Source organism: Labeo rohita, chromosome 18, assembly GCF_022985175.1.
Source record: "Labeo rohita strain BAU-BD-2019 chromosome 18, IGBB_LRoh.1.0, whole genome shotgun sequence".
NCBI lineage: Eukaryota > Metazoa > Chordata > Actinopteri > Cypriniformes > Cyprinidae > Labeo > Labeo rohita.
Window position 1 is genome coordinate 18,097,555 of NC_066886.1, and position 111,508 is coordinate 18,209,062.

Sequence of the window (111,508 nt, forward strand, 5' to 3'; positions counted from 1 at the left end):
AAAAAAGAAAAACTGAAATATCACATGGTCCTAAGTATTCAGACCCTTTGCTCAGTATTTAGTAAAAGCACCCTTTTGATCTAATACAGCCATGAGTCTTTTTGGGAAAGATGCAACAAGTTTTTCACACCTGGATTTGAGGATCCTCTGCCATTCCTCCTTGCAGATCCTCTCCAGTTCTGTCAGGTTGGATGGTAAACATTGGTGGACAGCCATTTTTAGGTCTCTCCAGAGATGCTCAATTGGGTTAAAGTCAGGGCTCTGGCTGGGCCATTCAAGAACAGTCACGGAGTTGTTGTGAAGCCACTCCTTCGTTATTTTAGCTGTGTGCTTAGGGTCATTGTCTTGCTGGAAGGTAAACCTTCGGCCCAGTCTGAGGTCCTGAGCACTCTGGAGAAGGTTTTCGTCCAGGATATCCCTGTACTTGGCCGCATTCATCTTTCCCTCGATTGCAACCAGTCGTCCTATCCCTGCAGCTGAAAAACACCCCCACAGCATGATGCTGCCACCACCATGCTTCCCTGTTGGGACTGTATTGGACAGGTGATGAGCAGTGCCTGGTTTTCTCCACACATACCGCTTAGAATTAAAGCCAAAAAGTTCTATCTTGGTCTCATCAGACCAGAGAATCTTATTTCTCACCATCTTGGAGTCCTTCAGGCGGTCTTTCATGTATCTTGCACTGAGGAGAGGCTTCCGTCGGGCCACTCTGCCATAAAGCCCAGACTGGTGAAGGGCTGCAGTGATGGTTGACTTTCTACAACTTTCTCCCATCTCCCGACTGCATCTCTGGAGCTCAGCCACAGTGATCTTTGGGTTCTTCTTTACCTCTCTCACCAAGGCTCTTCTCCCCCGATAGCTCAGTTTGGCCGGACGGCCAGCTCTAGGAAGGGTTCTGGTCGTCCCAAATGTTTTCCAGTTAAGGATTATGGAGGCCACTGTGCTCTTAGGAACCTTAAGTGCAGCAGAAATGTTTTTGTAACCTTGGCCAGATCTGTGTCTGTGCCTTGCCACAATTCTGTCTCTGAGCTCTTCAGGCAGTTCCTTTGACCTCATGATTCTCATTTGCTCTGACATGCACTGTGAGCTGTAAGGTCTTATATAGACAGGTGTGTGGCTTTCCTAATCAAGTCCAATCAGTATAATCAAACACAGCTGGACTCAAATGAAGGTGTAGAACCATCTCAAGGATGATCAGAAGAAATGGACAGCACCTGAGTTAAATATATGAGTGTCACAGCAAAGGGTCTGAATACTTAGGACCATGTGATATTTCAGTTTTTCTTTTTTAATAAATCTGCAAAAATGTCAACAATTCTGTGTTTTTCTGTCAATATGGGGTGCTGTGTGTACATTAATGAGGAAAAAATGAACTTAAATGATTTTAGCAAATGGCTGCAATATAACAAAGAGTGAAAAATTTAAGGGGGTCTGAATACTTTCCGTACCCACTGTAAATAGTAATCACTGCAAATAGCAAACATATCAAAGTATTATAACAAAATTATAACATTACAAAAATATGTTAGACAAATAAAATAATACATTTGAAAATGTATTTATAACTGTAACAAATATATAGTTGGATGCAAAAAAACAGGGCCCTATTTTTTTCCCAAATTCCTTTATTTTATTTTTTTCAAATTCTGTTTTGTTTTAATTTTTCTGGTCTTCTTTTTAATGGTAAAATTTAATTTTATTAATCAAAATGTATTTAATCATGTGTAATTAATTAAAAATCTTATACAATTTACCGTCAATTTATCAAAAGTTAAGAAAAATTAAATGTTTAGGACCCTATGAAATAACTTTTTTCTCACTTTACGTTTTATTGTTACCAAATATGTTTTAGCATGTCTGTTTATTTGAATGCATAAAAACAACTTTTATTTATTTTTACAATAGCCTTATGGAATTCTGTGTTGTGTATTTTTCTGGTTATCAGATGAAGGTATAAAATATTGATTTAATTGATCTTTTAATGAGAAATATTAAACTATTTACTATTAAAATGTAAAACATGGAAGAAATATTGTGTTAAAAAAATATATACATTTTTATTAATTAATAGTAGTAGTAGTAGTAGTAGGCACGTACATTATACTGAATGATTAATAAAGTTAAACCGTACTTTTATTTTGACGGGTTGCCGACTTGCCGTGAATACTTTTAAATTTCTGTGTATATATTTGACGCTTGTTTTACTCAAATGAAACCGTGAAATGCTCATGAAGTGACTCTCAGAGCAGTTCTGGAGATGTTGTTGCTGTATTTTACGCCCTCATTTAGTGAAACGGCAGACGCTGAAATCACTGCGCATTCATAAAAAGACACGCAGAACATGCAGGATTCATATTTAAATAGTCTTTTGCGGCATAATATTTACAGATGCCAGTCCATATCGCGACTTGATTTAAGTTTAATGACCAACTTTTGATTAAATCATTCAAACTTTGTCAAATTCCGTGGAAATCATAGGGCCATACAAAAAAAAAAAAAAACATTCGGGGCTGGAGTAAAAACTTTCGGGGCTCGAGCCCCGAATGATTAGCCCTAGCGACGCCCCTGTCACCAGGGACCTCTCCTGTCCTGTGTTGAGAAAAACTGGGCAGACCAGAGGCACTTCCTTCAACGTGAGGCTTATTAATTTTATGTTTGTTGTGAAAGGGTCAGGTGACAAAAAGTAACACCAAAAGTAACACAAGAGAGTTTTTTTTTTTTACGACGCGTAATCCATTGGGCATATTGACAGCACAGAACATAAACAATTCCACTGAACCGAACAAAACTTGTATATTTTGCTGATTATTGCTGCTGAAAATGGTCAGTTATTGTCATGTTTTGGGCTGTACTAATCGGTCGCACCGGTAAAACATTTTAAGTATTATAGACTGTCAAAAGTCACAACAAACCAAAGAGAAGAGTGCAAAACTGTCTGAGGAACATAAGGCGTTTGTGGTTGGCCAAACTGGCAAGAATCTTGACAACATTCCTCTTTGTTTTTATTATTTCTGGTCAGGTAGGTGAAATATTAGGCTAATATCTTAATTAATACTGCTTGTACATATCTTTACCACCTATTCATTTTAGCTTGTCAAACTGTTGCGCCGTTTCGTGCTTACTAATCCAGGGCTGATAAACGATTAATCGCATACAAAATAAAAGTTTGAGTTTGCCTAATATATATATGCACTGTGTGTAATATGTATATAAAAATACACACAAATTAATGTATATATTTAAGAGAAATATGTTATTTACGTACAAAATATTTATATTTAATATAAATTCTATAAAATTATAATAAATACATATACTTGTAAATATTTCTTAAATATATGCATGAACGTGCTTGTATTTATAATTAAACACAGTACACACACACATATATTAGGCAAACTCAAACAATTATTTTGTATGCAATTAATCACGATTAATCGTTTACCAGTCCTAGTTTTTTTCTGTGGTTTAGACAGCATAAATTAGCGGAACATTATATTCATTAGTACGTAACCCTGCTAAATGCTGTATTTTACATCTGTGTATCTACACCATGGCTGTGCATCCGGGTAACTGACCAAACCATGACGTAAGTGCAAACCCTTTATGCATTAGTTACTTTTTTTAAGGCAACATTGTAATGCATTACTTTTAAAGTAACTTTTCCCAACACTGGCATAGGTTGGACAATATAAAAATCATTCTAACATTATTCTTAAATGCTTATATAACAGTTCTTATTATTATAGTATTTCATTATTTGTTTGTTTACATGTGCATTAACATTTGTTAATAATTAATATTTTCATTAATACACCAACATGTAAAGCATATATATATTTTGTAATAAGTGTTTTTACATTTTGACTGATTTCCCCTTTCTTCAGTCGTAAAGAAATTATGTTTTTTGAGGAAAACTTTTCAGCATTTTTCCCCATATAATGGACTGATATGGTGCCCCGATTTTGAACTTCCAAAAGGCAGTTTAAATGTGGCTTTATATATATATATATATATATATATATAATACAATTTAAATACTTTCTATTCTCAAACGCTCCTCTTGCCTTGCAGTCCTTCAACTCTGTGTACTCTGACTCAAGACAGTTAGGGTACGTAGAAAAACTCCAATCGTATTTTCTCCCTCAACTTCAAAAATCATTTCAAAATCATCCTACATCGCTGCAGAAGTTCCGACCCAGTGTTTGCAAAGTGAACATGCAAAGAAGATCAAACACCTTTAACAAAAAAGGTAAAACCGCGATATAGGATGATTTTGAAGTTGAGGGAGAACATGAGATGGGAGTTTTTCGACATACACTAACTATCATGAACCGGAACAAAAACAGTCCAAGCAGAGTAAAAAAGACGAGCGTTTGGCATTAAAAAGTATATAAATTGTATTATTTTTATTAAAATAACTGATCGTTTCGCTAGATAAGACCCTTCTTTCGCCGCTGGGAACATTTACAACTGCATTTGGGATCGTTTGAAGCTGCATTTAAACTGCATTTTGGAAGTTCAAAATCGGGGCACCATAGAAGTCCATTATATGGGGAAAAATGCTGAAAGGTTTTCCTCAAAAAACATAAACATGAACATCGTGGATGACAAGGGGGTGAGTAAATTATTTGTAAATTGTTGTTCTGGAAGTGGACTCCTCTTTAAGAATGTCTTCTATTATCGTGTTATAGGCGTTTATGACTAGCAGAGGGAGCAAATAATTACATTTAACGCAACAATATTTTGTTCCAGTTGGCGGAGCTGTTGTTCTCTGTGGTGGCAGCAGCTTTCGGCATTAAAGTGTTCCATCCCTTGTTATGAAAAGTGTACTCCTAAAAGGATAGTTCAACCAAAAATGAAAATTCTGTCATTAATTACTCACCCTTATGTCTTTGCAAACCCATAAGACCTTTGTTCATCTTTGGAACACAAATTAAGATATTTTTAATAAAATCCAAAAGCTTTCTGACCCTGCACGGACAGCAACAGCAGACACCTTCAAGGCCCAGGAATGTAGTTAGCAGTCAGCAGCACACATGTTGGAACCGAGGTTGACCGTTTTAATTTTAGACTGAACTATGCCTTTTTTGCAGCCTAGTGAACATTTTAGATGTTGTATTCCTCATAGCATGGCCATATCAAGGATTTACAGACTTAACAATACATTTTTTAGATTAGTAACAATTAAGTCAAGAATGTTATCATTATGAAATATTTTAATATATTTTTTATAAAATAATGAAAACATAATTTACACATATTAAATGTACACTCATTGATACAACATCCCCAAAGAAACTGAAAGATTGATCAGTTATCAATAGTTAAATCGAGGCATCAGAGCCACTGTTTCATGCATGAAGCTAATGAAAACAGAGACAAAAAGATGAATTACAATAGTTTCTTTAAAAAAAAAGAAAAGGATAAAATCAGCTTTGTACAAAAGATCATGAATCAAACAAAATATAAAGGAGAACCTAAAAAATACATCAACTCAGTACCCTCCAATAATGTTACCAAATCTGTAGTCTAGTAATTTTCACCTCGAATTTGACTTGCATTTAATAAAAAAAGAACAAGAATCAAAATAAATAGTCAAAATATTACACATAAAAATAAACCTTCAAATATTACAGCCGGACTATATAATTTGCAATGATTTAAGAATGCGCAACACAGATGCACATAGAATATTTTCACAATATTACTCGTATTTACTTTTTAAAAATAAAAAAACTAACAAACTTAATAAAAACACCTCCACCCATCTATCAAAACAAACAAACAGAAATCATAAGACAATCCATGGTGTAGATATGACACCCAGCAACCCAAAACTGAGTGAGACACCAAGAGTCTAAAAAACCTCCCACTTTTTTGACAGAAAAACACTCATGGTGGGTGAAGTTCTTGTAGTCACAGCAATGAGATGACAATCTGATAATAAAACAATAAAAATGAATCTAAAACAGTGGGGCGAATGAGCTTATCATAATATGATAATGTCCAGAGTGATGATGTATAACTAAAAGTTCCAAACATGTACACAGACTCATTTAAAGGGACAGTCCACTCATTTACTCACCCTCATGTTGTTCCAAACCCGTACGATTAGCTTTCTTCCGTGGAACTTAAAAGAATACAATGGAAGTCAATGGGAACCAAAACTGTTTCTTTTATGTTCCATGGAAGAAATAAAGTCATACAGGTTTGGAACAACATGAGGGTGAGTAAAAACGTGGACTATTCCTTTTTCCTCATACTTTATAGTGGGGAGAACATGTAATGCTAGCTATCAGCAGTTCAAAGATTTGTATAAAATCACTATATGTACAATTACACTACTAAACAGCTGCAATGAATGATGTCAGGTCTTTTTTGGACAACAGCGTTTCAGTGGCACGTTAATAAGTGAAAAAAAAAACAAAACAAATCTAAGATTACGAGATTAAAGTCAAAGTATTACGAGAATAAAGTCGAAATTCTATGAGAATAAAGTAGAAATATTTCGAGAATAAAGTCGAAATATTATAATAGAGAATAAATTGACCTACATGCCGCTGAAACTTGAGGTGAATACAGTGATCTGTCACACCACATTAAAAACACGATTATTGTAATAGACATATTGTTTGTATTTCGTTATAAAACTGACAGATTTTGAAAGCTGAGACTTTGGAAAAATCTCCCGGTGTTCCCAGTCCGGGCCATTTGCATGCGCAATAGGCTACTTTATTCTGGAAATATTTCGACTTTATTCTGGAAACATTCCGACTTTATTCTCAAAACATTCCAACTTTATTCTCAAAACATTTAGACTTTTATTTTTATATAAAGTCAAAATTACGAGAATAAAGTCAAAATACAAGAATAAAGTCGAAATATTTCAAAAATAAAGGTGAAATATTTCTACATTATTCTTGACTTTTATTCTTGTAATTCTGACTTTATTCTCATAATTTCAACTTTATTCTTGAAATACTTCGACTTTATTCTCACAATTTTGATTTCATTCTCAAAACATTTCGACATTATTCTTGAAAAATTCTGACTTTATTCTCGTAATTTCGACTTTATTCTCAAAATATTTTCACTTTATTCTCAAAACATTTCGCCTTTTATTCTCGCAATTCCAACTTTATTCTTGTAATATTTCAACTTTTATTCTCGTAATTTCATCTTTATTCTCAAAATATTTCGACATTATTCTCATAGTATTTCGACTTTATTCTTGTAGTATTTGACTTTATTTTCGTAATTTCTACTTTTTTCTTAAAATATTTTGACATTATTCTTGAAACATTTAGATTTTTATTCTTGTAATTCTGACTTTATTCTCATAATTTCAACTTTATTATTGAAACTTACTTTATTCACGTAATATTTCACTTAATTCTCGTAATTTCGACTTTATTCTCTAAATACTTTGATTTTTTGTTCTCCTAATTTCAACTTTATTCTCAAAATATTTTCACTTTATTCTCAAAACATTTCGCCTTTTATTCTCGCAATTCCAACTTTATTCTTGTAATATTTCAACTTTTATTCTCGTAATTTCATCTTTATTCTCAAAATATTTGACATTATTCTTGTAGTATTTCGACTTTATTCTCAAAACATTTCGACATTATTCTTAAAATATTTAGACTTTTATTCTTGTTATTCTGACTTTATTCTCGTAATTTCAACTTTATTCTCATAATTCCGACTTTATTCTCAAAACATTTCGACATTATTCTTTAAAAATTTTGACTTTATTCTCGAAACATTTACTTTTTTATTCTTGTAATTCTGACTTTATTCTCAAAACATTTCGACTTCATTCTCGAAACAGTCTGACTTTTATTCTCGCAATTCCAACTTTATTCTTGTAATATTTCAACTTTATTCTTTTAATTTCATCTTTATTCTCAAAATATTTCGACATTATTCTCATAGTATTTCAACTTTATTCTTGTCATTTCAACTTTATTCTCAAAATATTACGACTTTAATCTCGTAATCTTAGATTTTTTTTAACATGGCACTAAAACGCTGTCGTTTTTTTTTTAAATCTCTCACCCCATAAATAAACAAAAACCTTTGCGTTTTACAATGCTAGTTACTGTCATAGGCATGTATATAGTTGTTTTTGTGTGTCTGAGCAAAGCAGACACATTATATTTTCACGTATAGCTATGATGACTAATACAATATAAAGTTAACCGACTGTTGCAGTGCTTTTTGATGTGAATAAATAGAGACGAATAGATCAGGCGATCGAGAGGGCAGCTTACGGGTCCTGAGAGAGGAGAAGATATTTTTTCCAGTCGCATCAGGTTAAAGGGATGGAGAGAGCTGATATGAGTCGTAATTTACAACACATCGCTGGTCACAGCTGACCACTTTAAGGCAGACATGTACAGAGTAACGTGGGGTACATGAGAAACCGTATCCGATCCAGCCTGACTGTTATTCCAGTTCCGTAATCGAGTACAGTGTGGATCGTCATAGTATGTAAACACGATGATCTGTCTAGAAGTTGAAAACAGCCATCTATTGCCAACAGTCGTTTCACCTGATAAACCTGAACTAAATACAAATAGAAAAATAGAGTCTGTATGGGACACAGCTGACTAGGGTTTCTTAGTGTCGGCTTTGCATATACATATACATATACAGTGTCGAAATCTGACAGAACAGCCCAAGTTTACACACAGTGCTATGCCGAAACCATACGTAGGAGAGAAAGTGGCATTTCCTGTCACATGACATTGACCGATGTCCATGCACAGAGGAAACGATGGGTGTAACATCACAGTTTTAGTAGTGGTTGCTATCACTGGTTTTTCCGTTCTGGAGAAGTGAAGATCTACAGAGCCATTATTGCAGAGTTTCAGTCACTACAGGAAGTCTGTTAGAAGATAAATCAGCTGAGATGAGGATGGTTTGAACAATACGATAGCGTTTAATGTACCTGCGCGATGTAGAATTACTTTACAGTGTGAGTCGTTCCCAGACCGCTGTACTTTTTCCTCACAATTACAGTACCGTGATTTCTCGCGACGTTTTGGGAAAGGTAGGATCTCTCACGTGGCTCAAGTGTCGTTTTTTTGTTGCTTTTTTTTTGGCTGTTGAGCTGACTGTGCACTAAATAGACCTCTCTGATGTTAGCGTCTTACAGTTTGACTGGCTCAAGCTTCGTGTCAACTCGTTGAGTATAAAAATAAATCTAGAATGAGAAAATAGTTCCGAAAGTAGATGAGGAGCTCGCTCGATTCAAGGTAGGAAATCGTGTGTTGAGTTTGTTTGTTTAAAAATAGACATTTGTACCGGCTTTAAGTTAAAGCTTTAAAGTCAGACCTGTATGCAAACTCTTTCGGTTTCCCTCAGTCGTACTTTCGTGAAGCTCACAGTTTCTTTCGTGTGTGGTGAGGACGAGGCCTAGATGAGGGCGAGCGGGACAGTGGATGTACTGGACAATATGAGACTGGGAAGTCAATTAGCTGTTGGCACTGAACGTGCCATATTAGGCGGAGTACAGGTACGTGAAGATCTCCTCTCATCTTGTCTTAAATGAAAGGGAACAGTCATTTCCTCTCAGGTATGGTTGAGGATAAGAGTTTGCTGAACTTGCGGAGCTGTTCACTGGCTGAGTGCGATTCCTCCTGTAGACGCTGGTTGTTCTGTCTTAGATTAGCCATCTCTGCTAACAACGCTGCCTTGTCCTGTTTCTCCTGAGAGGGTGGGACAGGAAGGGTAAGTTACTTTAAAATCCTCAGGAATTTCAAGGCATAGTTCACCCAGAAATAAAAATTCTGTCATAAATTTTTCACCCTCATGTCATTCCAAACTTGTAAGACCTTAGACCTCAGAACACAAATTTGTATATTTTTGATGAAATCTGAGAAATCTAAAATAATTTAATACATTTCACCACTGATGTCACATGGACAATTCCAACAAAGTCCTTACTAACTTTCTGGGCCTTGAATGTGGGGTCAGAAAGCTTTCAGATTTAATAAAAAATATCTTAATTTGTGTTCCAAAGATGAATGAAGGTCTCACGGATTTGGAATGACATGAGGGTGAGTAATTAATGACGGAATTTTCATTTTTGGGTGAACTATCCCCAAACGTCATCACACCAAACAGTAATTTTAACTTAACATTTTTATATAACTGACTACTTTGTGTTTGAATACTCAGCAATAAAATTACAACAACTTGTAACTTACTTTTTCCAGATCATTGTTCAGCTGTTTCAGCATGACTTCCAGATGATACAGACGCCCAGATAGGTCATTAGGAACCTCTTCACTGCAACACACACAAATGAAAAACAAGTTAATACTAGTATCCTAGTATAGAAGATTCTTATTCCAAACATTTAAATACTTATTGTATTTTTGAGTTAATTTGAGGTTAAGCAAGTTATTGCAGAGCCAACACTGAAACCTTTGCATAACAATACGGATAACAAGACCTAAACCGCAGAAAACGCAGAGGAAGAGCAAGTATATATACAGTTGTGTATTCGTCTTACCTGCTGAATGTAGGAGTGGTACGGGGAGTCTGTGGCGTGTGGAAAGGCACCGGGCTGATGACGGGTCTCAACTCATTGCCGCCCGTGTGAGACTCAGACAATGAAAATAAAGAAACAGCTCTTTGCACTGTAACAAACAAACAAATGAATGCATAGATTTAATCATTCAGATTGTGATGATTTACTCTTTTATGCCTTTTTATACTACATGGGACTGTTGTAAGAACAAAAACTTAATGGCAGTCTATAAACCATAAAGAGTCACAGTGTTCACACTCTTCAGTGGATTCATACTACAAATGGCTTACGTATAGTCAATGCATATTAAATTGGGGTAGGAGAAAGTTAATTGAAAATGTCATCACATTTATTTGGAAGCACATGTCAGTGTCAAAAATTATGAGATAAAAAGACAAAATTGTGAGAAAGTTGAAATGAGAAAAAAATCAATTACATAAAATGTCAAAATCAGATGAAAAGTTGACATTTCTGCCACAAATGAAAAAAATAATGCTTTGATAAATCATAATTATGACCAAAAAGTTGAGAATTCTGAGATAAATTGCAAAAATTATGGCGTAAAATGTCAGCATTCTGAGATAAAAGGACAAATTTATCGAAATGAGAAAAAAATATGTAAAATGTCAAAATCAGACATTTCTGTCACAAAAGAAAAAAAAAAAAACAATCTTGCTTTGGTAAATTGTAATTATGACCAAAAAGTTGAGAATTATGAGGTAAAACATCAAAATAATGACTTAATGTTAAGCTTATGAGATAAAAAGACAAAATTGTGACCTAAAATGTCGAAAGTATGAGATAAAAAGACAAAATTATGAGATAGAAGTCAAAATATGAAAAAAAAAAAAAAAAAAAAAAAAAATGAAATGACAGAAAATGTTGAAATCAGATGAAAAGCTGACATTTCTGCTACAAAAGAAAAACAAAATCATGCTTTGGTTTTAAACCAGTTTAAAATTATGAGATAAAAAGTTGCAATTATGGGATAAAAGTCAAAATTATGACTTAAAATATCAAAATTATGAGATAAAGACTAAATTATGAGAAAGACGAAACGAGAAAAAAATCTTAAAATATAACATAAAATATCAAAATCAGATGAATAGCTGACATTTCTGCCACAAAACAAAAAAAATCATGCTTTGGTTAATCATAATTATGACCAAAAAATTGAGAATTGAGATACAAAGTTGCAATTATAAGATAAATTGTAAAAATTATGACTTAAAACGTCAAAATTCTGAGATAAAAAGACAAAATTATGAGAAAGTTGAAATGAGAAAAAAAATGTCAAAAATGTGAAAATTATGACTTAAAATGAAGAAATTCTGAGATAAAAGACTAAATTATTAGTTGAAAAGAGAAAAGAAATCTATTACATAAAATGTTGAAGTCAAATGAAAAGCTGACATTTCTGCCACAAAAGAAAAAAAAAAATCATGCTTTGGTAAATCATAATTATGACCAAAAAGTTAAGAATTATGAGACAAAATGTCAAAATCATGACTTTAAATGTCAAAATTATGAGATAAAAAGACAAAATAATGGGATAAAGTTTGAATAAGTAAAAAAAAAAATATCAATTACATAAAATGTGGAAATCAGATAAAAAGCTGACATTTCTGCCACAAAAGAAAACAATCATGCAATTATGACCAAAGAGTTGAGAATTATGAGATAAAAAGATGCAATTAAAAAGTCAACATTATGACTTAAAATGTTAAAATTATGAGATAAAAGGAGTAAATTTTGAGAAAAAGTCAAAATGAGAGAAAAAAATCAATTACATAAGATGTCGAAATCTGATAAAAAGCTGACATTGAGAAAAAAGACTGAATTATGATAGAAAATGTCATAATTATGAGATATAGTCATAGAAATTAGTCTAAATTATTAAATAAAAAGTCCTAATTTTGGCACAAATCACAATGATGGGGAAAAAAGGTCATAATCAACTTACTTCACAATTTGTATGTATGTACTTTTATGTAATAAATATGATTAACCAAAACATAAAATGGGCTTCCATAACTTAAAGTATCTCAGTTTGACTTCAGGATGAAACACATCAGACAAACACAACCTCATACCTTCATATGCCTTGGCTGCATTAACTAAGCTGGACCACTCAAGACCACAGGCAGTGTCAGGAAGCGGCATGAGTCCGGGGTCCAGTCTTCTGAGAGGTGGAACCTTATCCCTCACCTCAGTTAGAGACAATTCTGATGCAGACAACGGTACTGGGACGACAAAAAAATTGACAGTTTACCCCAAAGCTATTAGTACCAACCATACCAACCGACTATGATCTGCAAATCATGACTACCTTTCTTACTAGGTATGAGGGCTCCGTGACTGGTGTTGTGGCGACGAGTAGGCAGCGTGCAAGTGAAAAGAAGGTCACTGGGCGGCACTTGTCCTTCAAAAAGAGGTGTGCTTGCATAACTAGAATCTCTCCGTCCACTGCACAGACTCTCATCCGAGAAAGTACGTTGCAGGGTCCGATGAGGAGACTGTAGAGCAAACAATGTGCTAATGAGTTTGATTGTGAAGTGTACAAGCAGAAGTTTGTATTTTTGTCTCATTCTAGTGTTTGTTTACCGCATCCCGTGATGGCGTCTCTGTAGGGTTGTCCATGATGATGAGCTTTTTCAAGTCGTCCTCAATGGTGCTCTTGTGAGATCTGCGTGGTGAGCGTAGGTCCCTCAGAGAGGCACGTAGCCGGGGCTGTCCGAACACATTCTTATTGTTCATATCCACTTGCCTGAAAGCACACATTATAATCAGGACCAAGATTCAAATATGTCATGCATCTGTTTCATATGGATAAACATGAAATATACATTTCACAAACACATACTTGTTGCTGTTGCTGTCAGTGGAGGTGGTGCTGGTTGCTGTGCTGTTCTCCTCCTGTTGCCATGTACTCTTGCTCTTACTAAATGACTTGGGGGCGGAGCTTGAAAGCTGGGCGGAGCCTGATGTGGGTGTGACTGTTGAAGATCTGAAAGGCCGGGGTTTGTCGGCCACAGCAGGGGCCTTGTACCCTTGAGGGGTATAGCAGGTCCTAAATCCCAGACACAAAAATACTCAATTCATATGTCGGTAGGTCAGACCTGAATTATCCCATATGTGTGTTATGGTTTGCTATGTTTATTGAGGTACACATTGAAAAGTTTTAAGTCAATAAGATTTTTTATTTTTTTTTTAAATAAAAGAAGCTCCAGAAGGAAACACGAGGCATTAAGAGTCGGGGGGGGTGAAAACTTTTAGAATTGGAAGATCAGAGTAAATTTACTTATTTTATCTTCTGTAGCCTCTGAAGGGCAGTACCAAATGAAAAAAATATTATATTTAGGCAAAATAAGGAAAATTATCACATCTCCATATTGTTCAAAAGTTTTCACCCCCCGGCTCTTAATGCATTGTTTTTCCTTCTGGAGCATCAGTGAACGTTTGAACCTTTTGAATAATTGCATGTGAGTCTTTCAGTTGTCCTCAGTGTGAAAAGATGGATCTCAAAATCATACAGTCATTGTTGGAAAGGGTTCAAATACACAAAAATGCTGGAAAACCAAAGAATTTGCGGGACCTGAAGGATTTTTTCTGAAGAACAGCAGGTAGTTGTTCAAGACAAACAAGAGACTCATGAACAACTATCACTAAACAAAAAAACACAGCTGTGGATCATTCAGGTAACAACACAGTATTAAGAATCAAGCGTATGTAAACTTTTGAACAGGGTCATTTTTATAAATTCAAATATTATTTTCTCTTGTGGACTATATGTAATCTTTTATGTGAAATATCTTATTCAGGTCAGTACTAAATAAACAATAACACTTATTTTGGTAAAATAAGTAGCATTTTTAATGATTCTTAATAGGGGAAGCAAACTTTTGACCTCAACTGTACATTCCAGAACAAATCCAATACCTTGATTTGATGTTGTTGACATTGGCTGATCCAGGAGGGGGGAATGTGCGTGTGCGATAGTTCTTGGTTTGATTGTCAGATGCGATGAGGGGTGACGACTCCCTGCGGCGACCCTCTCCGGACATCCTCCCTCCCGTTCCAGACAGCTCCTGCAAGCCGCTGTAGGTAGCAGAGCCATGCAGAGGTTTATGGGGGGTTCCTGCAAGACTGCGGCTAGGTTTGGTTCCTTTAGTGTTAGGACTTGGCGTGTAGAGAGACGCATCAATGCCACTGTCACTGGAACCTCCCTTGCCCATGAGGTCAGGGTCGGGGTCTGACGGGTCACTCAGGGCACCGGAAACCCCACCTCCCACGCTGTCAAACCAGCGCTCGTCGCTGTGACTGCTGGAAGCATTACTGGAGAGCGTGTTACTGCTGGAGTGACTGGAATAGTGTGCCTCACCCTGAGAGAGAAAGCAGGAGGAAGAGTGATTAGTACACAAGGGATAAATTAAACATAACTTTCTGGTTGCATTGATGATGAGGATGAGTTCTTACCTTAGAGTGGCGGTTTGGAGAGTCCTTCCCTGCAACATCCTGTCGAGTCTGTCTTCTCGGAGCAGAGCCAACTGAAACGCCTCGTGATGAAGCAGGAACATGCCACATGGGCTCTGTCCGACACAAACACAAAAGGGGTGAAGCCCAATTCACACTGACAAATTTTTAAAAGTTTAAACAAAGTATAATTGTGTCAGAGACAGAAATTGTTGAATAGTCAGTATTTTTGTTTTCTTCTTACACAAGAAGTATTCTTATAACTTTATAACATTAAGGTTGAGCCACTGATGTCACATGGACTATTTTAACGATGTCCTTACTGCCTTTATGGGTCATGAATGTGTCAGTTGCATTGCTGTCTATGCAAGCTCAAAAATATCTCATCAAAAATATTTCATCAAAAATATCTTAATGTGTTCAATGGTTTTTGTAAAGAAGCCTGTATTTACGGTGTATCCAGCAGAGGGCAGAGTTCACTCAGTAATGTGGTGGTACACAAAACACATTTACACCAGTTTTTGTTTAAGGACTGGTTCTCTCTACATATCTTTGCATCATACATGTTTGTTTACCTGACTTGTTGCGTTCCATCGTGCTTTCTTGGCTAGTGAAACCAGATGATGATTCTCCACTCGAGACATCGACTGTAACGTGTGGATCAAATGGCTGGAGAGGCCGCTGGACTGACCCAAACCTACACACACAACAAATATTAACATGTTATTTTATACATTTTTATTTAACTTACTATAATAAGATGCTAGCCAGTTAAATGGGATTGTGGAAAGGGTTTCTAAATGACAGGTTCACATAAAAAACATTTACATATAATCCACAAGAAAAACTAATAGTTGAATTTATAAAAATGACCCATTTAAATGTTAGTATATGACTGATTCTTAATACTGTGTTGTTACCTGAATGATCCACAACTGTTTTTTTTTTTTTTAGTGATAGTTGTTCATGAGTCCCTTGTTTGTCCTGAACAGTTAAACTCCCTGCTATTCTTCAGAAAAATGCCCCAGGTCCCACAAATTCTTTGGTTTTCCAGCATTTTTGTGTATTTGAACCCTTTCCAACAATGACTATATGTTTTAGAGAGCCATCTTTTCACATTGAGGACAACTGAGAGACTCATATGCAACAATAACAGAAGTTTCAAATGCTCACTGATGCTCCAGAAGGAAAAACGTGCATTAAGCCACAAAACAAAACAAAACAAGCTGTTGATCCTTTGCCTAAGAACACAGTATTAAGAATCAAGCATATGTAAACTTTTGAACGGGGTCGTTTTTATAAATTCAACTATTTTTTTCTCTTGTGGACTATATGTAAATGTTCTTCAAGTCAGTACTAAATATAAAATAACATGTATTTTGTATGATTCCTCTTATTTTGGTAAAATAATTAACATTTCAAATATTCCGCAAGGTGTATGTAAACTTTTGACTTCAACTGTATATACAACTGTATTGGAGTTGCGCTCAAAAGTGGAGGCAGATGAATGCGAGCTGGCAGACAAAATGTGACTTGAGAAGTCCTGCATACATCACCAGAGAGAACTGTATCATTTTGATTAAATCTCCAAGGTCAAATTAAAAATCAAGAAAAAAAAAAGGAAACACACACAGATGAATTGTTCACAATAAGATATAACATGCATTTAGAAAATAGGGTTAAATTTCACTTTATGCCAACTTCAATAAAAGACAATCCAAGCATTTGATTTGGTATAACATGAATCAATGAGTCATAATGTAATTTTAATAATGAGTATTAAAATAATAATAATAATAATAAAAAAAAAAATGTAACAGAATCATTTTGACCCCGCAGCTACATCTGCATCATACACATGCCACACTGAATCCCAAGTCTCTTGCAACCCAAGTGTTCTGTCACTTGTCACCTTGTGGGTTCGAGTGGTGATGTACGGCCAGATCTGATGGGACTAATAATAGCACTTATTAGCACATCTCGCTGAATCACCACCATAAACCGAGTCAGTGTGAAATGTTAACAGACTCACAGTACCCCAACATTTCTCTATAACGCCCTAATGCACTTTAAACTGTTGACACATTCTTAAACACTGTGTGAGCTGGAAGTTGCAACTGACTTTAGTATTTAAATGTATTTTCAAGGAAAACTGATTATTGTATAGAGGGTGGGGCTTGAATTCATCTCAACTCCACGTAAACTCTAGCTGGCAGAAAAGTTGGGAGAAGAAGGGTTAAATGAGCAGTTTACCCAAAAATGTAAATTCTGTCATTGATTACTCACCCTCATGTTGTTGCAAGCCCGTAAGACCTTTGTTCATCTTCAAAACACAAGTTAAGTATTTTTGATGAAATTCAAGAGCTTTCTGACCCTGCATAGACAGTAATGCAACTGACACATTTAAGGCTCTCGGGTTTCATCAAAAAAAATCTTTATTTTTGTTCCAAAGATGAACAAAGGTCTTACGGGTTTGGAACGACATTAGGGCGAGTAATTAATGACAGAATTTTCATTTTTGGGTGAACTATCCCTTTAAGGATGTTGCTGACTGATCTCAGCAGAAAATAAATGCCATTTCAGAAAGGAAGCAAATTTTCAGGTGTTCAGTAAAGATTACAAAAACAATTTATTTCTACAGATTAACTTGCACAGATTAAAATGTTCGCCACAAGACTAGTAATGTGGTCCATTTTGATTCATATGCGGACTTTAAAATATGGTGCAGAATCACAATTATCTTGCTAATAAAGCTCTTTGTGAACTCTATAAATATTTAAGGTGTTTATTATGGGGGTGGTGTTTGGAGGGGACAAGCCCTAATTAGATACAGAACAACCAGGATATGCTAATCAATGACCCACTTTTTTTAAATACATTAAATATGAATGCATGTGACTAGGAAACACTAAAAAAGGGGAAATACAGCATGAAGTCAGCATGATTTTTTTTGGCCATTTCCGTTCTTGTTCCTAGTCTTATTGTGAACAATTTAGTGTGTTAACTTCAAAAATCCCCAAACATTCACATCAAGTTCCTCTGGTTGAAAAGGGCAGCTAACCATCAAGCACAATATGAAAGTCTGCACATGCCATGACCTCTGCATTATACACAATCGTACACCGACACACAATAAGCTTGTAAATTAGCAGCAGTCTATGTCAAGCTGATACATGCCTCAACCGCAGCCACTCATTTATCATCAAACACACCCACTGATGATGGTAAAGAGCGCCTGGAGATGTTCATTTCTACCCTACATTTCTAACATTTATAGCTTCTGCTGTATCAGTTCCCAGAAGTTATAGGCAAAATATTGAATATTAGCATTAAATGAAAGCATGGAAATTTCAATAATGTCTCTGATAGCAAACAGGGTTGGAAAGTTCAGTTCCCACAATTTGAGTGTATGTGAGTGTATATCACTACAGTTGAAGTCAAAAGTTTACACCCCCCCTTTCAGAATCTGCAAAATGTTAATTATTTTACCCAAAAGAACAGGGGTCATACAAAATACATGTTATTGTTTATTTAGTACTGACCTGAATAAGATATTTTACAGAAAAAGATGTTTACACATAGTCCACAAAAGGAAATAATAGTTGAATTTATTAAAAAAAAAATACACCTGTTCAAAAGTTTACACCCCCTTGATTCTTAATACTGTATTCCTATCTGAATGATCTACAGCTCTGTGTGTGTGTTTTTGTCCTGAACAGTTAAACTGCCTGCTGTTCTTCAGAAAAGTCCTCTAGGTCCCACAAAGATTCTTTGGTTTTCCAGCATTTTTGTGTATTTGAACCCTTTCCAACAATGACTGTATGATTTTGAGATCCATCTTTTCACACTGAGGACAACTGATGGACTTATATCCAACTATTATAGAAGGTTCAAATGCTCACTGATGCTCCAGAAGGAAAAAAAAACGTGCATTAAGAGGCAGGGGTGAAAACTTTTGAACAAAATGGAGATGTGTACATTTTTCTTATTTTGCCTAAATATATATATATATTTTTTCATTTAGTACTGTCAATCAGAGGCTACAGAAGATAGTTACATGTTTCCTAGAAGACAAAATAAGTTCAAGATCTTCAAATTCAAAAAGTTTTCACTCCCCGCTGTGGATCATTCAGGTAACAACACAGTATTAAGAATCACAAATCAATGTAAACTTTTGAACGGGGTCATTTTTATAAATTCAACTGTTATTTTCTCTTGTGGGCTATATGTAAACATCTTATTCAGGTCAGTAAAATAAAAATAACATGCATTTTGTACAACCTCTTATTTTGCAAATTCTGAAAGGGGGGTGTAAACTTTTGACCGCAACTGTATAAAATGAAAATGCTTAAAAACACTAGCCCTAGTTGCCAGTGAATGGCTCATTTATGAATTTTAGTGTGTGAATCTCTCAGAATTCTCATATTTTGAAACAAAAACAACAATGATGCCAAATGCTTCAAAAAATAAAACAACTGACCCGTCTCGAGTGGGTTTATAGTGGACAAAGGGTCCGCTGAGTCCCGGCACTCCCAGTGCGGTGGAGCTGAACCCAGAGCCTGGACTGGAGAAGCTAGCCGAAGGGTTTCTGTACGGCATACCTCTGTCCCCGGCAAGAGGAGACACACTGTAATGGTTCTCTGGGTAACTGACAGGCCTGTGGGAGGAGACGGAAATAGCTAGTGAGAAGAAAAACACAACCAACAGATCTGGCCAATAGTTGGTTTCCTTGAAATTTTAACTATATGCTGAAATGTCTTACCGTTTAGCAGAGATGTGTTGTGGCTCCCTGTATGGAATGGGGACCAGAGCTTTATGTGTACGGCTGGGGACTGGTGGGGGTCCACTGGGGGTCCAGCGCTGAGCAGAGCTGTGTGTACCAGGGGGGCTGTCCCAGCGCCATACTGGGGTTCGCTGCCCACCACGATACCCTGCAGCCACCGGCTCTGCTTCTCCCTTCTGCTCCATCATCTTCATCTCGTACTCCTCTGTACAGCCCCTACAAACAGACAATCATTCCATATATTATACATATATATACACATGTATATTAGTGCTGTCAAAATTATTGCATTAACGCAGGAGATTATTTTTTCTAGTTTAATGGCGTTAGCAATATTTAACAAAGTTGACGCAGGGGTGGAGCTAGGTTTGGCCACCCCACTCACAACTGCTGCTTCTGTCTTTTGTTTCGTCTTGACAAGAAGTGTGTTTATTTATTCACAGAATGCCTTTACGACCACATGGGGGACTTTTCAGACATGCACTCCAACTTCACTTCAGCGTCAGGCGCTAGTCAAATGAGCGCAGGTAAGTTACAGGTGTTAAAACTTTCCTTGTAGCACATTCGCTTCAATTACACACACAAATTTGGCGGCACGTGCTGTAGCCTGTATCATTTTTATATTAAAGTGCAAATGAAACTACGAGCATGCATGTCAAATCCGTGTCATGTTCAGCAGCGGCAGCTCTTAAAGTAATAGCAGCCAAATAAGCTAAGAACCCAGCTGCTGTGATTTCTATTAATCAAAAATCAAAAGAAAAAGAGGAAATTAATACCTTTTGCAGCTTTAAGGATTCATCTATATTTAATTTAATATTTAGTGTTTGATAATTTTGTTAAATTTCTGTATGTCCTACTGGCTGAAGGGCACAGGTAAATAATGGGTTTATGTGAAAATTGTTTTAAGTTCATTCAAAATAGTTGTTATTTTTTAAAGTCTAATAAATGTCAACATTGATAGCTCTCAATTATACTGTAATATTGAACGGCTATAGTCAATGGTTAAATATTAAATACTAGGAAAAAAAAATCCTAGAGACATCAATAGCACTGGTATCAGTGATACTCACCTTCAGTCATAAAAAAAAAAATATTTAACAAAAATTAAAAATATACTGTGTTTATGTTGTTTCTACATTAATTTGAAGAATGTAAAAATATAAGAGCATATTTAAAATTTTTAATGTTAGGTGGGATTTATCACGATTAATCGTGATTAATTTCAGAGAAAAATATGTGATTAATTCGTTATTTTTTTTTTTTATATATACACACACTCTACTGTCCACAATTTTGGTCGGTAAGTTGTTTTTATTTCACATATTTTTGTGAATAAATATTATTTTTTTTCTCAGGATTCTAAAGAATGAAAGTGCAAAAGAACAGAATTTATTTGAAATAGAAATCTTTTCTTGTTTTGTGGTCCAGGGTCACATATCAATCATAAGGTCAAGGTTTTTTTTCAAATTGAAAGCTGAAAGCTGAATAAATAGGCTTTCAATTGATGTATGGTTTGTTATGATAGAACAATACTTGGACAACTATTGGAATATTTGGAATCTGAGGGTGCACAAAAAATCAAAATATTGGGAAAAGCGCCTTTAAAGTTGTCCAAATTAGGTTAGCAATGCATATTACTAATCAAAAATTAAGTTTTGATATATTTATGGTAGAAATTTACAAAATATCTTAATGGAACATGATCTTTACTTAATATCCTAATGATTTTTGGCAAAAAAAAATATATATATAATTTCGACCATACAGTGTAGTACTGTTGGCTATTGCTACAAATATACCTGTGCTACTTAAGAATGGTTTTATTGTCCAGGGTCACATTTTATAAATGTCAATTCTGATCAATTTCATGCATCCGTGTTAAATATAATTATGTAATTAAATGTACTAATTGCTTAAAAATCCAAAATTTTGAACAGTAGATAATATAATTACAAATAAACATTAAAACCTCAGGGAACCCCTACACTACAATGATCATAGTTGCGGCCTCTGAAACTGTTACACCATTACTTTATTTGCATTTCCATGCTGGTTTATTATGGTTTGTATGTTAGATAAACCACTCGTAAGCAATTTTTGCAGCTGGTCATTTAGCATGTCAGCCTCATCCTGTCTAAACAAGCTGAAATGAGGATCAGACCGCTTGTCTCAAGTCAAAAGTCTGGCTATGTGACTGTTTTGAAGCCTGTGTGCCAAATGAAAACTCTTCATCCCGTGTTACGAATGTTAAGGGATGTTTCAAAAGAATAGTTCTGCAGTAATTTGAGTGTGTACTTAAGCACAGCGGGTCTAGTTCACTGGCAGATTAGTCCCAAATCCCTGTTGACCAGTACACCAACCCTTACTGAATGCCAAACAGCATGAGGATGAAACGCTCTCATCAGCGCCAGAATCCCTCTGGGTCTCTCTGCTTTCTGATGATGATGAGAAACTGAAACCCCACTCTGTGTCGGATGCCGCCACACCCCCGCCCCCACCACCCTCCACTGTCAGCACTTTCACACAAGGACTCAATTCAAGGTAACCGTCCTTTGATTTGACTTTCTTCTTAACAACAGCTTTATCAATCTCATCCAGCTCTATTTAGTTTGTCAGCAGAGAGGGTCAGTACATTTCCTGACAAAATCATTAAAAACTTATAGTACAGTTTCAAAAGTTTAGGGTCAGTCAGCAAAGATGCATTACTTTTTAACACTGATAACAATCAGAAATGCTTCTTAAGCACCAAATTATTATATTAGAATGATTTCACTGAAGACTGGAGTATTTCAGCTTTGGCATCACAGAAATACATTACGTTTTCAAATACAGTACAACAGACACAGTCATTTTAAATTGTAATACTATTTCACAATATTACTGTTTTTTGATCAAATAAATGCATTAAAAAAATAAATAAATCTTACTAGTAGTGTATGATTACAAGTTTAATAAGTCTATACTATCCTGGCTATCCTACCTATTCAGCCATTAGCAAAAATAACCAACAATTCCCCACAATTCACCTGATATTCCAACTCTAGTAGCCACCTTCTGCCCCTTGACATCTATATTTCATATTACATCATGTTTATTGTATGCTGCTACCTATTATTATCCTCCATCCACAGGGAGGGAGAAAAAGACAGACAAACCGGGAGTTAGAAAGCCAAAATGAGACAAAAGGAAGCACGGAGGAGAGCATGAGGAGGAGGGGAAAGTGAAAAACACACCAGACTCCAGAGCGTTTCTGTCTAATACACCAAAAAACTCTCTTTTGAAGACCACAAGAGCACATACTAGCCCTGACTGACTACACCAACATGCTGATAATGTATATAGGGTACATTGTTGTTGTTGCATTGTAATTTAATACAATATCTTTCATTACAAATTCTATTATGAGCATAGCAATTTGAGTGAAATGTTAAATTAAATTTGTGCTTCAATAACAGCAGCTGTTTATGTAAAAGCTGATGATTGCGTTCTAATCATTATATTGTGGCGACAAATTAAGAATTTATTTCCTTGACCTAATGTGTTCCCTTTTTGTAATTAATTTATGTCAACAAATAAAAGTCACAAAAAAAAAGTAGGAACAGAAGTAGTGGTTCTATCCATCATCAATTGGATGGAGGAAGATCTGAATACGAGCATGTGGTCGATTGTTAGAAATGGAACGGCCATTTTTAAGATTCCTAATATTGTTTTGTAATACAGTCTCCTACAAGGCTTACATGCATTTCAAGGTCAAAAAATGCTTTAGCTTTGCCAAAATATGCATTTAATATCACCTCATTTTCTAGCGATTCTCAACAGTTTTGTTCGAGCAGTTAAAAGATTTAGTCTCTCTAAACCCCGCCTTTCCGTGAGCCTACTCTGCTCTGATTGGTCAGATGGCTCAGTCTGTTGTGAATGGTCTACTGCATACAGCGCATTTCAGAAACAATACGCCCAATGTCCTAGTGCTCTATTTTGCATAGATATGTATAGGTAGATTCCCCATTCGACCACTTCAAACACGTAGACGCATCTGCCATGTAAACAATAGGACATCTACCTATACATATCTATAGTGTACCTGCATGAATGGTCATGTGATATGCGTTTTCGGTTGTGTAGTGTGGACAGAGATAGTTTCTGAAATGCAGGAAAACGGCAGAGTAGACGAGAATCATTTTAATTGTAAAATGCCATTTTAAAAACGAAAACACACTAGTGTAAACAGGGCTTAAAACAGGGTCTTCAGCGTTTTCAAAAGGCTCAGTTTTCGAGGGTCGAAAACGCTAGAGTAGTGTAAATGACAGGCATAACTGTCACAAAAGTTATGCATTTTAAAACGAAAACGCACTAGTGTAAACGTAGCCTAAACATCCACACTGCAGCTAAAATGAGGGAGCACATTAATAAACAAACCTACCTCCATATCTTTGAAATACATTTTAAACTACATTTTTAATATACAAGATTTCTTAAAAGAAATCTTAATAAAACTATTTTACAGTGTCTTGGTTACACATTATATGTACTTACCATAATAACAATAATAATAATAATAATAATATTAATAATAATAATAACAACAACAGTAAATGATGCATAATTACATGCAATCAACCCTTAACCAAAGCCTAATCCTAACCCTACAGCAAGTACATGTTGTTAATTTATATTACTCAGTTCATAAATAATAATTACACTATAACAAGGACACATTAAAATAAAGTGTAACCCAAATCTTAAAATTTCTTATTTTATATCAGGTTTGAATTTTTTTTTTCTTCCAGGATTAAATGGCAATTTTTGTTTCTTTTTTAATCCTACAGTATATTGTGTTTCACTTTATAAACAAAGATATTTTCAAACAATTATTAGCCCCCCCCTTTTTTTTTAAAGATGTTAAACACACAAAGGCACAAACAGCTCGAACAAAGGCTAGAAAAACCCTCAGCGTGAAACATGAGCACAGCCTCATGTTGCTACACTGTAGATCTTCCTCTTCATCACTAAAAGAGTGCTGTCAGCTCCACCACTCCTCTTTTACTGCCATCTATTTATCCATCTATCTCTCCATCCAACACCTTCACCGTGTCCAAGTATTTTCATTCCTTGTTCTAATACAATTGAGCTCCAGCATTTCACATCCATCCTTTGTCTCCAAGCCCGTCACTAACCTCCGAGTGTAGACCAGACTGTTGTATCGGATGTCCGCGGCAGCGCCATGAGGCTCTGACTGACAGCTGAAGTACAAACGAGCCCTGACAACCAGACACACACACATATACACACAGATTTCTGCTCTCCACCCCTCCAATCCTCTCTTTCACTATGATAACAAGAGGAAGAGAGACAGAGAGGGAGGGTGAGACGGAGGGAGAAACGGGAGGAGGGGTGTTCCTCCCACTTTGTTTCCGAGCGAGGAGGCGCTCAGACATGCCTCAGCATCTACGTTCTTTATATTCTTTCCCCGCATGCTAAACGTGCCTCACACCGAACACATTTCTTAATTAAACCCCCTTTATTTATTTATTTTTAGACGCTTTTCCAGATTCCAGGCTTTAGTCTCATGCAATCTGCTGCTCTGCACTCTGGACCACTGAGAGGGAAAGAGATACAAACAGAGGAGGGAAAACAAAAGAAACAGAATGACAGAAAGACAAGCATGTTGAAGCATGCAATTAACGCGCTCTTTCGTTTTAGGCACACTGTGGGTGGGGGGTGTTGGGATGCATGTGTGCGCAAGAGAACATCTCAAAAGGAGTTTACTTGCGTAATTTAACCACAACGGCGAACACATGTCCCGCTAGCACGCAATCAAACACGCTGCTGAGTAATTAGTCTCTAACAGCCGCCACTCAGAAGAAAGTTCAAAGTCATGTCATGCTAAACAATGTCAAACATGCAATACGAAACACGTTAAGAATTAAGCATTTTAGAAGCCTGCAAACGTACCTTTTCGTCGCAGCAAAATTGAGGCTTCACATAATCACTGTTTTCATTTGTAAACTGTTCCATCCCTCTCTCCTCTCCTTTTCTAACACTCTCGTTCTCTCTGTCCCTCTCTCTCTCTTTCTCTCTAACACTCCCACTCACTGTTCCCCTGAGAACTGAGGCGTCTGCCAGCGTTCTCAAAATCTGGTGAGTGCCTGTGTGTGTATGTGCGCTCGCCAAGTGTGTGTGTGTGTTTGTGCATCAGACAAAGAGGAGGTACGAAAGAGAGAAACAAAAGCTTTTTCCCTCTCGTTTGAAGAAACAGTGATTTTTTTTTTTGTATCACCTAGAAAAACAGTGAAACTGAATCTTTGAATTATGTCAGTGGGGTGCCAGCCGGCGGACATTTGCAACAAGCGGCATTAATTCTGCCACGAGGCTCGTCGTTAATCTTTCCAAAACGAGAATGGGTCTCCAGAGGGGTGCAAAGTGCAAAAAAACCAATAGCAACAGCCCTGTCAGATCTGAAATGTGCTGCTGCCCAGATTTTTAAGCTTAAACTTGCTGTTTTCCTATACAGAACGACTATTGCTGACTTAAGGTTCCTGCCTTCATCTGTCAGAAAATGTCTGTGAATGTGAAAACACTGACAGGACTTATATTTTGTGTTTTCGGTCTTATTCAAAGTAAAGGATTTCAGGATTTCAGAGGATTTCACCTGGACTGCACTGTAATTGTCTAAAACTAGCATTGTTTTAAAACAGATGTAATGAAGGGATTTGATGCTCTCTGGATCAGGAAGGAAGTAGCCAACGCTTTTGTCTCTAGACTATGAGACAGGCTGGAGTCTGACAGTCTTTTATGGTGTTCTCCGTTAATGATTTATCAAAGCGGAATGAATTTAATGGAGTCACAAGAGCTATCTAACATTCTGATATAAATGTTGGGCTAATGGCTCTTTGCTCATCCCCTGCAGGCGTATTCAATTAAAGTTCCAAGAGGTCTAATCTCTACATTTCCTTCCCAGCAAATGTCCAAATGATCATACCTTAAACTGATTCAGAAGTGAATTTGTAGTATATAAAATGAAATAACCCAAATTACTGCAAAAGCAAGTATATGGTATTATGGCTTGCTCAAATGATTTTTAAAGGGATTGAGGGAAACAAGATACAATTTCAACATTATTTCTTCTTCAGACATTGTTCTTTAAATAAAATAAATATCAGCTGTATACAAATTGACCAACATTTGGTTTTTGACCCACTAAATATGGGTAATATTCAACAATCTAGACATGGAGCCATTAAGATCCCCATATCTCTGGGACTGAACGATGTGGGTCCTTGAAAATTAAGATTCCAAAAGAGGGAAACAAAATACATCTCGTTTCAACATTATTTGTTCTTCACACATTCCACTTTAAAGGAACAGCAGTATTGTATTTTTGCAAATTGACCCAAATTTGGTTTTTGACCACTGAAAATGTGTAATAGTTAAAAATTTACTGCTGGAGCCATATTGAAATTTCAATCTCTGGAACCAAACCATATAGAGCCTTAAATATAAAGACGCCAAAAAGAAAGTTTGCTAAGACCCATTATCTAAAATGGCATTAAGGGAGAAGTCCACTTCCAGAACAAAAATCTACAGATAATGTATTCACCCCCTTTTTTCACCCCCTTAACAAAGAAGGTAAAACAGCGATTTAGGATGATTTTGAAGTTGAGGGAGAACATAAGATGGGAGTTTTCGACATACCCTAACTGTCATGAACCGGAAAAAAAGGTCAGGAAGAGCAACACAAGACGAGCGTTTGACATTAAAAAGTATATTATTTTTATTAAAATAACCAATCCTTCGCTAGATAAGACCCTTCTTTCCCGGCTGGAATCGTTCACAACCGCATTTGGGATCGTTTGAAGCCACACTTACACTGCATTTTGGAAGTTCAAACTTGGGGCACCATAGCAGTCCATTATATGGACAAATATCCTGAAATGTTTTCCTCAAAAAACTATTTCTTTATTTCTTTATAATTATTAATAATTTCTTTATTATTATGTTTGGATCCACTGGATCCTGTTTTATATTTCATGTTACGGCTGATAACAACAAAAATTCATTAAAAAAGGAAATTGTGACTTTTTCTCAATTCTAACTTTTTACGCAATACAAAAACTCAATTCAGCCTATTTTTCTAATTGTGAGATATTAACTCGCAATTGCTAATTATAATGTCCAGTTATGGGGGGGGTCTGATATGTTTTCAGAATTGCAAGTTTATCTTTCACAATTCTGACTTAACTCATAATTGTGTGTTATAAAGTGAGAATTGCAAGACATAAACTCACGATTCTGAGAAAAAGTCACAATTGCAAGATGTAAATTCGCAATTGTGAGAAAAATTCAGAATTGAGAGCTAAGTCGCAATTACCTTTTTTTTTTATTCAGTGGTGGAACCGGGCTTCTACAGATAACAAATAAACAGCAGATTTAAAAAAAAAAAAATACTGTTTGTCTAAAAAAATAAAACCAGTAGTTTTAAATGCTACTAGTAAATGTTGGCATCACAACATTATAAAGTACAGTATAAAAAATGGATATTCATTTTGAGATTTGCGAAATATTAAAGTTATTTAAGATTACCTTCACGTAAGTGTTAGATGATGGCAAACTTAATTGTAAAAACATGGAAAATAAGCATCCACAACTGAATATCCAATATCGGTCAATACTGATAAATTGTAAAAATCTGGTATGGTGACATGGTTCATATATTGTGGATTTGTTTATAAGTTACTGAATTAAAATAACTTAATTCAGCTTCATACATGTAATTATCAAAAACAATGCCAATATTACAAAATATCACATTAAAAAGTGTATGAATCACAATTTTTTCCCGCTGTCTTTCTCGTCTCCCCTGAGCCCACTGAGTTTTTAAAAGACGCCCTAAATTGTGCGGTGAGTTTGGTGGGGGGTAATTTAGAATGTATAGGGGAAAGTCACATGAGAGGAGCCAATGCCTCCATCAAAATATCATTGGATATGACTGGTTATGTTTGGCTATGATTGGTTCATGTGATAAATCCCGTGTTCTGTGTTCACAAATCAGTCTGAATGAACAATATAATGGCGTTAATGGGAAGACTAATTATAAAAAGTAAACAACTTAAAGACTTAGTTATAACCACTTTGTTACATCAAAGTAAGACTTAAAATGGCATGAAACATGATCTATGGGAGTGTTTAGTGAGTAATCAGCGTGTGATTGTGAGGAAGTTGGCTGACACCCAACAGCTAGTGTTTGATTTCTCAAACAGCAGTTATCTAGATTTTACAATGGCGACAAACACAAAGAACAAGTAAAAATTCCCAAAAGGCTCACCTGCGTGCCCCTCCCTCTTCGAACGGTGGAATAATGACCACTTTTACGGTAACCGAAGTCCGCAGCAGGTCAATCATCTGCTCGTGGGAGAGCGTCACAGCGGCAACTTTGCAGATTTCTACCAAACGGCTACCCTGCCGGAGTCCCGCCTGCCAAGCGAAGCCATATTCCTCCACTTCGGACACAGTTCCATCCAAGCGCACATGGAAACCAAGCTGGCCTAAACCATTCCGTCTTAACGTCATATCAACCGTCTCACAACCTACAGTCAATGCCTGCAAGGAAAAAACACAGATAGGAGTTATAGAGACTATAAATGGCATATCCCCTAATGCAAACCAATTACTTGTATCTGTACCTTAAGTCTCTGCACCACCTCTCTGATGTCTTGCGCACTGCCCTCTGGTACCCGTAAGGCAACATGGTCTCCTCTACCATAGAAAACCTTCAGTGCAAGTCTCTCCGCCGTCCAACCAATCACATCAGCACAGAAACAGTTAAACACCACCTCTTTGGTAGAGCAGTCTGCCAGGACAATGTACTCATTGGAGATGGCTAAAGCGCAAGGAAGCTCGGCGCCTCCGCCACTGAAGTCCTGCGCGAGCACGCGCCAAAGAAGCGCCCCTAAGGCACCCATTTCCGCTCCTTCGCGTGCCCGGACGCGTTCCTTGCGTTTGGAGGCCAGAGAGATGAGATTGTTCAGCTTGCCAGCAGTGTCGAGTGGCGTAGTGGAAACGCAGTTCTCCGCCAGGTCCCGCAGGTATCCTTGGCGCGTGCGGGTTGCCATGGCATGGAACTTTTCTGATTTGTGCGCAGCATTCTCTGCGTTGATGATCTTGGCTAGCAGGAAAGCTCGGAAGGCAGCTGGGTCACGGAACGTCAGGCCGTTTGAAGGTAGCGGCGGACCAAACGGAGGGACGTCCTTCATTCGAGTCACTGCCACACTGTAGGAAAAAACGCTGATTACTTATTTCAACCACTACATTTCACTACATTTTCATTTCTCAGTAATCAGCTACAGGCCAACATGCAATACTGTTCTTAGTACGGTTGCTATGGAAACAAGCCCAACCTGTAGCAGGTGTTGTCAGAGCAAGGGTTGTGCACACGGACAATGACAAACACGTGCTGGAAGTGAGAGCGAATGTTCTGTGGAGTGAACGGTAGGGCTCCCGGCTCTTGGAATATAATCGTGACTATATCATTTCCTATGTGCCTCTTCCTCAGGAGCTGTGAGAGAAATGAAAGGGAGAATAAGTCAGGAATTAAATGCAATAAAAACTCAACTAGATTTTACTTTTAGAAAATGCTGCCACAGTGTTGTAGATTTTTCACGGGGTGTTGGTATAAGTTTGCGAAGGTTTTCTGAGTTGTTCAGAGGTTATGTGGTTGCTAGGTGTTCTAGATGGTTGCTAAGTAGATTCTGGCCACATTCACTGACTGTCTAATGCATTACAGAAGGTTCAAACACTCATTGATGCTTCAGAAGGAAAAAAACATGCTTTAAAAGGGGGGGTGAAAACTTTTAAACAGAATGAGGATGCATCAATTGTCCTTATTTTGCCTAAATATCTTTTTTTTTTTTTCATTTAGTACTGCCCTTCTGAGGACACAGAAGACAGTTACATGTTTCCCGGAAGACATAAGTAAGATTTACCCTGATCTTCAAATTCAAAAAGTTTTCACCCCCCGGCTCTATCAGTGTGCGTTTGAAACTGCTGTAATAGTTGCACTGTCCCTCAGTTGACCTCAGTGTGAAAAGATGGATCTCAAAATCATACAGTCATCATTGGAAAGGGTTCAAATACACAAAAATGCTGGAAAACCAAAGAATTTGTGGGACCCAAAGGATTTTTTCTGAAGAGCAGCAGACAGTTTAACTGTTTAGGACAAACAAGGGACTCAGGAACAACTATCACTAAACAAAATAAACAAAGCTGTGAATCATTCAGATAAGAACACTATTATTTTCTCGTGTGGACTATATGTAAGCATCTTTTTATGTGAAATATCTTATTCAGGTTAGTACTAAAACAATAACATGCATTTTGTATGATCCCTCTTATTTTAGTAAAATTAACATTTTAATGATTCTGAAAGGGAGATGCAAACATTTGACCTCAACTCTACACACACACACATATTAGGTAAACACAAACTTTTATTTTGAATAGATGATTAATTGCGATTAGTCGTTTGGCAGCCCTACTGGAAAGTACTTTCTTGATCTGGCAAGCTCTGTTCTGATTGGCTGAGGTTTACATGGTTTACAAGGTTCCAGGCTAATACAGTGAGTACTTCACTGTAAAATGGTAGAAGACTGAAAATGCTAAATGCTACTATTAAATGGTTAGTTCACCAAAAAATTAAATTTTTGTCATTAATTAAACACCCTCATGTCATTCCAAACCCGTAAGACCTTTGTTCATCTTCAGAAGACAAATTAAGATATTTTGTATGAAATCCGAGAGATTTTTGCATTGTTTTCAATGCAAGGTCAGAAAGCTCTCTAATTTCATTAAAAATATTAAATATCTTAATTTGTGTTCAGAAGATGACGGTAGGTCTTACCGGTTTGGAACGACATCAGAGTGAGTAATTAATGACAGAATTTTCATTTTTGGGTGAACTGTCCCTTTAATTGGTTAATAGTAAGTTCACTTACTACATATGGTGAAGAACAATAATAAGTCTAACCTGACATTTCATGTAATTTTATAGTAAAATGCTGTCAAATGAACAGATTTCAAAAATCAAAAAAAGTAATTACAGTTGTATGGTGGTTGTCAGTACATTTTAAAGATACAAAATAGGACTTTGCTATACTATTATTGTATCAATTATATATTTATATACGTTTTTTGTACTGTACATTCCGGTTAACCTGATAAAACTTAAAAGGCTGCTACAATATTTTTTACATTAAAGTTCTGGCAACCCCAGCTGTCTTTTTTTTACAGCTTAGCATCACCTTTGAAAGAGACGTAAGACTTCTATGTGATGCATGCTGTAGTGAGATAAGAATATGGTCGCTTACTACATCAAGGCAAAAGAGGCGACCCCTAAGTCTCTGACATTGTGGTTTCTAGATATGGTTCAAGTCTGTCCAATGTTACTCTTTAATGCACACAATGTACCAGCCAAAAAAAAAAAAAAAAAAAAAGCAAGACTGCAAGAGGGAAAGAGCAGGAGAGAGAGAAAGAGAGAGAGAGCAAGAGAGAGAAAGGATAGAGTGTTCTGTTGAAGGACATAGAAAAAAGGGAACTGGCAGAAATATCTTCATAGATGCACAATGATTTCTGTGGTGAGAGACACAGAGGTGTGAAAAAGCCTGTTAACAGCACTGCAGCACCAATCTGTAAGACAGCCACTAAAACACATGCAATAAAACGTACTAATGTTGTAAAAAGATCAAGTTGTGCTAGAATTACATTTCCTGAAGGAAATACCAGTGCAGGCAAAGAGGCAAAGTTATAACATTTTACGTTTTAGATAATCTTAGGTTTTAGCTTCTTTGGTTTTGATTTTTTGTAAATGAAATGACCTATCCGAGCTACTTTGCTTTGCTACAATCAGATTTAATAAATTTGCTCTCTAAGAGCAATTTTAAAGCATCACTTCCAATGCAAAAGAGGTTCCAAATGCTAGCCAGATATTTAGCTTTGACCAAATTAACGGGAGCATTAAATATATCCTCGATGCAGAAAGCAAATTTAGAATGCATTGCAACAAGCAAACAACTGTGATTTTTTTTTTTTCAGGATTCTTTGATGAATAAAAAGTTAAAAATAGTCTTTGCTATCACTTTTTATCAATTTAACACAACCTTGGTGAATAAAAGTATTAATTTCTTTCAAAAAATGAAAGAATAAAAAACCACAAACTTTTAAATGGTAGTTGATATTGTTACAAAAGAGGAATATCAATACAGTGGTGCCTGGTGTGTGATACAAAAAGACATCTGAAATCATTCAGGAGTGCCATTCTCTGCTGTTATGTATGGAGTTGATTTGTCTACTCTAAACTGTGATCAGGCCAACATGTTCTGTGAGTTACACAGACTCGTTTGAACTCTACGAGTTCGACTTAGACAGCAGAGATGCTGAGAACCGATGTTTAAAACTGCAGTTAATCTACGTTTAAAAATAGACCGTGAAATTAGGAGCATCTCTATGTCTCTATGTGAAAGACTGGCCTCCAATCTGAGTCAGAGCAATACAGGCTGCCCACCCATTCGCAACAGTGTGAGAGCATCAGTTATATAAGCTATCTTACATTTAAACAACACGCAAAGGAAAAATCATGGAAACACTGGTCTTTCTTGAATGCTGACATGGACCTCCCATCCCCTTTAATGAGTTCTGAGAGAGGACACTGCTGTAACCTGAAATTATTCTACAGCCTGATATCTCTTTCTACCTCACAGTAATCACTACAACACACTCCATGTGAGTGGCTGTTTCCTGTGTGTGCTTTAAAAAGAGAGAGGATCATCTGACAGATAAACACTGCCCTCTGCAGGTCATCTGAAAGAGAGCAGATCAGATGAATTTAAAGTTGTGTAATTTTTGCATAACCAAACCGTGCTGCAAAAATAATACATTTTAAATATTCTATTTATATTAAATGATATTATACAAATAATATATGTCCCTGGGGTAACTGCATACATTTTATAAAGGCAAAAAATATTTTCTTTATTTTCTTCTTTTTTTTTTTTTAATGCTGCCATAACCATATCAGCACAGGCAACAAAAAATAATTCTGAGAACATATCAGTCTTTTTTTTCTACCTCAAAACTGGACTTCGTAACTCTTTGTAACGAAATTGCGAGAAAAAAGACAGAATTGCAAGATACAAACTTGGATTTGTGAGAAAAAAGTTAGAATTGCGAGGTTTTATCATGCTATTGTGACTTTATAACTTGCAATTGTGAGTTTATATCATATAATTCTGAGAAAAAAAGTCAGAATTGCAAGAAAAAAGCAAGAAAAAGTCAGAATTGTAAGATACAAACTCGGATTTGCACGAAAATGTCAATTGTGAGTTTTTATTTTGCTATTCTGACTTTAGAACTCGCAACTGTGAGTTTATATCACCCAATTTTGAGAAAAATTCAGAATTGCAAGACGTAAACTCAAATTTGTGAGAAAAATGTCATAATTGCAAGTTTTTATCTCGCTATTCTGACTTTATAACTCACAATTGTGAGTTTATATCTGGCATTTTTAAAAAAAAAGTCAGAAATGCAAGATGTAAACTCAGAATTGTGAGAAAAAAGTCAGAATTGTTTGGATTTGTGAGAAAAATATCAGATTTGCAAGTTTTTAATCTCGCTATTCTGCCTTTATAGCTCACAACTGTGAGTTTATATCAGGCATTTCTAAAAAAAAAAAGTCAGAATTGCAAGATGTAAACTCAGAATTGTGAGAAAAAAGTCAGAATTGCTTGGATTTGTGAGAAAAACATCAGATTTGCGAGTTTTTAATCTCACTATTCTGACTATAACTCACAACTGTGAGTTTGTATCACGTAATTCTAAAAAAAAAAATAGCGAGATGTAAACTCGAAATTGCAAGAAAAATGTCAGAATTGCAAGTTTGTGTCTTGCTATTTTGACTTTATAACTCACAAGTTTGATTTTATATCACACAATTCTAAAAAAAAGTCATAACTGCGAGATGTAATTTGCAATTGTGAGAAAAACAGTCAGAATTGTGAGACACAAACTCGCAATTACCTTTTTTATTTTTTAATCAGTGGCGGAAGCGGTCTTCCATATCCAAGTGCTACAAAACTATCCGATTAAAATTAGATTTAAAAGGTCTTTCCCTTAACACTCTATTTCACTCAGATGCACATGATTACAATTTGCAAGTAAAATGTGCCAATGTCAACTCAGGTTCCTTTTAAGTGTATTTTCAACAAATGTTTTCATTTCAAAGCTGTTGACGCATATGCATGCACATGAAACTTCCTGAGGGCAGAAGATGCCACATTACTGGATCCTAATCAACGGTATGGAAATCACTAGAAAACCACACCCTGCTCTGATTCATACACCAGTGCGTATAAAAACAGCGGGAGAGTTTGACAATAACAACAAACCGAAAAAGAAAGAACGAAAGCAATTCTTTTATAACCACATTTAACAAAAAATACAGCCTCTGATAGTGGACGTCCAGAAGCTGTGGCCGCTTATGTTGCATAAAAAAACGCTGCTGAATTTCCACTGGATTTACTGCTGCCACTCTATAAACTTTACTACCATTCCAGATGTTTCTTTGCAAACTGGGTTTGCCACATGCAGCACCCACCACAAACACGCTGCTGAATGTGAGCAAAGAAAATGAATAGCATGTGAACAACGTGCAAGACATTCTGGGAGTCTATCCAGGTAGGAGAGAGGGGGAGGGATGTGTTGGGTCATGTCAGTTCTATACAGGCTCTTGAATGTACACTTGTACATGTGTGTGTCTTACCTGTTGAGGATTATTAGGCATGTATGGAAGCATGGTGGACACGTGAAACATGATCTCATAGTCCTGATAGGTTGTATACAGGGAGTGTGTTCCAGTTGAGTCCGCTGTTAAACAAACACATGAATGACCATCAGGTTTTACTCAAAGTTCATGCAACTCAAGTTTTGTTGTCATTAAAGGACAAGTCCACTTCCAAAACAAAGATTCACATATAATGTACTCACCCCCTTGCAATCTAAGATGTTCATGTCTTTCTTTCTTCAGTCGTAAAGAAATTATGTTTTTTGAGGAAAACATTTCAGCATTTTTCTCCATATAATGGACTGGTATGGTGCCCCGATTTTGAACTTCCAAAATGCAGTTTAAATGTGGCTTCAATCAATCCTAAATGAGGTTGTAAACGATCCCAGCTGTCTTATCTAGCATAACGATAAGTTATTTTCATAAAAAGAATACAATTTATATACTTTTTAATGTCAAATGCTCGTCTTGTTTTTTTTTTTTTTTTTTTTTTTCGGTTCATGACAGTTAGGGTATGTAAAAAAACCTCCCATCTCATGTTCTTCCTCGGCTGGGATCGTTTGAAGCCGCATTTAAGCTGCATTTTGAAAGTTCAAACTTGGGCCATTATATCAGTCCACTATATGGAGAAAAATCCTAATATGTTTTCCTCAAAAAACACAATTTCTTCACAACTGAAGAAAGAAAGACATGAACATCTTGGCTGACAAGGGGGTGAGTACATTATATGTGAATCTTTGTTTTGGAAGTGGACTTCTCCTTTAACCATGCAAATTTATGAAATGTATTTATTGTATTATGTTAAAGGGTTAGTTCACCAAAAAAATAAGATTCTGTCATTAATTGCCCACCCTCATGTTGTTCCAAATCCGTAAGTTCTTCATTTCCCTTCAGAACACAAATTAAAATTTTTTTGATGAGCTTTCTGACCCTGCATAGATAGCAACGCAACTGACAAGTTCTGTTCAAGGCCTAGAAAGGTAGTAAGGACATTAAAAATAGTCCATGTGGGTACTCTCGTACGACAAAGACTGACATGGAAGAGAAGAAATTGTTGAATAATGTTTTCTTTGTGCACAAAAAAAGTACTCTCGTAGCTTTATAAAATTAAGGTTGAACCACTGATGTCACATTCAATGATGTACTTACTACCTTTCTGGGCCTTGAACGTGTCAGCTGCATTGCTGTCTATGCAGGGTCAGAAAGCTCTCCAATTTCATTGAAAATATCTTAATTTGTGTTCTTAAGATGAATAAAGGTTGTACGGGTTTGGAACGACATGAGGGTGAGTCATTAACAACACAATTTTCATTTTGTGTGAACTAGCCCTTTAATTTAACTTTGTCACGCTCATAATATAATTTGTAACTAAAAAACTAACAATTACATCAGAAAAATCTTAAAAAGAAGCCTTTGTACATTAAATTTACACGATTCTAGACACAAAGTGTATGTAAACAACAGCAGAGCTGTTGTCTGTTCTGGTATTTAATTGCATCCTCATACAGTTGAAGTCAAAAGTTTACATACACTTTGCAGAATCTACAAAATGTTAATTATTTTACCAAAATAAGAGGGATCATGCAAAATGCATTTTATTTTTTATTTAGTACTGACCTGAATAAGTCCACAAGAGAAAATAATAGTTGAATTTATAAAAATGGCCCTGTTCAAAAGTTTACATACACTTGATTCCTAATACTGTGTTTTTTTTTTTGTTCAGTAATAGTTGCTCATGAGTCCCTTGTTTGTCTTGAACAGTTAAATTGCCTGCCATTCTTCAGAAAAATCCTTCAGGTCCCACAAATTCTTAGGTTTTTCAGCATTTTTGTGTATTTGAACCCTTTCCAACAATGACTGTATGAAACACAATGCATTAAGAGCTGGGGGTGAAAACTTTCTGAATTTGAAGATCAGGGTAAATTTAACTTATTTTGTCTTCTGGGAAACATGTAAGTATCTTCTGTAGCTTCTAAAGGGCAGTACTAAACAAAAAAAATATGATATTTAGGCAAAATAAGAAAAACGTTAAAAATGTACATAACCTCATCCTGTTCAAAAGTTTTCACCCCTTGCTCTTAATGCATTGTTTTCCCTTCTGGAGCATCAGTGAGTGTTTGAACCTTCTGTAATAGTTATATTAGCATATGAGTCTCTCAGTTGTCCTCAGTGTGAAAAGATGGATCTCAAAATCATACAGTCATTGTTGGAAAGGGTTCAAATACACAAAAATGCTGAAAAACCAAAGAATTTGTGGAATCTGAAGGATTTTTCTGAAGAACTGTGGTGAGTTTAACTGTTCAGGACAAACAAAGGACTCACAAACAACTATCACTAAACAACAACAACAAAAAAAAAAACAGCTGTGGACCATTCAGGTAACAACAGTATTAAGAATCAAGTATATGTAAACTTTTGAACAGGGTCATTTTTATACATTTAACTATTATTTTCTCTAGAGGACTATGAACATATTTTATGTGAAATATCTTATTTAGGTCAGTACTAAATAAAAAATAACATGAATTTTGTATGATCCCTCTTATTTTGTTAAAATAATTAACATTTTGCAGAGGTGTATGTAAACTTCTGACTTCAACTGTATATAATAAAAATGCTAAAAATTTTCTGGAATGGTTAGGTTATATTATAACTAGCTGTATGTAAAAACAATACATGATGATGAAACATGCCAATTTAGCCAAGTAAACACGTGCGTGTGTGATATGAGCACTGAAAATCTCGTTAAACTAAACTGTGCGGTGTGTAATTTTTTTGCTATCAAATGGAATTACAGTCTGTTTGTTTGAGCCGTCCTGAGCCAGATTTGTACCAATGAAATTTCACTGCGAATTCATGGAGGTACCCAGTGTGACGCCTCAATTATAACCAAGAGACCGTCAAAATGTATTTACACACTCCGCTTTTGATGGTCGTGGTGGGTTACGACAAGAACTCCGATTAACATAGAAGAGATGCGATTTATCGCTTGACACTTTATCGTGCTGAGCCTTTTTAAGACACGTGTAGGAGACACCGAAAGCCTTGCTCACTTTTGGTGTCTAGCTGGGCAGCATATTTGTTGAAACCCCTCAGACACACAGTTTCTCCCAGCAGCTCGAGGAAGGCGGAGAAGGCTGGCGTCGCCTCTTCATTGTTGTACATCTCCTCCTCCGTACTCTGCCCCGCTCGACACAGCAGGATGCCCACTTTGTGTTTCTGACTAAGCTGTAAGACACGCACAGTGGCAGAGTCACACATACAAATATGAGGAACACTGTCATTTTCATTTTGGGGGAACTGTTAAAGACTTTAATCACTCAGGAAGTAGTTTCTAACAGGTCATCATTTACTCACCCCCTGCTCGTCCAGTTTGAGAAGCTGCTCTGTGACCTTTGGTGTGCTGAGAGCCAATCGCAGACAGGACACGCTGAGTTCTGGCAGCACATACTCCAGAACCTCTTTCAAAGGCAAACCACGAACCGTTCCGTGCTTTGCAGTGGACAGAATCGCATCCTCCAGGATCGCTCCTCGTAATGTGACCAGCTGCAGCAGCCACGGGAAACCATGTGGGGAGACGCACACACACACACAACATCAAACACCATCACATGACTGGCCAAATATCCTCTGAGAGCATGTGACAGAGCATGAGAATGATTATGAATGACTGTAAAATGGTGTCCAGAAGTGCCCACTGTGTGGCATCCTTTCCCCACTACTCCTGATTCATTGCCTTGCTGCATCTCGAAACCTCTGTCACAACCTCACTCACACTGATGCTAAAGCTTAGCTATTGTAAAATTAGCACAAACAGGTGGAAATGTATAATATTTAGTTTTTAAGGCTTGTGTTTCTGGTTTCTTGTGCCATTAGTCACACATCTGATGTCATATGACTGATCACATCGACAGCCACTCATTTAATCATTCAATCACTCGAACCTCTGACCAAAATAATACTGTTGAATCAAGTCTGCACATGTTTAAGGCTATTTCGAAATGTGTTCTGAGCACATCTACAGTGGATGTAAATGAACTGAAGACGCTGCATTGTTCAGAGTGGGTGAGTTTGATGTGTCCAGGCAGCCATGTAATCTGACTAAACCCAGCAGAGCAGCAGTCATACCAGTACAGCTCAGCACTTTTCAAACAGACCATTATTAAGCAAAAATGACTGCATGGCCTTTATAGCAATGCCTTGCACGCAAGGCACAAAGCACGCTCAGAATTTGTTATGTTTAGTGTAACTACAATATAATTGCAGTGTAACTACAGTGTAATATCTCTACATTGTTCCATAATGTGTCTATATATAAAGCATTGGCCCAAAAGGCCAATTCCATCAAATGTCCCAAACCTTTCTCAAGCCACATTAGCTGGGTTTCCATCCAAAGTTGTGAAATGAACTTAAGCACAAAGATGGAAAATCGCATAAAACATCTGTGAATAAGTCAACAAAATAGTCACTTCCTGATAAACTCCCATTAAATATCACTATCAAAATGTAGAAGCCACTGAATATAATAATTTTCATATAGAATGAATTACTTGTTCCACAGAGCGAGAAGATAAAACACAATAAATGCGGTCATTGCTTTTGGAGATGAATGCATGCTGTTCAGGAGAGGGTTGCCAGGTTTTCACAACAAAACCTGCCCAATTGCTACTTAAAACTAGCCCAATTGCGAGGCTTCCCCTTTAAAAATCGCGTTCCGGGGGATAAAATACAAGTTTTTTTTTGTCGGGGTTCCCCTGAAATATGAAATATGACATTGTTGGGGTCGCTTTAACCCACGGACATCAGAAACAACCCGCGGTAACAGTGTTAAAGTAGCCCAATTACGCGGGAAAACCGCAGACTTGGCAACACTGGTTTGGGAGGCAATTATACAGAAATACTTTGACGGCGGACTTTGCTTGGGCATTTCAGAATGACCATAACATTTCAAATGCTGTGCAAAAAGATCGGTCTGCTGGTTAATCAGGTTTTCCCGTCCCATCGCGTAAAGTCACGTGACTTTTTGATGCGCTTGGAAGCATTTATTCAGCAATTGCGTTTCCATCTTCTATCTTCATTGACCCTTTTTCACACAAGTCAAACATCACCTCAAGCGAGTGTAATGATGCGATATTTCATAATTTACATAAAAACATACAAACATAAGCTATTGTTAAGTCTACCAGAAACAGTTTTCCCTCATGTTATTCCAAACTCGAAAGACCTTCGTTCATCTTCAGAACACAAATTAAGGTATTTCTGATGAAATCCAAGAGCTCTTGGACCCTCCATAAACAGCAAGGGTCCTACCATGGTCAAGGCACAGAAATGGACATTGTTAAAATAGTCCATGTGACATCAGTGGCTCAACCAGAGGCTCAAAAATGTCACTAGGATGACGCAGAGGAGAAGAATTGTTTTTCACATAAAAAGTATTTTTATAGCTTCATAAAAGAACCTCTGATGTCACATGGACAATATTGTTGATATTCTTGGTACATTTCTGGACCTTGACCATGCTAGGACCCTTGCTGTCTATGCAGGGTCAGAAAGCTCTTGGATTTCATAAAAAATATCTTAATTTGTGCTCTGAAGATAAACAGGTTTTACAGGTTTGGAATAAAATGAGGGTGAGTAATGACACTGTTTTCATTTTTGAGTCAACTAACCCTATAAGTGTGTTTATGTGTGTTTGTGGGTAAATTAATTGTCTTGTCATTGGTTTATGTGAGCTGAGCCCCAGTTTGATCCAGGTTTAATTCATATAAGTTGAACAAATATCTGTCATACACACCTCACTGGTGCGAAAGATGATCCTGTACTGGTACTGGTCCTTTAAATCTTTGGTATCATCCAGTTTCTCTCTTCGAATGCTTAGAGCCACAGGCCCAAGCTTCTCATCGGTACCAAAGTAGTTCCAGTGCTCTGTGGGGAAAGAGAGAGATGGATGAATGAAAACCAAGAGAGGATATAAAAAAGACAGATTAATACCATTAATACAGAAAATGAGAATACAGAAGAGAAGAAAATAATTAATGAGGTGAAGACAATGGATAGGAGGAAAGTGGAAGTTGATATGAAGGATGAGAGATGGGAAGGACACACAGGACAAAGGAGGGATTTGTAAGGAAACTCTACAAATCTAGGTCATGGTGGCTAAAGAACTTCCTCTAGGTACTGTGAGTGTTCAAATCTAATAGAAAACCATAAACAAAGCCACTAATACAATACTGCACATGCTTTTGAGAATGAAGGAAGATCATATAAAATTTGAATTTGCACCTACCTTGCTAAACAATAACAATATTATTTTTATTACATGTTTTGTTTATAACAGAACTTTTTATTACAACAGAACTTTAAAATTAGTTGTGGATTTAAAGTTTATGGCAACACATTTATTCATATACGATATAAAGAAAAAAAGAAAATTTGTGTGAATATTCTGTTAAAAAAGTTTTTATAATAATTGTAGAATTTTTTTTTAGTGGTTAATCTGGTTATAATATTTATTATAATATTTATTATTATTTAAATTGGCCAGAAATAGAATTATATAAAGACGTACATTACACTATACAAAAGTAATACAAGAGTAATATATTTCTGTTACACCTTAAACCGTACTTTATTTTGACAGGTTGCTGTGAAGTTTCTGTGTGTATACAGTATAATATGATGCTAGTTTTCTCAAATGAAACTGTAAAATTTACATGAAATGCCTCTCACAGCAGCTCTGGGGATAAAGTTCATGTCGTCATATGAGACACAGAGGCCGAAAATCACCGCGAGCCTCATGTGTGCTTCAGTATTTGTGTAGTAAACAAAACCGTGTTCCGCCATTCATAAATACGGAGCCAAGCGGAACAAGCAGGACTCATATCTAAACCGTCTTTTTGCATTTTAATATTCACAGACATTAGTCCATATCGCGATTCGAATTAAGTGACAGACCCAATTCTGATTTACTCATCCAAAAACTGATCAATTCCGTGGCATTCCGCGCTATTGAGTAAATTCCTTTTTTATGACTCTGCGATCCCGTCCGCGTTTTCGCGAAAGAGAAATTGTAGATGCGCCTCCATGTAGAGACAGAAATGACATGGCATCGTGTAAATAAGATAAATAACATAAGACTATTTAATGTGTTTAATAAAGGAACAAAGGTATAGACCTGTTCTATAGACTTTTGTTGTGATCTAGCACTATATAGAAAATAAAATAAAATTAAATTAACTTGACCTTCAAGGGGGCGGGGGTGCTGTTGGGGGCGCGGGCCACCCCCCTAATATAATGGCAGGGGAAACACTGTGTTTCTTTTGGTTTGTTTATTTTCTTGCAAGCGTTTGTTGCTTTTGGTTTGTTTGATTTATTTCATGTGTTTGTTTTTTTTCTTTCAACTGTTTGTTTGTCTTGGTTTGTTTGTTCATTTGATCCAATTGATTGTTTCATATATTTGTTTCTTTTGGTTTCTTCGTTTCTTTTCTTTTAACTGATTGCTTCTTTTTGTTTCTTTGTTCATTTGTTTCAATTGTTTAATTTGTTTCATATATGTGTTTCTTTTGGTTTGTTTGTTTATTTAATTTGTTTAATGCATTTCTTTCTTTTGATTTGTTTCTTTTATTTGTTTCATGTGTTTGCTTTTTATGGTTTGTTTATTTTCTTTCAACTGTTTGTTGCTTTTGGTTTATTTGTTCATTTGTTTAAATTGTTTGTTTCATATATTTGTTTCTTTTGGTTTGTTTGTTTCATTTGTTTAATGTATTTGTTTCTTTTTGCTTATTTATACTTAATTGTTTAATGCATTTTTTGGTATGTTTCATGTGTTTGTTTCATAACACTGTAGCAATTCTCGGTTCATTTCAAGTTGTACATAGCATATATGGTAATGAGTGACTCACTGAGAAAGTGATTCAAGCCCATGATTCAGGTGGATGGCTTGTGTGGTCATTTTGGTCTGATTTAAATACGGTTTCAAAAAGGACCACAGAAATCATGCAATTCATCCACAAATTGGCCTGCATGTTTTACTGTACACTTATTTTTTTAATGAAAAACACAACACAACACAGCTATAAAATCTTTTGCTATATTTGACTACATGATTTACTGCAATGTATAGCAGGGTTAAAAAAAAAAATACCACATAGGAAGAAGCATGTGAATGTGATATCTTCAAAGTTTCCAGTCTTAATTTCTTGTTGGCATATGGACTAATGTTTCCTTAATCTGTCATCCAGTTTTTCTCAGCACAGGATATGAGTTTGGTTGTTTTCGGAGGATACTGAAAGCTCAGGAAACTTGAGTCGAGAGAATTATACGTCTCAGGAGCATGCAGATATGGGTTTTTAATAACGCAGCAAAGATTTTGATACTACGCAGAGCGTTGCCCTTCCTGACCGAGGAATGCCAAGTCAGTACCGCTGTACGGCTGGCACTCCAACACACATTCACACACACTGCTTCAGTGACTCGCTGAAGAAGCAGAGGTATCTCAAACAAGGTGCCGCTATACTGGAAAATTAAGTAAACGGATAACGAAAAGTAATTGGCACCACAAGGAAAAATACCTTGGTGGCTTGGAATCCTTACTCATTAAGTTAAACATTTAACACTTAAATGAGAAAAACAGACCACAATGAAAAGCATGGCTTAAAGGTGAAAAGTGTAATTTAAAAAGTTAAAATACTTTCTCCTTTCCCAGCTTACAGGCAAGTAAGCTGCAAGTAAGCCAATCATGGGTTGATTTTCCCAATTAACCAAGCATAAGAACCAGTCTAATGCAGAAACATATAAAATAAAAAGAAGAAAATAAACCAGAAATATTTTTGCATTTGCTTTTAATGCTACTTGTGGTGCAAAAATTACACATTTTACCTTCAAGAACTTTTAAATGGGATATTTTTAATTGCACTCAAAAACCTTTAAATGTTAAGATGGTTTAATTTTGCATTGCTGCCTAACTTAAGTTGTAAGTGAAGTACTAAAAATATAAAAACCAGTCTGCATGCCCTTTTTGTGGCATGCAGCATGGTCACCGAAAACACACTTCCGAAAAATCTGGATGACAGAGATGACTTCTAGAATGGTAACCTTTATCTCCCCAATTCTACTTAATATACACAGACAACTAATTAGAGCATTCAGATAACCTCACGCCTGCAAGGATTTATCTGATGTGGCTAAGAGGTGACAAACATGCTATTTTAAGACATTGTGTGTGTTTCATTTTTTATAACACTGGCATTTTAGAAAGCAAGACCTTTAGTGAGATTAACATTTGGGAGGCAGATGTGTGGCAGGAGTGTAGCTTTAGCTTCAGTTTGAGCTTCTGTTGGCTAATAGCGAGAAGCATTGATAATTGTGGCATGCTTTGATAATCGCTTCCAAGAGAAGAACTGCAGGTAGAATATGGGTTTACAGAATTTATTAAAGGGAACCCAGGGTATTAGGACTTGTGTGGTTTAATATAACGTAAATGATGTAGTAGAAAACCCATGAAAGATTTACATTATTTTAAAAAATCCACATCGTTTTATACATGTTTTGGACTATGGGGGGTGCCATATATTCGATGCTACTGTCGGTGAGCTACTGCCACGACCTGTTGCTATTTTTACAACAACACAACTCAGAATACAATTGGAATAATTGGAAAATGCCTGTGGATGAATAAGACTTCCTAAAAACCTGTGTCTTTGTTCTCTTTACTTTAGCCCTGATGCCTTTAAGGCTTTTAGTAGACCATAGCTACTGAAAGAGATTAAAAATGGCAGAGACAAGAAACGGTAGATGCCATCCTGGCAGGATGTAACATGCTGACGCTTGTCATGATGCCGCAGCCACTGAAGGAGTTTCTCAGCGTGGATTTCACTCGATATCTGTGGTGAAAAATCGATGGTGTGGCATTCGGTTTAAGCCTACGCTTATATCCATCGCCACCTGTAAACTCTTTCAGTAGCTGTGGTCGTCGAATCAGTATTTTATTTTTCGAGTTGTGCTGTGGTAAAAATAGCAAAAGGTTGCACCAGTGGCTCACAGAGTGCAACCATTTTGTGTTATCGGAAATAATGGCGCCCCCCATAGTCCAAAATATGTATAAAATTATGTGGATTTTTTAATTAACGTAAATCTTTCATGGGTTTTCTACCACAAATTTCAGGAAGAGACATAATTTCTGTTATATTAAGACAAGTCTTAATACCCATGGTTACCTATTAAAGGTCCTGTAATGAGACTAAATGAATTATCTACATACAAATCATAAATGTCCTACCTTTCCCATAGAAGTGCTCATGGTAGTATCTGGCACCCAGGTCAACGTGCTCGATGCAGTGTTGCTGCAGTCTCTCTAACCTGGCGGCTTGAACCTCTGGAGGCACCTCCAGTTTGGACACACTGGAATTACTGCAGCGTGGACGAAGCCGGGCCTCCACGATGCCAGCCTCTCCTCGCTCCGCCCATGAGCTCAAGAAGCTGACATTGCGTTCCCTGTAACTTCCAGTCTCATTGATGAAGTGCGGGCAGCTCAGCAACAGTTGTTGCTGGGAGTTGGGGTTAACGCTAGCCGAACCACCCTGCTCTGAAAGTTCCAGTCCTGTGGTTGAACCTTCAGACAGGTCCTTGACACTGAGGTCATCAGTGCTGGAGAAGCTGGGCTCCACTCCGCCCAGAGCAATAGCTCTGGAAACCGCCAAAGAAACGGCAGCCGAAGAAGCAGCAGAAGCTCCGGTGGCCGTGTTTCGCCGCTGGGCGGCGTAGGTGCGACGAGCTGCCGCCTCGTTCAAGTCAAATAAAACACTCTGAGCGTCAAAGTGGGCAAAACTCCGCACACATACCCAGGGTTTGGAAGACAACGTCTCGAGGGGTCGTGTATCATCCGAGTCACCTCGCGGAGTCTCTGTTTCTCCTCGGCTGGAGCTGCGGAGTTTGCGGAATAAGGAGGAGGTGCCAAGAGATGACTCTGTGCCACCACTCTTCTTGCGTACACGATTCTCCGGGCGGTCATCAGGCCGTGGAGTCGACAAGAAGGCATGTGATGCCGATCCCTCTAAAGATGCACCAAGCAGCTCTCCGAGCTTGGCAGGGGCTGTGCTACGCTGGTCTGGACGCTCCTGTTGAAACTGGCTGAGCATGTCGAAGAAGCTTTGCTCGGACACAGCCTGTACGTTGATGGAAGAGGTACTACCATATTCCCGAAACAAACGACCTTCGACTTCGGTTTCATCTTGCTCACTCAATGTAATCTCGCTGTTGGAGCGCTGTCGGAGTGGAGCGAATCCAGAAGTCCGAAGCCTCGGTGGTGTGCCCGGAGCCCTCCTTTGACCTGATTCAAGGAAGACATCGTCTCTGGTACCTCGCTGTGGTATCCTTGTCACACTTCCATGTGTAAGCCCATCTTCACTATTGAGGTCATCCTGATGACTGCCCTGGCCGTTCTCAAGCAGTGATTCTCGTGAAAGCGCCCTGCGAGGAGGCCACTCTGCAATCCGAGCTCGGACACCCATTTTGGGCACGGAGACACGGGATGGTGCTGGGTCGCCCATGGAAGAGTGGCCATTATGAAGGGGGAGACGGAGGTGGGGTGGAGGAAGAGGTTGAGAGAGAGGGGTGGCACACACCCCTGTGTCTCTGTACATGTTCATGAAGCCCACCGTAGTCTCAGGGGCAAAAATGAGGGGAGGGGTCGTAGGGGAGAGTGCATCCTGGATCAAGACTGCCGGTGTTCAGTGAGAGGAAGGAGAGATGGACAAGCTCCACACTGCTGTTGCTTCCTCCTCCCACACTCATTTCTTTGGTAGGAAAGGACACGCCTTTCCTAATCCTCCTTCTGGACCAATTTGGAAGCTCAAAGCCCACTTCAATCACAGACCTGCAAAAAGACAAGAAACAAAGAGATATTTGGTATTATTCATTGAATCCAGATACTTATATAGAACATATGAAAAACGTTCATTTTATCATTGTGATCATTGGGTTTGGGATATTTTTCCTTTCCTTGCATACCACTCATTCTAAGCACTTTGAAGCCCCTAGTAGGGGATAATGACAAAAAAGTCATTATTTTGGGGGGGTTTTTTGTGCACAAAAAGTATTATTGTACCGTTCTAAAATTACAATTGAATCACTGATGTCACAGACTATTTTAACAATGTCCCTACTACTTTTCTGGGTCTGGGAACATTTCAGATACATTGCTGTTTATGAAGGGTCAGAAAGCTCTTGGTTTTCTTCAAAAATATCTTCATTTGAGTTTTAAAGATGAACAATGGTCTGGACAGAATTTTCATTTTTGGGTGAACTGTTCCTTTAAATAAAAACCTAAAATCGCCTGTGGGTGATTAGGTTAACGTAAGTAATGGATTACAATCTACCAAAAATTCAGACAACTGTTAGTATGACAATATTTACACAACTATCAATACTTTGTTTACCAATTACAAAGCAATGCTTAATTTTGTTCAGTCTGTGGTGTAAAAAGGTCACATTAGCAATTAAAGAAAAAATACTTAAGCAAAACATGGTCAGGTCAAAGTGTCTGAATTACTTTTGGTCCCAATTTTTTATAGTCCACTCTATGAAGACTTTTTGGGTATAATATGTCACAGTTTACTTTATTTTGCTGTCCTCACTTACATAAATGAAGTACAGTGTCCTGCACCCACTAGTAAAAAAAAAAAAAAAATCAAAAATTTTCTGGTGTCTGAATAATTTTTAGTTTGACTACATCTCATAGTGTATGCACACACTCTCTATGTGTTTTTTGTTTAGTTTTTTTACGATACACTTGAAAATGTCAAACCACATATCGTTTAAACAACAATTATGATACTACAGAAGACTATATATATCGCACACCCCTAGTTCCTAGTTCTCGTAAACCTTCTTCCCTAAAATTGTTCCTGCTAGGGATGAGCAGTTTTGAGAGTAAAATGCAGAGAAAAGCTGACTGAAACTAAAATGAGAAAAGAGGAGTAGGATGAAAAAGCGAGACAAGAAAAAAAATAGGCTGGTAGGAGAGAAGAGGAAGTGAGGTGAGAGGATTTCAGATGTGGATTTCTCATACTCTTTTGAGGCTAATCTCTATTCCTCATCCTGGCAGATATTCTGTATTAAAGCCACAAATATCACTTTGCTGAGCACCACAAACTCATCTCTGCTCTCATATCCACCTTTCAGTGTCTAAACTGTTCGTATAAAATGATGGAAAGCAAGAAAAGCATTTACCAAAACCTTTAAACAAACAACTATAACACCTAGTTGTACACGCTAACCTAACAGTTAGCCCTTCAATATTGTTGCCTAATGGTCACTCATTGTAATCTTGAGTTTGGATGTCAAGGAACAAACCCAAAGTCTAAAATCGTGAAAGAGCAGATGTAGATGTTTACTAGCAAAAAAGTATTAAAGGGATAGTTCACCCAAAAATGAAAATTCTGTTATTAATTACTCACCCTCATGTCGTTCCAAACCTGTAAAACCGCCGTTCTTCTTCAGAAAAGAAAATCAAGATATTTTTGATGAAATCTGAGAGCTTTCTGACTCTGCATAGACACCAACGCAACTACCACATTCAAGGCCCAGAAAGGTAGTAAGGACATCAAAAGTATCTTAATTTATGTTCCCAAGATGAACGAAGGTCTTACAGGTTTGGAACGACATGAGGGTGAGTCATTTTCATTTTTGAGTAAACTATCCCTTTAAGTTACGGCAACTGGCAAGCACAAAGCTTATACCACACCTACTACTATGTGACCACACACCTCACACCTCTAAAAGGTGCTTACAGATTTAGCAGCCATAAAAACCATGACATGTATGACAGATGGAGTTTTTGGGTCAGCAAGGTAAAGCATCCTATTACCTGACTTAGAAAGTGAGATTAAGATTCTACCCACATTCAGCTGCATACAAAAGGTTACATAACAAGGACTCTGCGTTGGATTACTGATGGGAACTGCTGAGTGTATAATGAGGTGGACTGTTTTACAGGCTTAACGGAGAATGGCGAAGCATAGGATTGTAATACACTCTAGATTTTGAATGAGACACTCAAACTTCGTGACAGAAAGAAAAGCCCCTCAAGTTCCTGGGTCTCTCCACATGCTTCATCCCTTGCTGTGAACAAAAGACAAAACGAAACTGACAGAAAGTCAAAGGACAAGACAAACACAAAAAGACAGGATACTAGGCAGAGGCAGAAGCAGAGCAAACAGAGGAGCTGGAAGAGAGGAAATCTGACAGGCTTTGTGGTGAAGGAATCCAGGCAGGAGAGCGAGAGGGAATCCGAATCCCAGTGACTCGCTTTAATATGAAAGTCAGATTAAATCAGGCCTCACTGCAGCTCGATGACTATGAAAAGCCACTCAGCATCGCCTTTTCCTCTGTGTAACTTCACGTTATCTCCCTTTTTATTGTCTCTTCACATCTCAATCTCTTCAGTCGCACTCCATCTATCCAAATACTAGATTACACATCCACAGCTTGTCTAACCTCTGATAAAGAGGTTACAGTAATGGCAATGTATGATACTTCTGTCCACACACCAACTATCCCATTGCTATTGTTTAGAAATCTGCGTACAGGCCAAAAAATGTACAAAATACGTCACAGAATAATGCCATCTACAAGATTTTTCTCATACGCCACATCTCTGAGGTGAGATTTAGGCTCAAATCCCATCCCAAAATCCAGCCCTGGAAGCAAAGGTTCTCCAATACTCTCCATTTCAAGGTCAGTCTCAGCTTAAGACATGAATGTCTACTACCTCCTAAGGCATCATCCTAACTGTTACAGAACCTCACTGACTGATTTGGAACACTCTACATGGCCAACAACATGCACACCATATATAAATATCATTCTTTACAGGGGATTATGTTCAATTGATTCCCACAGAGTTTTATGATTTTGTCAGTATCCCAGTGCTTATACTAGGGCTGGGTTTTGACACAAATTTCACGATTTGATTCTGGTTTACACGCTTGCTACTCAGTAAAATTCCAGATTCGATTTGATTCAATATCAGTTATTTTGGATATATATCAGGTATAGTACATGCCAAATTTTCTCAAGGAAAACACAAAAATCTCTCAGCTAATGCTGTAATATACATGAAAGTCAGCTGGTACTACATTTTACATTTCTATAATATTGAAGGTTAAAATGACCTGATTTGTATACAAATGCTTAAATTACACTCAATCAAGTGTTTATAATAATATAGTTAAAATTACATAACTATATTTCTACTTCAATTTGTTTTTTAAAAAATAAACATTTAAATGGTGGCAGTCATAAAAACTTGATGGATTTATTCAAACATAAATTAAACAATGAAGAACAGTAAAAATTATAATACATCTGTTAGGATAATTAGCTAAATATTTGTCTAGCTGAATAATGGGTTCATGGTCACTGAATATGTTTTTCTGAAGTAAATGTGACGTTACATGACATTGTTTACACACAGATTGAGCGATTACATGAGAAAGGATACAGAATTCAGTAAGCTGTACTCTCTATTAACATACTTTGGATGTTTATTCATGTTTTTTCAGTGCTAAAACTGGTATTAAAGCAGTGGAGACAGATGTGCTTCAGCGATCTGTCACACATTAAACAGCACCAAAACGGTATTTATTGTTTGACTATCGTAATAAAATGGACAGAATTTGAAATCTGAGACTGTTTCATATCAAAAGTAACAAAGCACAAAGCTTATTACGATTCACTGGATGGGAGGCGCACTACAATATTTCGTTCATTAACTGAAAACAGGCTAGACTAATCGGTTCTTGCAATTTATAAATTGATATTGTTTGTAAAAATGAGAATTGATTAAAATCAAACAAAATTTACAGATTTATTTAAACATAAATGAATCATTGAAGAACAGTAAAAATTATAATGAATTTGTTATGGTGCATATATTTGGCAAAATATCATTTGTCTAGCTGACTAACGAGTTCAGGTCACAGAATGTTTTTTTATGAGGCAAATGTGACATTATGACATTGTTTAGAAGTTGTTATATTGATGTTTTTGCATGGTTTAAACACAGATTGAGCAATTACAAGAGACAGGATACAGATTTTGGTAAGATGTACCCTCTTTTAACATACGTTGGATGTTATTCATGTGTATTTCATGCTGAAACTGGTATTAAAGAGGAGGAGACGGAAGCACTTCAGCGATCTGTCACACATTAAACAGCGCCAAAACGGTATTCATTGTTTGACTATTGTAATAAAATGGACAGAATTTTAAATCTAAGACTGTTTCATATCAAAAGTAACAAAGCACAAAGCTTATTACGATTCACTGGATGGGAGGCGTGCTACAATATTTCGTTCATTAACTGAAAACAGGCTAATCGATTCTTGGGATTTAAGAATTAATATCATTTTGTAAAAATGAGAATTGATCGTTGGCGCCAATAGCCTTGTGGGCAGTGCGCCGACATTTGGTGCAGCTGTGCCTTGGGTGTCCCGAGATCGAAATCCCACCACATGGACCCTTCCCGATCAACCCCCCCCACTCACTTCCTGTCTCATCTCTACTGTTCTGTCAAGAAAAATGGAATAAAAAGAGAATTGATTAAAATCGAAAAACATTGATATTTTTTTACCCAGCCCTAACATCAACAATGTTTTAGATCTATAGCGTACGTTATATGTCTATTAAAATGATTATGACATATTGCTAATTCATTAAAAATGTAGCTAACTTCAAAACAATCCAGTCAGAACTACAAACAGTCTTTTACTATAAACAGTGCATGCAGTTATTCACAGCTTTTGCTCTCAGCTATGCTGTTGGCAACAGGCACCGAGTTCAAATGCACTGTGGAGCGCGGCCACAGAGCGCACTGAAGGTGGCTTTTTGTTTCAATGAATGTACAAGCACTTCAAGGCGAGTCCGTGTAAAAGCTTCCCCCAACGTTTGGCTGATGCCACATCCCAACACTCACAGGGCAAGTTCACAACAACAGCTGCAGAAATAAGGCGTTTCTCGCCAATTTAATGTTTCGTTTTTCCTTAGCCTGTAAATTCCTTTTTTTTTTCATCCCAGTGAACTGGGAAAAGCCAGTTTGAACTGTGTGAATGAGTGCGAGTATGCAGACTTTCAACTAACACACTCCTGGGAAGCAAGCCGACACCAAGTGCCAGATCTGAAAGACTTCAAACTGTTTTTAATTGCTCACATAGTAATTAGCTCTGATTCTGCTACTTCAAACTGAGACCACACACACACACACACAGACGATTACATGTAACCAGTAGTGATTTCAATTCTATAATCTTAAAGTGGCAGTTCACCCAAAAATGAAAATTCTGTCATTAATTACTCACCCTCATGTCGTTTCAAACCTATAAGACATTCATTCATCTTCAGAACACAAATGAAGATATTTTTGAGGAGATCCAAGAGCTTTCCGACCCTTTGGAGCGACATGAGGGTGAGTAATTAATGGCAGAATTTAAATTTTTAGGTAAACTATACCTTTAGCGAGGCTCATCTGGGTTGGGTCTCTTCATCAGACATCGAAGGACTGGATCTGGTGTCGGTTTGTAAGCCCTGGAGCTTTAAATCACACATACAAACCCAGCCTACAGCCTGTGACTCAGCGTATACCTGCCACGGACTGCCGGGACAGGATCTGTCAGTCACAACACAGCTTGCTTCCTCTATCGATTTCCTGTCACTTTGTTTTTGGGGTGTCAGACATGAACCCCCTGGCTGTCACAGCTGGCCAGTGTGTGTTTAAAAGGGATAGATGTGCGGTGGAGGGCAGTGGCCGCACGTTTGATCTGCCCTATAGGGTTTACTTGACTGGGTGTGAAGGACAGACGAAAGCTTGTGACGCAGGAAATGAACGCAGAGGGACATGTTGAAGACAGGAAGGTCATTATTGTTTCATGAGGCTGTGTATTTGACCCGCATTTGCTTCGTGTGTGCAGGCAGGGCCTGGTCATAATCCTTTAATTCACTAAGATAAGCGGTGAAGGTCAAAGGTGCATAAAATCCATAGTGTGAGTGAAAGCTAATCAATAAAGCGGAGAAAACGTATGCAAATCTGAATTATAGATTATGGGAGGTCGTGTGTACACGCGACACATGGTGGGAGTTAGCAGAACAAACACATACACATTCTGCATGTTTACAATATAAACTAGTTGGTGGGCTATGACTAGGTGTCTTTCATTAAAAATTGTTTGTGATGACAGCCATGAAGAAAAACTGTTTAGTTATATTGTTATATTTTCATTCAATGCCATTACAAATATTTATTTTTATTTGGAATAACATTTACTGATGGATCTTGCACAAAAAGACCAGAAATATGCATTAGAAAAGTAAACTGATTAGTCGTTGACCAAATTTTTGATATGCTTATGTTGATATCTTAGACAGAGCATAGTAAATATCACATGCAGCAATTGAATTTATATTTTGTTTACAAAATATTTACTAAAGAAAAATAAATAATTTGAATTTGAATATGAAAACAATAATTTGAAATTGATAAAAGTAAACCTCTAAAATAAAAAGATCTATCCTTTGTTGTCTAATCATTTATTAGACAAAGTCATTGTTAACTGTCAATATAAAAGTCCACCTTCTAATGCTCATTGGTCAAATAGAAAAACTTATTAGCTGATGCCATGAATTTAAAAAATTCAAATAATGGCCACCTTAGTGTTATATTGGACTATCACTGAAGTGATTTCATGTTTATCTAGAAATAAATAAAATAACAGAATAATGACTCTGGTGTAGTGCCATGTACCTCAGACCTAGGGTTGCCAGGTTTTCACAATGAAACCAGCCCAACTGCTAATCAGGACTAGCCTAAATCTAGCACAATTGTGCTTCGGTGGGGGTTCCCTGGTAAAAATCGCATTCTGGGTGGTTAAAAACCCGTTTTGGTGGGATTCCCCTGGAAAAATTTGCATTCCAGGGGCTAAATTCGATGTTACTGGAGTCGCGGATATGAAAACCAACCTGCAGCAACAGTGTTAAAGTAGCCCAATTCTGTGGGAAAACAGTGGACTTGGCAACACTTCCCAGACCCCAACCTGTCTCAAAGTGACACATGGATGATAACAGCAAACTTTCAGTAACTGATACATACTCAGTAAATACGGAAAATATAACTTTTAACCTTCAGATAACCTTTACGTCATCCAAAAAAAACAAAAAAACACCTACGTATTGTACATAAAAACAAGAACACTGCTCACAGCAGGTGACAGTAAATCTCCTGAAAATGTATTGCTGAAGGTGGTGAATTTGTTACAAAGTCAGCTGTGACGGCTGACTTTAAGGGAGATGAATTTAGAGACAGCTTTTTAAAGAGGGTTGCACCATGCTGACAGTAGTTACTGTTAGCATGCTAATGCGCACAGCATGCCATAAGTATAAAAACCCTCAAATCATTTGTGTTTCTAAACTTGTCACCCTTTAAAGCACTGCAGCTGAAATCATGTGATATAAAAAACAGGCAAAAAATAACAAAGAAAGATGCCGTTCCAACATGTCTTGTAATACAAAATGTTGTATAGGTAGGGAGGGTCAAATCAAACATTCAGAATTCTATGGGCTGCTATACGTAAGCCGTCCGCCATACTGTAATGGTCAACTTAACGTCATTCACCATAGTAATGCATGACGATTATTACAAATCAAGTAGACCGATAACCGATATTTTGAACCGATATATGTCTGGTGTAAAAATGAAAATGAATGTCAAAATTAAGAATAACAAGGGCTCTGACAAAAACTCTTTAAATGTTCTTAAATTACTGTATTGGCAAATTGGTTTTGAAAATAACCGATACCGATAACCATAAAAATGCTTAATATCGGCACGATAATCAGCCAGGGCCATAATCGGTCGACCCTTATAATTGACAGATAAATTCCATTAACATTAGTTTTCTTAATGTTTATGTCATGTACCACTTTAAAATACTGTTCCGTGTTTAACAGGTGCTGTTTCGTATGGCTTGCGTTCAACCAATTAACATACATTTCTGTCAATGGTAGTTCCTGTTGTGCTGGGTTGGACAATACCATGAAGTAGAAGCTACTTTAGATCCCCCAAAATGCATCCCTAGAACTAAATTCACTCCCAGATCCTGCAGTGTGAACACGCCAAAAAGCATGAACGTTTTTTCTTGAAACTACATAAAAGCCCTTGTCAGACCAACAAAACTACCCTAAATGTCATCCCAACTAGTCAAACGCAGTTGTCTGAACAAAGAACTTCATACTGTTGAAATGTCAAGGCTTTCTTGAGTTCCCAGCATGCATTGCAGCATGAATAAATAATGCAGTTACTGTTGTAGGATTACTGTTTTGCTGTTTTCTGATTTCATTTAATCTTTTTTGTTGTTGTTGTTTAGTCATTATTGTTAGTTATTTGCTGTACTGTGATGTAAAGAGCTCATCTTTTAATATTTGTTGATTGCCACTGTTCTTGAGGTTTGTGTGTCTAGTTTTGGGCCTAGATTATGTTCAAACACTTATATCCATTTCTTGGATATCTTAGTCTTGTAAGATGTTTTACAAATAAAGACAATGCTGGCTACATATTTTTTTACACATTTTTTCATCCAGCAAACAGAAATATATTACCTCAATGACAGTAATTGTTTCAGTTGCTATGACAAGAATTTTTCTATTAGCAAAAAACAACAAATTTACATTGGCTAAACAAAGTATCTTTACTGGGAAGAACAAAAAAACTCTTGTTGAGAGAAATCAAAAGTCTTACTGCATCAAGTTGCCTTATTTTTTTTAACGTTTTCTCAGCCTTCTATATTTTACAGTGTAAAAACTATGAAAAGTTTCCTCTGGTGCGAAAGCCTTGTGTTAAACTGATCAATTCCAAAAACTGTCTACCTCACTAACTGACTAGTTAGCTGTTGAATGCCCTGACCCATTTGTAATAGTAGCCGATTCTGTATACTAACACCAGAAATGATCTCAGGAGGCCAGCGGGTTACCAGGAAATGCCCAAGTGTGCCATCTGGCTGGCATGTGATCAAATAGTGCACAGGTGCTCAGGTTTGTGAACGTGACAGTCAAAGCAATAGAACATGTGTAATCTGAGTGTTTAAGCACATGGCTAAAACAAACAGGATTAGTATTTTTATAAAACAGGGTGGCAACCATCCACACCTTCACCTGACACTGACAGCAATAAAATTAAACACTGACCCATTTATTCAACCATCCAACCAATACACAAATGACCTTGTAAGCAGGATAAAACACCTGATCATGTTTAAGACAACACTTGACTGGCCAGGTAACTAGAATCTCTGGATTTTTGGAAGACTCCAAAAGATGAACGAGAAAAAAGAGATGAGGAGGAAGTGAATTCTGCTCAAGGGCAACAAAACTCGAAACACCAGTTTGTCCTCAGGGCTCCTAAACATGGCAGTACAAACACAGGCATAGACACGCTTTGTTCAGGTCACTGAGAGATGTGCCATTATCACACCACACAAACACACAACAGAGGAAAGGCAGAGGAAAAACAGGTCAGCCCACACAGCAGACAAACAAATCAAGTATCAAAACAAACAGATGAGGCTGCAGGCTGAAAATCTCCCAGGTGGAGCGTTGGGGAGTGGCCTTCTCTTCAACATTACTTTTATACCAATAAACAACTCTTTTTGTACAACTGATGGAAAAGCTTGTAACGGTTTCCCACTAGCTGTCAGGACCTAGAAAGCTGCCTACCTAGACCTAGCATTTTTAGGCATCATAGTCCCAAATTTCATGGTTACAAATGATGCCTAAAAGTGCTACCTAGATGGTCAGCTCACTGGGTATTGAACATTGTTAACACGGAAGTAAAATATTTGGCCAAGATACAACTAATTGAAAATCCGGAATCTAAGGATGCCAAAAAAAAAATTAAAAAAATCAAAATATTGAGAAAATCGCCTTTAAAGCTTTAAAGTTTACCAAATAAAATACTTAGCAATGCATATTATTAATCAAAAATTAGGTTTTGATATATTTATGGTAGGAAATTTACAAAATATCTTCATGGAACATGATCTTTACTTAATATCCAAATGATTTCTGGCATAAAAGATTTTTTTGATTTTTTCGATAATTTTGACCCATACAATGTATTTTTGGCTATTGCTACAAATACACCCGTGCTACTTAAGACCACTTTGTGGTCCAGGGTCACAAATATGTAAACTGAACAATTCCAACATGCCAATGCTACAAGGTTTTGAACCTAAAACTGAGCATGTCAATATGTCTATGATGTTAAAATATGTTGCCGAGGTAGGTACTCGGCATACAAACATGTCAGATCAAATGTTTCAACATGCCTATGATGTTCAAAAATGACATCTAGGTACTGAACTCTCTATATTTTGAAACCAGACACCTTGAAACTAACATGTAAATCATTCCTATTTGTCTATGGTACTCAGTCAAATCAAACCTGTTTAACTGAGCATTCCAATGTGCCTTACGATGCTCCAAAATGCTGCCTAGTCAGCTACGTTTAAACTAGTGCATTTAAAACACAACTTTTGATATGATTACGCCTGTCGTTTACACTACTCTGGTGTTTCAATCCCTTGAAAATGGAGACTTTCGAAAACACTGCAGACCCGTTTTAGTTTGAAATCTCCAGGGTAGCGTTTCAGTGTAAAAGGACCAAAAGGGGGACTCTTGAAAACAATGGCGTGGCTGCCCACACATTTTCCCTGCATATCCTTGACAATCATGTAAACAGTAACATCATGCTCATTATAAATGATCATGACCAGTGTTGGGCACGTTACTTTTTAGTTATAGTTACTAGTTACTTCTTACTTCCTGGTTACATCATTATAAAAGAAACTTATTACCAGGGAAAGTAACTATTGTGTTACTTTTTAAAAAAATGCTCAAATGTCAAACTTGGATGCCCCCAATATTAAATATGGTAAATGAATAAAACATTGTACACAAATATACACTGTTTTAATGTTGCTGTGGGACAACGAGTGAGACACCTTCCAGGGGCTAAATATCATGTTATTGGGCTCGCTTCAACTCGCGAACATGAAAAACATCATAATAACAAGAAAACAATGTGCTTTTATAAAATAAAGAAATAAACAGGGCACGCCCTCTGCCGTGCCTCACAGACATGAGAAATATATGTACAGAAATCTTGAAATGTCCGGCGCCAATAGCTTCACAGTTAGCATGCCGACATATAGCACTGTTGAACAGCAGGCTTCCCGAGTTCGAACCCCAGCTCGTGGACCTTTCCCGATCCCACACCCTTCTCTCTCCCACTTTGCTTCCTATTCAACTACACTGTCCTATCTAAAAGGCATAAAAATGCCAAAAATAAATCTTTATATAAAAAAAGAAATTTTGCAATGTATATTTTTTTAAATGAAGTAAGTCACTCAAAAACAAATATTCTCTGATGTAATCCGTATGATATCAATGCGAGCTCCAGTTTTTACCATCTCAACTCATCTACTCCGCTTTTTAAATGTTAAACATCCACATGAGACACATGGACATGTAGATAAACACCCACATCACCTCGGTAAACAAACACCAACATTCATCAAGTTTATCTCGGCTACTTTTTGTGTCTGGAAGACAACGTGCTGAGAGGAATAAGCCAGAATTTACCTCAGAAAAGAACACAGTGCAAAAATTAGAGTAGTGCCGCATTTTATTGTCAGTAACGGTAGCGGCGGAAACTGTAATTCGTTTGATTACTTGTTACTGAAAAAAGTAATGCCGTTAGTAATGCATTTTATTTATAACACAGTTTATTTACACTTGTAAGTGTAGACGGGGAACATTTTCAGTTTAAAGCATTGTTTTAAACACGAAAACGCACTAGTGTAAACAGGGTCTGAGTGTCAAACATTTCGAACTGAACAATCCAAAATCAAATTAAATCTGCTGAATCAAACCTGTATAACCAAATGCAATGATACACAAGGTGCTGTTTAGGTTACTAAAAACTAAACGTAATTTTGAACATTATGTTGAAACAAATGCTGTCTCAGTAATCAGCTTGAACGTTGAATCAAAAAAATCAAATATCAAACATTTCAAAGTGAAGCATTCAAAAATTGAATCAAACTTGTTTTAATGAACAATTCACCAATGATGTAAAAAAAAAATTCTCACTAAGTAGTTACCCTTGTGACTGGTTTTGAGTGTTGAATCAAACATGTTGAATCAAAAATGTCAAACTAAACATTCCAACATGTCAATGATGCTCAAAAATGCTGTCTTACTAGAACAAGGTTACTTAGTTTTAAACCTGAATCTGAACATGCCAGCTTGAATGTTACAACAAGCCTATGATTCAGCATCTTGTCTATGATCAAAATTATTTCCTAGGTAGATAGTGAGCTCACTAAGGTATGAGAGTTGAATCAAACACAACAAACCAACTGTTCCAACATGTCTATGATGCTCAAACATTTCAACAAGATTCCAAAAATGTTTATTCAGACATGTCAAATGCTCAATAATGGCGTCTAGGTAGTGAGCTCACCAAGTCGAGGGAACAGAGTATAATGGAACAATATGAATTCCCAATTCTAAGTCATGTGTGAGTGAATATATTACCAGAGAAAGTCACAGTTCTAAGGAAGCCATGAGTTACGGGTCAGTCCATTCCTTTTGTGGGCGTCACCAAGCTGTCAGAAGACGAAGTGATCTGTCAAAGAAACCAGAGTGAGACGTTAGCATTGTTACTACCTGCTGCTATAGAAACAGCAGCTCCCCAAACAGTAGAAGCTATCATTACGTACGTGTGTCAGCGAGCATTTTTCAGAATTAGAAACACAAGCAGTGAGAGAAAATGACATGGCACATGTCAAAATAATGAGCTTGATATTATGAATTACAGTGCACGAGGTGCGATACAACATCCATGTGTGAAATAACAGTAGATGTGGCTTGTGTGTGTGGCACTGCCAGCCCGCAGGCATCTACCCACAGTCTCCTCAGACAATAGAGTCAAAGCAAAGCTGATGGGTACGAGCTGACAGCTGCTGCTCTTGCCTTCGTAGCACTAATGCGACTCGCTCTTCACATACACACACACAGGCTTTGGAATGTCTCTTCGTAGTATGGGACATCAAAGGCAGCCTAAGCCTGATTCATAGCTCATGAATTTCGGGTTTATCTATCGCACACAGACGTCGCCTGCATAGACACATGCTGTTTTGGAGGGAAAGATACAAAGCATGTGTCAGCATCCACTGAAGGGACAGGAAGAGACGCGCTCCGCCACACAAACATTCCCTGCGGCGGCAAACACTATGGTCCGACAGACTCCCGCCCATCAATACTGATCAATTCAGCTCTAGTTCCTCTCCCGATTGTTTGTGTGGAGTCTGTGCCAGTGGATATCAGCTGGCAATGGTGTGTGTGCCTGCTCTGGATCGCAGGATTAAGGTGATACACACCTACGTTTAGTTCACACTGGGCGTCTCACACACTCCTGATTCCATCGGAGAGAACTTAAAGCCTTGATTGCCACTACAGCAAATCACATTACAGCCCAGCGCTGCTTCACCATGACAACACATTACAGCATGCTCCACTTCATCCAATTAGGCCTGCCAAGACTCAAAATACAGCACACCAAGGCGGCGGGCAGAGAAAGGGTATTTTGAGGTTACGAACACAGACAGCGTTCAGTGAACAGGCCCCGGAGGAGAAATACGCATGCTTGTTTATGGCATGTAAGGATGTGCAAAACTACATGTTTTCAAAAACAATTAGTTGGTGGCTTCCCCGAACAAACAGTCAACTAACTGGACTTAAAGGGGACATCGGATGCAAAATTCACTTTTACATAGTGTTTACATATAAATGTGTCTAAGCAGTGTGTGGACACAACCATTCTACAACGATAAAAATCCTTTAAGAACCTAAACAGTCTTAATTATCAAGCCGTTTTGATTTGATCAGCATTATGATGTCATACTGCTCAAGCCCCGCCTACGACTGCTCACGGACTGTCCCGTTTTAGCATATTCCCCTCTCTCAGCCAGCTGTACGCTGTCCGCCATTTTCTCCATGCTAGAGCAGCGACAATAATGTCTCGTAAGCAATGCAGGTATTTTGTATTTAGATGTAAAAGTGAATATAAGAGTCTTTGTTTTTTCACAAAATCAGAGCCACTGAGAACGCAGTGGATTGGTTTTGTTTTTTCGACGGTAACATGTCACCGAATACACAAAATAAATGGAAGAGAGGGACGGAGTAAGCAGTAGCTCATTATCATTTAAAAAGCCATGCACCAAAACAAGCCACTGTGAACAGAGCTGTTTTAGACAAGGTAAAAAGGGTGTTTTACATGACCATTGAGGAATTTTAACCAAAGTATGTTGCAGATATTTCATGAAGACCCTAAAGATATACCGACTTGTGGAAAATGCCATCTGATGTCCACTTTAAAGACGTCCTGTGTAATTAGGCTGAGTTCAGCTGTTAGGTTCAGTGGGTGCTTAGCATAAAAATGAAACTTTTATTCAAAACACAAAAAGTGAGCAAAGACACTCCCTTATCAATGTAACGATATTAGTTCAAGCTCACAGCACAAGCTCACCAACAATATATATATATACACATACGGCAAAGACTGACACCAAAGAGAAGAAATTGTTGATTAAAGTCACTGATGTCACATGGACTATTTTAATGATGTCCTTACTACCTTTTTGGCCTTGAACATGTCAGTTGCTTTGCTGTCTATGCAGGGTCAGAAACCTCTCGAATTTCATCAAAAATGTCTTAATTTATGTGATGAACGAAGGTCTTACAGCTTTGGAACGACATGAGGGTGAGTAATTAATGACAAAATTTTCATTTTTGGGTGAACTATCCCTTTAAGTACTGACTTGGTACTGAAGCACTGGTACTTTTGACAACACTACATGAATTCTTTCACATAAGACTCATTCTGGTGTTGGAGTGTGACAGAACACAACGCAGTGGCACTAAAATATAAAATGAAAAAGAAAATGAGAAAAAAAATGTGTAGATGTAAACCGTCTAAATCTACACAAAAATATCTATACATCTATAAATGGACAATATACATCTCAGATTGGCAGATATTTGGCATCATGTGGCACTGGCCACTGAAAAATGCATATCAGTCGACCACTAATTGGAAAAAATCAATGTATGAGGAACAGAACAAGCTTTGTTTGTCTTAGGATCAGCAGCAGTGGGACTGGAAAACCCTATAAATAAATATGCAAAACAGCAAAATTAAAATTCCTCATAACAGATTAAGAATCCTGTTTTACAGATATCATTAGTGGGACAGCAGCTTGGAAGACACTGCAGGAGCTGACGCTGCAAGAAACTTCAAAGTTTAAAAAGGGAGCTGTGTTGTGACGTGCAGTCACATTTCGAATGGAGAGCCGCACATTAGAAGGATTATTCAATCTGAGCCGCATGAATATTGTAAAAAGTTGCTATTAGTGTGACTATTTCAGTCTCTCCGACTTCCGAAGGTTTCTGTAAATGAGGCTCTAAGTACACATACAGCAGATCCTCTCAAAGAGTCCTCCGCTGAAACAGCCTGCAAGCACAATCTGCATGATGTAATGTCTCCTCGGCTCAACTGTTCTCCTCTCAGTTTGTTGTAGTGTCAGATTCCTTCTGGGTTGCTGCCCCAAATACATTAAAATCTCTCTGGGAAGCTCTTGAGGACAGTTTCCCACTTTTACTTCAAATTCAGCATCTTGTACTTGTCCTGACAGCTGAGAATTACAACGGTTGGAAGGGTGACAGTGGAAACACAACATCCTGACATTGAGACGCAACTGTGACAGAACAGAGGGCTCGCTGACAACCTTCACTGGCACAGAGAACGAGGCCGAGGGATGCGCGATACGGATAGAGAGATATTTCCGTCAATTTGGACAAATAGCAGTGAGATTACAGTAGAGCCAAGGAGATCCGCTGCTAAATGAAAATTTGAAGCGCTCTGTGGGGAGACTGCAGATGGCTGAGGGGATTTCACTTCCTTCATGCAACCTTTAAAACACTGACAGAAATGGCAGCGCTTGTGTGTAAACATACAGGTTGACATTCAAAGGAAGCACCACAAGGGAAGTTGGTAGGAGCCATGCCTTTTGCTCTCCCTGCATTATAATGACATTTTTATTTTTACAGAAATTCTTTTTTTTTTTCCAAATTCCGTTTTTTCAGTTTTAATTATTCTAGACAGTTTTAATATTAAATTAAAACAATATTCATAAAAAGCATGTAATTACTTGCAATCATTTAAATAGTTTCATTTAATGCTAATAATCAAAAGCATCTCTAATTAATTGATTTTATAAAAATGTACTATTTTATTTATTCATAAATACTGTGCTGTGTATTTACATTTTTCTAATAAATAAATTCTGGTAAATATTCCTTAAAAAATATAAAATAATAATACATTTATTATTACCTCTAAGATGTGATACACAGTTGACAAAAAGTACTGTTCAATAAAATTTTACATTTGCTTATTGTTAGTTGCTAAACCAGAATGTTTGACCAAAATATTAATATATTTTCAGTTACTGAAATTCAGTGCATCACCGGACAAAACGTACAAAAAAAAGTGACTGTTGACAGAGAAGAGGAGCACAGTAAAGCATCATGGGCTCAGAGTTTGACCTCTGCTTTCATATGGAAGGGTTTCGGCCTCTGGCCTCTTCGGTAACTGCAACAACATACACATAAAAACAGCCTTTGCATGCCGCCAAGTCAAGATCTCATTTCACTTACAACTTGAGAATAAGCACAAACAAAAACTTCACTTCAAACTAACAGAGAGAACAAAGAGCTATTCATGGTTTCCTGAGAATCAATCTCTCAGCATTATCTCATCTCTTACACCCCAAGCCAGCCTCCGCTCTTCTCTAAGTCCAAGCCTAAGTTCGCAGATCCATGATAAAGCCCACACCGCTGCTGGAATCATACCGCATGTACACACAGAAACACACATTATTGTGTCTTCATCACGGCAGTCTTGTGAGGCCACATCTGATGTTGGCATGCACATTCATTCTCGCCGTCTCATATCGTTGTCAAAGCAGTATATATCTCATGTTGGGCTAAACAGGTTTTTGATTTACGTGTTGATGGTACTTCCCTAAAAACACAGTCAAAAAGCTCTTGAGAGCCTTGAGATTACATAAAGCCAAACTGTTCGAGCACAGACTAGCCATTACACACACATCGACTGCTTTAAAAAGATCTCTCAATGACAATCAGTAGGAGAGCTGCCAAAGAGGCAATTTCCATCTATTACGCCTGATGACTAATTACTCTCCTTCAGTTCCAAGAAATTCTCGAAATTATGCAACAGGAGGAGATGTCAAACCAGTCTAAGTGAAGAGATACTAATAATAATCCCTGGCAGTTTCCCTTTTTTCTTCCAGACTTCTGCTTAACATGGGTCACAGTCTAAGCTGAGGCTTAGGTAGCCATTAAAACGGCTTCTTCATGAGAATATAAAGAATAAAACTTTTAAGCTTGGTAGGTTAAGAACTATTTATTCCTGCAAAACTGAATTTTCAGCACAGCTCTGTTTCTTCAGAGCTCATATCACCAGTGCTGCATATCAATAATATTAATCAATGTGGAAATTTGAATTTCCTGGATGCTTTTATGAACAGAACGTTTGAAAGCACAGCATTTATTTGATATAAGGCCCTATGATTTTTTTTTTTTTCCAAATTTTGTTTTTTCCTTTTCAATTTTTCTCGATTCTGTTTTTTTTCTCCCGTTTTATTTTTTTTAGACTGCTATAATGGTTAAATTAAATTCTATTATTCAAAAAGCACATCTAAACGATTGAGATCATGAAACTTACACAATTTAACAGCAATTTATTAAAATTTAAACAAAGATTACACTTATAAACACTGTGTTGTGTATTTACTTTTTTTTTTTTAATTAAAGGGCCCTATAATTACCCCATTACTCAATTAATCATCAGAATAATCGACCGATTACTCAATTACCAAAGTAATAATTAGTTACAGCCCTAGTGTTGTAGTGAGTAGTGAAACCACATGTCTCTGCCATTCATTCAAACAGACACATGCAAAATATGAAGGATTCATATATAAATATTATTTTTGCTGTTTAACGTTCACAGACACTAGTCTATATCACGTTTCGATTGAAGTGAGTACTGACCTACTTTTGATTTATTCATCCCAAATTTGCCAAATTCTGTGACATTATGCATTATACTGTAAATTCAGTTTTTACGACTGGATTCTGCGATTCCGTCTGTACTTTCTGCATCACGGAAATTATAGAGCCCTAAAATTACCCAATTACTCAATTAATCTTTAGAAAAATTGACTGATTACTCACTGATTATAGGGCCCTATAATTACCCAATGAATCGATTAATCGTCAGAATAATCAACCAATTGCTCGATTACCAAAATAATCATTAGTGACAGCCCTAGTGTTATAATGAGTAGTACAACCACACATCCACACCATTTATTCACAGAAAGACACAACACATGCAGGATTCATTTTTAAATACTATTTTTGCTGCTTAATGTTCAGAGACACTAGTCCATATCGCGTTTCGACTGAAGTGAGTACTGACCTACTTTTGATTTATTCATCCCAAATTTGCAAAATTCCATGACATTCCACATTATACAGTAAATTCCATTTATATGACTGGATTCTGTGATTCTGTCCACGCTTTCCACACAGCATAAATTATAGGGCCCTATAATTACTCAAATACTCGATTAATCATCAGAATAATCGACTGATCACTCGATTACCAAAAATAATCGTTGCTGACAGCCCTAGTGTTATAGTGAGTAGTGAAACTACACGCCTACACCATTCATTCAAACGGACATGCAAAACATGCAGAATTCATATTTAAATACTATTTTTGCTGTTTAATGTTCACAGACACAAGTCCATATCACATTTCGATTTAAGTGAGTACTGACCTACTTTTGATTTATTCATCCCAAATTTGTCAAATTCAGTGACATTCCACGTTATACAGTAAATTCCATTTTTACGATGGGATTCCGTGGTTCCGTCCATGCTTTCTGGATAGCAGAAATTATAGGGCCCTATAATTACCCATTTACTCGATTAATCATCAGAATAATCGTCCGATTACTCAATTAGCAAAGTAATAATTAGTTACAGACTGCTGATGGTTCACAGATACTAGTCAATATCGCATTTCAACTGAAGTGAGTACTGACCTACTTTTGATTTACCCCAAATTTGCCAAATTCTGTGACATTCCGCAGTATACAGTAAATTCCATTTTCATGACTGGATTACGTGATTCCGTCCATGCTTTCCGGATAGCAGAAACGATAGGGGCCCTATAATTACCCATTTACTCGATTAATCATCAGAATAATTGTCTGATTACTCAATTAGCAAAATAATAAACAGTAAATTCAGTTTTTATGACTGAATGCTGCGATGCCGTCCATTTTCCGCATAACGGAAATCATACGGGCCTAGATATAGAACTTTTTTGCAACATTATAAATGTCTTTGTTGTCACTACAGATTAAATGAATCCTTGCTGAATAAATATATTCATTTTACTCACCCCAAACTTTTGAACAGTAGTGTACACGGCACGCCTAACACATTTTTAAATGCCACTTAAGTGAGGCCACTACACTATAATGATATAAAATGAGATTATCAAGGGTTTTGAATTGCACATAATGACATTCTTTGAATGATCCAAGTATGATGTGCATCATCCCCACGGTGTTTTAAAAAGCAATGTATTACATTTGTCCTTTGTTTAAAGCGATCCTCCAGGAACTGGAGATCTGGCAGGGTCTCTCAGACTCATGTTTGACCCAGAGCAGGAATGCAGAGATTCAGGCCATTTCCTCCAGCTGTCTGCCTCCAACTCTTTAGCCAGAGAACAACACTTATCTCCTCTTTAATTCTGCATGTCCCCCACTCACTTCCTTACACATTTTCCCTTGTTATTTCTATTTCTGATATCTTGATATCTTGATATTATTTTAATTTTTTTAAATGTTACATATATACACAAAACTAAGTCCCTTCTCTCATTCTCTCTGTTGGCAAACTTCTGAGGCTATGCCAATAACCGCAGGGGTCCTGATAATGATGACAGCATACAGGACTGAATTACATCTCCACAGCTGCTAGAGCTACATCCCTCTCCCAAGAGAGCGAACATACACGTTTGCACAAGCGCACACACACGACAGACTGCACTCTAGTTGGCACGCAATAACTACTGTGTAAAAAAGGGGTCACAGGAAGTACTGGATATGTTCACTTGTGTCCAATTACTGAGCTGTCAACACTAGGTACTATCCAGTAATTCCAAAAGAATACTGTTTTAGAATGCTGTCCACAAACTGTTCAAAACCCTTATTAATTTATCTAACCAGACTCAGGTGAAATGTAATTTCATTTCCAATCATGCTGTAGATTTACCGAAGCACAGTCCGTGAAACACTAATACAAAGCATGACTGAATCACAGTTTACATTGAGGGACTTGCGAGATGCTGAATTAAATTAGCATGCAAGCATCATAACCATGTCCAGGCATGCGTCTAGTTTAACCCGGCTTAATTAATGTTATGATAGACTGACGGATACATAGATACTTAGCTGATCCCTAAAGGGAAATGCTGTGACTAACATTTAGCTAAAGGAGACACAGCACTGGGTCCATAGAGGCCCATTTGGGGGGACAACTCACGCTGCCCTACGATTGAGTGTGTCATCACATAATGAATGTGTATGATGAGAGCTGTGCCATGAGGGGCCGAAGACATAACCGGTAACTGTAGCGCACTGCAGACAGCTTAACAAGAACTGATGGACCTAGTGATGAGGACATACAACATCCGGTGAGGGACAGATGAGGCTTTGCAGGCCAGGCTAGAGTGAAGTTTCATTGGGGAATGCTAAAGCTCTTCTTCTTCTGGTTTTTGGTTGGAGAAAAAACCCTCGCTTTGGATTAACATTGGGTCAATCATAGATTAAAAAGTCTCAATTAAAGCTTCATCCCAGACTGCTGCAAAAATAACAACTGCAGCAACAACTGAAATACAACAGTAGAAGTCTTAAGCAAAAGCTAACAATTATTGTAATTAATAAATATTGTTAATATTAACAGCATTAATAAACAGCTTCCATTTTTGTCAAATATTACTTGGCAGAGGAATGTTTTATTTCTAGTATTATGTTAATTGAGGTATTGTTGTTGTTGTTGTTATTAATATTATTATTATAGTAATAATTATTAAAGTTAACAACATTAAAAGCCAACTTTTATGCTGTTTATAACAATATTAATATTATATATATATTAATATATCTCATTAAATATTATATGCCAGAGAAACATTATATTATTATTATTAATAATAATAATAATAATAATACTATTGCAATAATAATATTATTAAAACTATACCTATAATAATAACAACAATAATAACATAATAAACAACATTAAATAATAATAATAATAATAACAACAATAATAATAATTTAAGTAAGATGACTAAAAATAATAAAACCTACAGTGAATAATTATTGTTAATAACACTAATAAACAGCCATTTACAAACAGTACATTAAGTAAACCACTGACAGAATTATTATCATTATTATTATTATTATTATTATTATTATTAAAAATCTTAATATATGACATTATTATCACATAATAATAACAACAACAACAACAACAACAACAACAATAATAATAAAATATTATTATTATTATTATTATTATTAAATATCAAATAATTGAATTACTAATAATAACAATTAATTTATTAGAATATTTATTAAAATATTTTAAAAAAACTATATCAAACAACCATTGCTAATAACACTAATAAACAGCCTTTTACAAACAATACATTAAGTAAACCACTGACAGTTATTATTATTATTGTTGTTGTTGTTGTTTTTGTTGTAAACAATAAAGTAATCATAATATTAAAAGTATATTAATATTAATTAATTTAAATATTAATAACATAAAAAATATTAACATTAAATAATTATTGTTGATAACACTAATAAACAGCCACTTATGAACAATATTTATGTGCATCACTGGCAGAATAATTGTTTATTCCTATTATTGATTATTATTATTTTTTTTTTTTATTATATTACATTTTTATTGCATATAATAGTAATATTTTAGTCATACTGAATTGTTGTTATTATTATAATATTATTATTAAACAATATTAAATAATAATAATAATAATAATAATAATAATAACAACAACAACAACAACAACAACAACAACAACAACAACAACAACAATAAATAAAAAATAATAATAACTTTTATCTAACAATTATTGTTAATAACACCAACAAACAGCCATTTCTGACCAACATTAACTACTGGCAGAATTGTTTTATAATTGTTTATTCCTATTATTATTATTATTATTGTTATTATTAATATTCTTCTTCTTATTATTATTATTATTATTATTATTATATTATTAATAATAATAATAATAATATTATAATATTGTTGTATATAATAATAATAATAATAATAATAACAACAACTATTATTTAATTATTCTTCAAAGTAACATAGTTGGCCTAAATAAGACCAAAATGTACTGAAACCCAATCAGAATTTAGTGTTGGTCAACACTATTTTTTTTTTTTTAACTTTGTTGGATATTAAAACTGCTACATGATTAATGTGGATGTTTGTTTCTGCAGCTGAAATCCACATCATATGGTTCCCGCTCTTTTAAACATACACAGATGTAGCTCTGAGAGGCCATGCTTTCAGATAAGCTGAGATTAATAACTTCATCTAATAACTCATGAATTAGGCTGCTATGATCGGAAGGAATGCAATACAGTTAATTGAACAATAACTCATTGAAATGAGCACAAAAGTTCACTTGTCTCCCATCTTCCCATCTAACGAATCTAACTCAAAAAGAATATGTACACCTACATTTTCCAAATACTTGAGTTAACTTCTTTTGCAAATTGTTTTGCATAAAAATGTGTTGCCACCACAATGCACGATATATAAAATGCAAAGACATTAAGTGTATATGCAAATTTTCTGGGTCAGACAAAGCTTAGCATGTGGTCCGAACCCATTTAACAGAACTGAACCTTCTCTAACCCCAACCAACTAACCAACATGACCAAACACACAATAGCATGGGTCATGAGGCATCAGAAAGGGGGAGGAGGGTTACTGTAGTCGAACAAAAGAGTCTCTGACACAGTTTCTCTTCTGTCTGCTCCTCTCTCTCTTTTCAAACAAAGACTCCGTTGCATGCGTGAATTTAGAAAATGCGAGAGAATGCAAATGCATCTGCATGTCTGAAAATGCCTATCTTTGCATGTATTACTGCATGCGTGCAGATTTCTGAATGAGTCTGCAGAGCTCTTGTGCTTTCACCAGCAGATCATTCTCCAAAGATGCCCCAGATCGCTTTCCCTCCGCTGTAAAGATCTGAGTGGCTTTTTGTGGGAAAGGGCTTTTCAGAGCTGTCATGAGAACCAGATAAAGCAGAAGCCAGCACTGAGGATGATGGAGCCCAATGATAGAGATAATGCTGCCACTCTAGTCCTAATGAAACGACGCCTTTCTCTGAGTTACACCCACTAACAATGAGAGAGAGAACGAAAACGAGAGAGAGAGGGCTTTGTGATCCATGTTAACTAGAAGAGGGAATTTCACTCTGTTCCCTGTTCGGGGCCCAAGGGAGTCGGTGCCTTGTTTGTGATAGTTTCCTAGCAAACATTCAGATCTAACACTGCTTTTTCTCCAACATTCACTGAAAAATTCAAAAGAAACCAATTACATCAGTTCGCTAAAAAAAATCGCAGAGTCTTATTAAATAAATGTATTTGCAAAAATGTGAGGGCCTTGACTGGAAAAACACAGCACCAGACAAAGGTCAGTCATGCCTTAATAAATAAGGAATCAAGATAACCTTTTGAGCATCTGCTGTACATTTATTCTTTAAATTCTGAAGATGTCAAATACGTATTATTTATACAGCTGGACGAAGATAAAACATGTTGAAGAAAACCAGAACCAAGTGAGAAAACTAATGATCTTCTTACTTACTTTCAAAGATCATTATATGTCCATTTTTTAGTCCCTCATTGTCAGTTTTGTGGTTGTTAGGATCAGCTTGTGTTGTCAGATGCAGTCTAGATGCCACCCTGGGTCAAGAGAGAGACAATAAGGCAGATGAAAATAAGCAGGAATGTGTCTGAGAAACGAAACAATGTTGTATAGAAGTTGTTTCTGCTACTGAAAAAAAGGTAAATGCGACTCTTTAATCTCACAATTCTGACCATTTTCTCACAATTGCGAGTTTACACCTCACAATAAATTTTTTCTCAGAATTGCACGATACAAACTCACAATCCTGAGAAATAAAGTCGCAAATCTGAGAAATTTGCAATTTTGAGATATAAACTCGATTCTGACTTTTTTCCATTTGTGAGTTTATCTTGCAATTCTGACTTTATAACATGCAATTGTGAATTATTAAATCAGAACTGCAAGATATAAATTTACAGTTCTGAGAATACAGTCTTTTTTCTCCATCAAAATTGTACTTCATAGCTTGCAATTGCGAGTTTATATCTCATGATTTTGGAAAAAAAAAAAAAAAAAAATCAGCATTGCATGATAAAAACTCACATTTGTGAAAAAAGTCTGAATTGCAAGAAAAACATTGTGACAAAAAGTCAGAATCGCATGAAAAAGTCAGAATTGCTATGATATAAACTCATATTTGGGAAAACAGTCAGAATTGCGAGACACTCGCATTTGTCTGAAAAAAAAATAAAAAAATCACAACGGCGTAAAAAAAATCAGAATTGCAAGATACAAACTCGCATTCGCAAGGAAAAAGTCAGAATCGCAAGTTTTTACTAGCAATTCAAACTTTATTTCTGAAAATTATGAGTTTATATCATGCAATTCTGAGAAAAAAGTCAGAATTGTAAGTTTATATCATACAATTCTGACTTTATAACTTGCAATTGCAAGTTAAGTCAGAATTGCAAGATATAAATTTACAATTCTGAGAATAAAGTTTTTTTTGCCAATCAAAATTGCACTTTATAACTTGCAATTGCAAGTTTATACCTCACAATTTTGAAAAAAAGTCAGAATTGCATGAGAAAGTCAGAACTGCGAGATATAAACTCGCAGTTGTGAAAAAAAAAAAATCACAATTGCAAGAAAAAAGTCAGAATTGCAAGTTATGAACTTGCATTTGTGAAGAAAGTCAGAATTGTGAGATATAAACACACATTAGCGGAAAAAGTCAGAATTACGAGATAAAACTTCGCATTTGTGAAAAAAAGGATTACGTGAAAAGTCAGAATTGCGCAGAAAAACACATTTATGAGAATGTCAAAATCACATGAAAAAGGCAACTCACATTTGCGAAAAAAGTCAGATTTGCAAGATATAAACTTGCAATTGCAAGAAAAAAGTCAGAATTGCAAGGTATAAACTCGCAATTGCAAGAAAAAAAGTCAGAATCGTGAGTTTATATCATGCAGTTCTGACTTTATAACTTGCAAATGCGAGTTTATATCTCAAGTATATATATATCACAATTTTGAGAAAAAAGGTCAGAACTGTAAGTTTGTATCATGCAATTCTGAAAAAAAAAAAAAGTCAGAATTGTGTGATAAAAAGTCACAATCACCTTTTTTATTTTTTATTCAGTGGCAGAAACGGGCTTCCATAACTTTGTAACTCAAAGTTAACAAGTTCAGAAATGTTATTTTCATCTTTTTTCCCAAATTCTGTTTGAGAAGAATGTTTGCCTGTAGCTAAGAAGAGGCCAACATCTGAAGCAGAGAATCAAAGACTACAATATGTGGCTCTGTTCAGAATATCATCCTACTTTTTACACTATTACTGCAGCATATAGTACGAATATGTGCACAGCATGCAAAGTTTCAACCGGAATATCAACATGACCTATATTTGCCAAAATGTGCAGTGCAGATCCACACCGCATGGAATACAGAATCCCATAATGCAATACAGCTGACATGACATTTCCAGTGTTACAAATGAACCAGTAAACATTAGTCATGATTTTCAACACCGTTTTTGACTCATTGTTTGATCAGAATGAAAATAGTCACAAAATTGGATTAAAAATGCAGATAATAACTAGTAACTAGTGTTATGAGGTCATGTTACATAGTGAGGATTTCAATGTGGCGTATTATTGTGTTTATTTTTATGCAATAATAGAAACATGTATCATTGCATTAACTACTTTTCAATTGTTGAGCAGTTCAGCAAGAATGCATAAATTGATCAAAAGTTACGATAAAAAACAGTTATAACGTTTCAATATTTATATTTCAAATAATGCTGGTCTTTTAAACTTTATATTTACCAAAGAATCCTTTAAAAGTATCACATATTACAGTTTCCACAAACATATTAAGTAGCAACATTGAAGAATCATGTTACACTAAAGAATAGAAAATTCAGCTTTGCCATCATAGGAACAAACACTATTTTAAAATACATTAAAATAATAGTATATAAAAACTCACATTTGTATGAAAAAGGTCAGAATTGCAAGATATAAACTCATATTTGCAAAAAAAATTGTCAAAATTGCAAGATAAAAACTTGCGTTAGTGAGAAAAAAGTCAGAATTGCATGAAAAAGGTCAGAATTGCAAGATATAAACTCATATTTGTGAACAACAGTCAGAATAATGAGATAAAAACTCACATTAGCAAAAAATAAGTCTATATTGCAAGATATAAATTCGCAATTGCCAGAAAGTCAGAATTGTTTGGGGTCAGTAAGATTTTTTTAAAGAACTAAATACTTTTTTCAGCAAGAATGCATGAAACTGATCAAAAGTTACGATAAAAACGTTTAAAATGTTTCAATATTGCGATTTAAAATAATGCTGGTCTTTTTAACTTTATATTTATCAAAGAATCCTTTAAATGCATCACATATTACAGTTTCCATAAAAATATTAAGAAGCAACACTGAAGAATCAAAGACTAGAGTGATGGCTACTGAAAATTTAGCTTTGCTATCATAGGAATAAATACAATTTTAAAATACATTCAAATAGAAAACATATAAAAACATATAAAAACTCACATTTGTGAGAAAAAAGTCAGAATCATGTGAAAAAGGTCAGAATTGCAAAATATAAACTCATATTTGTGAAAAAAATGTCAGCATTGCAAGATATAAAATCGCATTTGTGAGAAAAAAAGAGTCAAAATTGCATGAAAAAATATATAAACTCATATTTGTAAAAAAAATACCTAGAACTGCAAGATAAAAACTTGCATTTGTGAGAAAAAAAGTCAGAATCATGAAAAAAGTCAGAATTGCAAGATATAAACTCATATTTGTGAAAAATAGTCAGATCTGCAATATAAAAACTTCCATTTGTGAGAAAAAGTCAGAATCATGTGAAAAAAGTCAGAATTGCAAGATATAAACTCATATTTGTGAAAAATAGTCAGATCTGCAATATAAAAACTTGCATTTGTGAGAAAAAGTCAGAATCATGTGAAAAAAGTCAGAATTGCAAGATATAAACTCATATTTGTGAAAAATAGTCAGATCTGCAATACAAAAACTTCCATTTGTGAGAAAAAGTCAGAATCATGTGAAAAAAGTCAGAATTGCAAGATATAAACTCATATTTGTGAAAAATAGTCAGATCTGCAATATAAAAACTTGCATTTGTGAGAAAAAGTCAGAATCATGTGAAAAAAGTCAGAATTGCAAGATATTTACTCCTATTTGCGAAAAATAGTCAGAACTGCAAGATAAAAACTTGCATTTGTGAAAAAAAAGTCAGAATCGTGTGAAAAAAGTCAGAATTGCAAGATATAAACTCATATTTGTGATAAAAACCTGCATTTATGAGAAAAAAGTCTGAATTGTGAGATTAAAAACTTTGCCAAAAACACTAGCGAGAAAAAGTCAGAATTGTTGGTGGTCAGTAAGATAAAAACATTTATAATGTTTCAATATTTCCATTTCAAATGTTTTTTTTAACTCTTATTCATCAAAGAATCCTTTAAAAGTATCACGTATTACAGCTTCCACAAAAATATTAAGAAGCAACATTGAAGGATCATGTTACACTAAAGACTAGAAAATTCAGCTTTGCCATCATAGGAATAAACACAATTCTAAAATACATTCAAATAGCAAACAGATTTTAAATTGTAATAACAATATTTTAGAGTTTTTACTGAATTTAGGATCACATAAATGGAGCCGTGGTGAGCATATGAGTATAGCACATGAGTAGCGTACTATTTAAAAAAAAATACTATTGACACTGCAGTATACAGTAGTGCTACACCATTTCACTTCATATAGTTGTATTTATCTTATTCTACATCTGCATATTTAGGCTAACGCTGAACAGAATCAAGAATATAATAAACATTAAAGTCTATTTCAAGAGTATACTACAGCACTAAAATACTCCAGACTACTTACAGACTACTTCGCCTGGTTTAAATCTCCCAATTTTTAATGAATCCCTAAATCACTCTACTAAAACACACACAGGCACAAAACCAACCCAATATAACTGTTCTTTAAGCCATTTTATCAGTGTACACTAAGCCACACTCCCCCAAAACCTCAGTCAGCAAGCACACAGGAAGAAAAATCGACACACGACCTCCAAGCCTTTCCTCCTTTCCTAATGTATAACAAGCGTATAGTGTTCTAGTATTCATATGGTGTAATAAGCAAAACGTGTTGCAGTATTCATGCGGGGTGACCGCACAGGCGTGGCGCTGCATGGCGATCAGTAACACGGCAGAAACAGCAGTGGGCCGCTATAATCACCGACAGTGGCTGAATTATTCATGCCCAGGGCTCCTCCCGGCCTGCGTGTGTTTGTGTTGTAATCCAATGACTGCCAACCCTCCCGCGATTCCTGAGTGTATCCCCACTCTCCCGTACGCCACATTCCTGAAGCCGACTTCTGGATGCGTCACGTTTGCCCTGACAACAAAATACCAGCATGTGCAAATTTCCCCAGCCAAAACATACAATCTTAGAAACATTTGTCTGGTAAGTGAATGATGTGGTCTGAGGTGATGTCGAGCAAAATGTTACACCCCACCCACAACCCCGTACAAGTCTCAACATGTCTATATACAGGAAACCAAAGACAAAACAGTAAATAGTGTATTAGCGATCCATATTAAACCAATTCTGCGTTCATAATCGCAAAGGACCAATATTTTAGTCCTCCCTCAGATTTAAATGCACATCCAGAGGGACAGATGTGAGCGTTGAGGCGTTTATCATTGAGCAAACCCACTCGGTCAGCAGTCAATTTCAACGGCGTACGTTTACGGGGCTCCGCATCCCTTTGAGATATGTTGTAATCTAACTCCCACTCAATCTCTACTCCTTTTTTGGAGCCAGATGGACAGAGTGGGAAAAAGGGGAGCTGTAAGCCCACTGGGTGGCCTTGGCCAAAGCTGTTAGCAGTTTGCTGGTTTGCAGTTAGCACTGTAATGAACTATAGCTCCTGCAAACAATTAAAGCTGAGGAGAGAGGTACTGGAAAGCAGAACCAACTGTCTGCTTCCCCAGCAAGCCAGCCAATGCTACTGAGTTTACAAAAAGTCCCGTTAATTTCCAGCCTGTCATTTTGAAAGTAAGGAAGAAAGCATAAAAGCAATAGAGCATTAGAAGCTGTGTATGTCATGATGATGTGCATGTGGGTGTAAATCTTCCAGATTGAACATTAGCTAACAAAGGAAAAAACCATGTCTTTCCACATATTTACTACTACTGTCATTCAATCAGCTGAGTGAACACCAAGGTTCACAATCACTCAAGCGTCTCTCATTGTTTCGTTTTCATTTGTCAAATTGAAAATGACATTTACAGTGATAAAATGAAGATGTCCCAACTGTACTGTAATAAATTTAGAAAGATGCACAAACATTATTGATGTAATAGACTGCCCCAATTTTCATCACCAGCAAAGCCTACTTTTAATGCACAGTATATGTATGTGAACTGGCTTTTTGTAGGGCCTTATGAATCAGTTTTTTTATTTTTTATTTTTTTAACTCTTTTAAGTTAAATTACAAAATATTCATATCAAAAATCATGTCTAATTAATTGAAATCATGAAACTTGCACAAATAAGAGCAATTTATTAAAAGTTTAACAAAAATGACTTTTTATGGCCCTATAAAATTTTTTTCCCTCAAAATTTTTTTTTTGTAATTTTATTTTTCTAGACTGTCAAATGAAAAAAAAAAAAATATCAAAAAAAATGTCTAATTAATTGAAATCATGAAACTTGCACAATATAACAGCAATTTATTAAAAGTTGAAGATAAATTACATTTTTAAGGCCCTATGAAATACATTTTCACCCTCAAAATAGTTTTTTTCTTTTTTTGAATTCATTTTTCTATACTCTGTTTTAATGGTAAAATAAAGAAATGTAAACAAAAAGAAAATGTCTAATTAATTGAAATCATGAAACTTGCACAGTTTAACAGCGATTTATTAAAAGCTTTACAAAAATGACATTTTTAGGGCGCTATGAAATGTTTTTTACCCCTCAAAAGTTATTTTTCCTTTTTTTTCGTATTCATTTTTCAACACTGTTTTAATGGTTAAATAAAAAAATATATATATTAATCAAAAAGAAATGTCTAATTAATGAAATCATGAAACTCGCACAATTTAACAGAAATTTATAAAAAAGTTGAACAAAAATACAATTTTTAAAGCCCTAATATGTTTTTTCCCCTCAAAATTAGTTTTTTTTAAACCCAACTTTGCATTTTCCATTAATTCTGCATTTTCCATGATTTCATTAAAATTTAATAATCAAACGCATCTCTAATTAACTGATTTTATATATAAGTTTTTATTTTATTACTTCATGTTATTTATTTATTGATCCATTTTCCCCACAGAAATACTGTGCTGTGTATTTACAATTTTCTGGCATATAAATTCTTTTAAATAATTTTTCTGGGAAATACTCCTTAGAACATAACGCTTAGTAATTTTATTAGTAGTAGTAGTGGTACTATAATTACATATTTCTGTTACAGTTTCTATATGTTAAACCAAACTTTTATTTTTGACGGGTTGCTGTGAAGTTTCTTTTTGTATATAATATGAGTTTTTGAGTTTTTCTCAAAAGAAACTGTAAAATTTTCATAAACAGAGCAGTTCTAGAGATTATGTATCATGTGTTCACGTACTCATATGTTGAGATGAAAATACCGCGAACGTTACGCGCAGTAAACGAAACCCCCAGACATGCAATCATCTTAATCTACCCTCTGCAAATGAACAAGAGCCATAACTGTAAATGAAAACTGGTTCATTCAGCTTTGGTCAGGGGGAGACAAAATGGCGACAATGTGCTTTCTCAAGTCCCTCATCTGTCCGCACATGCTCCAGATTCTTGGGGCATTTATTGTCTGAAGCCAGACACTCACAAAAACAAACAATGAATGCGAGCAGGCAGAATCCTGGCAGAATGCATCTTCATCTGAGCTTTTAACAACACAGAACACACCGACATGCTAACGCAGACCCCCGCCCTCGCCACTCTGCTGTTTTCAGCATTTCCGGCCTAAATGCGAGAAGGTAAGAGCTTTTACGGTACTGCTTTGTTGTGTTAATCTAGGCTGCATTATAGTGCTTCAGGTTGGCATCCTGTCTGTGAAGTTCAGTTACGTCATCTCCCTGTCCTCTTGTGACCTCTGGACCCTGGTTCTTCTGGCTCTCTTTGAGGCTTGGAGGACAGTGGCTCATATGTAAGGGCTGCCGTGCAGCAGTGAGCCCAGATGGCAACCGGTCTGCCTAGCCCTGCCCTTACCGTGTTGCCCAGCACCATGCCAGCTGCTGTGTGCACCTACAGAAACAGACACAGACGGGGCTGCGAGGTCCGGTCCTTGACACAAACTCGGGGGCCCAGACCCATGTGAATGATTTTGTCATTTTCACGATGTCCTTACTACCTTTCTGGGTCTTGAACGTGGTAGTTGGATTTCTGTCTGTAGACCAATTTCATGTTTGCAAACAGTAGCTGCGTTTCCATTACCCTTCAAATTGCACTGAAATTGCAAACTGAAAATACGCCTAATGGAAACGCGTCAATTTTGCAAAAACCTGTCAATAATGCTTAGACATTTTACACTACACGCGTCTGCGGTGCGTCATGGCTCCGGCGTGGCCACTGGAGCTGAAATCCATCAAAATCCCACTAAAATCCATCGCCATGACTTATCACGTTTTGGTCGCATAACATCAGTAAATGGAAACGCCGTCATTTCGCAATAATTTTTTTATCGATATTTATAAGTATCACTGAAGTTTTGCACAAATCTGTAATGGAAACGAGCCTAGTAGTGATGTTTTTTGTGGGCAGAGCCTACTTGGTGGCATAAAATGCCACTTTTCAAGCAGCAGTCTATGGAAGCCATGGAATTAAAGAATAAAAAAGTTAATAAGTTGATATTAAATATTTAATATCAACTTATTAATATTTATATATAATATTTAAGTTGATGTTTCATAATAATGGCTTTATTCTCATAATTTTGAGATTATATCTCACATTTCAGATAAGAAAAATGATCTCATTGTTCTCTTTTCCCCTTAGCTCAGAATCATGAGTTTATATTCTCGCTATCTTGCTATTTTTTGAGTTAAACTGAGTTATAAAGTCCAAACTAGGAGATATAAACCTGCATTAGCGAGGAAAAATAGTCAGTTATCTCTAAATTGTGAGATAAAATAGGTAAATGATAAATAAAATGTGACCCTGGACCACAAAACAAGTCTTAAAGCCAAAAATATGGGTCAAAATGATTGATTTTTCTTTTGTGCCAAAAATCATTAGGTTATTAAATAAAGATCACATTCCAGGAAGATATTTTGTCAATTTCCTACCGTAAGTATATCAAAACTTAATTTTTGATTAGTAATATGCATTGCTAAGAACTTAATTTGGACAACTTTAAAGGCGATTTTCAGATTTTTTTTTTTTTTGCACACAGATTCCTGATTTTCAAACTTGGCCAAATATTGTCCTGTCCTAACAAGCCATACTTCAATGGAAAGCTTATTTCTCAGTTTTCAGATCATGTATAAATCTCAATTTCAAAAAAGTTACCCTTATGACCGGTTTTGTGGTCCAAGGTCACAAATGTTATAGGTTTAAATAGTATTTCATGCTGTAACTGCAGGGCTATTACAATATGTCCCCTATGAACTACATATGTGAATATTATGTTTAAATCAAATTTATGCTTGAAAAGTAGAGTAATAATAGCATGTTTTATCCATAGTTTTTGCACAAATCTGTAGTGGAAACGCGCCTAGTAGTGACGTTTTTTGTGGGAAGAGCCTACTTGGTGGCATAAAATGACACTTTTCAATATCTAATTGCATGTTCCAAAGATGAACGAAGGTTTTATAGGTTTGAAATGACATGAGGATGAGTAATTAATGACAGAATTTTCATTTTTTGGGTGAACTATTCCTTTAACATCACTTGCTCGCCAATGGATCCTTTGCAGTGAATGGGTACCGGCAAAAATAAAGTTCAAACAGAAGATAAAAAAAAAATCACAATAATTCACATTTTTTTAACATTAAACAATTGCTTAAATACAAGTCCTCTATCCATAACATTGCTTTCTCCCATGAAAAAGTCATTTTGTCGTAATCAGGAGAGAAATATGCACAGATCAAGCAGTTTACAAGTGAAAACTGTTCAGATCAGATTTAAACAAATATGTTAGTGGATTTTGATGTTAAAGGATAACACTGGAAAGACATTATTAGTTCACTTGTGGATTATTTTGACTGTTTTAATCAGCAGCGTAGACTCTCGTTCTGACGGCACCCATTCACTGGTGGAGCTAGCTAAATTTCTCCAAATCTTTTTAGATTAGGAAACAAACTCATCTGCATCTTGGATGGCCTTAGGGTGAGTAAATTCAGCAAATTGGGTGAACTATTATTATTATTATTTATTTACAAAAAAAAAAAAAAAAAAAAAAAAAAAATCACAAATTTATTTAAAAATAAATATATTTAAAATATTAGTAAATTCTACATAAATCATAGTAAAATAACACTTGCTACATATAATGACCGGCATATCTTGTTAAAACATACAGAAGCTTTCAGAGCAGTGTTTATAAACAGCTGTAATAATGTTAGAAATGAACACTGCAGTCATCTGATACTCAATCACGGTGTTCAATGTTTGACAGGGTCACTCTGTTGTGTGCATGAGTCAGTTGTCAGATCTGTAACAATCAATGGTGATATCATGAGCAGCCACAACAAAGTACCAACCATAACTAGACACAAACATGAGCTAAATGTGGAAAGTTCAACACAACTGAAATGTATTTACAGTTCAGTTTAAAGAAATAGTCACCAAACAAATTCCACTCAGGTTCCAAACCTACTTGATTTACTTTCTTCTGTGCATCACAAAAACGACACTTTGAGTATTGTTATGGCGGCTCTTTTCGATGCAATTATAATGAATGACGGCTAAAGCACGCAAGCTTCAAAAGGTGCCAACAAGATAGTCTTCTAAAGTTATATGAAGGTTTATGTGAGAAAGAGACCAGAAATTACCCCAGTATTCATTGACAATCTTCATCTTAAACTTCTTTTGAAGCTTCAGAGCTGCAATTCATCACAATTTCATTGGGAAAAAATATTCACAGCGCTCTTCAAAATCTCCCAGGGAAAAAAGAAAGTCATAAGTACACAATGATAATTTTAATTTCCAAGTGCACAGTTCCTTTAATATGGATATTATTCCTTCATGCAATAGGGAGAAAAATGGCCTCTTTTAAGCCAACACGTTTTTTCCTTCTGATTTCTGTGCTAAATTCATCTGTGGTTAATTATAAATCTCTGCAGATTATTCACAGACATTTTGCCCTGGTGGTGGAGGAGAAAGAGGAAGGACGGGGAGGGAGAGGAAGAGCTGCGGAGCAGAGTTGTTTGACCCGGTTTTTATATAGTGCTGAGCCGTAAGGCAACGTGACAGAGTCCCGGCTCAGACAGAAAGCACCCAGCCTTCAGCGAGCCAAGCGAGACTGGAACACATGCACACGCAAACACGCCAGACCACTTCAAATGCAGTGCTGCCATTAAAGTTCAGATGGAATGAGATTAAAAAACACAACACTACATTAGTTCTCTTAATCATGGTTAAAGTATAGTATAACACACAGTACTGTGAAGAACAGTGGGGATGGTGGGCGTCACTAGCATAGCATATGGACTTTCTTGCAGGGTAATTAAATGCAAAAAAAAAAAAGTCAGCAAAGTAGGCTACATTATTATAAGCAAACAGAAAGCAGTTTATGAAAGGGGTGCAAATATTATTACAAAAATTAGGTATCTGTAAGATTTTTTTAATGTTCTGAAAGTCTATTGTGCTGCACTTATTTGATGAAAAATACAGTAAAAACAGTAAAGAATTATTACAATTTAATAGGGGTCGACCGATTATTAGCGCCGATATTAAGCATTTTTATGGTCATCGTTATGTCAATTTCAAAACCAATTTGCCGATAAATATTTAAAAAGCATTTAAAGAAAGTTTTTTGTCAGAGCACTCGTTAATTCTTCATTTTTACATTAATTTTCATTTTTTCACCTGACATATATATTAGTTGAAAATATTGGTTATCGGTCTACTTGATATGTAATAATCAGTATTGGCCCTGAAAAATCGGTTGACCCCTACAATTTAACTTTTTTTCATTAGCACATTTTAATATTTTTATTGATAAATTCACCTATTAACCTATAAATGAACACATATTTATTAATAAATATAATTTAATAAGGTTCGACCGATTATCGGCGCCGATATGAAGCATTCTTATGGTTATTGGTATGTCATTTTCAAAACCGATATGCCGATAAAATGCTTTAAAATTATTTAGAGAAAGTTTTTGTCAGAGCCCTTGATACTATTAATTTTGACATTAATTTTAAAGGTCTACTTGATCTGTAATAATCGGTGTCAGCATTGGCCCTGAAAATCACATACTGGATGACCCCCTACAACTTAACCTTTTTAATTAGCATATTTTAATATATTTATTAATAAATTCACCTATTTACCTATACATTAAAACATATATTTATTATTAAATATAATTTAATAGGGGTCGACTGATTACCAACGCCAATATTAAGCATTTTTATGGTTATCGGTATGTCATTTTCAAAACTGATTTGCCGATAAAATAATTTAAAATTTAATAAATTTAATTTTCACATTAATTTTAATTTTCACACCAGGCATATATTGGCTCATAATATCGTTTTACTTGATCTGTAATAATCGGTAATAATTAATAATATATTAATCATTTTTATGGTTATCAGTCTGTCATTTTTTAAAACCGATTTGCTGATAAAATCATTTAAATGTAATAAAAGAAAGTTTTGTCAGAGTTCTTGTTACTCATAATTTTGAAATTAATTTTCATTTTTAGACCAGACATATATATTGGTTCAAAATATCGGTTATCGGTCTACTTGATCTGTAATAATCGGTACTGACATCGGCCCTGAAAAACACATATTGGTCGATCAGTACAATTTAACTTTTTTAATTAGCATATTTTAATATATTTATTAATAAATTAACCTATTAACCTATAAATGAACAAAAAATAATAAATATAATTCAATAGGGGTCGGCAGATTATCAGTGCCGATATCAAACATTTTTATAGTTATCGGTAGGTCATTTTCAAAACCAATTTGCGGAAAACATTTAAAACAAGTTTTTGTCAGAGTCATTGTTATTATTAATTTTGACATTCATTTTCATTTTTACACCGGACATATATAACGGGTTAAAATATCGGATATCGGTCTACTTAATCTGTAATAATCAGTATCGCATCTGCCCTGACAAACACAAATATGTCGAACCCTACAATTTATCTTTTTAATTAGCATATTTTAATGTATTTATTCATATATTTACCTATAAAGGAACATATATTTACTAATAAATATATGAAATAATACATTATATTCCGTTTTATAAAAAAAAGGAATTTATTATTGTAATGCAAAGCTGAATTTCCTGTAGCCATTCAAAAATGAATTCAGCAGCCAGAACTTCAGTCTTTAGAGTCACATGATCATTCAGAAATCATTTTAATATGCTGGTTTGGTACTCAAAAACATTTCTAATCATTCTCAATGTTGAAAACAGAATTATTTGATGAATAGAATGTTAAAAAGAACATTTATTTGAAATGTATCAATTATCAATTTAACGTATCTTTGGATTAAAAAAAAAAAAAAACCTTGCATCAAAATTTTGAATGGTGGTGTATTATTGTCATCATTATCCACATTTACAAGTGACAGCTGAACTGTGCCAAAATACAGTATTGGATAAAGATTTTTAAACAATAAAAAAATATGGATAGAGATGCACAACTTACTGTATAGCAATACCATATCAATTATAGGTGATTTTTTTAAATTAGTTGTCATTCAATATTTAACTGTGCATCCTCATTTTCCCTTCTTTTACATTCAGAATATTAAATTATGAGAATCTGCAACCCATGAAAATACCATCTTTAGCTGTTTTTATTGATAAAACTGTTGTTTTAAATGTAACCTGGCCTGCACAAGCACTTAATGTGGCTAAGAATAACATGGAAGTTCCCTCAGTAGCTCCAAAACTCCAGCAGTGAGGGAGCGATGGAGCAAAAAAGAGAGAATACGGGGGACACCGCATTACGAGAGCTGAGTCAGCTGCTGTCTGGTTAAACTTACAGGTCTGTTTCAAATCCCATCAGGGAACCCGTCAACATGTTTTACAGCAAGGAAACAATCAATGGAGGTAAAACACAGTTCCCAACACTCTCAGATCCCCTCTTCTGCTCACAAAAACACAAGTATACAAACACACGCACACAAAGACGCAAGTATGGACACTTGTTGGTAAGAAAAGGGCAGGCGGAAGAGGATTAGTCGACTAAGCTACTAAATCTGGCAAACGCCCAGTACTAAATGGGTTAAAGTACACCCTCTACCTCCTAATCACACACACACACACACACACACACCTAAAGCTCTGCCATGCTAAAGCAGGCCTGCCTCTGCATCAAAGGCCCTTTTATAAGGCGGCTGGGGTCAGAAACATCACGGCGTATGGGTCCCACACACAAACCCACACATGCTCGCTCACTTCCTTGATCCCAGGTGTTGTGGTTTTAACTAGGCAGCTGGAATGGTTCCTCTTCCCCTCTCTTTTGTTTTCTCTCAGTCTCTGGCTAAACAAGAACCTATAATCAACAACGCCGCAATCCCATTTATGACTAAAATGTTTAAGTTTAGCGAGGTGAAGATTAAAAAAACTGTACCAAATTTTAAAATCTAATCTTCAGGACTTACTATACACCTTATCATTTTGAAAATCGGTATGTATTTGGTTGCCATAGTAATGACTTGTGTGTCGGCACAATACTGGAAACACTAAGAGGAGAGTTGCTATCATTGTGGAAAAAAATGATGGAAAACTGGAATTTTTTTGTGTACTCTGACATGCTTATGACACTGTGAGGTGCTGAACTCATGAGGGGCATGAGATAACATCGTCTAAGGCATTACTGTATCACAACCTGATCTCATGGCGAAAACACACCTATGGGAACTTTTTCCACAAGATGCAAAATACTTACTGCCATGTATGTTCCGTGATATATTCAATGTGAAATGTCCACTGAGTGGCGCTAAATGAGTGTATTTTCCTTGGAACAGATGAACGTACATATGGTACGTTTTATGTGATGTTGGTTTTTGTATGCGTCACCACAGTTCTGACTTGAAATGTCCATTAAGTGGCGCTATTAGTTAACTAATGCTCTGTGACTTTTTAAAATAATGTCCCATTTGCGCTACACCTAAACCTACCCGAAGTGAATTTGACGTAAAAGCGCAATCGCAAGCATGCCGTTTTAGCTTGTTTTTTCGATCTCTAATCTTTCAGCTTTCATCGTGAGTCATGTTTTTCATAGGATTCGTACCCAAGGATTCCGCATTCTAAATCCAATTCCACGCCGGCTGAGCTACCGAGCAACCTTATGTCCGAAAAGCGAAACATATGGAGCTGTAATCATAAATGTGTACAAAAACGATTACAAGTGCTCGCTGTTTTACTGCCACTAGTGTTCATTTCTGTTGGAAACTGCAGTGATATGTACTTATTGGTATGCATTTCGTGTCTTGCGAAAATGTTCCGACAGGTATGTTTTTGTCATGAGATCTGGTAGGTATATCACACACTTAAAGAAGAAGTCCACTTCCAGAACAACAATTTTCAAATAATTTACACACCCCCTTGTCATCCAAGATGTTTATGTCCGTCTGTCTTCAGTCGTAAAGAAATTATAGTTTTCGAGGAAAGCATTTCAGGATTTTTCTCCATATAATGGACTTCGTTGGTGCCCCGAATTTGAACTTCCAAAATGCAGTTTAAATGCAAATTCAAAGGGCTCTAAACGATCCCAGCTGAGGAAAAGGGTCTTATCTAGCGAAACGATCAGTCATTTTTTCCGAAAAATAAAAACGTGTCTAATTAAGCACAAAAGCTCGTGTAGCACAGGCTCTGGGATGCACATCCACGACGCTACGAATTAGTAATGGGTCGTTCTTGAACGATTCTTTCATTTTGAATGAATCTTCAATGTGACTGGAAGAACGAGTCGTCTCGGGGAGTGATTTGTTCAGTCGCGCATGCGCAACATCCTATTAGGTTCTGTACTGGAATTAGTTCACCTGTTTCAAGTCTTTGGGTTTTTTGAGTTGTTTGTTCATCTTACGGGTGAGGTGAGCTAAACTAAAGACCCATGTAAACAATGAATTAATCTTTTCTGTTTCTTATAGCATTATAGTTTTGGCTTGTTTGTAGTGTGATCAACGTTTGTGTAAGCAGTAGATGTGTTAGGGAAGTAACACGTAACATTTTAATAGAAAAAAGATTTGTTCATTTTGCTGAACAAGACTCAAAGGTCAGAGTCAGTAAAATGATCTGAACTTCCCATCACTACTACGAATCACGTAGTCATCGTCTGTGTACTGAGTATGGTGAAAAACTCCATCTTATTTTCTCCTACAACTTAAGAGGAGGACATCGTTGTACCTTTTTGTTTCTAAACGGCATTTACAAACTTACTTGCACTTTCTTAGCCTTTGCGTGTTCGCTTTGTAAACACTGGGTCTGTAGTTCCAACTACGTTTCACATGACCTTACAACTTGATTCAACAGTACGTAGCGTTGTGAACGCGCATCACAGAGCCTGTGCTGCATGAGCTTTTGTGCTTAAGAGGTATAAAAAAATTGTATTTTCCAAAAAAAATGACCGATCGTTTCGTTAGATAAGACCTGGGATCGTTTAGAGCCCTTTGAAGCTGCATTTAAACTACATTTTGGAAGTTCAAAATCAGGGCACCAATGAAATCCATTATATGGAGAAAAATCCTGAAACGTTCTCCTCAAAAACCATAATTTCTTCACGACTGAAGACAGAAAGACATGAACATCTTTGATGACAAGGGGGTGAGTAAATTATTTGTGAATTGTCATTCTGGAAGTGGACTTCTCCTTTAACTAGAAAATCGAATTTTTAAATTTGTGAATCAGTGCGAATCGCTAGAAGACTGAAATGTGATTCAAATGTGAATCTATTTTTTCCCCCACCCCTAACTTTTATTTGTCAAGGACACATTAAATTGATCAAAAGTGACAGTAAAGACATTTAAAATGGTGTAAAAGATTTCTATTTCAAATGTCTTTTGCACTTTCAATTTCTATCAAAAGAACACTGGGAAAAACTATTTCTATCCAGCTTATTCTTCAATGTGGAAGTAAGAATGGGTGAGACTTCTGTTCATTAGCTGCTGTAGGGAAATAATGAGAAGAATAACATGCAGTAAACAGTAAAACTGTTTGCACTACAAACCAGTGTGTTCATAATTAAGACAACACATTACAATAATATGGTAAGACACACCTATTTGCAATATCAAGCAGTAAAACAAGCTGTTTTGTACAGCTAAAAATAGCTGGATGTGGATGAGACCGGAATATCAACTATAAGGACTACAACTATAAGGAATTAATTGGTTTATGTAAAGTGCACCTTCCATACCAGGAAACGAGCCAGAACTAAATTCTTATAGACTACCATATTAATGCTGAAGGTCAAATCCACCCTCGAGTGCATCTTGATGTATCCCAACCGTAGCGATTAGAATAAAAACTCAGATTAACATGGAGAAGATGTGACGCTTGACACTTGTGTGTCGCACCTAGTTAGTACACAGTGTGAGGCCACTCCAGACGACAAGCCTACTGAGGCGCAAAGGCCAGTCCAGAGAGTGAGCTCAACTTCCTGTGTTTAATTCTTATCCAATGTCCGTCGTTACTCAAAACGTTATATGGTTTTCAAATCTTCTAAAAGAGTATTTAAGTGGACACTGTGCACATTAGTGTGTTTGTTTCACATAATAAATAGCGAGGCTAAAACGAATACTTCAGTTAATGCTTTATAAACAGTTTAATTGCTTCTGGCTGGGGTCTACAGCAAACGTCCCTTTCTCACGCCGCACAGCGGTAACATGAGGACACAGTGTTATATTGTTAGCCGCCAAGGCCGCACATTAGAAAACAGTTTGAGCGGGACAGGTAGCCCAACGGCGAGGCAAACTAAAGACTGATTGTGCCTAAAGCAGAACTGCACCTAAAGCTGACCGTGAACAGTGTGGCTGTTTTACCTGCTGCGGTTCAGTGTTCGAAAATGAAGTTGGTCCTAAATCGGAATAGAAGAAAAGACCCTGGTGAGTCACTCCTTTCCCCCGGACCCAGCGTGACATAACAGGTGTTTTGTAGCAGATGTGAATGGACTCCGGTAGGTTCAGTCTTCCCAACAAAAGCAGCACTGACTGATAGATATAAAGGAACAAGGTGTGGCTGCATTTCTGTGTGAGAGAGAAAAAAGGGACGGAAAGCGGACAAAAGCAGCCAGATAGTTTGTTTTGAAGGAGGAGAGAAGAAAGAAAGCTAACAAAAAGTATCATGGACTATGGTTTTAGGACATCTACCATGCTATTCTTTGAAGTTGCTTGCAGCATTATCATTCAAGTATGCTACCGTTCAAACGTTTGGGTTCTGTATGATTTTTCTTAAAGACGTTGCTTTTTTCAGCATGGATGGATGATCAAAAAGTGTTAGTTTGAATGGTAGTGTTTGCAAAGTCGTCTTTGAAAAGCTTGGAAAAGCAGCACTAAAAAGGAAAATAGAAGCTGATGAGGTTTATCTTTTTCAGGAAGAAAGATGCACCTAGGCAAGGAGTTTTATGACAGCTGAAGACCCATGATAGTGAGCATTTGAAGACTAAACATGGCCATCAGTGTGCGCTGCAGAGAATAGAAAACATATGGAGGAAACTCAGTTGGAGAGGCAGTTTGTGTCTCTTAAAGGCTGTTCGTTTTGAGTTACTGTCTTCCCATTTACTCTCCAGAATAGAGCTTTGCGACTTTAAAAGCCACCTGGGAACACACACACACACACACACACACATACCACCTTCTGCGTCTCCCTTCCTTCCTATTACTGTGTCTCCTAATGTTCCTCTGTTTTTGATCCTTATTACCCTACAAAAAATGTTAAACTTTAATAAAATATTACTATCAATGGATAATAATATTTCTTTGATGAATGTAAAGTTAAAAAAAAAACAGTATTTGTTTGAAATACTAATATTTTAAAAGTTTTTACTGTCACTTTTGATCAACGTAAAAACATTTATTGTAATTTATTGTAAAGTGCCGAGAGAAAGGTGTGTCATTTAACTGATCACAAAAGGATAGACTTTTTTTCTTCTATGGAACACACACATACACACAAAGAAAGTGCAGAATATGCTTTTTTTCCCAATAAAATTAAAAATCAATAGAGACTGGGGTTCTCAACCTACAAAACTGACAAGAACATGCACCACACACACACACAAATCATAGTTCACATAACACAGGTTCTTATCAACACAGGTTCTTGTGTAAATTAAATGATTCAATTAAATTAATAATTAAGGTACTAAACAAAAACAAAATCTAAAAGCGTATGAATGACCACCCCTAAACCTACCCCTCACAGAAAATGTACAAAAATCTAAAAATGAATGCTAATTCAAATTAAAGAAATAGTGTAATAGTATATAAACAAATACTGAAATAACACTGGTGCACACAACGGACCTCATCCATTAAACTTTCATAAATATACAAATAAATTCTAAGTAATTTTCATGTAAAGCGGTCTTTTACAAAAACTCCAACCCGATCTCAGGCAATTTGTACATATTTTACAAGGTGGCTAATTCGTACAAATTTGTACGACCTGGCTTGTACGAATTCATATGCTTTGTGAAATTCGTACGCATGTCATATGAATGATCACCCTAAACCTACCCCTCACTGAAAAAAGTGGTCGAGTGTGGTCATACAAATTTGTACGAATTAGACACCTGGTACTTTGGTAGTTCCAGGTGTGTATGTTAATGAATTTAAATCTTTCGTAAACAGATTGTGCGTTCACGTCGCGTACGTGTCCAGGAATGCGATGGAATCTTTTGTATTGCACAAATGCAAAAAAAGACTAATAGACAATATGCCTAACAATAAATATTCAACTAATGTGTTCAAAGTGTTACCCAGCTAGAAAAATGCCCAGCTGGTGGTGCTTGCAAACCCTTTGGCGGAACAGCGTTTTTCCAGCATCTCACTCAAAAATGATCAAAGAGTGTCGATATTTTTCCTATTTAAAACTTGACTCTTCTGTCAACTCTGCCGGCTGTAACTCTGCATCTACACAAACTTAGTGCCGGTCACTTTCAGGCACTGTGTAATATCATTGCGCCTGCTGCACCCATGGTACAGCAGCAAAGTTCCTTGATTATTACGCTGGAATGAGAGTATAGTTCCTAGCCATATCAGCCTAGAAAATCACAACTTTTCATTTTCCGTCAGTCTTAGTACACAAAGTAACTACAGAAGCGTCAAGTTTTAAACAGGAAAAATATTGTCATTATATATGGTCATTTTTGAGCGAGATGCTATCGGTCTAATAAGATTCAATGATCTATGCTAAGCTATGCTAAAAGTGAATGCTATAAAGCTATACTAAAAGATCTCCGCTAGACCCGGAGATCGGCTAAATGGATTTGAAAATGGTTTAACTCTAGGGGGAGTTGGACAATGAGCCTATTTTCCAAAAAAGTGGAGTGTTCCTTTAACTTCTCCATTGTTGTTTGGTAGTAAGGTAGGATGGTAATGGTTGGTCGATGTAATATTTGGGTAAAAATATCACAGCGTCAAGCACTGTATTTTACCCAGCTCAGAATAGTTACCATTAAAAAAAAATACAATTAAAAAAAGACAGGGCAAACAAACTTGTAAAATTCTATTATGGTAGTGAATCAAAATTCAGTGTCATCAGTTTGTCAAAAAGAACAGAACATTGTATGCACCATTTAGCAGGTGTAAAATAAATTGTAAAAATTTTCATGAATTCAAAAGTTTACGTCAGAACGGCTTTACGAAAAAAATCGTATTTCATCAATGAGACCCAATGTCAACTGTCTGATCATCAGGTGAGGTCATACATACTGTAATCAATGATAAACTGACTTGAACTGAAAAATCAACTCAAGTCCGGTCAGCAGTCTAAAACTGATAACAACCTCAGTGCTCGACGGGGAACAAGGGTGTTTTGACAATAGCTGCCATAGGACAGATACAATTACACTGCTAATAGTGGCTCCTGCACTGAAGACGATGAGGTCATAAAGTTCCTTGCCAAGAGTTTCAGTGATAAAACGGGCCTTATCTCTATATTGTTGCTCTAATGTGTGTTTTCAAAGTGTGTGTGCTCAAAGATTCCATCTGAGCGAGCCTTTTGTCATTTCCACAGATCTCAGCACCGGGTAAAGCAGCGCTTTGATTCCATATTTCACTCGGTAAAGATACAACAGATGGCATGAACGGATTCAACAGGAATAAAGGCAAAGAAAAGGGAGCACATCTAAATACTCCCCATAGGGCTAGTAACATTCCTGCGAGATTGAGACGTGGGAACCGGTTGAAAGGCGCACCCCTACATGAGCGTGACCGTGTGTATGTTTATACTGCTGATCTGTGCAGGAATTCATAAGGCTCCACGCACAGTTCAGCCCACTTTACATTCCCGGCGTGCGGACAAGGGAGGAGAAGTGACGATGGCTCATCCTCGTCGACTGTGGGAGAATAAAACACGGCAGACGTCTGTGGCCAAAGCCTCTCGCTCTCACGCAGGCTAATTTATAACCCCTGCCTCGTTCATGAGAAAGAGGTTGCTTTGTTTTAGAAAACCCCTATCAATCTCTCGCTCTCACACAGCCCACAAAGTCCTTTGAATCGCTACGAGACAATCTAGCCTCTCAGGGGAATTTCTTTATGCTAGCGTGACCAAAACGTGTAACTATGTTAGACTGATAAAATCAACACAGGAAGAGAAAGAGATACGCTGAAAGAGTAACAGACTAGAGCTGAGGTAATGCTCGTCTGAAAGCGACGACACCATGGCGTGAACCAGAATCAGGACACGCAAAAACCAAACAGAGGTGCACCTAATCCTTTCCTCCGCATGCTTCGGATCTTCCCTCGCTTTTTCTTTCTTTCACTATCTGACGGTCTGGCCATCTCTCATCCCTAATCGGTCCATCTCTACCTCTCCCACGATGATAAGAGCTCAACTGTTTTTTTTCAGAGAAAACAGACCATTTCCCTCTCCCTCTCTCTCTCTCTCCCCAGCGGTGTGTAGTGGAACTCTCCTGAGATTCAGGAACACAACAGTCAACACCCCACTGTCATTACTCTTCATTTTCACTCTACATAGTGAGCATCTGTGTGTATGCGTGTGGCAACTACTGACGAGCGAGTAGCTTTCAACTCCCCACAGACAGTGTGCTGTATAGCATGAGAGACAAACTCATGGTGGGATAAACAAATAAGTGGGTAAAAAAAAAAACACACAAATGCCACCAACGTTTCAAATCTGCTCACAGTGACACAAATATTTGGAGATGAATACAAGTCGCATCGTTTTTCTATCCACATGCAACGCGATATGGCATAAAGCTCTTTTTGTCTAACCAGCGGTGAGCAACAGGACATTCTGTCTGTGGCTTGGTTTTTAATCTTGTGGTATCCGCAGCGAAATCTCACTGGAACAAAATTCCACTCCACATATGCTAAAGCAACCTCTTATTTTGGAAAGTCTTTCATTTCCAATGGAGAGTAGTAGTAGAGTTTTAATCATATGCATATCTCACCCTTCGCCGGGAATTTTACCAACCAATCATAATACCAAATCTGCCAGATAGGAGGGCAGATTAACATCAGTAGACTTGAACTAAAAATAATGTGTATTGGTGTCTTTCCGCAGTTTAAACAAGATACACCCTGATGTTTAGTCATGTTTATTTCATAATATAACCAGCAAAGAAGAGATGATTGGTTTACATGCCGCTTGAACTGAGACGCTACAGTGGTTTGTCACGACACATTAAAGAGCCACAAAACAGTATTTATTGTTTGAAAAGCAAGAGACTTTGTTTTGTACCAAAAGTAAACTACTCTGTCTTGTCTGTCGGTGTGTCGTCTGTATTTTTCACTGTGTGAGAACATGATGTGTGGCGTGAGAGCGGCATAACTTGTCAGACGTATTAACAGTAACTAAGACGGGCAGGTCTTTATGAAAGGATCATTTTAAGTTTAAGGAAAAATTTTGGCTAGACCGTATGTGACGTCTTCTATTAGCGTCAGTTTAAAGAAGTAAAAAACCTGTTATTAATTAGGTGTTCCAAACCCGTAAGACCTTCATTCATCTTCAGAACACAAATTAAAATATTTTTGATGAAATCCGAGAGCTTTCTGACCCTGCATAGATCTATTTTCTGAAGTTCAGCAATTAAATTAGAATTAACACAATAGCAACCTGATCTCATGATGAAAACGTACCTGTGGGAACTTTACCGCAAGACGCAAAATATGTATCGCCATGTAAGTTTTGTGACATATTCGATGTGAAATATCCAATGAGTGCGACTGACAGAGTGTTCATTTTTTCCCTAAAACAGATGAACATACAGTAAGAAAAAAAAAAATTGATCCCCTGCTGATTTTCTATGTTTGCCCACTGATAAAGAAACTATCAGTCTATAATTTTAATGGTTGATTTTAACAAAGAGAGAGAGAATAACAAAAAAATCCAGAAAACGCATTTCAAAAAAGTTATAAACTGATTTGCATTTTAATGAGTGAAATAAGTATTTCACCCCTTTGCAAAACATGACTTAGTACAACCCTTGTTGGCAATCACAGAGGTCAGATGTTTCTTAGAAATAGTTGGCCACCAGGTTTGCACACATCTAAGGAGGGATTTTGTCCCACTCCTCTTTGCAGATCCTTAAATCATTAAGCATTTGAGGCTGATGTTTGGCAACTCGAACCTTCAGCTCCCTCCAAAGATTTTCTATGGGATTAAGGTCTGGAGACAGGCTAGGCCACTCCAGGAAACTTCATGTGCTTCTTCTCGAGCCACTCCTTTGTTGCCTTGGCCGTGTGTTTTGGCTCACTGTCTACTGGAATACCCATCCACGACCCATTTTCAATGAGGGAAGGAGGTTTTCACACAAGATTTGATGGTACATGGCCCCATCCAACGTCCCTTTGATGCGGTGCTGTTGTCCTGTCCCCTTAGCAGAAAAATACCCCCAAAGCATAATGTTTCCACCTCCATGTTTGACAGTGGGGATGGTGTACTTGGGGTCATAGACAGCATTCCTCCTTCTCCAAACACGGCAAGTTGAGTTGATGCCAAAAAGCTTGATTCTGGTCTCATCTGACCACAACACTTTCACCCAGTTCTCCTCTGAATCATTCAGATGTTCATTGGCAAACTTTAGACGGATCTGTACATGTGCTTTCTTGAGCAGGGGGACCCTGCAAGCACTGCAGGATTTCAGTCCTCCACGGCGTAACGTGTTACAAATTGCTTTCTTGGTGACTATGGTCCTAGCTGCCTTGAGCTCATTGACAAGATCCTCCCTTGTAGCTCTGGGCTGATTCCTCACCGTTCTTATGATCACTGAAACTCCACGAGATGAGATCTTGCATGAAGATTGACAGTTATTTTGTGTTTCTTCCATTTGCAAACAATCGCACCAACTGTTGTCACCTTCTCACCAAGCTGCTTGGCAATAGTCTTGTAGCCCATTCTAGCCTTGTGTAGGTCTACAATCTTGTCCCTAACATCCTTGAACAGTTTTTTGGTCTTGGCAATGGTGGAGAGTTCGGAATCGGATTGATTTATTGCTTCTGTGGACAAGTGACTTTTATGCAGGTAACAAGCTGAGATTAGAAAATCAGCTTGGTACCTGTACAAAAGACACCTGGAAAATGGCAATCAAAATAATTGTTTTCACATTTTGCACATTTTATGTGACGCTGGTTTTGTACGTGTCACCGTAGTTCTTACTTGAAATATCTGTTGAGTGAGGCTATAACTCCAATGCTCCGTGACGTTTTAAAAAAAACATACCGTCTGCACTACACCTAAACCTATCCGATAGTATGAACAAAAAAGTAAATGTGATGTAAAAACGCAATCGTAAGGCATTTTAGCTTGTTTTTCGATCTCTCACCTTTCAACTCTGTCATCGTGAGTCATGTTTTTCATGGGATTCGTACCCAAGGATTCCGCATCCTAAGTCCAGCCCCGGCTGAGCTTGTTACGTCTGGAAAACTAAATAAATGGAGCTGCAATCATAACTGTGTAGGAAAACGAATACAAATGCTTGCCGTTTAACCGCCTCTAGTGTTTATTTCTGTTGGAAACTGCATTGATATGTACTTATTGGTACGTTTTTGATGTATGTCATGAAACGTACATGGTGGTACGTATTTCGCGTCTTGCGAAAAAGGTCCCATAGGTACGTTTTTCGTCGTGAGATCAGAGATAGTGGAAAGGTGGCTTAGGTTTATATTAAATATCAAACATATTTTGACTGGCACGCATGGCTAGTGTTAAGTTATCTCAAATATTACAGTTGTGTGTGCAGACTGTGGGTGGAGTTGTTTCCATGAAAACAATGCTTTACAGACAGTCACCTTCCTGATATCCTCATGCGGATAGTTGAAACCAAAAGTGACTAGCTGAGTGCAAAACTTGAATTTCAGGCACTCGAATTGTGTGGAAATCTCCGGGCATTCTTTGTAGGCTTGCTTATAGATGATCTGTGACACAGTCTGCACGCAACTGACTTCTGCAACAGTACAAAATCATGAAACTCCTTGCCCTTTCACCAAATCTGATTTTGTAATGGATAAAGGCATGCGATGAACTAAACGGCATTCTGGGAACGACTCCATGCTGAACTCAATTAGAATTAAAACAATGACTCTACAGTTGCTGGACTTTGGCTATGAAGAGTTACAAACACGCACACAATCGCGCAGGCACACGTGAACACACACACACGACTTCCTTTCAAGAAATTCCAGTCTGTAACAGTGGCGAGAAAACGAGGCCCTTGGTGCTTTTGGCACGAGCGTCAGTATTAACCCCAAGCCTGGCACTCCAGTACTTTTGAGACAATCTGCAGCTTTGTCTGAGCCACAACCAGTGTGCTGACAGAAGGAGGGCAGCTCTGCACTGCAGAAACGCCTCGGTTGTGTGCAACCATTTATAAGGGTTGCACGAGGCAAGGTACCGTTGACTACGCCAACGTCACATCTTTGAAGTGGTCCTGGAAGCAGCTTTGTTCATAGCTCAGTATGAGTTATCCTTGTCACATTTGAGAAATGCTCACCCACAGGCCATAATTCAGTTTATATGGTCACTGTGGGCAGCAACGCTTGAAGCTAGAGCTGAATAAGGAACTTGTGGACAGGTAAATCTCTCCACAATGGCTTACAACACAACATGTATTTTAACATGCAGAGTTATAGCAGGTTTTTTGAGCTACAGTCTTCATCTGTCTGTCCAAGTATACATGAGCCAATGCGTGAATGTGTAACTGAATATTTAAAGAGTTAAAAACACCCACTGAGGCAAATAATGAGTATACATGCTTGATGAAGCCAAGCAATTGCATTATCTAGGTTTGCAAATGTTACTTCAAACTGTTTACATTTTAAATAGACAAATTATTGCTTCAGTTCACCATTCAAAATTTGGCAGTCAGTAAGATTCCTTTTTACCAAAGAAACTGATAGTTGTATTCAGCAAATACACATTAAATTGATCAAAAGCGTTATAAAACTTTACAAGTGTTATAATGTTACAAAATGTTTCTATTTCAAATAAACTTTCTATTTATTCAAAGAACCCTGAACAAAAATGTACCAAAAATATTCAGCAGCACAACTGCATTCTATGGAAGACCATTTCCACTGCACCAAAAATTCTATTTGTTTATATCTGCGATTTATTAAGTCAGAATTCTGAGAACAAAGTCTTTTTTCCCCTCAGAATTGGACTTTATAACAATTTTGAGTTTATTTCTCACCATTCTGCGAAAAAAAGTCAGAATGGTGAGATACGAACTCACATTTGCAAGAAAAAAGTCAGAATTGCAAGATACAAACTCGTATTTTCGTGAAAAAGTCAATTTATATCCCGCAAATCTGATTTTATAACTCAGAATTATCTTGCAATTCTGATTTCATAACTCGCAACTGCAAGTTTATATCAAGCAATTCTAAGAAAAAAAGTCAAAATTACAAATTTATATCTCACAATTCTGACTTTTTCTCATTTGCTAGAAAAAGTTAGAATTGCGAATTTATATCTCGCAAATCTGACTTTATATCTCATCATTTTGACTTTATAACTCAAAATTGTGAGTTTATATCTTACAATTTATATCTTACAATTTTAGAACTTGCAGCTGCAAGTTTATATCATGTAATTCTGAGAAAAAAAGTCAGAATAGTGAGATCAAAACTCTAATTCTGAGAAAAGGTCAGATAGATACAAACTCAGTGAGTCAGTGAGATACAAACTCACATTCACAAAAAAGGTCCGAATTGCGAGATGCAAACTCATTTGCGAGAAAAAGTCAGAATTACGAGATACAATCTCTCATTTGTGGGAAAAGGTCTGAATTGCGAGATGCAAACTCATTTGCGAGAAAAAGTCAGAATTGCGAGATACAAACTCTCATTTGTGGGAAAAGGTCTGAATTGCGAGAAAAAGTCAGAATTGCGAGATACAAACTCTCATTTGCGGAAAAAGGTCCGAATTGCGAGAAAAAGTCAGAATTGCGAGATACAAACTCTCACTTGTGGGAAAAGGTCTGAATTGCGAGACGCAAACTCATTTGTGAGAAAAAGTCAGAATTGCAAGATACAAACTCTCATTTGCGAGGTATAAACTCGCAAAAAAGATGTAAACTTGCAAGTCCGAAAAGTCAGAAAAGTGAGATAAAAAATTGCACTTAGTTTTTTTATTCAGTGGCTGAGACAGGCTTCTATAGTATTCAACATTGATAATAGTAAAAAAAGTTTTTTGATCACCAAATCAGCATGTTAGAATGATTTCTGGAGGATCATATAATACTGAAGACTGGAGTAATGATTACTAAAAAATCTGCTTTGCCACCACAGGAATAAATCATATTTTTAAATATAATAACATAGAAATTAAATTGTAGTAATATTTCCAGTAATACTGTTTTACTGTATTTATGATCAAATAAATACAGCCATGGTGAGCCTAAAATATTTCTTTAAGAAACATTACAAAAACACTGACCTCAAGCATTTGAATGGTACTGTAATATATTAAGTGAAGGTATGTGTACATTTAGTGAAAAGTTCAAACATTCACATTTGTAACAGAGCCTCTGGAAATGTTGGCAACAGAAAAATAATCCTTCAACACTGAACCTTGCGCAGGTCGTCATCAGTTCTCTGGATGTGAGCCCAAACACAAAATCACTGGATAATGATACAGGACAAACTAATGAAGAAATCATTACAATGCCTAACCGCAATTTAACAGATAACTATCACTGATATGGCTTTACTGTGTTTGGCTGTAACACCTCTGTAAAAATGATGTCAAAATATGAAAGGTATTGCAGACCGAAGAAAGAGTAAATGCAGGAATGTGTAGGCTACTTAAACGAGTGTAGGCATATGCGTGTGGGCGTGCGCAGACTACACAGTGCGAAAAAAGTGCGGCCCTCAAGCTCTGACCACATCAGGGCTCTCGAAGGAGGCAAGCGAGAGCTTTCTGAGAAAGAAATATTCAAATACAAGTGTTAAAAGCTCAAAAGAATCTCACTCTATTTTAAAACTAAACCCTGGACACTTGTCGGATATGGGACAGGGGACACTCAAAAAAAAAAAGGTCACTGGGGCAGCACCTTTTCAAAAGGTACACCTTTGTACCTTATTTACCCCTGAATAATACCTTAAAGTGATCACCCAAAAATGAAAATTCTGTCATTAATTACTCACCCTCATGTTATTCCAAACCTGTAAACCTTCGGTAGTTGTGTTTCTGTCTAAGCAGGGACAGAAAGCTCTCGGATTTTATCAAAATATACCTTAATTTGTGTCTTGAAGATGAACGAGGGTCTTACAAGTTTGGAACGACATGAGGGTGAGTAATTAATAAGAGAATCCCTTTAAAAATACATATATTTATAACATTTCACTTCATATAAAGCACAAAATTCTTAAAGAGGACAGAATTCTTGGCATGTATGTGTGAGTCAGAGTACTTGCGAGTGAATGCATTTCCTCTGATGTTCGCTTAGGCAACATGAGGCATTTTAACGCACTGTGTGTGTTTGATGTGACCCATCTCCTCAAAGTGGGGGTGATTCATGGGCCTGTCATCTCCTTGCATCTCCCTCATTTCCTGTCTGAACTCCCCTCCTCTCCAACGGTGCACTAGAAGGAACCAGCGTGACGCACGACACTTCCCTCAATATGAGACAGATGGAGGAAGACGCAACAAAACTTCCCACCTGATGGGGTCTATCAAGTCCGCATCTCAGTTCACTTGCGGGTGACGTAACTACACTCCAGTAATCTGTGTCTGGTTTAAGACTAGAAACTGTCGGAAGCATTGGAAGAAACGGTACCGGAGACATTCAAGACAGTCAGCGTCCATTCATCAGCACTTCCTCCCGCGTATCCGCTGACATGCTCTCGAGGATCCCCTGCTCTCTCTGACAGTTTCCTCTCGATGTCTCTCTTCCTCCCTGTCTCTCCAGAGAGAGAGGAATAAATTGCTCGGCCAGATCAATAGGAAATTCCTTAAGAACAGAAAGTTGTGAACAAGGAGATCTCCTGGGACAATGAATGGCCTACTTCCACAACTGTGTAGGTCTGAAACATCTGGTGTCATTAATTTAATGGAGATCCTCTATAAAACAAAGAGCCTTTTCCCTTTTGAGACACTTATTGCTAAAGTCAATTTCCCTTTCAGATCTCCCAAGTACTCCCACATCCAAAAATGGTTCCAGGCTAGATGTTTAAGAAATCAGACGACATCTAAGACATTTAAAAGCTTTTCTTTTACGTTACAGCACATGAAAAAGCATTTTTATTAGGGAAGCAGAGGTTCTTTGTGACTATATGCACAGATAATATATTTTTTCTAACTCAAGAAGTGAAGCTTTTTCATTTCTACTGTATCTGGGAATGCACGGATATGGAGATTATGGCCAATAAGACTATTTATGTCACCTCTGATAAGCAATAAATGCAGATTATAAATCTTTATTACTTTTAAACTACTTAAAGGGATAGTTCACCCACTTTCATAAACACGCCTCGAAGACTGACACAGAAGAGAAAAAATGGTTGAATAAAGACGTTATTTTGTTTTCTTTGTGCACAGTAAGTATTCTCATAGCTTCATACTACGGTTGAACCACTGATGTCACTTGGACTATTTTAACAATGGCCTTACTACCTTTCTCGACCTTGAACATGGTAGTTGTGTTGCTGTCTATGCAGGGTCAGAAAGCTCTCGGATTTCATCAAAAATATCTTAATTTGTGTTTTGAAGATGAATGAAGGTCTTACGGGTTTGGACCGAAATGAGGGTGCGTAATAATGACAGAATGTTCATTTTTGAGTGAACTATGCCTAGAGATGCACTGATTGCATTTTTCTTGGCCGATTCCAATTTCTGATTTTTTTTTTTGTAAGTGTGAACTGCCGATTTAGATTTTTACCAATTCTAATTTTCTTACTAGGAACTATATTTGACAGCATATACAACAGATAAAAACAGATGTAATTTCCCACTGTTTGTAAATAGTAATTTTCTCCTAACCTTATTAACTGTGTCATCTTTCACATCACATTCTCACATTGTTTAATTAATTCAGTTAGAATAATAAGAAACTGTAGAGTTGTTACCATTCAAATTAAATTAGTATCAACAAATTCCATCTTTGCACTGCAGGAAACACAGCAGTGGCACTGCTGAGGTGCCATAAATGCATTTAAACCGCATAATTTTATAAGATTGAAGTTTTAAAGGGGTCATCGGATGTCCATTTTCCACAAGTTAATATGATTCTTTAGGGTCTTAATGAAAAGTCTATAATATACTTTGGTTAAACATTCTCAATGGTAGTGTAAAACAACACCCTTTTTACCTTGCCAAAAACAGCTCTGCAAAAATCATCCCATTCTGGTCGAGGCTGCTTTAAATGCAAATGAGCTCTGCTCGCCCCGCCCCGCCCCACCCCGCCCCTCTCTTCTCTCCGTGGAGTGACAAGCATGTTTACTTTAGCCGTGTTTAGCCGCTAAACTTGCTAACAAGCACATTATTAGGAAAGGCGATTGCAAAGATACATAAAAACCCCTTATACTCACTTCTGCTATAAGTGAAGCTGGATCACGAATGATTTGCACGAACATAGACGATATATGTAGATCGGGATGCACATTCCCTTCACAAACAAACCTAATCCACTGCATCTTCAGCAGCTCAGATGTCAGGAGTAAATGACGACCACTACGTTCATTATTACATCCAGCAACACAACACCTCAATTGCTCAATTCTTGTCTAACTCACATCCCTGCTCCGGCATCAAAACATGGAGGTTGGACTGTTACAGCTGATCTGAGGTAAGACGCTAATGTCAATCAACTGTTACAGTCAATCTGTGGGTGTGACGCAACAACGACAGACATCTGAGAATGGCTCGATTTGAAAAAGGGGATATTATTTTTACAGATTAATTAAAACCACTGCAAGGATTTTTATCATTATAGGGTAGATTTGTACATACACTGCCAACACACATTAATGTTCAAACAACATGTAAAAGTGAACTTAGCATCCGATGACCCCTTTAAATAATTTTTTGTAGATACAAATAAGAAATTATGGGAAAAATGCAATGATACTTTTAAATATGAAACCAAACTACCAGTAAGTGGTGGCAAATGAGTGAGTCATTTAGTCATTCATTCAACTGATTCATTCAAATGGCTGATTCATTCAGAAACGAGGCAAATTACTGTCTTTATGAATGGGTTACTAAATCACTGACTCACTAGATTCATTCAAAAACGTGGATTTATTCAATAACGAAACACTGCTGTGTGTTGCTCAGAGACACTTAAAAGAGTAGTTCACTTCCAGAACAAAATTTTTACAGATAATGTACTCACCCCGTTGTCATCCAAGATGTTCATGTCTTTCTTTCTTCAGTCATAAAGAAATTATGTTTTTTGAGGAAAACATTTCAGGAAATTATCTCTATATAGTGGACTTTATTGGTGCCTTTGAGTTTCAATGCAGCTTCAAAGGGCTCTAAATGATCCCAGCCAAAGAATAAGGGTCTTATCTAGTGAAACAATCTGCCATTTTCTAAAAAAAAAAAAAAAAAAAAAAACCATGTATATACTTTTTAACCTCAAATGCTTCTCTTGTCTAGCTCTGCGATGCACATGCGTACTCTGTGTAATCCGGGTCAATACAGTTAGGTTATGTCGAAAAACTCCCAATCTCATTTTCTCCTCTAATTTTAAAATTGTCCTACATTGCTGCAGAAGTACCAACCCAGTGTTTACAAAGTGAACATGCAAAGAAGGTCAAATGCCCTTTACAAAAAAACTGTAAAACAGCGATATAGGATGATTTTGAAGTTGAAGTCCACCATATGGAGATAATTCCTGAAATGTTTTCCTCAAAAAACTATTTCTTTACAACTGAAGAAAGAAAGGAATTAACATCTTGGATGACAACAGGGAGTACATTACCTGTAAATTATTGTTCTGGAAGTGAACTACTCCTTTAACAGGCCTGCTCGGAATTGGCAGACGGCTAATTCTGGTCCCTGGCTGGTCAATCGCTGCATCTCTAATTAGAACACTAAAAACTTTCATTACATGCACACAGCAGCTCATAGAACCGTTTGTTCTAAAAGGGAAATTATAGTCTATCGTCATCCATTTAAATTAGACGATGATCTAAAAATGGGCAGGAAAAATAAATATCGCCAGATGAATATTCACAGATATCTGCCAATAACCAACAATATGCTGATATTCTGTACATCTCTAAACGTACATTATATTGTTTCAATGCCCGATTTCACTTGAACATACAAAAATGTTGAAAAGCAAGGATACACTGAATTTATCAAAAGTAACAGTAACATTTATGTTTCAAATTTCTTCAACTATTTAAGCAACACCGAAAAAAAAAAAAAAAAATCACAAGTTCCTTCAAAATATTAAGCAGCACAACTGTTTTCACTACTTGTAATATGATATGTTTTTTAAGCATCAAATCAGCATATTAGAATGATTTCTGAAGGATCATGTGGCAATGTGGCGGAAAAATAATTTTACAATAGTTTTACAGCAATGTTTTTACTGTATATCTGATCAAATAAACTGCAGCCTTGATGACCATACGAGACTTTAAATCAAAAGAATCTTAAATAAAAATCTCACCAACTCCAAACTTTTAAATGGTAGAGTACATTTATAATACAAGTAATCACACTGATTACCAGCCACCATTAAATGCATTTTTCTACCAGTACATTCCTCATGCCCAAAAAATATTGCAATATTTTTTCCTACTTCATGTTGTTTTAAAACTTTACCCTACATTTCACTTAAGCAATGCATGACAGTTTTAGGTTTCAGCTTTCTGTTATTCTGTTATGAATGCGAGTTGTTTCTAAATGGGAGGGGGGCAATATCAAAGACGTGTTTTGTTCTGCGCTCAGACTCCCTCGACTCTGTGGGATCTCTCTCGTCAATCAGGTCTCTCTGGTTCTGGAGCGGAGCAGGTGGAGAGGCTGAACTGAAACAGGTGTAAAAACAGCATGGCAGCCTGCTGACTTCGACTGACACTTAGTGGAAACCGTTCTCACAAATGACACGTTCCCAAGAAAAGAGACATGTCAATAAGTCATGACAAACACCACTTGTTGCCTTTCGGTCGAGCAGCTCTACAATCATACAAAAATAAGGCCTATGCAATCCTATACCATATCACATTACAACGCTGTCAGGTTTAGCGCTTAACGTAAGTGAGCAGCAAAACAAGCGGAAAGACCAGTTTTCCAGTTTTGTCCTAACGATGCATATAGCTTCCTAGTTAATGTGCGATTACTAATGCAATATTTAACTACCTTGCACACTATTACAGTAATTACACAATTAAAAGTGACTTATCACATGCTGGCCAAACTGGTCAATAAGGATGAACCTAAGTCTTTTCTGATTATTGTGCATTTTCAGGCTGATTATTATACCTTTTCGTCATTTTCGAAGAGAAACCATTGGGGTGAGTCCGCAGTGGCAAACAGTCCGATTCGACATCTGTGTTTATCCTCTAGCAAAAAACCAAACAGGCTATATTTACTCTGGCCAAACAGGCAGAAGGAGAGAGCAGAGAGCAGAGTGAACGAGAGAGAGAGAGAATAAGAAACTTCAGCAGCTTTAGGGATATTTCTGGCCTAGTTAATGGATGTCGTGAAAGCAGGTAGTGATGTCACACTAATAATCCTACCTGAGAATGCAACCCGGAGTCGACATTAGTATGTAGTTGTCAAAAATTTTTTTTTTTTCCCATTTTATAGCTTAGACTGGTCATGTCATGTACAAAAGATGAAACTGAAATCATCCAGCTTAGGTAAATTACTCACAAATATACTGCCTACTTAGTATAATAATTTAAAAAAATCTTAAAACCCTTTTATCTCTCTAACTGCAGTGTTGACCATTAAAAAGGGTGTGTAGTGTAATGTGATAATAAAGATACATTATTCATAACTCACTCATGACCTACATGAAATTCCAAACCACTTATAAACTGCTTGACCTCAGTGTTACTCAAAAATATTTCATAATTTTGTATCCTTAGAGCTTAAAAAGCTCACAAGTTGTTCATTTCTCTCTTCACCTGATAACAATGACACACATTTGTAAGAACAAACAGAACCCTTACAAACAATCAGGCATGTTTGCGGAAGACAACGGCTTTAAAAAAAAGACCTACAAGGAGTCGAATGACAAAATGCAAATCCCTTAGGCCTACTCTCAGCTGAGTTTGTCTATTCAAAACCCTTAACCTATCAATAACTAACCAGCAGACTGGAAAAGGCAGAGTTTGTGAGTTTAAAAAGCTTAGTTGATGGAAAAAGAACTTCAGCTATTCCTTCACACACAGAGAGATCATTGCTACTTCACAGGGCACGTTACCGAAAACTGGAGTTTAGCCCTAACACCTGGATGCAGTTACTGAGATTTACAACAGTATTCAGCTCTTCACAAAAACACATTTTGTCTTAAGTTATTACCTGAAAGAGGAATCGCCTCCAAGTTTTGCGACTATTTTTGTATCAATGGCAGCAGTGACTGAGAAAAAGTCCCTCACTGTTCTTTGATGCACATACCATGAGAACTGAATTTGGCCAATATGACTGGTATCAGATACATTCATGTGATTGAATTAGCCTCAGAGAGGAAGTTACTAAAATAAAAACCTCTAAATTCCAGGCACGACATTCTGGTTCTCTAATTTTATATTGTTTAATGTGGTGGTGTGGTGTGTGCGCTGGTAAGGCCATCTGACTTCCCCTGAAACATATGCTGATTTTTAATTATACAGCTACACATCAGTGCATGACCTGCAGTGGAGTTAATAATATTCATAATACAGCCCTTAAAAGGATAGTTCATCCAAAAATGAAAAGTACTATATAATTTACTATATAAGTTATAACTAAGCTGAAATGTTATGGAATTGTATAGACAATTAACTCTAAGAAGCTTTCTGAATCATTTTTTATACATTTATTCTTAAGGCTATTAAACTATCAACATGAACAAAATAGCTGTAAAACCTGTTGTACCCAATCTACTACATGCCTTTTGTTGGATGATTGAAATATTCTACTTTTTTTGCAAGTAAAAGGCCTATTTTTAATTTGGAAAAATGTATACCTTCTTTTAAAACAAAAGAATAACATTGTTACTAATTTGTGACCCTGGATCACAAAACCAGTCATAAGTAGCATGGGTGTATTTGTAGCAATAGCCAACAATATATTGTATGTGTCAAAATGATCATTTTTCTTTTATGACAAAAATCATTAGGATATTAAGGAAAGATCATGTTCCATTAAGATATTTTATCAATTTACTACCGTAAATATATCAAAACTTAATATTTGATTAGCAATATGCATTGCTAAGAACTTCAAATGCGATTTTCTCAATATTTAGATTTTTTTGCATCCTCACATTGCAGATTTTCAAATAGTTGTATCACGGCCAAATATTGTCCTTAACAAACCAAACATCAATGGAAAGCTTATTTATTCAGCTTTTAGATGATGCATACATCTCAAAATTTCAAAACAAAATTTACCCTTATGACTGGTTTTGTGGTCCAGGGTCACATGTTTACTTACTGACTTTCTGACTGAAGCAACTTATGTTTATTTGAATACTAATGCTTTTTTTAGGCTTTTTATGAATGTTAATTTATACTCAGATATCATTGTATTGCATGGCATTATATATTTTGGCCTCCACAATTGAACCATCATAAAACTAAGCATTTAAATATTATCTTATACATTTTATCAGGCAATAAAGAATGACATTGATATTCACATGCATTTTATGTCTGCTTTGCTGTAAAGATCTTGCTGATTAACATTGCACGCTATCAGAGTTTTCTAACATATCGAAAACAAAAATAAATAAAACAAACCAAATTTTGTTGTTTTTGTTCTTCAGATGTTCTGTTGGATTACAAAACAATTAGATGGTGACTGACCAATATTTTACATCTAGTTTTACAGGGTTAAATCAAATGGCCGAGGCTATGATTCTACAACTTTTCTATTCTACAAAAAAGCAACCTGTCATACAGGTTTGTAATAAGATGATAGTAAGTTAATAATTACAGAAAAAATAATGTGGATGGATAATGTTTCTTTAATCCAATATAACAATACATAAGCCACCTGTTGTTATTAAGATTGTGAAGATCAATTTTAAACAATCGCCTGCCGTTACCAAAAAAACAATGTATGTGACCCTGGACCACAAAATCAGTTGTAATAGCCAAAATTATCGATGTTTCCTTTATGCCAAAATTCATTAGGATATTAAGTAAAGATCACGTTCCACAAAGATATTTTGTAATTTTCCTACCATAGATATCTCAAAACTTAATTTTTGATTAGTATTATGCATTGCTAAGAACTTAATTTGGACAGTTTTAAAGGCAATTTTCTCAATATTTTGATTCTGCACCCTCAGATACCAGATTTTCAAATAGTTGTATCTCGGCCAAATATTTTCCTATCCTAACAAACCACACATCAATGGAAAGCTTTATTTATTCAGCTTTCAGTTAATGTATAAATCTCAGTTTCAAAAAATTGAACCATACGACTGGTTTTGTGGTCCACAGTCACATATATGCACAAATTTATTACAAGTGCTAACTATAAAAGTTAAAACTCATAACAAATAGCTGATTTATGCCTAAACAAGCTGCAAAGCAGCATTTGTAGCCTGATATATTTAGCCTACCAGCGTTTTCACTGGGTTCTCCAAGGTTTCTCCATGTGCTGAAACTTTACGAGAAAGCAACAGTCTGCCCTCACCAACAACAAAGATAATTTTAAGATGCTATAAGACACACTAACTTCTGTAAATGCAGTATTGTGTGAAACATAGTCTCACTATTGTTGCACGGCCTTAGTTCAGGTGAGTAAAAACTACATAGTGCCGACGCATGCGCGCTGAGTGATCAGGAAGGACTAAAGCGTTTATATTTGCTAACGTTTTTTCACTTAATGAAAATACATTACGGTGATCTCAAATCCTGCATACTGAGCAGTGCTTGCTTCACAAAACCCACCACTGCCCACTATATTCTCGAGTGTATAATAAAGAAACATGACAAAATCTGAAAGCTGTCCAGAGGCTCTCGAGTTTTACTCGCCACTTCGCATTGTTGATTTAAACCTGATCGTAAAAACTAATTATCCCCGGTAAACGTCTCTTACCTTATCCGACCCGGGAACGTGTGAGGGGAAAACTTCCCTAAATTCCCCTAAGGAGACATGTGTAGTCCGTAAAAACGTTTCAGAAATCCTGTGGATATTGTCGCTTCTCGCCCCAGCGCCGTTCGCCAACGAGGAATTCTTCTTGGCTCCCACATTCGTTATTCCTCTTCCTCCCAGCCAACCGAAACCACGACGCCCGGCTGCTACTCGCACACACACACATACACGGCACTGCGCATGCGCGGGATGCATTCACAAGTGTCTGTAGTAATGTATGAAAGAGAGCGAATTCCGCAATGTAACGTGGGGAGAGATGTGTTATAGTTTATTCAAAGCATTACAAACGGTATACATACAAACAAAATAACTAATTAGCCATTACTTTCATTTAATGCCACAGTCTTTCTGGCTTTTCTGTTAAATACAACGACTGTATGAAAATTAGTGAAAGTAGGGTTTGAAACTCTCTTTGCGTTGTAAACAAAACATTTCTCTTATTACAAAACAACCTTTTAATTTCCATATCATGTTCATCTGCCATATGGTTAAGATACGTTTAATAGAAGCTATACTGGCATTAAAACAGTTAATACTACCGCACACCATGACTGAATGGGAAAACCACCACGTTAACGACTGCGGTAAAGACAAGGTAATTTATGTAATGTATGCAAATGGCTCTTTGACTGTGTTGTACTGTACTGTACAGTACAATGAGCACAATTTCCACTTGGAAAATTAATGTACTTTGATGCGATTGCATGACGTCAGACTGCAGTGTCATATTTTTCAGCTATTTCAAAGCATTTTTGCAACCAGCGCACACGTGGTACATGCAACAGAAGCATTTTTCGCTTGCAAAGAAAAATATAGAGACCTCCTTTTTTGGAGTATGTTATAAATTTAGATACCACGTCTATGTATAGCACGTTATACTTAGCAGGCAGATCAAGTACATTTTTTGAGTAGTGCATAGCACACCCTTGTGGTCACTCTTGTTATAACACATCTATTACTATCCCAGCTAAAAAAAAAAGTGCACTTCCATAATGTACTTAAAGTGCTCTATTTTCCCGCACTAATTTTGTATGTGCTATTTTAAGACACCAGGAATATGAACTAAAATGCACTTTTAACATACTCTGTATTTAAAAATGTATTTAGTTACCACTTCTAGTACACTTGGGTGTGCTAGTGTATAAAAGATGGGTTCAAGTGTACTACAAATGGTAACTAAATATCTTAAGAAGTACTAAAGAATAATTTTTAGTATTAGTAAGTACAAAACTGGTGTGTGAAAACAGAGCACTTGGGATCATACTGGAAGACAGAGTGTATCTTTATTAAATTACTTAGTATTAATTAGTATTTATGTATGTATTTTAATTGTTTTTAATTATTTGTGCTTATTAATATTTGTCAACAGATTTTCATCAACATTTATACTTTGTAGCTTGTAACTTGGTAAATAAAGTTTTTGATCTTTATAAAGTTATCTAAAGTTATATTCAAAAGATATTTTAATACTTGGGTAAAATTATCATAGTTGTCATGTCCTTACACTATTGTAAATGTTATCAATTGAAAAGTTTTCACATACTGTTTCTTTTAACAGATAAATGTGTAGAAATGTAGCTATAAACCAAAAACAAAACAGCTAGTAAAGAGCTAGTTTTGTGCTATAGATATTTTATATTTGATAATAGTTCAAATAGACGCCATATTTGTGGATTCTGACACAAAAAGTGAATGAGCAAAAACCATTTCAATGAAGATTCATATTTAACTATGCCAGCCTTAAAAAATGTGTGAATTTCCATAAGCAAAAATATTTAAAGCACCCAAGTGAATTTGCATGTCCATGAAAGCACATGAAAGCAATATGTGATGCCACTTCTCACCAACAGTTTTTAAATGTCTTTACTTTGATTGCAAAAAAAGGGCCCTAAAGGGTTTTAACAGATTTTATCACATAATTTTACATTTAAATAAGAAAAGAGCCAGTGTATAGATTAGAGTACAAGAAAACAATGGTTAATGTCTA

The 111,508-nt window shown here is 36.5% G+C and overlaps 1 protein-coding gene across 3 annotated transcripts; it reads right to left on the reverse strand.

Annotated features, from left to right (window-relative positions):
• Nucleotides 1–5,201: 5,201 nt before the first annotated feature.
• On the reverse strand, nucleotides 5,202–109,680 carry sipa1l3 (signal-induced proliferation-associated 1 like 3). 3 transcript variants are annotated; one of them, XM_051134773.1, is made up of 23 exons: nucleotides 109,465–109,680; nucleotides 71,830–71,927; nucleotides 60,268–60,358; nucleotides 45,905–47,500; nucleotides 41,423–41,553; nucleotides 38,986–39,174; nucleotides 38,682–38,856; nucleotides 35,608–35,711; nucleotides 30,197–30,354; nucleotides 29,483–30,068; nucleotides 29,125–29,399; nucleotides 19,782–20,018; nucleotides 19,500–19,676; nucleotides 15,595–15,716; nucleotides 15,023–15,135; nucleotides 14,486–14,928; nucleotides 13,410–13,616; nucleotides 13,151–13,313; nucleotides 12,885–13,062; nucleotides 12,640–12,789; nucleotides 10,529–10,655; nucleotides 10,221–10,302; nucleotides 5,202–9,719 (listed from the first exon to the last, which is right to left on the reverse strand). In XM_051134773.1, exons 4-23 carry the CDS (start codon nucleotides 47,271–47,273, stop codon nucleotides 9,573–9,575), a joined length of 5,133 nt encoding a protein of 1,710 aa, XP_050990730.1. In that variant the 5' UTR covers nucleotides 47,274–47,500; nucleotides 60,268–60,358; nucleotides 71,830–71,927; nucleotides 109,465–109,680; the 3' UTR covers nucleotides 5,202–9,572. The 3 variants fall into 3 exon arrangements, with proteins under 3 accessions (XP_050990730.1, XP_050990728.1, XP_050990729.1); XM_051134771.1 differs by having other exon boundaries at nucleotides 12,876–13,062; XM_051134772.1 differs by lacking the exon at nucleotides 71,830–71,927 and having other exon boundaries at nucleotides 12,876–13,062.
• Between the last annotated feature and the right edge of the window lie 1,828 nt (nucleotides 109,681–111,508).

What these genes read in the sequence shown, in the direction of transcription:
- sipa1l3 (XM_051134772.1), bottom strand. Translation starts at nt 47,273, where the DNA reads ATGAACATGTACAGAGACACAGGGGTGTGTGCCACCCCTCTCTCTCAA. An exon ending in TATAAACCCACTCGAGACGG is followed by an intron (nt 15,717 to 19,499) that starts GTCAGTTGTTTT and finishes TTGTGTGTGTAG; the next exon opens with GTTTGGGTCAGTCCAGCGGC. An exon ending in AGACGCCATCACGGGATGCG is followed by an intron (nt 13,063 to 13,150) that starts GTAAACAAACAC and finishes TTTGCTCTACAG; the next exon opens with TCTCCTCATCGGACCCTGCA.